General features: G+C 33.3%; 3 protein-coding genes, 1 long non-coding RNA gene, 2 other non-coding genes and 1 pseudogene across 6 annotated transcripts; 2 read left to right on the forward strand and 5 right to left on the reverse strand.

The window, feature by feature from the left end:
* Window positions 1-10,054: 10,054 nt before the first annotated feature.
* Window positions 10,055-12,949, forward strand: LOC139874800 (uncharacterized). Its single transcript, XM_071862197.1, has 3 exons — window positions 10,055-10,405; window positions 12,258-12,377; window positions 12,625-12,949. Exons 1-3 carry the CDS (start codon window positions 10,055-10,057, stop codon window positions 12,724-12,726), a joined length of 573 nt encoding a protein of 190 aa, XP_071718298.1. The 3' UTR covers window positions 12,727-12,949.
* Window positions 12,950-13,477: 528 nt separating this feature from the next.
* Window positions 13,478-16,031, reverse strand: LOC139877457 (mitochondrial pyruvate carrier 4-like). Its single transcript, XM_071864885.1, has 5 exons — window positions 15,899-16,031; window positions 15,012-15,110; window positions 14,628-14,680; window positions 14,284-14,357; window positions 13,478-13,701 (listed from the first exon to the last, which is right to left on the reverse strand). Exons 1-5 carry the CDS (start codon window positions 15,951-15,953, stop codon window positions 13,653-13,655), a joined length of 330 nt encoding a protein of 109 aa, XP_071720986.1. The 5' UTR covers window positions 15,954-16,031; the 3' UTR covers window positions 13,478-13,652.
* Window positions 16,032-18,800: 2,769 nt separating this feature from the next.
* Window positions 18,801-42,204, reverse strand: LOC139874801 (germacrene A hydroxylase-like; annotated as a pseudogene).
* A 641-nt stretch (window positions 42,205-42,845) lies between these two features.
* Window positions 42,846-44,838, forward strand: LOC139877335 (uncharacterized). The gene is made up of 3 exons (XR_011768545.1): window positions 42,846-43,223; window positions 44,101-44,430; window positions 44,704-44,838. It is a non-coding gene; the product is annotated as an uncharacterized lncRNA (long non-coding RNA).
* A 10,911-nt stretch (window positions 44,839-55,749) lies between these two features.
* LOC139874802 (cytochrome P450 71AV8-like) lies at window positions 55,750-57,342 on the reverse strand. Its single transcript, XM_071862198.1, has 2 exons — window positions 56,458-57,342; window positions 55,750-56,364 (listed from the first exon to the last, which is right to left on the reverse strand). Exons 1-2 carry the CDS (start codon window positions 57,340-57,342, stop codon window positions 55,750-55,752), a joined length of 1,500 nt encoding a protein of 499 aa, XP_071718299.1.
* A 28,604-nt stretch (window positions 57,343-85,946) lies between these two features.
* On the reverse strand, window positions 85,947-86,053 carry LOC139878895 (small nucleolar RNA R71). The gene has a single exon (XR_011769757.1). It is a non-coding gene; the product is annotated as a small nucleolar RNA R71 (small nucleolar RNA).
* A 56,961-nt stretch (window positions 86,054-143,014) lies between these two features.
* LOC139879251 (small nucleolar RNA R71) lies at window positions 143,015-143,121 on the reverse strand. Its single transcript, XR_011770104.1, has one exon. It is a non-coding gene; the product is annotated as a small nucleolar RNA R71 (small nucleolar RNA).
* Between the last annotated feature and the right edge of the window lie 1,058 nt (window positions 143,122-144,179).

Below are 144,179 nucleotides of genomic sequence, written 5' to 3' on the forward strand. Positions count from 1 at the left end.
TTTAGCCGTATATTTTTTGATATGTACTATATAATATTTGATGAAAATTATATGAATGGAAGCACATTTAAAACACAATATATCATATAACTTTTATCAACAATTATATAACACACGTAAAAATATTCACGGTCAAAGTTAACAAAAAAAATACTTTGAAAAGTCAATATTGAATATTTATAATGAGGCTGTTGTTATTATTCCTGCTAACGAATTGGGCCATGTTCCGGATAGTTTTTGTAGCGACCCCGACAAATCGTCAAGTGACGGCGTCGGCTACGTGGGTCCCATTACCTGATTATAAGTCTTTTAGATAACTTTTGACCAAAATATGTCGCCTTCATTTCAAAATAAAGATTGTTTCAAAGTTTACAAGAATTGTTCAACCAATAGTTAAGTTACAACGTTATAATACGAATGAAATCTAGGCGACACGGTTTAAAGTAAAGTCAAAAGACGCTCCATGAAATGCACGTATACTCGACATCCAATGCAAGTATCAAATAATGAGCGGAAGCATGTTTCACATATCGTGTAAGACCTGAGAAAAACATAGAAATCTGTCAACAAAAACGTTGGTGAAATCATAAGTTTAAGTATGTAAGTGAGTAAAAGTAAGTAAGTGAGTAAAAGTAAGTAAGTCGAACCACAAGGTTTGCAAAGTTGAAATAATAGTAATACATTCTAAAAGTTAATATTCACGAGCACCCAATTATCAAAGCTTAACATTCCATCCATTGTATACCCCATCCATAGTGCTAGAACAAACACTGATTCTCGAAAATATATTTCATCCGTAGACGGTAGCGAACCGTCAGAGATGAGGGTTGTCAACCCATATGGCCATATAACATAAGTTCTCGCTTACACCCGTCAAGTGTAACTAATGATAATCGAATTGAGGATTTTTGTTCTAAACTCGTATGTAGAATGTTTGTTTTCCCGTTCTTGTGTTCACTTAGTTCAAAAGAATCGTTTATGTTTTCTCATCCCAAATATAAGTTCAAAAAGAGTAAAAGTGGGACTATGATCTCACCTTGCGTGCAAGAGTTAATAAAGTACTTCAACAAGTAAACGCGTGCAAAGACAAAGCTAGTCTTGACCTAAACATATAGGTTATATCAATAACGGTAAACACAAACGGTCAAAGATGTTCAATTAGTCCTATGGCTCGTTACAACTTGATTATGTAGCATGTGAATCAATTAGTCAAGTTTCATGCACGATACAAGTAATTAAGCATGTTAGAACGATCGTATAATTGTTTGGTTAAGTTTGACTAAAAGTCAAACTTGGTCAAAGTCAAGGTCAACGGGGTCGGGTCGGGTGTCCGACAATTTTCTCATGATGAGAAGTCATATACGAGCATAATAGTCAAGTTTCATGTTAATCGGAGTTACGGTTAAGCGGGAAACATTTTGGGAGCGTTTAAAGACAAGGAAGTTGGCCTGGGCCATTTGCGCGGTGCGCAATGGGTTGCGCGGCGCGCACCCATGTGCAATACCAGGTCAGAACTCGACCAAGGGAACCATTTATTTGGTTTTTCTGATTTGCGCGGTGCGCAGGTGCACGCGCGGCGCGCATAACCTGGGGAAGTGTTGATTGCAGAAAAAAAAATAACTTAAGTAACGAACCAAAACTCATTTTAACATATTTCATGCACCGAAAACACTTAAAACGCATATCATATAACATGAGAAAGGTAATTTGACAAGGAGAATAACTAAATGCATTTACTCAATCAAAACCAAACAACTTATATCAAAATCACCATTAATGCTCATCATTTATTACTCCAAGTTCATAAATGCCATATTATGATTCGGTAAATTAATGCACATGTGTAATACGCCGTTTTGAAGATAATCAAGCATACATTACTACTAAATACTAACAATTAACATTTCATGGCATTCAAGCATCCAAAAATTCATGTCAAGAACTATCAAACCCTAGTCAAACATCTCAACATCAATAATCATGTTTTTGAAGTTTTCTTAATCAACCTACACATCAAATTGAAGCTAATGATGCTAGTAACACATTTAATACATGAACTTTAACAATTAAACAACATATGATCATCCAAAATCAAAGATTAAGCATGCATTTTTCATTTTCAAGCTAGTTACACCAAAAACAACAAATCGAGCATACAAATTACATACACAACATCACAATGAGCCATAGACACTAATTAACACACTTTTAAGTCAAGAACATGAATTTAAAGAAATCTAGTGATTTAGAAATGTTACCCAAATGTGATGAAATTGGTACCAAATCGAAGAGGATGAAGAGAGGATCACGAATATATAATTTGTTTTGATGTTTGATTGCTTGAATGGAAATAGATGATGAATTTAGTGAATGGGTGTTTTGAGTTCAAAAATGGTGGAGAGAAAAGAAAAAAAGAAAGTGGGAGGTGAAATGAGTGGATAAGAGGAGGTGTTGACCATTTGACCTAGTCAAATGTTTGGCACCTTGGCGAAACTAGTCCCTCAAGTTTGTTGTCGGGTGCGGGAATTAACCAAACGAAATATTTTAAAACGTTAGAGTAAACGAGTGATGTTATAATTAAATAACGAGAATATTATGAACGTTCGTCAACGGAGTCGACGAATTTAAATACGAAAGATATTATTATATAAAAAAAAACGGTGTTAAAAATAAATTTAACGGAAAAACGCGGGATGTTACATTATCCACACCTCAAAAGAAATTTCGTCCCGAAATTTAGTTGGAAGTAATAGTCGATGTCTCTTGCTCGAGACCTTTCGTTGTCAATGCTATAAGTAAGTGAGGATACGTCCTTGGACATTTTCACGATTTCGGATAGTCGGGATTTTACGTTGTATTAAGGTTTGGTTTTTACGATCCCTGGTTTCAACTGGTTTTCCTATGAAGAGTAGTTTGTCATCGATAGTTGATGTATCTAGCAGGATTGCACGTTCCTGTTCCGCAGGACACGTTTCTAAGTTTGTTACACGAAATGTAGGGTAAACGGAAACTTAATTGAGTCGGAAGTTCTAAACGGTAGGAAGCGGTTCCAATACGCCCCAAGGTTTTAAAAGGTTCAATATTGCGGATATAGCCTTTCTCGATTTCCCAAAATGGATTACACCCTTCCAAGGTGCGGTTTCTCAATATTACGCGGTTACACACTGGGTTTGGTGAGGTTTTCATCTAAGTTTGGTATAACTCTTCTGGCGACAATGGGTTGTCTCGAGCCCTTCTCGGACTTGAACGATCTCAATTGTTGTTTCTTGATGGAGTTCAGATTTCGGTGGTTGATGCTTTGGTTAAATGAACAGGGGTATGACATTAGCGGTCATATAGGGTTTCGGAAAGTGCGTGTGAACACACGAGTGGTATCTACTGTTGTAAGAGTGATCTACTAAAGGTGACAATACGAGTTTGTGACATGTCTTTCCAAGACGTAAATCGTTCGTTTGCTCGATTCGTCGGTTTGTGGGTGGTACGCGGTACTCATGTCTAAGCGGGTCTCCAAGGTTTCTTGCAAAACTAGAAGTGAAACGAGTATTTCGATACGTGATAATTGACAAAGATGCACCGTGTTGGAATAGAATCTCTTAATATATGTTTGAACAAGTTAGTTAGGGTTCGAAAATGTTCGTTAGAACTATTCACCCTCGTGGCGAATACTATTGTAATATGAAGAGTTTCTCTATCCATGGAGAAATGTTACAAGGAGTTTCCTTAAACGGAAATGCGAGCGATAAAGATAGGAGTGAAATGAGGACTTAGAATAGGATGAGCTTACATCTCGGGGTTGCCATAACGTGCCTCTAGTTGTCAAAAGTTGAAGTCTGAAAGAGAAACAAGGTAGTACACGTAATTGTATAGTTCGGGGTTGAATAATGGTTGGACGATTATCAGCAACGCAAGGGCGTTAAGTCAAAGAAGAGTGAAGTATCGTTGGATTGTGTGTTACCTTAAATTCCAGTAATATCAGACGGTAACGGTGAAATAACATAGGTATGTAGTGTGGTACGTGATGACGAGAAAGTTGATCGGATCCACAATTTAGTATTCGAATTCTTCGCGCAAAATAACGAATTTTTAGTTACGTTGATTTTTGAGTCGAGAGAGTATGCCTTTCGGCGTTCAAGTAGAAATATTTCCATGTTTGAGTTCCATCTAGTGCTATACGAATTTAGCTAGGAAGGTTGGTGTGAAGAATCACGTTCAAGGCTCAGACATGAAGAGGTTTAAAGTTGTGTAACACGAGAAAAGTCAGAAATGAATCTTCGGTAACAACCGGTGAGATCTAAGATTTTTACGAATACAAGTCTGAGTTGGGAGAGTTTCCTGATTACATGTGGCTTGATTTCGAGATTGATTGTAATGCCTTGACCATTAACATCATGGTCTAGAAAATTGGACTTCGTTCAACAGAAATTCTCACTCGAAGAATTTGGTATAAAGTTGCTCTTTTCTCAAAAGTTCGAGCGTAAGATGGTGATGTTGTTCGTTTTCCTTCTTTACTTAAATAAGTTAAGATGTCATCTATAAATACGATAACAGATTTGTCTAGATAAGTTGCATACGTGGTTTAGGAGGTTCATGAATACGGACGGAGTCCTAAATAAATCAAACGGTACTAAGAGAGATTTACAACTAACGTTGCGAGTTCGGAAATGGCTTAGGAGACATCGTCTCCCTTAACCCCCAATTGATGATAACCGGAACGGAGGTCATTTTGGAATGCACACGGGATTCATGCAAGTAATCAGGTGGTCATGGATACGAGGAAGAGGGTATCGGTTTTCAACCGAAAATTATTTAGTTCACAATAATCTATACCTAGTTGTAGGGAAACAATTTCTCCTTAACGAATAGGTTCTGAGCTCCCTAGTTCTATAGGTGTCAAGTCAATATTCTTAACGTATATCCTCCGATAGAATTTATAGACACACAATATCTTTTCGTTGGTCGCTTAAATTGCCTAAGTAGTATCTAAGGGAAAAAGGTGGAATGTAATGAGTACAAGTCAAAGTCTTGGTTGTAAAACGTCTAGCGGTAATTGAATCGAATAAGTATGAAACATACGGTTTGTTGTGAAGAAACGTACCCGTGAATAGTCCATCGTCGTCTCGGGCATCCTAGGCGTTGATGTTGAAAGTTCAACGGCGTGCGTTGGGGTTGATTTTCTTATTTGGGCATTCATTCCTAAAATGACCCGTTTGGCCACATGCGTAGCAAGTGACCAACTTTCGTGGGTTGGGTCCCTTTTGAGTGATGGGGGTGGCACTTCCACAATGTTTGGCGATGTGACCACTTCCTTGGCGCCGGTGGCGGAACCTGCCACATCCTTCAAAGTGATGCTTGCGGCATTCGTTACAAAAAAGGTAGTTTTCCGGTATAGCCTTTCTTGTCGTTGGAGGCGAAAGGCTTCTTGGAGAGGTTGTTGTGGTTGCTTGATTGAGAGGCTTCCCATGTTCTTTTGTTGTTACTCGGGTGGTTCTCGACCATTGGTGCTGGTGCTTCCATTTCATTCACCGTTTCTAAGGCTTGGCGGGCCATTGTTAAAGCCTCTTGTAGGTTAGTGGGTTGAGATGTCATTACCTTGTGTTGAATGCTCTTAGGGAGGCCATCCATGTAAAGTTCGACTCTTAGGGATTCGGGAGTCATGAGATTTGGACACATCGAGACTAGTTCGGTAAACCGTTGATTATAAGCTTCGAGGTCATTTCCGACCGTTTTTAAATTCCTTAGACCCTGTTCGAGCCTTCGAGTCTCGTCGCACGGGAAGTATTCGGTGATCATTCTTTCTCTTAATTCGGTCCAAGAGAGTGTGTGGGCTTCATCGCTTCCCACTAATTGTACATACGTGTTCCACCATGAGAGAGCAATACCGGTGAAAGTGAGGGTGGAAAACTTGACCTTATCTTGGTCTCGACAACCGCTTGTGTTAAAAACGGTCTCCATTTGTTCAAACCATCGGGTGAGAGTAACCGGTCCCCCGGTTCCATCGAAAGTGGGAGGATTGTACTTCATGAAGTTCTTGTAGGAGCAACCTTCGATTGAATTACCGGCTCCATGATTGTTGTTGTTAGAAAAGTGATCGGCCACGGCCGTACCCACGGCGGTGGTTATCATTCGTTGAAGAGCTTGTTCTAGAGTTTCGAGAGGAGTATTGTGTTGACCTTGGTGAGCCATTGTTCCTTCATGAGACAAGAATATCGTTGGTTAGTATTTTCAACAATACTAACCGTGGCATGGAATAAGGATAGAGAGAAAATTTTCCTTGACTCGCCTTAAATTCTCTATGTCATAATGTCGGAACGTCCATGTGAATCACCGTAATATAATCCCGGAAATTATATTACCCTGATTCTCATGTGCATTTAACATTACTTCATAAAGTCAAGGTGGCGCATCAACAAAATTTATCAACGTAAGATCAAGATCGAATACGAGTTAGATATGATAGAAGAGTTCGAGTATAAATGCACAATTAGTCAAATAATTCCTACTTCAGTCTATATGCCGGTTGTAGTCTAGATTCACCTATGTACCCTATGACTCGGGGTGGACATAAATGAACTCTAAATCCCTACAACCAAGGCTCTGATACCACTTGTAGCGACCCCGACAAATCGTCAAGTGACGGCGTCGGCTACGTGGGTCCCATTACCTGATTATAAGTCTTTTAGATAACTTTTGACCAAAATATGTCGCCTTCATTTCAAAATAAAGATTGTTTCAAAGTTTACAAGAATTGTTCAACCAATAGTTAAGTTACAACGTTATAATACGAATGAAATCTAGGCGACACGGTTTAAAGTAAAGTCAAAAGACGCTCCATGAAATGCACGTATACTCGACATCCAATGCAAGTATCAAATAATAAGCGGAAGCATGTTTCACATATCGTGTAAGACCTGAGAAAAACATAGAAATCTGTCAACAAAAACGTTGGTGAAATCATAGGTTTAAGTATGTAAGTGAGTAAAAGTAAGTAAGTGAGTAAAAGTAAGTAAGTCGAACCACAAGGTTTGCAAAGTTGAAATAATAGTAATACATTCTAAAAGTTAATATTCACGAGCACCCAATTATCAAAGCTTAACATTCCATCCATTGTATACCCCATCCATAGTGCTAGAACAAACACTGATTCTCGAAAATATATTTCATCCGTAGACGGTAGCGAACCGTCAGAGATGAGGGTTGTCAACCCATATGGCCATATAACATAAGTTCTCGCTTACACCCGTCAAGTGTAACTAATGATAATCGAATTGAGGATTTTTGTTCTAAACTCGTATGTAGAATGTTTGTTTTCCCGTTCTTGTGTTCACTTAGTTCAAAAGAATCGTTTATGTTTTCTCATCCCAAATATAAGTTCAAAAAGAGTAAAAGTGGGACTATGATCTCACCTTGCGTGCAAGAGTTAATAAAGTACTTCAACAAGTAAACGCGTGCAAAGACAAAGCTAGTCTTGACCTAAACATATAGGTTATATCAATAACGGTAAACACAAACGGTCAAAGATGTTCAATTAGTCCTATGGCTCGTTACAACTCGATTATGTAGCATGTGAATCAATTAGTCAAGTTTCATGCACGATACAAGTAATTAAGCATGTTAGAACGATCGTATAATTGTTTGGTTAAGTTTGACTAAAAGTCAAACTTGGTCAAAGTCAAGGTCAACGGGGTCGGGTCGGGTGTCCGACAATTTTCTCATGATGAGAAGTCATATACGAGCATAATAGTCAAGTTTCATGTTAATCGGAGTTACGGTTAAGCGGGAAACATTTTGGGAGCGTTTAAAGACAAGGAAGTTGGCCTGGGCCATTTGCGCGGTGCGCAATGGGTTGCGCGGCGCGCACCCATGTGCAATACCAGGTCAGAACTCGACCAAGGGAACCATTTATTTGGTTTTTCTGATTTGCGCGGTGCGCAGGTGCACGCGCGGCGCGCATAACCTGGGGAAGTGTTGATTGCAGAAAAAAAATAACTTAAGTAACGAACCAAAACTCATTTTAACATATTTCATGCACCGAAAACACTTAAAACGCATATCATATAACATGAGAAAGGTAATTTGACAAGGAGAATAACTAAACGCATTTACTCAATCAAAACCAAACAACTTATATCAAAATCACCATTAATGCTCATCATTTATTACTCCAAGTTCATAAATGCCATATTATGATTCGGTAAATTAATGCACATGTGTAATACGCCGTTTTGAAGATAATCAAGCATACATTACTACTAAATACTAACAATTAACATTTCATGGCATTCAAGCATCCAAAAATTCATGTCAAGAACTATCAAACCCTAGTCAAACATCTCAACATCAATAATCATGTTTTTGAAGTTTTCTTAATCAACCTACACATCAAATTGAAGCTAATGATGCTAGTAACACATTTAATACATGAACTTTAACAATTAAACAACATATGATCATCCAAAATCAAAGATTAAGCATGCATTTTTCATTTTCAAGCTAGTTACACCAAAAACAACAAATCGAGCATACAAATTACATACACAACATCACAATGAGCCATAGACACTAATTAACACACTTTTAAGTCAAGAACATGAATTTAAAGAAATCTAGTGATTTAGAAATGTTACCCAAATGTGATGAAATTGGTACCAAATCGAAGAGGATGAAGAGAGGATCACGAATATATAATTTGTTTTGATGTTTGATTGCTTGAATGGAAATAGATGATGAATTTAGTGAATGGGTGTTTTGAGTTCAAAAATGGTGGAGAGAAAAGAAAAAAAGAAAGTGGGAGGTGAAATGAGTGGATAAGAGGAGGTGTTGACCATTTGACCTAGTCAAATGTTTGGCACCTTGGCGAAACTAGTCCCTCAAGTTTGTTGTCGGGTGCGGGAATTAACCAAACGAAATATTTTAAAACGTTAGAGTAAACGAGTGATGTTATAATTAAATAACGAGAATATTATGAACGTTCGTCAACGGAGTCGACGAATTTAAATACGAAAGATATTATTATATAAAAAAAAACGGTGTTAAAAATAAATTTAACGGAAAAACGCGGGATGTTACAGTTTTGATGGATCGCCTAATGGGCCTAAGATGGGCCCAGTTTGTTGTGGATGCTTCTATTGACCTTTCAGATATCGATGAGGATGACTTGACGTTTGCGCAAAAAATTGGATAGACTGAAGAAGGAGAAAAAAAAAAAGGAAGCAATTGCGGCTACTCGGAATGAAGAAATGGAATAAGATAAACCACTGCCGGTTTTGTTTGGTCGAAGCGGAAGAAAATATTACGATTGCGATGTGAAAGATTTTCTAAATCGTGGTATGTTGTGAATAGAAACATCACAAAAAGTCAACTTGGCAAAGTAAAATTGAAGTCACGGAAGAAGATGTCCGACGCATCCACTTCGGGTTCTTTAAGCTTAAATATCACATTGAAGACTTGGATTACGGGGAAGCATTTCAAAACTTGTTTTTGGTAGTTAAAAAAGTCAAGAAGGGTGTTGCAAGGTTGCGGTTAAGAAAGAAGATTCATCGACAAATGGGATAGGAATAATGTTTGAGGAGGCTTTCGCAACATTCAATGAAATGATGACGAGTATGGTCGAGGAGAGCGGACCATTTATTGCTACTCTTATTAATCCTTGTGAGTTCCCTAATAAACCGGTTAAAAGTAAGAATCAATAAAAGAGGAAGAAATAATTGGTTTAGGTCGCAAAGATGGAAGAATTCAATGTCTTTATGAAGGATATATGAGCTCGGAGTTCTCGGTTTTCGTGTTTCGTAGCATCTTGCCGGTTCTGTAAACGAATTTCGTAAAGTTGCCGCTTTCTAGGTACGAGCCTTATATATTTTTGTTGAAAACGTTTTCTTATTTATATAAATATAAAATATAAATTTTCTTGGAAATAAAAAAAAGTAGCGTATACGCGGATGTACATAATCCCTACCAATACCAGAAAATCCCACAGAAAGAAAAACACAATCACCGGAACTTTTCTTTTCCGATCCTATCCCACCGAGTCACCACCGGTTCGATTCAGTTAATAACAATGGAAGGAGTCGGTGCACGACTCGGCCGATCCTCAAATCGGTATGGACCAGCCGTCGTGTTTACAGGTCCGGTAAGAAAATGGAAAAAGAAGTGGATCCACGTAACGCCGCCGAACAGCGGCGCCAAAACCACCGGTGCCGGAAGTAATCTTCAATCTAGTGTTATTAGTAACGGTACTAATGATAACGGATCTCATATTTTGCTGTTTAAATGGACTCCTATTAGTCAAAATCAAAGTCAAAGTAAAAAAGTCAACAAACATTATAATGGTGATGGTGATGGTGATGTTAATGCCACTGATGATGATGATGATGAGCAACCGCCTCGCCGGAAAATTAAGTATATTCCGGTATTCATCCTTCATCAAATTTTAACATATTAATGAATTTTTTATAATTTGTTGTTATGTTTCATGATATACTAGAAGACTATATAGTAATATTTAAATTACAGCTTTTTTTTTTCAATATAGATAGATGTACTGTAGAATATAAATTAAATTTTGTAGCTTTAAATTAGGGGATTATTTAGGATTAGAACCAAGGTTGAAAAAGACGCGGACGGGTCGAGACGGTCGGGACCTTAAAACGTCGAGACAGGCTTTGAGTAACGTTGACTTTTATATATACATACACATATTTTAAAGCTAAGTTTTTTTTGACTAGTTTGTACCTATAATCGATATTATCGTAAATATAATAAAAAAGTAACACTAAACTACGCCAATTTTGATCGATTATTCGATTTGACTGACTTTTGATCGATATTAACCGAATTATTGACTTTTGACCGGCGTTGACCTGACCTTTCCCACATCTGACCCGACTTTTGACTATTGACCGACTTATTAGAAGACGGGACGGGGTCGAGACGGAATGGTCACCAAAACGTCGCAACGGACGTCGTTTACAACACTGATTAGAACTGTAAAAGTTATCAGACTACTTTAGGAGGTTTGATTTTTAATAATAGAATAATTGAATTATAGCTAGAACTATCTAGGGTTAATTTGTTACTGTTAACTCTAAGTTTATGGTCTTTCCATGCATACAATTTAACTAACAGACTTACTGATACCATGGAGTATAAAGCTTTAGAAGAATAGGGATACAAGTTCTCTTTTAAATCTGAGTTCTAGTGTCGGACTCGAGTTATACGAGCATTAAAGATATTTATCTTACAAGAAAAATTCAACAACCAGTTGTATTTATGCATTAGGTTTTAAAAGTCGAATAATTTAATATGATACCATCTTGTATTTCAATAGTCATAATCGCGCTATTGTGATATGAATGACCATGAGCGAACAAGCTTATAACAACTTAAATTAACTTTGAAGAAATTATGCTTTATGCAGTTCTGTGGGATACCTATGAAAACGTTTTACCTCCTATCTAATGGACTTTTCAGTCATATGGCTATTCAAAGATCTTACTCAAAAAGTCGAGAATTTATTTTCTCTTAATTTTGCTGTCATGAAAAAAATACTACTACGTACCATATTCTTTTTGGGTTATCCTAACAAAATGTAACATTTTGTATCCAAATCTGCTTTTTTCAGTTATCTTTATCTGTTACCGGTAACTTGGTTTTTTGGCTCACATGTTTTATTTACTTTTTTTTTTTTTTTTTTTTTTTGTATTACGGGTCACTTCAGACATTTGGTCAGTAGTGAAAGTATATAGCCTTTGAGTTGTTAGTCATGGATCGATTCTAAGTCCATCTGTAAGTCTTGCTTTTGTGCACTTGCTCTTTACATAATTAAGTAATCGTGAAACAGAGAGGTGGGAGTTTTAACCCATTTACGTATGATTGTATCGATCTGTGCTATGCTCTATGTCAGCCTCTCGGGTGTGTCAAATCATAAACAGGTCAAATGGCCTATGGATGATTTAAGTTAAAATATTTTTATCATTGGTTACAGTAAATTAAAATACAACCTAGTCAATTGCTTTATTAAACACTTAGATTTCTATTTTAATTATAAATTTAAAAATATTTAATTGTGTTCAACAAGTTAATTATTGATTTGACTCAGCAAGGTTATTTTAAAGTTTGAACGGGTAGTTTAGAGCTAAACCAATAATCTAAATTATCTAATACTTTGTTAAATAATGTATCAGTAATTTAGTATTCAAAGACATATAGCAAGACCTGTTTTTTATATTGCTTGATGGTTTTATGTCATTGTTTTACATCAGATAGTGTTACTCGAAGAACAAAACAAAGAGTCTTCGGAGGAGCATATTGATGAAGCCATTGAGACTAACCCAAATTCCAAGGATAACAATGTTAATGATTTGCCCATGGAAGAGAATGAGGTAATTTGACTTATCTACAGTAATTCTATAATCATTTTATTGTAATACTTTAGAGTATATTTGAACTGAGGTAACGAAATTACTGTACTGTCGTGTTTAACAATAATTATTTCGAAATGTTTTATCTTTTTGCCCCAAAACTGTTTTCATTTGACCCGGTTTCCCAACCGGATAGCCCTATTAAAGTCAACTTTGTTTTGCAGTTATACTTAAAGACTCACTTTTTTTTTAACTGTTAAATTTTAAGGTTTCCGAAGAGACAAATGTTGCAAGGCAGGATCTCAATGGAAGCACATTGGATCTGAACGCTCGTGATGGATTTGAAGATCCTGAAGAAACAAAAGATTAAGCACGATAAATCGTGTGTGTGTGTGTGTGTGTTTTTTTTTTTTTTTTTTTTTAGCTGGGAAGAGGATGAGAGATGTGGTGGCACAGGGGCTTCACATGCTCTAGATATCATACTGAAAAACTTCTGACTTAATTGAATTGTTCGAGTCAAACGAAAGATACAGAATTAGGGTTTCAATTTGTATGGATGATGTAAGTTTATAATTACCCAAATCCTATTTTAACTTTGGCCCAGGTTTCACTTGCAGTCCTTTACAAACTTTAATTACACCAACCATCCTTTTATTTTGGAAACTGTTACGTCAATAGTCCTTTAGACCAACAATTAGCTAGAAATGACCATACTTTCAGATTTAGTATGCAATACTGATTGCAGAAGGTTTGTGCAACTGCTGAATAAAAATTTAGGCTTCCATCGTCAGATTTTATACTGTGTTGAGCATTTTTATGACACGTTTAATTTGTTGAAGAAACGGGGATAGTGGTTAGATATATATTTCCGGGCTATATTATGTAATGAAGTCTTAGGTTTGAATCCCGTCTGGGACGAATATTTAGTGGTGGTCACTGGTCAGGAAAGGGTTGGAAATAGCCATAGAGTAATCTTGTTGGGCTGTGTACATTAGAGTATGAAGTCGGATTTTACCTTTTTTTTTTTTTTTTTTTTTTTTTTTTTTTTTTTTTTTTTTAACAAGGTTTTGAGACAATATTTGACATATAGCAATACAAGTAGTATACAACTGAAGGCCGGAAATAAGGAGAAAAATGCAAAATGATCAAACAAATAGTATTTTTATAACATTATTTCTGAACAAACATAATGAACCATTTCAAGACCAACAAATTGAGATTTCTCCATAGACAAGAATAAAAATTTCAACTTTTTAGATCAGAAAGCTTAGTTTGATTGCGTCAAGGTATTCGTCATCATTCCTTTACAGCAACAGCAGCCTTTTCTTCGTTAAAATAGTCGTGCCTGATACATGGGTCAACGCAAACACAATGATCAGCCAAACCAACTCTCATCATAATCTTGAGCATCAAAATCAAACTAACGAATAATAATCAGTACTAAATTTCATCTCCATTTTCTTATTTTTCAACAATATTTGAGTAGCAGCATAAATAAATGTCTAAGATAATTTGTAATTTTTTTATTTATTTTTTATTTGAATTTAACATGAAAAGTCAAATCTTTCTCTTCTTTCAAAAGTCAAAAATCCAGGATTGTATACCAATTGTCTTCACTAAGAATGTATCTTCCTGCGGTATGACGTATGAACCCTAGAAAACTTTAAAAACATTGCATCTGTAAGTTTCTCAAGAATTCTTATTTTACAAAAATCGTAATTTACGAAATCCTTCTTTGATACTCCCTCTGGTCAACCCAGGATCCTTTAATCTTGTAACAAAGTTGATTAATTAAATTTAATTTTCTTCCTAATTTCTCCCTATATTCCTACGAAGATCCAGTACTGAACATCTAAAAAACAGAATAACAAACGATATCCATTGACTGAAAAAAATAAATCAACAGTTAACCCATCGTTTGACTTACCGAATTTTCCTGGAGAGTTGATACAATCCTGTTCCAGCCATCGCAACATTTACACTCAAAAGGTTCCAGTTTTTCTGTAATCAATCATCAAAAACGATCAAAGACAGTTCAATAAGCTGATATCGATAAACATTGCTGTTACTTAAAGCTTAAAACAGCAATAAAGATTTCAAGGTATAATTCCCTATTTGTTCAATACCATCATTACATATAAGCCAATGGTGTTGATAAAAGTCATTATTACCCTTTGTTATTTGAAACATTTTACTAAAACTACATGCCAAATTAAATGATGAAACGTTGATGATATAGATAGGCTGACGGAATACAAGAATTTGACTTACCGGTGTGATTACCATGCTGTAGCGAGACCAGATAACTCCAGTGGCCGTGACAGCTGGCAAACATATGATGAAGAATTAAAAACCAATACGACTATGTGATCAATGATCCTTCAATCCCAAAAAAGACAATACTGCCTTTTCAAACCTAATAATTGACATAAAGTTTCAATCTTTTATCTTTAAAAAGTTTCATTCTTGATGTTATCCAAACATTTTAATTCAGTAACCGATTTCACCAGCCAAGGCTGAAAAATAGTAGCGATCATTTGGATTAAAAAGGTAATCCATTTGATACTTATATGACAAAAGTGGTGTGTTTTTGATGAATGAAGGGGTGTGAAAAAAGGCAAAAAAAATAAATAAATATTAGAATCAAACAAGTACCAAATTGTTGCGGGTACGAAAGTTTCTCTGGTGGCTTGGCGAAATCTGCAATATTAGCTATGCTAATTCCCCATTTAAACGTTGGAGCCCAGAAATGAACTACAAAAACACACTAGTTTAACTAATATCCAACATTATATAAACAATCATTAAATCATTAAAATTTACACAAGATATTTTCATCGATTCGAGAGTTTGAGTAATCAAAAGATATTCCCGTTGGCTTTGAATTCGACAAAATTGTATCATAGTACAATCATATTTTCATCATAGTACTTCATATACTTTTTTTGGTACATACAGTCATACACCATGTTATCTCTAATATCAACAGGTTCATGTCAATTTCAAAACTGTAAACTAAAATAAGCCAAGTTTTCCATCACAAGCAAAGATGAACTACACTTTGACTTTAGCAAGTCAATCAAACATCTTCTTTCTAAAGACAATTTTTTTTTTTTTTTTTTTTTTTTTTTTTTTTTTTTTTTTTTTTTTTTAAAGTGTGTAACATTTGCAGTATATAATAGACACCCAGCACATATTTTGTTATTATAACAACGAAAGTTACAAACTTTACTAATAGATAAGTACCAAAATCGAAACCCAATTTGCATATCACACATATTATCTTTGACCTAAATAGTCAAACTTGGGCAAGTTAATATAAACCCACATACCAAGTATATAATAATCGAAACTCAATGATCCAGTCACAACAATACGATATGCATAGAAATCAAAACTTTTTTCATAACACAAATCAGATCATCAAAATAGCCCAAAACCCCTAAAAGTTCTGTAACAAAAAAAAAAAAAAAAAAAAAAAAAAAAAAAAACTAATTTCACATGATAAATAAATCAAAATTACTTTAAATTAAAATACTCACTGGTTTTGGGTCCAGCAGGGTGATTCCATAGAGCCTGTAATTTGGATGTCGCCATTAAAATCTTTATTTTCCGGTCTCTGTTATAAATGTTTGAAAAGAAAAGATTTTGAGAAAAAGCAACAAACAATTTTGGTAGGCGTACATAGAGCTTTGTTCTCATGTATGCGTGACCACGTTAAGTTGTGTTCCCTCAGTGGTATTCCATTCAGATGATGCCACGTCAGCATGTAGCATTTGTCGATGACTTTTTTGACCATACGTGATATAGCGGGGGTGTATTTTTTTTTCGTGTATTCATTTATCAATTGATAAAAGTGTATTCGACAAATTAATTTTTTGATTTACTGACAAATTAAGTGATGAAAAAACAATTGTAATAATTTTATTTCATTTAATTAAGAGCGGAATAGAAACACATCATTAAGTGGGGAATTAGCATAGCCACTTGGGCCCCGTTTATTATTATTTTTTTTTCTTATTAAACTCTGTTGTCTGAATTTAAATAAGACGTTTGTGAGGAATAAGTGATGAATAAATAATTAATGTTTTTTGTGTGCTGAATAATCGTCTGAATAATTGAATTTACCAAATTAACCATGTACATGGGTAGTTACTAGAGTAGTTACTAAAAAGTCTGGACCTGAACGAAAATTCACATTTATTTAAATTTTTATACATTAAGACGTCTTATATATTAAGTCACAAACAAACACTTTCAATATTTTTTCATATTAAGTTCCATGCTATTAAGTCAATTAAGTGAAAAATAAACATGACCTTAGTATAATTGATAGTCACTTATAATTGAAAAGTCACTTAACTAGAAAATCTCTCTGAGTCAAACTAGTTAAAAAGTCATAAATACTATAATATAATACTTTGTAATCACTTATTATTGAAATTATAATTTAAATCCATTATTTCTAAACAAAAATGAGTTGCGTTGTCTCTAAATAATACAAAATTTAAACAAGATAAATCATCATTAAACTCGACATTAATAACCAAAAAGAACGGTAGTGATTGAAAATTGGCTTCACTTTATATTTTACAACTTTAGGATTTAATGATAGCTAATTGAATTGTTAACATTCTATATATTTATATGCACTAAAGTACAAGAAATTTAGCACCATATATAATTGGTTATATGTACAATTGCTAGCGTCTTGGGTGAATTAACTTAAAATTTGTGTGAAATAAAAATGGCTCAAATTTAAAGTGTTTCTTTATCATCCATAATTTTTAAACCAGAACTTTGGGATCTCATTTTTATCAACCATCTTCCTCAAGCATTTAAATACTTTGAATTTATAGGTCATGATCAATAAGGTCAAATCTAATGTCTCCCTATACTAGTTTAAGTCGTTTTAATTATTATGGTTTGTTACTATGATGACTATTCTCATTTTCCGTTAAGTGTCCCTTTGCGTGTTAAATCTAATGTGTTTTAGGTGTTTTGTAACTTTATTGCTTTTGTAGTTCATTTGAAATCTGATAACACCATGAAATTAGTAATGCTTTATTTGATAATCCTTTTTAAATTAATGGCATAATAATTCGATGTGGGTTTGCTAAGATCTCCAAGAATGTAGATTCTTCACCCCCCCCCCCCCCCCCCCCCCCCCCCCCCCTCCCTCTTTTTGTGTGTGGATAATGATGCCTTAATGGATTAGGGGTAACCACAACAGTGGAAGTTATCGAATAACCACCCACTAATAGCTGCTCTTAAATAAATATTAAAAGTGGCAGATAAAGAATATAAAAGATACCATCCACTTCATATCTCCATTGCGAAGTATCAGAACGAGAGCCGTGATTGATGTATGATCTGAAAAAAGAGTATGAAAAGCAGACTCATTTGTGCTTCCAACTGATCACGACGTCAACTTCATGTCCAAGCGGAGGGCATGAATGCCATGATTAAGAGAGTTAACAAAACCTCCATCTCCATTTGAGAAGATGAGCGAGATTAAAGTTCGTCAAACTCCTAATATCCATACCCCTTTTCTCTTTCGAAACAAGCACCAAATCCCATTTAATCCAGTAAATTGACGTTGAAGGTTGTCTCCTCCCCACAAAAAGTTACACGAAGTTTCTCAATGGCTTGAATGATTTTTTCAAGTGCCTTATAGAGAGACATATAGTAAACACGAACACTATTCAGGATTAATATAATCAAAGAGATCTACCCGAAAAGGCGTTAGGGGATCTCCTCATCAAATCCTTGATCTTTGTGTCAATGATATGTCATTTCATATAATCCCCGATCGACAACTTAAACTCTCATTGATCCCAAATGGAAAGTAACTATGGACGCTGAAATGGCTTCACTTCCATCCACTCACACTTGGGAGCTCCTTTCATGCCCTCCGCGTATTACTATTGTTGGTTTCGTTGGCTTTATCACTATAAGTTTGATAGTCTTGGCTAACTTGATTGCTACAAAGGTCGGTTGGTGACTCAAGGTTTGTCTCAATACCTTAGACTTGATTATAATGAATCATTTAGCCGAATTCTCAAACCTACAACCTTTACACTGTTCTTAGCATATTTGTCTCACATCACTCACCTATACATCAACTTGATGTTAAAATCATATTCGATTATGCAATCTCCTTATAGAAATTTGTTGTCCCCTGTCTCAAATCACTGTTTGTCGATATGTGATAATGTCAGTGCCATGTATTTAGCTTTTAACCAAGTATATCACCAACGTATCGAACATATAGAAATATATTTACTTTGTAACATGTAAACAACAAATTACCGCAGCGTAGCACGGCTCACCGTACATCTGGTTAACATTCATTATTCGGAGTAGCACATTATTGGTACATTTGCAAAATCATAACAGGAAAATGATACAAGATTTCGATATAAAACGTACACACATACTGGATCAATAATTGGTATTGTAAGGACTTGGAAGCAAAAACAAATCATTCTTTCGCTTAAGTGTAGCTCCAAAAGAATCGGTCATATCAAATTCTTCGGGTGTTTCTTCGTTTGGAAGTTTCCAGTTGAAATGGTATAGCAGCATCGCAAGTGGGAGTTCAAGATTAGCCAACCCCAACGTCATCCCTGGGCACATTCTTCTTCCTGATCCGAATGGGAGATATTCAAATTCTGTGCCCATCATGTTAACCGAACTCTGTTCAAATCTTTCTGGTATGAAACGTTCAGGATCAACCCAGTAATCCGGGTCCCGACACTCTCACGACACTCTCTTGGTAACAACAATGGAAGTGGAGGGTGCAACCTCAACGTTTCCTTGATTACTAGTTTTAAATGCGCTAGCTCTTGAATATTCGACTCGTGAATCTTTTTCTTTCCCTTCAGTACGTCTCGAATTTTTGATTGTGCTTTCTTCATGACCTTTGGGTTCTTCATTAATTCTGACATTGCCCATATAATTGTAATCGAAGAAGTATCCGTGCCTGCTCCAAACATATCATGTACGTGACATAACGACATTCTTAATTACCCTTAATTAATACGGAATAACAAATGTAAACTCGTATATAAAGATTACTACTATTTGATTAACTAATTACCAGGATGACTGCTTTGATATTATCATTAGTTATCGGAAATTCAAGACCACCATCATTTTTTATCCTCAATAGAACATCTAAAAGATCTTCGTTCTGTTCTCGTGGTTGATCTGTTTACCTGCGCGACGTTCTTGGTGTTCAGAGATGACGTCATCAAAAATTTTGTCCATTTTGTTTCTTATTTTCATCAGCTTTTTCCTCATGCCGGTAACTAGAGGCAACAGTTTGCTAGACGGGAACAGATCAGACACATCAAAACAGCTAGAAAATTGTATTAGTTCTTGAATTTGTGCAATAAGAGTCACCTGATCCTTGCATCTACTCCCAACCGCAACCTTGCACATAATCGTGTTCATCATCGTCAAAACTCTTTCACTAAGGTTTACACTTGTCGATCCTTCCATGGCAATAGATTCAATAAGGTTCCATGACTCTTGTTCACGAAGAGATTGGAAAGATTGAACTTTTTTAGAACTTTTTTTTTTTTTTTTTTGGAAAAGCAAGGCCCCAAAGTGAGGTTGGTGGAGATTGAACTTGGGTCTCCTTTGGAGATTCCCAAGCATCCAACCACTCAACTACCCCTTTGGGGTTGAACTTTTTTAGAACTTAAAAGCTCCAATACACATATCTTACGCATTTGTCTCCAGTAGTCACCATAGGGAGAGAAAGCGATATCAGTGTAGTTGTTGTTGGGAATTATAATCTGATGAGTCAAAGTATTTTGCAGTTTTAGAGTCTGGAGTTTTAGAGTCTGAGATTGCAGACTCTGGTGTTTCTTAAGTCAACGATTTGAAGATTTCTTGATGGCTAAGCCAAGGAAGATTCTGGAGATATGTTTAAATATTAAGAAGATATGTTTTGATTCGGTGTTATCTCCAGAAGATTAAATTTAGAAGTGATTTGCATATTTGTTAAATATTAAGTTTATCTTTTCCTTATTTTTAGCCAAGTTGTTTTGGAAACCAAATCTCTGTATAAATAGGGATGTACGGTTTGCTTTCTGATTGTATCTTTTGGCACGATCAATATTATAAAGCATATATTTCATATCTTGTTCTCTCAATTCTTGTTCTTATAATTCTTATTTATTGTTCAATTGAGAGTCTGGTGTTCATAGTTCAATTACTGTGAACTTATAACTGGTATCAGAGCGGGAAAGGTGTAAATCCATTCTTGGTAATCTTTTAAAACGATCCATATTGTCATCAAGATGTCTACCAGTACCATTCCAACCCTAGTTATGGCTGGAAAAGGTGTGCCTATATTCGATGGCACAGACTTTGCAACTTGGAAATTGAAAGTCCTATGGTTTTTAGGATCTATTCATGAAGAAGCTGAGCATGTTCTTACAACAGGACCCATTATTCCTGGTTCTATGATAGCTGCTGTTCTTGCCACATATACTGTTACTGCTCAACCTGCCTATTTTCGTGAAACACCAAGAGAAAGGTGGACTGAAGCAGAAGCTATCAAGTACAAACTAGATAGCAAAATAAGGAGTATTATTGGGAATGCTGTTACTGTTCCAATTCTCAGAAAGATCAGTCATGCCAAGACTGCTAAAGCTATGTGGGATCAGTTGCTTAATGACTATGAAGGAGTCACTGTTGTTAAGACTCAGAAGAAGAAGAATCTGATAAGATGTTATGAAAATTTTACTGCTCAGCCTAAAGAATCTTTGAGTGATCTCCATTCAAGATTTCAGGTTCTGATTAATGATCTTGAAAGTGTTGGTATAGAGAAAACACAACAGGTGTTGTGTCAAAAGTTTATTGAGTTGCTACCTTCAAATTTTGAGTCTGTGATTACATCTATGGTAATCAGTGAGAAGATAGATAACTATGAGTTAAGTGAACTTTTTGGCATATTGTCAAACTTTGAGGAAACACAATTAAAGAACAAGATCAATGCTAAGAAAATTGTTAAAGATCCAGAAGCTGCATTGGTGGCTACCACAAAGAAGAATAAGCAATTGTTCTCTAGTTACTCTAGCAAAGTTGAATCTGAAAGTGATGAAACTTCTGATGATGATAGTGAATCTGATGAAGATGAGGAGATCAAAGATCTGGAGGTCCAGTTGGCTCTTTTGACTCAAAGGATTGAGCAGAAAAAGTTTGGTTATAGGAAGGGTAAAGGCAAGGGTATTTTTGATCCAAAGAAAGCTAAATGCTTTAAGTGTGGCAAGATAGGTCACATAGCTGCTGATTGCTGGTCTAAGAATGAAGGAGGTTCAAATACCAACAAGTCTGTTGACAAAGTAAGAAAGTATAAGCTCAAGTACATGAAGTTGAAGAGTGAAGCAGAAAAATCAAAGAGCAAAGAACAGGAAAAGGCTTTGTACACAGAAGCATGGGAAGATGAAGACTCATCATCTGATGAGGAGGAGGATAAGTGTCTTATGGCTATAATTGATGGTAGTTCTAGCAAGTTTGAGGAAGATCTAAAAGCTATTGAGAAGATGGATAAAGACTCTACTTGTAATAAAGTTTCTGCTTATAAGGTACAAAACTTTGTGAACTATCTTGATAATGAAAAAGTGAGAATGTTTCAGTACTTGTTACTTGACTTTCAATGGTGTTTAGATGATATTGATAGGTTAAGAACACAAATTTTTGATCTAAAAAACACTATTAAAGACAAAGAAGCTGAAATTAAAATCTTAAAAAAATGTTAGGTAGAACTTGACACATATAAAATGGCATACACAGAAGAAACTAAAAGATTAAATACTGAATTAGGGAGATCTATGAAAAGATCAAAACACTATGAATCAATTTGTAAATCTTGGTGTGTATCTTCCAAAAAGAATTCTGATGCTATTGCCAAACAAATTCCAAATGATGTCAAAGCTATACTAGGTGAAAACTACATATTAGATAATAATGTGGAAGTTGATCCAAGTATGTTCAAACCTGACATTCTACCAAACACATTTGTAAAATTTGATGGTGACAAAAAGATTTTAACCAATGCTTTTGTAAGGTCATTAGATCCAGTTGAACCTTCTAAGATTATAATACTTGAAAGTAAAAATCCATTAGAGTCTGAACTTTTGAAACCTTCAGACTCTAGCATTTTAGTCTCTAAAGATAACAGTGTATGTTCTGACCTAGAGTCTGACACCCAAAAGTCAAGTTGCAATAACAACTCTGAATCATCCTCTGAAACTGACACCTGTCCAGATCCAAAAGTGTTAACTAAAAGAAGGTCAAAGTCAAAACAAGCTAAGACAATTCAAAAACTCAAAAAGAAAATTTCTAAGCTCAATGAAAAAATCAAGAGTCAAGAAAAACCTTCAGTTAAAAGATCATCTTGTTTTCCTAAGGAAATTAAGAAGATATGGAAACCCAAAGTTTGTGAAAATAAAAGTGTCTTACAATCTGTTAAGGACAAGTTGATTTGGATTGGAAACAAGGCTTTTGTTTGGAGAGTGAAGAGCACTCCAACTGAACCCACTGAAAAGTGAGTTCCCCTTAAAAACTAACCATTTTTTTTTGTCTTGTGTCTTGTGTAACAGGGTAACATATGGTATTTGGATAGTGGTTGCTCAAGACACATGACTGGATGCAAAGAGCATCTTGTAGGGTTTGTTGAAGAGAAAGGTCCTTCTGTAAGATATGGTGATAATTCAGTTGCAAAGACTATTGGTTATGGTACTGTTATAGCTGGAAGTGTTTCATTTAAGAAAGTTGCTTTAGTTGAAGGGTTGAAGCATAATCTGCTAAGTGTGAGTCAAATTGCTGATGAAGATTGTGAGATCAGATTAAGGAAGAAAGCTGGTATTATTTACGATCCTAAAGGAAGGCCAACACTTGTAGCCTGGAGATTTCAAAATGTGTATATGCTGGATCTAGATTCTGTTGATGCTGGAATTGAAACATGTCTGTACTCTCAGACTGTCCCTGAACTTAATTGGCTTTGGCACAAAAGGCTGTCACATCTCAATTTCAAAAACATTAATGAGCTTTCCAAAAAGAAGCTTGTAAGAGGTCCGCCTCAACAGCCTTTCAAGAAAGATAAGCCTTGTTCTGCTTGTATTATGGGTAAACAGACCAAAACAAAATTTCCTTCAAAAACCCTAGCTACTATTAGTGATCCACTTCACATGCTTCATATGGATCTGTTTGGTCCAATGAACACTAGTAGTCTGGGTGGGAAAAGATATACTCTGGTAATTGTTGATGAGTATTCTAGATTTACATGGGTTATTTTCTTAGCTACAAAAAGTGATGCTCCCGAAGAAATCATTAATTTGATCAAGAGAGAGCAGGTTCAAAAAGGTGTTCTTGTTAAACAGTTGAGAAGTGATCATGGTACTGAGTTCAAAAATGTTACATTAATTGACTTTTGTGAAGAGTCTGGAATTGGTCAAAATTTCTCTGCTGTTAGAACTCCACAACAAAATGGAGTTGCTGAAAGAAGAAATAGAACCCTTATTGAAGCAGCCAGAACCATGTTATGTCAATCAAATGTTGCTCTAAGGTTCTGGGCAGAGGCAGTTAATACAGCATGTTATACTCAAAATAGGTCCTTGATTGTGAAGAAACATGGCAAAACTCCCTATGAGTTATACCATAAAAAGGTGCCTACTATTCATTACTTTCATGTATTTGGGTGTAAATGCTATATTTTAAATCAAAGAGATCAGCTTGAAAAGATGAGGCCAAAATCTGATGAAGGTATGTTCATGGGATATTCTTCTGTATCTAAAGCTTATAGAGCATATAATCAGAGGAGAATGAAGATTGAAGAATCCATTAATGTTTCTTTTGATGAAAGTTCTATAGAAATGGATCAGTCATCCAGCACTGAGCAATCTGCACTTGGTGAATTGTCAAATTTAATTTCTGGAAACAGTGTTCAGACTCTGGATTCAGAGTTTGAGTCAGATGAACCTAATTTGTCCGGGTTGAAAAATGATTCTGCAGATAATTCTCATACAGAAGAAGTTCCACAAAGAAGATGAGTCTGTTGTTATTCAAGAGGGTGATCAGTCATCAAATACCACCTTGGATCCTGCTGTTCCTACTAGAAAATCATCTAGAAATATAGTTCCTCCAAAGCATCTTGAGGATTATGTTGTGGATCCTACTGGTTTGCCTAAACCTAGCTCTTCTTCTCAGACACCTGTGTCTGACTTTGCTATTGCAAACTACTGCTTCTTTTCTTGTTTTCTTTCACTAATTGAGCCCAAAGATGTATATGAAACATTGGCTGACAATGATTGGGTTGAGGCTATGACTGAAGAGTTGACAGAATTTGAAAGGAATGATGTATGGGAGTTGGTTCCAAAACCTGATCGTAAAACTGCAATTGGCACTAAATGGGTTTACAGAAACAAGGTTGATAAAGATGGTATTGTGATTAGAAATAAAGCAAGGTTAGTGGCTCAAGGGTATAGACGAGAAGAAGGAATAGATTATGATGAGACTTTTGCTCCTGTTGCTAGAATTGAAGCTATTAGACTGTTTCTGGCATATGCTGCACACAAGGATTTTAAAGTGTTTCAAATGGATGTGAAGAGTGCTTTTCTGAATGGTAAATTGCAAGAAGAGGTGTATGTGAAACAACCTCCTGGTTTTGTAAGTAAGAAATTTCCTAAGCATGTTTACAGATTGAAGAAAGCATTTAATGGTCTGAAGCAAGCTCCCAGAGCCTGGTATGATACCTTGTCAACATTTCTTCTAGAAAAGAATTTTTCCAGAGGAGCCATTGATAAGACTTTATTTATCAAAAAGGACAAAGGTGATGTGTTACTTGTTCAAATTTATGTTGATGACATTATTTTTGGGTCTACTAATCCACACTTAAGAAAATGGTTTTCTGACATTATGTCTGAAGAGTATAGAATGAGCAATTTGTGTACTTTAAACTATTTTCTTGGGTTGCAAATTAAACAGAGTTCTGAAGGCATTTTTATTAACCAAAGTAACTACATTTCTGACATGTTAACTAAATTTGGTTTTAAAAATTGTTCTACTTTGAGAACTCCAATGAGTGTTTCTGAAAAGCTTGATAAAGATGAATCTGGAAAACTCACTTGTCAATCAACCTATAGAGGTATGATTGGATCTTTGCTATACTTAACTGCTAGTAGACCCGATATAATGTTTGCTACATGTCTTTGTGCACGTTACCAATCAGATCCTAGGGAGTCTCATTATAAAGCTGTGAAAAGAATTTTTAGGTACTTAAAAGGTACCCTTAACCTGGGTCTTTGGTACTCCAAAGACTCAGGGTTTGATCTAATTGGTTACACAGATGCAGACTATGCAGGTTGCAAATTAGACAGAAAAAGCATTTCTGGTGGATGTCAATTGCTAGGTGGAAAATTGGTCAGCTGGACTAGTAAAAAGCATAATTTTGTGGCCACGTCCACAACAGAAGCTGAATATGTTGCTGCAGGAAGTTGTTGTGCTCAATTACTTTGGATGCAGCATCAACTTTTGGATTTTGGATTAACATTAACCAAAACTCCAATAATGTGTGATAATGAAAGTGCAATTGCTATTACTGAGAATCCAGTATTTCAATCCAGAACCAAGCATATTGAAATCAGACATCATTTTATAAGGGATTGTGTTGAGAAGGGCAAAGTGTTTTTAAAGCATATTGGTACTAAAGATCAATTGACAGATATTTTCACTAAAGCACTTCCTGAAGAAAGGCATTTTTATCTTCTTGGGCAACTTGGAATGTTAAATCCATCAACTGAAATGTTGTCCAGTGATGATACTCTCTAAATTGTTGTTATAAAAAAAAAAAAAAAGTGTATAGAGTCTGGATTACTTCATTTTCAGGGTCTGGGTGACATCAAATTATTCAGAGTCTGGAAAGATTTACTCTATTGTTGTATTTTTATTGTATATTGGTTTCCTTATTTGGTCCTTAAAACTTTCCTTACTTATGTTTGTCTAAAGTAAAAGGGTTATTTTTAAAGGGGGTAAAAGGTAACTTCTTTTGGGGGTTAAAAGTAACTTTTTGAAATTTTTTTCAGGAGTATAAATATCCCTCCTCTTCTTCAAATCGATTTCAATTCAAACCCTAATCCCTCTTTCGATCATCATCTTCAAAATTTCCTCAAAACTCCAAAATTCTCTCCTTTCCATAAAGCTAAATGGCTCGATCAAAGTTCATTCCATTCTTTCTTGTGCCCACTGCCAACATGATTCGAGCTACAGAGATCAAAGGGAACAAGGATGCTATGGTTTCTGCTAACAACAGGGTTGCATGTGATACGATTCCAGAAAATTTTGCTAACGAAGGTTATGAAGAGTTGATTCAGTTTATGCAAAATCATCCTCTGAAGGATGCTTTCTTTAAAACGACGACTATGTTTCCAGAGTTGCTAGCAGAATTCTGGTATACTTGTGTTGGAAACAGGGAAGCACGAACAATCACTGGTACTTATCGCAATAGTAACAATACTTTAGTTCTTACTGAGAATCATTTAAGATTAGCTTTGAATCTTCCTATGCGAGATGATTTTGTTAGAATTGTATCAAGGTCTGTTGTGAGGTCTTGTTTTACTTTGGTTGGTCAACCTTTAACTGACTCATCTGTTAAGATAGGTATGTTTTCACCCAGGTGGATATTTGTGTTGTCTAATGTACTTAGAAGCTTGAGTTTTAAGTGTGGGAGCTTGACTGAGATTAATGATTTTGAGGCTTATTTGTTTCATGCCATAGTAACAGGAAGAAATATTGATTTTGCACGTTTGTACTTTAATGAGTTGTTGGTTCTTACTGAAAAGACTCCTAGGGATCATAATGTGCCATTTATCAGGATTTTGAGTCTTATGATTGAACAAGCCATGACTCCAGCTTTATATGATGGGCTTAAGGTGTTTCGTGTGTATGAGTATACAGGTTTTGCAGAGTGTAGTACAAGAATGTTTCACAGGCATATTGTCAATGATGAAGAAGTTGCTCTCACACCAGCTATGATGCAATGGGTTAATATTGGCAATGCTGACCAACCTATAGTTCCTGAGCAATCAGGATCTGCAGGGGCATCTTCTTCAGGGTCTGAGCAATCAGGGTCTGCAGAAGATCACAACAATGGTCAATCTATTATAGAGTTTGAGCAATCAGATTCTACCCCCCAGAAACTCCACCCCATGTTGTTCCACAATTTGAGCAGGCTGAAGGTATGAATGAGGAAAACCAACTTAATTCTAACCCACCTTCTCCCACTGCTAATGAACAAAATCTCCAATTAACCAACCTTATGAGCTCACCAGCTCATATTGAGAATGTCTCCATACTTGAAAACCTAGATGATTCAGCACTCATGGATTCACATCAACAATCCATTAGGCAAGGTGCTACTAGTGCTGCTCCATCACCTCTGCTAGGGGTCGATGAGGGGAGTACTTTGACCCAACCTAAACATGTTAGGTTAGTGAGCTTGGATTCCCATCTTACAGTTGCTGAGAAAACCCACTCAGTTAACTTAAATACATAAGTCCCAATCCTGGACTCAAGCAACCAAATCTAAAACTCAGCTACAATGGCCAAGCCTACTATTACCACAGACACAAGTCTGCCACTCTTCCCTCCAAATATTCCATCCTTACACTTACTTGCACATGCTGCCAATGTTTCATCCATGTCACGGGATGAAATACAAGTCTCCAACCCTTCTCTAATGTCCCCGTCAAAACACTTAACGGCTCCGTCACTTGGTCCCACAGCTTGATCATAACTCTATACGAATTTGATAAATAACCTTGCATTCTTTATTTAAAAATAACTTCCTATAAAGGAAACCTACCAAAATATGTAAGTTTAGAAAAACCATACATTATTACTTAACCAAAAGTTGACCTAAACAAAGTCAACAACATCCACTATTAAATGTATCAAAATAGAATGCAAGTTAATGTTTAACAAAAGCTGCCATCATAAATATGCAGACTCTCTAAGCACAGTGGAAGCAATCAATCATGAACCTGAGAATAAAACATGCGAGTAACTGTCAACAAAAATGTTGAGTGAATTATAGGTTTAATATTGCAAACAATATTTAATTTAAACCGTAAAAATTTATGTTTGAATACATAAAAACTCCTTTTTGGACCACAAAATTATATGCTAGAAAACATATAAAAACATTATTCCATTGCCGTGAGCCACCTGGTAACCACTTAACCATTTATTTACCCTTGCCAAACACAATAAAAAATATACACCGAACAAGTGTATCTACAACAAAATACGAAGTACTAAACATTTCGATTATAAATTGCTAGCGCGACTAGCTCGAAATGGGGTTGTCAAACCCGATAGATCTATCCATAGGATTCGCGTTCACCAGTAGAAACCAGTGATTACAGTTACCAGACTAGGAAATATTTTTGTTCAACTCACAATGAATAATTTAAACCAACTTCCACATGTGTCCAAAAATATAAAATAAATTGCATGTATTCTCATCCCAAAAGATTTAAATAGAAAAATGGGACTATAACTCACCTTAATAGCAAACGAAGTAACCACACAAATATGCGAACAGCAAATGAAGTAAAGTGATCAGGAATGATCACAACGCCGACCTATAAATAAAGCAGGTCGATATAAATAACTAACTTAGGTCAAGTCTTAGTTTGATAGCTATTGTACATGTTGCAAGTAAACATAGAACAATACTCAACATGCATCGGTTTGATCGGAACAGCGTACGGACACACACTTTCTATTTTTAGAAAGTTTCTATTTTTAGCAGGTTTCCACTTTTGGAAAGTTTCTATTTTTGGAAAGTTTCTATTTTTGGAAAGTTTCTATTTTTAGAAAGTTTCTATTTTTGGAAAGTTTCCAAATTTAGAAAGTTTCTATTTTTAGAAAGTTTTAAGTTAGGAAAGTTTCCTTATTTAGAAAGTCAACAAAAGTCAACTGAAAGTCAAAGTCAATCGAAAGTCAACTCAAAAGTCAACCTCGGTCAAACATAGTCAACATTAATTTTAAAAGTATAAGTTATAATAATAATATAAGTTATAATGTTAATTAAAGTTAAATATGTATAATTATGTCATAACATAAGTTTAATTAAAATGAATTATTAAAGTTAACATAAATTTAAATGATATATTTAATATAACATAAGTAATTAATTAATTAATTAAATATTAGTAATAATATAAGTATTATTAATTAATAATAAAATTTAAATCATATCATAAGTATTATTAATTAATAATGAATTATTAATCATATCATAAGTTTCTAATTATAATTATTAAATCATAAGTATTTAACTAAGCCTTATAATAATTAAATAATTAATTAATCCTTATTATAAGTCTTATTATAATAATTTCATAATATAAGTTTAATACTTATCATAAGTATTTTCCATTAATAATAAAAGAATTATTAATCATAAGTTTAATTAAAAGTTTAATTAAATCATAAGTAATAATTAAATGATATAATAAATATATATCGTAAGTATTAAATTAAATTAATTACTTTTTATATCATAAGTAATTTATTAATAATGAAAATCATTATTTTTATCATAAGTCATAATTAATAACCATAAGTTTTAATTAAAAGTTCATCGGGTCGTATCTTGAGCCCCGGGTGTCGGTTTTCGGCGAGCCTTACATATATCTCCGCCTAATCAAACCACCCGACACTTTGGTACACTCAAGAACACACCAAGAACAGGCCACAAGTCATGATGATCAGCCATGACCCCATTTGAAACTTTAATTCAATCAAAATCGTGTTTTAGACGTAACGGGTGATTTGTGGCTCGGATTTAGATGACCCGAACATGAAAGTTCGTCCCATCATTGATCCTAACACACTAACACATCCTAAAGTCACCAAATATAGTCACAAAGTCGGACCAAACCTGGTTCATACCAATATCACTTTTCAATTTTAACAAAATATCATTTTGATCATATCTAGGGCTCCGGGAATCGAAACGACATGAATCCGGAGTCTAAAGTTAATGTCTTGATGAGAGGAACTCATCTAGATACTTTATTTTAACTTTTATAACAGTCACAACATCATAAATACACGAAATAGCTGTTGTCCCAATTTTATCAAACCGAAAACATGTGTTTATGAGTAATTCTATGCATACAAACACCATTACAACAACAAGTAATCATCATACTATTAAAATATAATCAAAATACAGAAAAATAAAGAAAAATTAAAAGTTCTAGGGTTAGGGTTTATACCCTAATCAATAATCAAATGATATGAACGTGTAGAGGAGAACGAGAGAAATCCGTTGATGTTAAAAGCCCTAAATTCTAAGATTGATTTTAATGGAAGATGATGATGTATATGATGATGATGGTGGCAGCCATGAATTGGAGAAAAGAGGAGGAATAAAAACTTTGAGAGAAAACTAGTAACTAGGTTTTGTGATAAATTGCTAAAAGTGAGTGTAATTACAAAAATGAGAGAAAAGTGAGGCTATACACCCCTCCCTTGGGATATTTCGGCTGAATGGGGGTAGGGTGGGCCCCTTAGTGGTCCAATTTTGTCCAATGATAAATTCCTTATGGCCCGAATGCCCGAACGAAGCCCGAAACGCAAAAACGCTACTACGCGATTGATTTTTCGGAGAGATAACAAATAAGCGACGAATAAAATATATAAACACTATATATAATCATATGACACTAAAATATCATATTTAAAATAATTAGGACTTAAAAATCCCAAAAGCTCGACCGTTGGTTTGAAAACTGAAAAGATTCGCCGGATAGAAATCCGCGACACGTAGAAACGTACAACTTGAAATATGAATACAAATATTCATATAACACATAATAATTAATATATTATTACAAAAATAATAATATAGGTCATAGAAATGACGTGGCACGAATAACAGTTAACGGTCGTTAAATAGTTAACGGTAAAAGATAACGGAAAAAGTAGGGTCGTTACAGTACCTTCCCGTTACGGAAATTTCATCCCAAAATTTAAGCAGGTACAGGGGTTGACTCGGCATCTGGGAACAAATGCGGGTACTTCTGCCTCATCTGACCTTCAAGCTCCCAAGTGAACTTGGGACCGCGTCTGGCATTCCACCTAACTCAACAATAGGAATTTTGCTCTGCTTGAGAGTCTTAACCTCTCGGTCCATAATTTCGACAGGTTCCTCAATAAAATGGAGTTGTTTATCAACATGAAGTTCCTCCAGGGGAATAGTTTCATCGGCCTCGGCCAAATACTTCTTCAAAATTCGATACATGAAAAACATCGTGAACATCACTGTGTTCTTATGGTAACTTCAAACGATAAGCCGCCGGTCCAACTCTCTCAATAATCTCAAAAGGTCCAACAAAACGAGGACTCAACTTTCCCATTTTACCCAAACGTATCACACCCTTCCAAGGTGAAACCTTTAACATAACATGGTTACTGACCTGAAATTCAATATCGTTCCTTCACTTATTGGCATAACTCTTTTGCCGACTTCTGGCAGTTCTCAATCTTTCCTTAATCTGTACGATCTTCTCGGTAGTCTCATGAATAATTTCTGGACCTGTGAGTTAAGCATCCCCAACCTCATTCCAACAGATAGGAGACCTACACTTTTCACCATACAGCGCTTCAAAAGGTGCGACTTAATAATTGCATGATAGCGGTTATTATAAGAAAATTCAGCCAGTGGCAAGTACTTATCCCAACCACTACCAAAATCAAGGATGCATGCTCGTAACATGTCTTTCAATGTTTGAATGGTCCTTTCACTCTGACCATCTGACTGTGGATGATAAGCAGTGTTCATATCTAACTTAGTTCCCAAAGCTTCCTGTAAGGATCGCCAAAACCTCGATATAAATCGACTGTCTCGGTCTGAAATAATAGATACATGAACACCATGTCTAGAAATAATCTCCTTCAAATACAAACGAGTAAGCTTCTCCATCAAATCTGTTTCCTTAATCGGCAAAAAGTGAGCTGACTTAGTGAGTCGGTCAACAATCACACAAATGGTATCATAACCACTCACAACTCTTGGTAACTTCGTAATAAAGTGCATCGTAATACCTTCCCACTTCCACTCGGGAATTTCAGGTTGCACCAAAAGTCCTGACGGTTCTGATGTTCAGCTTTAACCTTAGCACAGGTCAAACACTTAGCCACATACGTAGCCACATCAACTTTCAAATTAGGCCACCAATACAGCTCCTTAAGATCATGATACCTCTTTCCTGAACCAGGATGAATAGAGTACCCAGACTTATGAGCTTCATCTAAACAAGTTGTCGCAAATCACCAAATTTCGGAAACCCAAGACGTCCCGCAAAAATACTGAGTGCCATCAGTTCATACCTCAAACTGTTTACTTTAGCTTCTGACCTTCCCGTTACGAAATTATTCTCCTCTAAGGCTTCTTGCTGAGCTGCAAGAATCTGCCTTGCGAGGTTTGTTCGAATGGTCATGTTTGAGGCTCTAAACCTGCGAGGTTCAATTCTCTCTTTTCGACTTAACGCAGCGGCCACAACATTGGTCTTTCTCCGGAATGGCTAAAGGAGTTCACAATCATAATCGTTCAACAATTCAACCCATCTTCGCTACCTCATATTCCACTGTCTTTGACCAAAGATATGTTGAAGAATTTTATGATCAGTGTACACTGTACCTTTGACCCCATAAAGATAATGTCTGCAAATCTTAAGCGCAAACACAATAGCTCCCAACTCTAAATCATGGGTTATGTAATTCTGCTCGTGAATCTTCAACTGACGTGAGGCGTACGCAATAACTTTCTTTCGTTGCATCAAAACACAACCAAAGCCTTGATGCGAAGCATCACAATAAACAACAAAATCATCATTACCATCAGGTAGTGATAATATTGGAGCGGTAGTCGACTTCTTCTTCAAAGTTTGAAAAGCAATCTCTTGTTCATCCTTCCACTCGTACTTCTTTCCCTTGTGCGTTAAAGCAGTCAGAGGTGTCGCTATATGAGAGAAATCTTGAACGAATCTTCTATAGTAACTTGCCAACCCTAGAAACTGACGAATCTAAGTAGGAGTCTTCGGAATTTCCCACTTCTCAATTGCCTCAATCTTGGCAGGATCAACTTGTATTCCTTGTTTACTAACAACATGTCCAAGGAATTGAACTTCTCTTAACCAGAAAGCACACTTAGAGAACTTAGCGTACAACTCTTCTTTCCTCAATAAATCAAGCACCAACTTCAAATGTTCTTCGTGCTCTTCATCACTCTTGGAATAAATAAGGATATCATCGATGAAAACGTTACCGAATTTATCCAGATATGGGCTACACACACGGTTCATGAGGTCCATGAACATAGCAGGTGCGTTAGTCACTCCAGACGTCATAACAAAAAAAAAATTCGCAGTGACCATAACGGGTACAAAAAGCGGTTTTCGGAATATCAGTTTCTTTAACACGCAATTGGTGATAACCAGAACGAAGATCAATCTTAGAATAAATGGACGAACCTTGAAGCTGATCGAACAGATCATAAATTCTCGGAAGAGGGTAACGATTTTTAACTGTAAGCTTGTTTAACTCGCGATAATCAATAGACAATCGGAACGAACCATCTTTCTTCTTAACAAATAAAATAGGAGCTCCCCAAGGGGACGAACTGGGATGAACGAAATATAGTTACAACCAACAAAGAAAACATTATATAGAGTAGCCACCTCAGTGGTATAGATGTTTAAGACAATTCCTTCAAGGAGATAACGAGGATCATGAACTTCAAAGTAAATTTTCATTACATTTCCGAAAGGAAGACGTACGGAAGGTGTGATCTTTAAATGAGGGTGAACTTCCTAGCACAAGGAGCGAGGAAATCTAGGATTCATCCTTATTCTTCAATTTATGAGCAGATGAAAAGAACGCGAATCATGGGTTATAAAGAATGGTCGACTCCAGATGAGATGAATCTCCAAAAATAATTTCATGTACCTCAAGGTATTGAATCATAGGGTTGATGTTTACGAGGGTGTTGCGGTTAGCTGTGAATATCGAGAGTAGAAACTCCTCAAACGATCTAGTGTAATATACATCCATGATACCTACTTTAACAACAGTTGGGGTAGAAACCTACCTAGTGCCTTTTCTACAATAGGGTGACCACTCAGTGTATCCCAAAAAATTGATTTATCGGTCCGCGTTTCGGCCATGTCCAACCATAAGAGGGTAAATTTTTACGTGCGCAAAGACTTTCCAACAAATTTTATAAAACCGGCATTCAAAGTGGTGTAAGAGTTTCTATCAATGAACTTAATGGTAAGTTTCATCCTTAAACGGAGAATAAGAAGAACCGTGATCCAAACACTCTGTAGAGTAGTGCGAAAATTTGATTAGATCAATCAAAACGGGTTTTGAAAAAGCTTTAAACGTTTGAAGCGACATCATAAATGGAGCGAAGTTCTTAGTAATTTAGAAGTATGTACAACGTGTACCATTTTATATAAAACAATTTGACTTAATCAAACAACTCAATAAATGAGTGGTTTAAAATAATTTTTGAAGGTATGACTTAGTATATACTAGCCAAAATAGGTAAGGGTAAATTTATTCATTTGAATCCATACGTACATATATGATTTTATAACTTGTATACATGACAAAATATTTCATTACTTCTATTCGCCCATAAATCTCGTGAGAACCGCTCAATTAAACAAATGTGTAAAGTTCCCGATGATAAACAGAGTATCTGTATTTTATAGGTTACAAGTTGAAGTAAGATCGTGGAAGATCGAGTAAAGGACTTGAATCGTCGTACGACATTTGACTTACAAATGTTACGAGGTCATGAAAACCAATGAGTTAAATGTTGATTTAACTATTATCAATACATAAGTCCTTGGGCCAAAACTGTTCCTGAGCGAAGCTGTTGCTAACAAGCGAGTTATGAAGGATAGAGCATGAGATACATAATCTGGTTAAAACGAGCTTCTCGTATATCAACAAATAAGATAATGAATATTTTCCCTATCCATGTAATACATCGGAATTTCTGAATGGGTAGTGTAAAAATTTTCTTTGACTCGCTTTCTATTCCTCATGTCACAATATTGGGACTTCTTTATAAATTAACGTAATATAATCACGTTGGCCTGACGCCATTATATTTCACTAATTCATAGTTCCATTCCAATAGCACTACATGAGGTCAGGACACGCGATCAACCTCGGATTTCCACACAATTTCCCTAAAATGATTTCTTAAACAATGTGCTAAGAATAGCACAAGAGACATAAACATCAAAAGTAATGAATAGGAGTAACGATGACATAAAAATGTCTTCGAAGTACCAAGAATCTCTAAAAGTCAAGAATGACGTTTTCCGGTTCAAAAACCAAAGCACATAGGCACAACGGCACAAAGGCACGTAATATAACAAGAATGTTATATACCTAAACATAATAGCTGACATTGAAATGCCGAGCATTTAGAAGTCAAGAATGACATCTCGCGTAATATAACTCAAACGGTATATACATAACCATAATAGATGACATAGAAATGTCGAGAATTCCAGAAGTCAAGAATGACATCCCTCGGTTTCACCAACCGAGGTGTTCTTATAAAGATAAACTCGCATGAGTCAGAGAATACGTTTAAATCGGAATGGGAGTTCCTCCCGGATTTAGAACATAACAGAGATGTATGTATGATAACAATATACATACCAATACGATACAAATAATCACATATAATAATATATAATAGGTCGGGCTGTAGATTAGACTCACTAATGCACCCTATTGACTCGGGTAACGACATCAATGCAGCCTAATTCCTTACAACCAGAGCTCTGATACCAACTTTAACTTCAGTCGAGGACAAAAATCCCACTCAGTGCCTTTTCTAAGAACAGGGTGACCACTGAGTGTACCTCAGACACTGGTTTTACGGCCCACGTTTCCGCCAAGCCAACCCCAACAGGGACCGCGAGGAGTAAGAGCCAATGCTTGGTCACAGGTTACACTGTGAGAACCCCCTCTACGGCTAACACGCCTCATTGGACGTGTTCAACCTGGCTCTGATACCAACTCTAATGTCCCCGTCAAAACACTTAACGGCTCCGTCACTTGGTCCCACAGCTTGATCATAACTCTATATGAATTTGATAAATAACCTTGCATTCTTTATTTAAAAATGATTTCCTATAAAGGAAACCTACTAAAATATGTAAGTTTAGAAAAACCATACATTATTACTTAACCAAAAGTTGACCAAAACAAAGTCAACAGCATCCACTATTAAATGTATCAAAATAGAATGCAAGTTAATGTTTAACAAAAGCTGCCATCATAAATATGCAGACTCTCTAAGCACAGCGGAAGCAATCAATCATGAACCTGAGAATAAAACATGCGAGTAACTGTCAACAAAAATGTTGAGTGAATTATAGGTTTAATATTGCAAACAATATTTAATTTAAACCGTAAAAATTTATGTTTGAATACATAAAAACTCCTTTTTGGACCACAAAATTATATGCTAGAAAACATATAAAAACATTATTCCATTACCGTGAGCCACCTGGTAACCACTTAACCATTTATTTACCCTTGCCAAACACAATAAAAAATATACACCGAACAAGCGTATCTACAACAAAATACGAAGTACTAAACATTCCGATTATAAATTGCTAGCACGACTAGCTCGAAATGGGGTTGTCAAACCCGATAGATCTATCCATAGGATTCGCGTTCAATAGTAGAAACCAGTGATTACAGTTACCAGACTAGGGAATATTTTTGTTCAACTCACAATGAATAATTTAAACCAACTTCCACATGTGTCCAAAAATATAAAATAAATTACATGTATTCTCATCCCAAAAGATTTAAATAGAAAAATGGGACTATAACTCACCTTAATAGCAAACGAAGTAACCACACAAATATGCGAACAGCAAATGAAGTAAAGTGATCAGGAATGATCACAACGCTGACCTATAAATAAAGCAGGTCAATATAAATAACTAACTTAGGTCAAGTCTTAGTTTGATAGCTATTGTACATGTTGCAAGTAAACATAGAACAATACTCAACATGCATCGGTTTGATTGGAACAACGTACGGACACACACTTTCTATTTTTAGCAGGTTTTCATTTTTAGAAAGTTTCTATTTTTTGAAAGTTTCTATTTTAGGAAAGTTTCTATTTTTAGAAACTTTCCAAATTTAGAAAGTTTCTATTTTTAGAAAGTTTTAAGTTAGGAAAGTTTCCTTATTTAGAAAGTCAACAAAAGTCAACTGAAAGTCAAAGTCAATCGAAAGTCAACTCAAAAGTCAACCTCGGTCAAACATAGTCAACATTTATTTTAAAAGTATAAGTTATAATAATAATATAAGTTATAATGTTAATTAAAGTTAAATATGTATAATTATGTCATAACATAAGTTTAATTAAAATGAATTATTAAAGTTAACATAAATTTAAAAGATATATTTAATATAACATAAGTAATTAATTAATTAATTAAATATTAGTCATAATATAAGTATTATTAATTAATAATAAAATTTAAATCATCTCATAAGTATTATTAATTAATAATGAATTATTAATCATATCATAAGTTTCTAATTATAATTATTAAATCATAAGTATTTAATAATTAAATTATAATTAAATAATAACGAAGCTTTATAATAATTAAATAATTAATTAATCCTTATTATAAGTCTTATTATAATAATTTCATAATATAAGTTTAATACTTATCATAAGTATTTTCCATTAATAATAAAAGAATTATTAATCATAAGTTTAATTAAAAGTTTAATTAAATCATAAGTAATAATTAAATGATATAATAAATATATATCATAAGTCTTAAATTAAATTAATTACTTTTTATATCATAAGTAATTTATTAATAATGAAAATCATTATTTTTATCATAAGTCATAATTAATAACCATAAGTTTTATTTAAAAGTTCATCGGGTCGTATCTTGAGCCCCGGGTGTCGATTTTCGGCGAGCCTTACATATATCTCCGCCTAATCAAACCACCCGAAACTTTGGTACACTCAAGAACACACCAAGAACAGGCCACAATTCGTGATTATCAGCCATGACCCCATTTGAAACTTTAATTCAATCAAAATCATGTTTTAGACGTAACGGGTGATTCGTGGTTCGGATTTAGATGACCCGAACATGAAAGTTCGTCCCATCATTGATCCTAACATACTAACACATCCTAAAGTCACCAAATATGGTCACAAAGTCGGACCAAACCTGGTTCATACCAATATCACTTTTCAATTTTAACAAAATATCATTTTGATCATATCTAGGGCTCCGGGAATCGAAACGACATGAATCCGGAGTCTAAAGTTAATGTCTTGATGAGAGGAACTCATCTAGATACTTTATTTTAACTTTTATAACAGTCACAACATCAGAAATACACGAAATAGCTGCTGTCCCAATTTTATCAAACCGAAAACATGTGTTTATGAGTAATTCTATGCATACAAACACCATTACAACAACAAGTAATCATCATCATACTATTAAAATATAATCAAAATACATAAAAATAAAGAAAAATTAAAAGTTCTAGGGTTAGGGTTTATACCCTAATCAATAATCAAATGATATGAACGTGTAGAGGAGAACGAGAGAAATCCGTTGATGTTAAAAGCCCTAAATTCCAAGCTTGATTTTAATGGAAGATGATGATGTATATGATGATGATGGTGGCAGCCATGAATTGGAGAAAAGAGGAGGAAGAAAAACTTTGAGAGAAAACTAGTAACTAGGTTTTGTGATAAATTGCTAAAAGTGAGTGTAATTACAAAAATGAGAGAAAAGTGAGGCTATACACCCCTCCCTTGGGATATTTCGGCTGAATGGGGGTAGGGTGGGCCCCTTAGTGGGCCAATTTTGTCCAATGATAAATTCCTTATGGCCCGAATGCCCGAACGAAGCCCGAAACGCAAAAACGCTACTACGCGATTGATTTTTCGGAGAGATAACAAATACGCGATGGATAAAATATATAAACACTATATATAATCATATGACACTAAAATATCATATTTAAAATAATTAGGACTTAAAAATCCCAAAAGCTCGACCGTTGGTTTGAAAACTGAAAAGATTCGCCGGATAGAAATCCGCGACACGTAGAAACGTACAACTTGAAATATGAATACAAATATTCATATAACACATAATAATTAATATATTATTACAAAAATAATAATATAGGTCATAAAAATGACGTGGCACGAATAACAGTTAACGGTCGTTAAATAGTTAACGGTAAAAGATAACGGAAAAAGTAGGGTCGTTACACCTTCTATGTCCAAGGATCGTCCTAATTTTCAACAGGAAGGTTGTGAGGACATGCCAACATTACCCCTAACCATTGATACCACTTCACAGGCTGAGGCACCAGTTAATGTGGTTGGCCTGAACCAGGCTTTGACTACTTTGACTAAGAAGTTTGATGACAAGCTTTTGGGTGTGCAGTCTCAATTTGATAAAATTAATCTCCACTTGAATAATAACTTTGTTTCTAAAGATGAGTTGTTGGAGGTCAGGCGGATGGTTGGGGATATGCAGGGTTTAGATGGTTCAAGTGATGCAGTGATTGTGAAAGATATTGGTAATAGATTGAATGCTTTGGAAAAGAATATGGCAGGTGTTGATGAAATTAAGGAATGTTTTACAGGTTTTGCTTCTGATGTTAAGTCCCTTCAAGAACAACAAACTGAGATTTGGAAGTTTTTGTCTACTCTCCCTTTGGATGATGTCAAAAAGGGGGAGAAAAGGAAACGATTAGATGGTGAAGGCATTGAGGGGGAGTCATCAAAGAGAGCTCAGGTTGAGGGGGAGCATCAAATTCAGGGGGAGGATACTGATAGAGGTGTTGATTCTCAGATGGTTGTTGCTGGTGATACTCAAATAGGTGGTGTTGGTAATGTTCAGGAGAATGCTGTTGTTGTTGCTGCTATACAAGGTAATTTAAGAGCTCAGATGAACAAAAGATTTAAGTTCAGAAGGTATGAAGGTGATATGGTCAAGGTTGAGGTTGATAAATCAGAGTTTGAAGGTGTAACTTTGTTGCTAACTATGACACACTTACCTGATAGGAGGTTAAGAGTTAAGTTGAACCAAATTGTTCGTTTAGGGTTCTGTGAATGGAAAGGGTTAGCTGTGTGTATCCAGGAGTGTGCAGATGATCAAGCTATAGTGCAAGAAGTGTTGAAGAGGGTATCTATGTTGGTACACTTAGTATTTTGAAGAAGGGTTTATAAGTTTCAAGGATTATGAAATATTTTGTGGGATGTTTGATCTTGAGATGAAGGAGAGGAGAGCTAAGGGACATGTTGAAAGGTATGCTGTCTCTGAACATTTAGAATTTGTTGATGATAAGTATGTTGAGTATTTGGATGCTTTGATGATCAAGACAAATGGAAATCAAAGGATGTTGATTAGGGTTGAACAGTTTGAAGGAGCTAGTATTGAGTTGTTGATCAGTTTGTTAACCAGATGTGTGACAGAGCAGACTTATCCTTTTAGAGTCAAATTGTTGGATCATTTGTACAGCAAACTGTCCATGTTGAAGAAAATTCATTTTATGAAGAGCAAGTGTAAACTGATTGAAAAAGAGTATGCAAAGTTGAAGAAGTAGGTGATCAGGTTGTTTTGACATCATCAGATAGGGGGAGATTGTTGGGAATTATAATCTGATGAGTCTAAGTATTTTGCAGTTTTAGAGTCTGGAGTTTTAGAGTCTGAGGTTGCAGACTCTGGTGTTTCTTAAGTCAACGATTTGAAGATTTCTTGATGGCTAAGCTAAGGAAGATTCTGGAGATATGTTTAAATATTAAGAAGATATGTTTTGATTCGGTGTTATCTCCAGAAATTAAATTTAGAAGTGATTTGCATATTTGTTAAATATTAAGTTTATCTTTTCCTTATTTTTAGCCAAGTTGTTTTGAAAACCAAATCTCTAGATTTGGTGTTAATCTGTATAAATAGGGATGTACGGTTTGCTTTCTGATTGTATCTTTTGGCACGATATGATCAATATTATAAAGCATATATTTCATATCGTGTTCTCTCAATTCTTGTTCTTATAATTCTTATTTATTGTTCAATTGAGAGTCTGGTGTTCATAGTTCAATTACTGTGAACTTATAGTTGTATGCAACAATCTCCATACTTAGAACCTTAGGTCTGTTTGCAAAAGAGATATCGTGATTTTTCATGATATCTTTGGCTATAGAAGGAGATGATATGATGATGGCCGAGACCTCACCAAGTTGTACATGGACAATTGGCCCGAGTTTACAAGCCAAGTTTGCAAGAGCTCGATGTGGTTGTGCTCCAATGAGATGATGTACGCGTGGCCAAGTATGGGGAGCTTCCATGGCTCTGGAGGTAAGTTTTTGTTGGTGTCAATCGTTTTAAACCAATTGAAGATGAAGAATAAGAGGCCAACAAAGAAGATGAGCAAAAAAATGGAATATTGGAGTTCCACAGTGTTGCCTTTGTTTAGACTTTATAGGCTATTTAAGTTGTTTAAGTGAAGTGATAAAACAAACTGCAATCGATATTTTACTCTGCGTGTCGTACTTTATCGACCTTTATGTTTAATATGTTATCGTATCATGCATATATGGTAAATTTGTAACTTGCGTACACACCATGACATAATACATTTAATGATTTAAAATTTCATAAACGATTAGTTTTTTCTGTCATGGTTTATTTCATGATACCTACCCCATATAAATCATTAAAGTATTCTTAGAGTACGCAAAGATGCTTTCTCTAATTAAGAGTTAGATGCAAAAACACGTTCACAAAACACTCTTAACAATATTTAATTTGTTAATCTGAATGTAACGGTATCAATTAAGGTTAACTTAAAGATGCTTAGCTAACCGGCACACTAATTGGATTCGGTCTGTCATTTTTATGGGCCGTGTTCAATAAATAAAAGTGAGTCTTTTATATTTTGAAGTTTATACCAAAATTTTTAATCTATAATAATAATAAATTCAGTAATATTAAAAAATATCATAAATACTAATATGAATCAAAATATCACTAGTAGAAAATGTAATATCAATTTAAATGGACGTGGATATGCATTGTGTTATATTTCATGGGCCTCTTTAAACATTGATCCCTTTACAATTTTACATCTTGCACGCTCCAATATCTCTCTCTTATTGGCTTGGGCATGAAGTCTCGTTGAATGCTTATAGGCAGTTAAAGATATCTATAGTATATTTATTAGTTTAAATTATTTGTTCAAATAAATTAGAATTGATTTAGGAGTTAGACTCCTAGAGTCCTAGTCAGCTTACATCTTTTTAATTACAATAGTTATAACAACCAAACTAGGAGATGCCGTTTCGTATGAAATTTGCAGAATGAAACTTCTCAAAACCAATGTCGTTTGGTACTGTTCCTAATCTTATACTTAGTGGAAAACACGTGCCATTGATAGACGCTTAGTGTGGCGCGACTTTTAGTACGAGTATCATTTAATCAGGGTTTTCTCCAACCTTCTTCTTCTTCAGCTGCCATTATTCTCCTGCAATCCAACCAACCTTTCTCTATTATCCTTCAATTTTATAAATAGATTCACCAGACTTCTTTTGTGAATGTATAGTCCGAAAATTAGGGCTTCTCCTTAATTGGGTAGAATCGATTGAAGATAAACACAAATTGTTACCGTCGCTGGTGTAATTGTTATCGCCACTGCCCCTGCTATCTCCGTCGTTCCAATCAGTTCAAGGTATTGATTCTCTAACTATTGTAGTTAATTGCATATTCTATTATGAATGCTAATCGTTTCAATAGTTCTTATGATTCTGATGTATTTGTTGTTTAATGTTGGTACGATTGACTCTACGTTTGGGTTTGAAATTTAGATGCTAATTGTTGTTTAATGTTGGTCCGATTCTGATGTATTTGTTGTTAATTGCATATTCTACGTTTGGGTCCAAGTTGAAATTTAGAACCGCGAACTTTGAGTAAACATTTTTGAGGATATTGAGTCTTAATATTTCATCTCATCTTCAAGTTATCATTCTTGACCATTACATGATGATGCTCTATTACTTGACCATGTTGGACTTGCATATTTTTTTGTCATCTGCTGTTAAGATTACTTGGCAGGTTACACTCCATATCTTCTTTCCATATCTACTTTTAAGATAGCTTGGTATTCTAATAAGAGCGCTTCAAATGTTAAAAAAAAAACTCTATTGTACTCTGTTATTAAAAGTGTTTTGATATATAATCAATTTTTTTACATTTAGTGCTTATTTGTTTTTAGAGCTGGAATTAGTTTTGGGTATGTAGTTCTATGTGTTTAGGGAAAACACTTTAGTATCTTGATCTGAGTTTATGTTAGGAACTTTATCATTGATTTCTTTTTTCATCTTTTGTCATTATTTTGCTATATCATGATGTTTTGTGAATAATTGTAGAGCTGAAATTGCTTTCCTTATGTTGTTGTATGTCTTATTATGCTTTAGAAGATAATATAAGATGTGGTGACATGAGAAAACTGGAATTTGATATGAGTGTATTTTATAGTCGTTACATTGTTTCATTTGTAGATTTTGTGTTTGTATATTGATGTTTTGTTGAACTTAACTTCTTTTTAGGTAAAATATCTAAGAAACAACATATAGACCATCTTCTCCTCCTAAACAACAGGTGCCAAAATGGGTAATTTTGAATTCAACAGTCCCCTTTTTACATTATGTTTAAATGGTATGTAATTTCAAGTTTTCATTTTCATTTAGTTATTCAATCGTCACTAATTTTATAGTATTAAATGTTATGATGCTTCAAAAGATGGAATAATATAGAGTTTTGGTAGGAATTGTCCTTTGTACAAACGATCATATTTACATACTCCTTAAACAACGTTATGATCAAGTTTCAGGAAAAACGATTACCACTAGGGTTTTCTATTGCTACCAAAACCAAAGGTACATCACCGTTTCTTATTCTGCTCATTGAATACTTATATGTTCTGTTGACATGTTATTTTATGTTTTGCATAGTACATTCTGCATTAACATTATATGCATTTTATATAATTTACTGTCATCAACTCTTCTTATTATTATGATGACAATCTTTTAACTGTATTATTTGTGTGTTTCCATCTTCTCTCCCTATTGAGTTATAATATTATGATATCGTAATATTAGCCTGCATTCGGTCCTTGCAATTGTTGCTAACAAAGTTACTATTTGCAGCGTCTAATACATATAAGCATAGGAAGTGGAACATCTACCTCCCGTGACAACATCTGCTTTTTCTATTGATGATGATATCAAATGCAAAGTAACGTTCATATTGCAGCAACGCGCAATCTGGACCTATTTCTAGTTATATATAGTACGCATATATGTAAGTCGTACGCATCTTTTTTCTCTTGAATTATACTCTGTATCAATTATCGTTGTTTACGAGTGTTTGCTCGTGCGTTCATATTTGCGTAACTGTTTACGTGAGTATTTTGTTTCATTAATACTAGACGAGAATCTATGGCATATATATTGTATTTTTTAACAGCATTACGGGATCACTCAGAGAAGACTTAACCACACACGCGTTCATCTCTCCTCAGTTGCATAACCAGCCACCTACTGCTGTCCAGGAGGAAAGCCAGCCCAATCCGAGGGCATGGGGAGTAAAACCCCCATCCCCCACTGCCCCCGCAACGTGATGTGAGAAAGGCACCCTTGGGTGGAATTCAAGGGAAAGGGGCAACATTGTGTGCAATGTTGCACTCCACGGGAGTCGAACTCCTGACCTCTCGCCAAGTGAGGCAGCACATGAGCTACAACACAATGTTATTGAGACTACTTTTATCCATTACATATGTCTTTACAATAACATTGGGTCACATTAGAACCTCAACACTTTACTAACTCATTACACTACAGAGTAGTATCAATGACATATGTTTTCACAACTACATTGCCGCATTTATATTATTTTAATTATTATACTTATTATTATTATTATTATTATTATTTGTAAATCATATATATATATATATATATATATATATATATATATATATATATATATATATATATATATATATATATATATATATATATATATATATATATATATATATATATATATATATATATATATATATATTATAAAACTCCAAATGAAAAAAACTAATTAAATTTTTATTAATAAAAACACACCTTACATTAAATTAAAACTTCAATTAAATTAAATCAAACATTGATATGTTAATAAAAATACATAATTAAAATAGATAAAATTATTATCCGTTGGAGGAGGAGTCAAATGCCTTGGAGTATTTTTAAGGTAATCTTGTTCCGAGCTGACCAAATCATACTGTTCGGGAGGAATATCTTGAGAAATCGGTTGAGATAAGTCTTAAATCGTCAAACATCGTACGCGTTTGTGCTTCCTTTCTTAACTCCTTCATAGTAAGTTTTGTAGCAAGTCGCCGAATCGATAACAGAAGCTCGGGCATCTTTCGAAGAATAACGAGAAGTTGTGTCTAAAAAACGAGAAATCCTTGCACTCTTGAAACTATCACGACCTCGTGGACAACATATAGGATCCCCTCGGAGGAAAGGCTCCACATTTGGTACATTCGTGTTCGGTGTTTGGATCGGGTTGGAATCTTTCAAACTAATCGATTCGGGTTGTCTTCTTTTGTTGTTGAGGTCTCATAAGTTAAAATTTGGGGACAGTCTTTTAGAACGCGCCAAGAATCTTCATATACGAATGACTTTGTCGTTTGGAGTATGAAGTGTTTTCTCGCACGTTGCATACATGGGCGGAGCTTTATTAGGGCAGGAGGGGGCCCTCGCCCCTTCAAAAGTTTCAGTAAGTAATGGTATTTTGTATCTCTTTGAGTTACGGACGATTGTGCTTTTGAATCAACTGAATCGGAGTCCGTATGAAGAAGATATGACGAAAATGGTGAAGACGCGCATATTTTGTTTTCATCAACAATCTACTTAATTCTTTCACATCTCTTGGGCATCTTTGCATTGATATCAAATTAAAACTAAAGTTTAAGAAGTTAACTTAGATGATGTATAATCTGGATCCATTGTCACCTAAAATGTGTATAAAATATGCAATTTTGCCATCAAAGTTAGCGTTGTTCTTAAAAAAATTGTATCACACATTAGACAAAATTTCGCCCCTCCAACCGTAACGTTCAAGCTCCACCACTGGTTGCATAATATTCGAGTTCCGACTGTCCACTTTGCCAATGTTTTGCAATCTTTTTGTAACAGACAATAAATATAGTAATGACTTTACTCATCTTACTCCATATTTCGGTCATTTGATCTTGTCGATGAGGCTCGTTTACCAACGAGTTATACTCGGCTAGGACCGTGGCCCAAAAAGTCTCGGTTGTTTGAGAGTTTCTGACAATATTGTTTTGAGATGCGCGTGCCCAACACTTCCCCAAAATCTTGCTTTCTTCTTTGAACCGCATAACTTTCGGCCTTTTTCCTTCCCTATGACTATCGGGTACTCGGTTTTCTTCAAATTCTTTGAAGTTATCTTAGATTATATATATATATATATATATATATATATATATATATATATATATATATATATATATATATATATATATATATATATATATATATATATATATATAGATGGTACCAAAGATACAGTAAATATAATATTGAAGCCACACCAAAAAATCCTTTTGTTTTTTCGACAATAATTATCTCTCTTTCCAAAGCTCTGATCGAAATTTCCTCGGGTAAGAATGTATTCCTATGTGGTTGAACCCATAATTTAAATTTCGTGAAGATTGAACAGTTAATGAATGAGATATGATTATTCTAATACCGCAGTGCATAACATGGCGAACAGAAAATAATTTTTCCGACTTATGCGTTATCGGTTCTTGCCTTTATTATTCTTAACGTCTTTTGAAGAGTTTTGAGTTCATATGAGAGTAAAATGAAGATATGTGGTTCAAGGAAGTGTTGATGGTGTTTGGTTGAAAAGATGAGGTTTTGAAGCTAAAAAGATGATTGCTGAAGAAGGTTTAGAATCTGGTTCACGCGCCTGCACCAAAACGGTCATATCTCACTCCTCGTAACTTGGAATAAGGTGAATTAAAAGCCCAGACGTCCGTAACTCAGAGCTCTACAACTCTCAATTATTAATTTGCTGACAAGTTAGTCGCAAAACGCGACAAAGTGGTCCAAAGCGCGACGATTGCAGTTTTTCTGAATTTCAATCTCTATCCAGTTCATATCGTTTTAAGCAAGAGTGTCAAGTTTCAGGGTGTTACGAAACGCGACAAAGTGTCGCGAAATGCGAGCAGAAGCGGTTTCTGACTCCAAATTTTATCTATAAATACCATATTTAAGCACCATCCTTAGGGTTAAGTTTTACATTACGAATTTTAGGGTTCTTAGGTAGTTGTTTTTCAACTTTTCAAGATTTTTCATCTCTATAATTTGAGATTAAACATAAGGATTGCAATTGTTGCAAGGGTTAATAATTGGTAAGTTTATCTTTTATCTTGTTTATTGAAACCATGATTTCTAATTGTTCATCTTTGTTCGTTTTATTCTTTTTTATGATTATGTCTAGCTAATTTATTTATGTATTTACTTAGATGATTGAAGTAGGTAAAGGATTGCTAATCTTTTGTTTAATTAAATAATTGCTCTAGATACATGATTCTTTATTACTCCCATTGATTGATCCATTTAGCATAAGTCTATTAATTGAATTGACGAAAGTTTAAATTGATAAACTTGTCTAGTTATTGAAAGATAATCTAGATTGGTTGAATTGCATGCAGAAAACTAGTGTAATTAGACTTATTTGCTAAACCATCAATTGAGTAGGTAATTGTGAAGTTAAAAAGAGACACCAGTTTATCCTTCATTTGAATCACCTTCTTGAGTAATTAGTTTGATTGATTGTGTTCTTAAGAAGCGTGAGGAAAACTAACATACAATGCGAAAACGAAAAACAAAAGAGATTTTTCTAAGTTTAATTTATTATTGATTAAATGAATTACAAAAACATGAAAAGCATTGGATTAGACGATCTCAATGTTATGAGATCGAGCTTTTGCTACAACCAAATGCATCTAACCTTACCCCAACACTCTTTATTTACAAAGCCTTGGAGGTTAGGTACTAATCAATTAAAACCCAATAATCAAGGAAAATCCTAACAATTAATGATTCTTTAAATATTTAGGTTGACTAATGATTTTGTCTACTAAATCTTAATATCTAAAGTGTTATAATTCAGTAGGCTTATAACTACCTTTAATGGTTATAAGAACAAAGAGAGAAAAAGAGAGAAGAAGGAGAGAAGAAATATTGATATTGATATTTCAAGAGAAATGGTACACCTTAAATGGCTACCATACATGTCTATTTATAGCATAAAATATTACTATGCAAGAAATATAATAATAATAAAATTAACATCCAATCTAGATATTTTATAACACTCCCCCTTGGATGACAATTTTATTAGAGAATAACTAGTACTGCCTCGTTAAAAACCTTGCTAAAGAAAACTCATTGGGATAAAACTTTAGCTAAGGGAAAAAGAGTGCAGCATAGAGTTGACTCCCCCTCAAGTAGGCAACGTCTGAGTTGTTACATCTTCTGAACATGCCTCATGTCAATATTATGATCGTGTGTTCTGAAAATAGCAGTTGGCAGTGCTTTGGTATAAAGATCAGCAGAGTTGTTAATTGAACGTATCTCATTTTAATCTGGTTGTCTTTTACGAGATCTTGAGTATATGAGAAGAATCTGAGGTTTTCATCTGAAACTGTATCATCTAAATCTTTTATGTACAAGTTTAGCCCCTGTGATTTGTCTACAGTCTCCTTCATGGTTTGCTCAAACCCTTGTTTCAATTCCTATTCCCTTGTAGTTTTTTCTGAGCCTTACCAACATACCATTCTTTTCCATCAAACTTATGACCGTTAAGACCGTCTATGGCTTTGGCGCCTCGTCAGTATTTATATTTTGTTCAGTCACTTTTGATACTCTTCTTTCATTTGTATTATGCAAGCTGCATTATCTTCATATATAGTTGTTGGTGAAGATAGTTGTTAGTCTTTTATAGCGTTCTAGTCCACAAGAATCAATAATGATTTGTGTCATTGATCTCAACCAAACACATTTTCGAGTAGTTTCATATAATGCAATCACTTCGTCATGATTTGATGATGTTGCAACAAGTGTTTGTTTTAAGAACACCATGATTTTGTGGTACCTCCATTTAGGAATACATATCGAGTTTGAGATTTATCTTTATGAGGATTTGATGAATGACCTGCATATACATAATCAACCAAATCTTGTTTTGAAACGTTAGAATAAAATAATTTTAAATCAGCAGTTTCTCAAGGGTATCAAAATATGTGTTTGTCCCATTCCAATGTCTTTTTGTAAGGGCTGAGTTGAACCTTGTCAACAAAATAACTGCAAAAGAAATGTCAGGTCTTGTATAATTTGTAAGATACATAACAGTCCCAATTGTACTAATATATGGAACTTCTGATCCGTTAATATCTTCATGATCTTCACGGGGATGAAATGGATCAGTGTCAATATTGAGTGATCTAACAACCAATTGGTTTTATCTTTAAAAAAAATGTTTTAAAATCTTTTCAGTATAAGTTGTTTGATGTACAAGTAGACCATTAGGCATATGCTCAATTTTCAATTCAAGGTAATACTTGGTTTTTTCAAGATTTTTTATTTCAAAATAATTCTTTAGAATTTGAATGATTTCATAGATTTCTTTATTTGTTCATATGATGTTAAGAACATTGACATAAACAACTACGATCACATATCCGAACATTGTTTTTATAAAACATACGTGCAAAATAAGTTTATATGTATACCCTTTTTTTTATCAAGTAGTCATTTAATCGGTAATACCACATACGTCCCATTTGTATAAACCCATTTAGAAATCTTTGTGATTTAATGGAATATATTCCCTTGGGTTTTACATTAGATGCTTATGATACCTTAACCCTTTAGGTATATTCATATATATCACTATTAAGTGATCCATACAGATAAGTAGTAACAACATTCATGAGATGCATTTAAATAACTACCAGGTTGATTAAGTGTCTAATAAGTAATTGTATCCATTACAGGAGGATAAGTTTTTCTCCTAATTCATTTCTGGTCTTTGTGGAAAATATTGAGTTACAAGTCTAGTTTTGCCTTGTAACTTCATTTGCACATTTCTTTTCGGATAAAAATTCATTTGTATCCCATACGTTTCACATCTTTAAAAGTGATAACGATTGATCCGAAAACTTTTCTTTTATCGAGCGATTCTAATTCAGCTCGTATTGCTCCTTTCCATTGAGCTCAATCATGTCCATTTTGTATATTCAATGACAGATTTTAGTTCCAGATCATCATCTTTATTCATGATGTCATTGTAACATTATATGAAAATATCTCATAGAGATTTTAATTTCATTTCGGTTCCATAATATTGCATAGTTTATCGCAATTTTAGTATTTACATTTATCAATATCCTCTGCAGAAGGAATATTGATTTGTGGTTCTTCTTGAACACTTTCTTTTACCTCATTATCAGCTGATTTTCTTTTTCGAGGATTTTTATCTTCGGAACCAATTGATCTTCCACGTTTGATGCGTGGCAAAGACTCAACAGTGACATTATTGCCAGCTTTTGGAATTTCAGTTCGAGCTGGAGCATTTATCGCTGGTATATATGATTTAGTCACTTTTTTTATATCTGTAAATGCATAAAGTAATTAATTTGCAAGTTCTTGCATATGCATTATTTTTGAACTTTCATTTCACATTCTTTTGTGCGAGTTCAATATACCTTAATTGATGTTCACATCATGAAGCATCATTTTATTTTTTATTTTTTTTTCTCCCCCTAATCTAGGGAACAATGTTTTATTAAAATGACAATCAGCAAAACGTGCTGTAAAAACATCACCCATCATGGGTTCAATATATCTTATGATTGAAGATGTTTTATATCCAAAATATATTACCATCTTTCTTTGAAGAACCATTTTATTGTGTTGTGGTGATACAATTGGAACATACACTGCACAACCAATGTTATAAGGTGGAAAATATTTGGCTCTTGGCCAAAATCAAGTAGTAAGTGAAAATATTTATGACTTCCACATGGTATAATGCGAATTAATGTCGCAGCATGTAAATTTACATGTCCACATATAAATATTGAGAGATTTGTACTCATTATCAATTGTCTAGTTATTAGCTGTAAGCGTTTATCTATTGATTCAGCTAAACCAATTTTGTGTATGCACATGAGCAACTGGATGTTCAACAACAATCCCTGTAGATATATAATGATCATTAAATGCTTGAGATGTTAACTCACCAGCATTATCAAGTCTCATCCTTTTAATGGTGTAATCAGAATAATGTGTTCTCAATTTAATAATTTGTGCAAGAAACTTTGCAAATGCCATATTACGGCTTGATAACATACAAATATGAGACCATCCGCTAGATGCGTCTATTAGAACCATGAAATATCAAAATGGTTCACATGATGGATGAATTGGTTCATATATCTTACCTTGAATTCTTTCAAGAAACATTTGTGATTCTTTTTCACAATATACTTTTCATTAATCACCATATGTGCTTTCCATTAATCACCATATGTGTTTTTTTTTTTTTTTTTTTTTTATAAATCACCATATGTGTTTTTTTTTTTTTTTTTTTTTTTATAAATCACCATATGTGTTTTTTTTTTTATCATATATCCTTTTCACCATATACGCTTTTAATCATATGCGATGTGTTTTTCACCATATGCGCTTTTAATCATATGCGATTTTCATCATATGCGTTGTGCTTTTCATCATATTCGCTTTTTATCATATGCGCTTATTTATGTGAATAGTAAATTAATTAATTTCGTTTTACTATTCATATGAATTAATTTAGATTTACTATTTTGTTAATTGAGTAATATATATATACATCATATACTTGTGACTCCGAAGGCTCAAATGAATTTGACCATATAGTTATACGTTGTACCTTGCACATTAATTTTCAGTAGAAGCTTTAGATGCATATTATTTTCAGTAGAAGCTTTAGATGCACTTTTTTTTTTAATCACCAAATACCACAAACACTTTGTTTGCGTTTGTTCATAGTCATCAATGAAAACCATTTTCTTTAATTTTATTTTATACAATAAAATTAACGCATCATTATTCTTTTCAAAAACAATAATCTATTGTTATTGTTCACTTGTGCCATGTTTAACAACAAAAGTCAACAACCTCTGTCTTGTTTGTTGTGGCAACCAAAAACAACCTTTACTTTTGTTACCGAGAATCCAAGACCAAAAAACAATTAATTTTTAATTAATCTTTTATCAAAACCATAAATGATATTATTGATCTACGTTGATATGGCCATAAAGAATTGACGGCTGACCTACTTTTGTAAGTGTATTTCGGCTATCATCCCGAAAACGCACAACGACCTTTTTTTTTTTTTATGAACTATTTGTTTCATATCTAGCTTAGGCAATTATTGTGAACATTTGGTCCCTATAAGAGCATTTATTTTTTTAGACTTTTAGTTGATTTGTACTTGTCACAATTAGGGATAGCACCCGCGGGTCATGGATGCGGATCCATTGGATCCATCACCCGTACCCGCGGATTTTTTTTAAGAGACATCCAATTGAACCCTTGTTCGTTGAAACAATTTGACTATATTTTTACTCCCCATTATTAAACGGGCCATTTTGATGCACACTCTTAAAAAAATAATTTGTTTTTTAAGTTTTATTATTCAACCTCCTTTTTTCAACGGTCACGTTTTTAACAAAACATTTGACAAGTTTGGAAAAAAGTTTTTTATTGATTATCATCAAAAGTTTTCTATTGTCACTCTACTGGATGGAATTATGGCATACAACCAAAATTGCAACCCAACACTACATAAGAACAAAAAGGTTGTTTTTAATTAACATATGTATATGTGTTAAATTCGGAATAATAATAACTTATTTTAGAAAATTAACATAAGACATGTTGAAACATTTTTGTCACATTTAGCTCATCAAGTCTAATACTTATCATTGATAGATTTTATCACGTCTAGGAGATATTTACTTTTTTCTTGTATTAAGTCCTACTTTCATTTACCTTTGTTTGGAAAAAAAGTTTTTTTTTTACTTTGCTTTCCCCCTTTCTGTAAAACTCATTTAAAGACTTTCTTTGTTTTTAAAAAAAAACTTCCTTTTTTTTTACGTTACCTGTAAATTATAAATATATAAAAACTTTTTGTTTAAAAAAAAAACTTTCTAGTTTTTAAAAGGCCACTTGACTAATTTTTTTTAATTCTTTCACAACACCCGATATCGTGATCGTGACCTTTCACCAAATCAAGAGATATTCTTGATAAACTAAACACTGACTCGTGTTTGGAATTGTCGGCCACAAAAAAAATTCATTTGATGAAAGTATATTTTTTTTTAATTATAGAAGAAGACCACTTCATTTTCAATACTTCATTTTTGACAAAAAGCTACTCCATTTTACCATTACTTTTTTTTTTTTATTTTAACTTTTAAGATTTACTTTTAATAAAAATACAAACTACTTTTTGTATTTTAACTTTTAAGATTTACTTTTAATAAAAATACAAACTACTTTTTTTTTTATTTTAACTTTTAAGATTTACTTTTTAATAAAAATACAAACTACTTTTTTTATTTTAACTTTTAAGATTTACTTTTAATAAAAATACAAACTACTTTTTGTATTTTAACTTTTAAGATTTACTTTTAATAAAAATACAAACTACTTTTTGTATCTTAACTTTTAAAATTTACTTTTAATAAAAATACAAACTACTTTTTGTATTTTAACTTTTAAGATTTACTTTTAATAAAAATACAAACTACTTTTTCTTATTTTAACTTTTAAGATTTACTTTTAATAAAAATACAAACTATTTTTTTATTTTAACTTTTAAAATTATAAATTTAAGAATAAACATTAGTATGCATGAAATAAATAATGATTAATTGCATAAGTAATCATAAATGTTAGATAACATATAAAGACCCCGTCGTATTCGTATTGATCGGAATTAATCTCGACCCATGGTACCGTGTTGTCAAATGACGTGTTGCGTACATAAAGTACCGTGTTGTCAAATGACGTGTTGCGTACAATCATGAGGTCTTATTAACATAAATATAAATGTTAGTGAAGTTAATAAGAGTTAGATTACAGAAAATATAATTCAGGTGGTATAACCGACCATATATAACTTAAATAACATAAATATAAATGTTAGTGAAGTTAGTAAAAGTTAGATTACAGAAATATAATTCAGGTGGTATAACCGACCATATATAACTTAAATAACATAAATATAAATGTTAGTGAAGTTAGTAAAAGTTAGATTACAGAAATATAATTCAGGTGGTATAACCGACCATATATAACTTAAATAACATAAATATAAATGTTAGTGAAGTTAGTAAAAGTTAGATTACAGAAATATAATTCAGGTGGTATAACCGACCATATATAACTTAAATAACATAAATATAAATGTTAGTGAAGTTAGTAAAAGTTAGATTACAGAAATATAATTCAGGTGGTATAACCGACCATATATAACTTAAATAACATAAATATAAATGTTAGTGAAGTTAGTAAAAGTTAGATTACAGAAATATAATTCAGGTGGTATAACCGACCATATATAACTTAAATAACATAAATATAAATGTTAGTAGTCCAAAATTTGATATATTCGAGTCTGAAAATTATTAATAATTTCATACCTTGATTAGTGATTCGTGATCGTTTGAGATATCTTTTAATTACACTAAGCTTTTCGTGCTGATAACGTGTTATAATTCAGTAGGCTTATAACTACCTTTAATGGTTATAAGAACAAAGAGAGAAAAAGAGAGAAGAAGGAGAGAAGAAATATTGATATTGATATTTCAAGAGAAATGGTACACCTTAAATGGCTACCATACATGTCTATTTATAGCATAAAATATTACTATGCAAGAAATATAATAATAATAAAATTAACATCCAATCTAGATATTTTATAACATAAAGAATATTTTTCCCAACATTATTCATTATTCGGATTAGCACAGTATTGGTACATTTGAAACATAATAAAATAAAAACGACACAAGAGTTCAATATAAAGCCTACACACAGAGTGGATCACTAATTGGTCTTGCAAGGACATGGAACCAAAAACAGATCATTCTTTCGCTTAAGTGTTGCTCCAAAAGAATCGGTCATATCAAATTCTTCGGGCGTTTCTTCGTTTGGAAGTTTCCAATTGAAATGGTATAGCAGCATCGCAAGTGGGAGTTCAAGATTAGCCAACCCCAACGTCATCCCTGGGCACATTCTTCTTCCTGATCCGAATGGGAGATATTCAAATTCCGTGCCCATCATGTTAACCGAACTCTCTCCAAATCTTTCTGGTACGAAACATTCAGGATCAACCCAGTAATCTGGATCCCGACCTAATTTCCATGAGTTAATTATAACTTTTGTTTTGATAGGGATTTCATATCTCCCAATCTCACACTTCTCACGACACTCTCTTGGTAACAACAATGGAAGTGGAGGGTGCAACCTTAACGTTTCCTTGATTACTAGTTTTAGATATTCTAGCTCTTGAATATCCGACTCGTGAATCTTTTTCTTTCCCTTGAGTACCTCTCTAATTTCAGTTTGTGCTTTCTTCATGACCTTTGGATTCTTCATTAGTTCAGACATTGCCCATATAATTGTAACCGATGAAGTATCTGTGCCCGCTCCAAACATATCCTGTATGTGCCACAACGACATTCTTATCCTTAATCAATAACAAATAAAAACTTGTATATAAAGATTACTAATTAATACGGAGTAATTAATTACCAGAATGACTGCTTTGATGTTATCATATGTTATCTGAAATTCAAGACCACCATCATTTTGTAACCGTAGTAAGACATCTAAAACATCTTCGTTCTCGTGGTTGATCTGTATACCCGTACGACGTTCTTGGTGGTCAGAGATGATGTCATCAAGAATTTTATCCATCTTGTTTCTTACTTTTATCAACTTTCTTCTTGTGCTGGTAACTAGAGGCAACAGTTTGCTAGATGGGAATAAATCAGACACATCAAAACCACTAGCTAAATGCAATGCTTCTTCAATCAGTGCAATAAAAGTAACCGGATCCTTGTATCTGCTCCCAACTGCAACCTTGCACATAAGTGTGTTCACCATTGTTAAAACTCTTTCACTGAGGTTTACACTTATCGATCCTTCCACAGCCATAGATTCAATAAGGTTCCATGACTCTTGCTCACGAAGAGATCGAAATGATTGAACTTTTTTAGCACTTAAAAGCTCCAAGACGCATATCTTACGCATTTGTCTCCAGTAGTCACCATAGGGAGAGAAAGCGACATCAGTGTAGTTGTATGCAACGATTTCGGCACTTAGAAGCTTGGGTCTGTTTGCAAATGAGATATCATGGTTTTTCAAGATTTCTTTGGCAAAATAAGGAGATGATATGACGATGGCCGAGATCTCACCAAGTTGTAGATGGACAATTGGTCCGAGTTTTTTGGCTAAGTTTCCAAGAGCTCGATGTGGTTGTGATCCGACGAGATGATGCAGGTGGCCAAGTATGGGGAGCTTCCATGGCTGTGGAGGTAGGTTTTTGTTTGTATCAATACTTGTAAATTGTTTGATGATGAAGAATAAGAGGCCAGCAGAGAAGATGAGGAAAGATATGGAATACTGGATGTCCATTATTAGTTCTTTTTAGTAGTGTTGCCTTGTTTAGAATTTATAGGCCTTTCAGATAATTTTAGTGAAGTGATAAAAGTTAAATATTGCATTGTTTACACTTTATAGGCCTTTCAAATAATTTTATCAAATAATTTTAGTGAAGTGATAAAAGTTAAAAATTGCCTTGTTTAGACTTTATAGGCCTTTCAATAAATTTTATTGACGTGATGAAAGTTTAAAAAATTGTGTGCCTATCATACTAAATATTTTTGTAATACTCCGTAGTATTTATTCAATTTCACATATTATTAATTATTTGTGATTTAATAACGTGTAAACTTGTGTATAATGTCAACACATGGTAACTTGTATACACAAAATAAAATGATTGTTTCATAATACCTGCTCATATTTAAATGCATAGAAAATTACTTTTTTCAGTAATTTGGTATCGAATATCGGATTACCCGTATCGAACTGGTACCGATACTGAAATTGTATTTTTTCAAAACAAGGAATCGAAACCAAAACTTAATCCCTATCGATTTGGTTTTCGATACCGGTAGCAGTTCGGTTTCGATTTATTAGGATTTTTGCTCATTCCTAGTTCGGTGGCTACGGGTAAACCGATGTTTGTGGGGGTGGTCAAATTGTTCTCGTCTGATCAGATCGATTTTTGGAGCATCTATGTCGAAGGATCCGGAGAGCTTTTCCAATCACGTTGACCAAGATGTGGTGGACTGAATTGATTTTAGCACTGTAAGTGTTAGCAAATCCCGTTTTAACAAAGACAAGGTAATGTGTTTTTTTCTTAATCGAAAAGTTTGGTTAACCATTGTTGTCGATGGGGCGAGTTTAGTTGCGTTGTGCAATGCGTGGATAAGGAAGAGTTTTTCAAGCTTTTTTTATATCTCCAGGTAGGGATGTATATGTGTGTCTAGTGGAATCCTTTAAGTATAGAGCTGATCGTTTTCTCTTTTCGTGTGAGTTTGAATTCGAGGTTTACCAGTGAAGTTTATCACGACGCTGAAGGAAGCTGCTGGTTTGGTAGGTTCTGTTCTGGCCATGGCTAACTCAACTTTGAACTTCGGACTAATGGGTGTGGCTCAAGTGTTTATCGAAACAATGAGACCTGGTCGTATTAGTGAAGGGGTCCTTGCTACGAAGAATGAGTTGAACAAAACGGGGTTTGAATTTGGTTAGAAGAGGTCGATGACCCCTCTTTAGTTGTAGATGGCATCGGTTGTGGTTTCTCATATGATCGTGGTCATGTTTCTAACCGATCGGTGCTTCTAGGTGGTCTTAGTTTAAATGAAAATATTTAGGAGTTAGCGATTCCGAACACGTCCAGCGACATTGCTTTAAATAGTTAACTCTCGATCTAATAGCCGAACAAGAAAAAGTTATGCAAGATGAATATGAACTCACGAGCAGAACAAGAATAGGCTACAACCTGTAACTTTTATTTAATATTCAAAGATAAAAACTGCATGAAATAAAAAACCAACAAAAGAGTTGAAATACTAGATAATACTCTCTCCGTCTCATAATAAGTGTTCTATTTGACTTTTCAAGGTCTTACTTCTATAGTTTTGACTTCAAATTTTCTTTTTGTGCTATATAATATTCGATGAAACTTATATCAATAAAAACACATTTTAGAACTGAATCTATTCATATAAGTTTCATCAAATACTATATAACATATATAAAAATATTTGAAGTCAAAACATTAAAGGTAAGACCTTGAAAAGTCAAACATGACAATACTTATTATGGGACGGAGGGAGTAAAAAGGAAACCAAATAGCAAACTAATTATAATTTCAATCAAATTTTTCCTGCTTAACGACCGAAACTTGGCTTGAGTGATATGGAGGAGGGATCCAACTTGAGGTACTGCCAACCCAGGTTCGAATCTCACTCCAAGCAGGGAGTTTCCAACCTTCAATGGTACTGCCAACATCAATGCGATTTTGGAAGGTCTCTGGGAAGTTTTCCCAACCTTCAATGGTACTGCCAACATCGTCGCATATTGGGTTTCCTCCTAACGCGTGTGGGTGACAAATGAGAGCATTCGATGTCGAAATCGCCGTTAAAAAAAAACTTCTTCCTACTTTCAGCTCCCTACGGTTTTTTTGTTGACCACGACCACATTATCCTTGGCCCAACCGATCACCGCACAACATCCCATGACGCCCAATATAAACGTGCAGACCCAACTGTACCTTCCTAGGCCGACGTTGATAAACTTGGCCCAACCTCCTATCTATATCTTCAATAGGTGATCCTACATCATCCTCCTTTCCTTCGAAAGGACTCGACCTCGAGTCTAAATCATCCCCCTCCTTCGAAAAGACTCGACCTCGAGCATTGTGACGCCCCGTACAAAATTAACGTGTACGGATCATCAACAACAGGATCATTACAAGGTCAAACACTATATGCTGTTTTAAAATAAGTTTGCATTCATAAAAAGGGGTAACGTCTTTATCGACGCCAAATGTTTTACAAACGATAGTGTGCTTCTACGAATAGAAAGCAATAACATAAGTACGAGACTCAAAGGTCATTACAATTTCATTGTTCAAAAGTAGCATAGTTCGTGAATGCAAAGTAAAAGTTTCATGCAGAGACATCTCTAAACAAAAGCAGCGGGAGTCTACACAGCAAGTCTAACAGCGAGACTAATACAGCGGAAGCATCAAACGTCTAAGCACCTGAGAAATAACATGCTTAAAAGTCAACACGAATGTTGGTGAGCTATAGTTTAATTGTAACAGTAATGTAAGGTAGGCCACGAGATTTCGTATTTCAAAACAGTATGAAAAGTATATGCTTAACCGTGGGCACTTGGTAACTAACTTAACGTAATATCACCCCCTAAAAGTACACTTGGCGAGTGCGTAAGTCTACGAAGTATTAAACACCCGTTAAATGCTAGCGCGACTAGCCCGAATGGGGATGTCAAACCCTATGGATCCATATCTAAGATTCGCCTTCACCGGTTCAAAAACCAATGACTAAACGTTACCGAGCTAAGGGGAAAGTTTATGCCATTATATAACCCACACATATATAAAGTTTAAGTACTCGTGCCTAGTAAGTAAAACATAAAAAGCGCATGTATTCTCAGTCCCAAAAATAGTTGAAGTAAAAAGGGATGCTATAACTCACAGTGAAAGTGCGGTAAAAGTCGATACGAGATAAGTAAGCAAGTAAGTCGGTCCGAAAGGTCCTCAACCTAGGTCAAAAGTTACTAAGTCAGTAAATCGTCCCAAAAGGGTTTAAAAGTACGTAAGTCTTAAGTATCATCATCATCATCATCATCATCATACGTAAAAAGTAAAGTAAGTTTTCAATCAAGAATAGAGACCGAAACAAAGACTTAATTCGTTGAGCTGCTATGAACTCTATACAAACTGAAATGATGTGAGGCCAGTGGCCATGGCTCCGTATGTGAGTCCTCTAACCTCTGACCAATTTTCAGAACCTAACTTGTTTTCGTTTGACCGTGGCGACGGTTTAAGTGCGAGTAAGTCAGAAATTTCAGCACAATGTTACAAGGGCGTAGTGACTTTCGAAAGGCTATAAATCCTAAACCGTACATCGGATTTAGGCGAGGCCTAAACGAAAGGTGATCTATTCGAACCGAACTACCTGGAAATAAACTTTTCCAGAAGCCCAGGAGCCTTATTAGACCCTGAAAAACAGAAAGCAAGTGCTCCGATGGGTTTCTCGGTGTTTGATGCTCATCAAGGTTCTCATCCTTGATGCATATGAGCCTCAAGTGTACAACTCTTGATGTTTTAGCATTACTTTAACCAAGGTTTAACCATCAACACACAAAGTTAAGACTAGGAAACAAAATACAACTCATGTAAGAGTTTGAGCAAGATGATGAACCAAAGTTACATCAATTTCCTAGTTTTAACACAATCACAAGTTCTATTAAGCTATAAACTTTGAATCAAACTAAATAAGCAAGACCTTAAGCTATAGAACTTAGATCTTAGATAAATATTAAAGACCTTAGACTACAAAGTCTAGATCTCATGTTCTTGGTGAAACCCTAAGTCATAACACTTAGACTTTCAACTTTTACACAACCATAAGTTATGAAACTTAGATCTTGTAAAGTAAGATGAACATAATCAAATGAACTTTTGTTTAAACCAAGTAGAAGATCATAAGTTACACAACTTAGATCAAACACAAAAATGAAACCCTAAGCTAGAGAGCTTGGATTCCTAACAACACTTATGAGATCTCAATCTAGCAAGATTGCATCTTTTGTTTCTTGAAAACACAAGTCACAAATCTAAACTACAACAAATAAAAGAAGATCATAAGTTAACAAACTTTGATCTTATCTTAACTTTTTGTAGAAACATCAAGCTAGTAAGCTTGTATTTCAAACTTTCTTGAAGATCTATAAAGTAAAGTGTTGGATCTACAAGTTACATGGAGATCATAAATATAGATTTTGATCTTTAAACATAAATAAAGAGATCATAATTTATAGAACTTAGATCTAACATAAGTAAAAAAGATTAAAAGCTAAAAAGCTTTAATCCTCCATGTTCTTGCATTTTTCAAAACAAAGTTTGAATCTACAAGAGTTATGAAGATTCAAGTTACAAAACATGAATCTTTGATGATAATGATGATGAATCACGAAAATGATGAAGAAAAAGAAGAGAAAGGAGATCAAGAACACTTACAATTCTTCAAATATTTGAGAGAAAACTAGAGTGAGAAAGTAGAGAGAAGTGTGTGTGTGTGTGTGTAATGGAATGAAATGAGCCTTAAAAAAAAATAAAGTGATGGTGGCCGAAGGTTCGGAGGGTGTGGGGGGGGGGGCATTTTGGCCTCATGTGGTGGTGGCATGGTGGTGGTACAAAGTTATGTTGGAATGTTGGGTGGCATGCAACAAAGGATAAGTATTAGTACATAAGCATGCATAATACTTGTCTCATTATTTCATGGACTTAATTATTAATTACATTGCCTAATTAACCCATTAATTGGTCCACTAAGTTGAGTAGGTTGGGCCATGGAAGTCCATTAAGGTGTTAAGTCCATTAAGGTAACTAGTAAGCCTTAGTAAACACTTAAGCATAATTAAGGAACCATAAAACCAAGTAATTGTCATTAATAAGTAACAATTACGTTTATGTAGCCATAATATCCCAATTATGGCAAAAGTTTAACGTGTACTAAGTTCGTAGCTCGTTTTAATCAATAAGTGACACTAACGGTCGTAAATGAAATCAAGGATCACGTTAAGTAACTAAGTACTTAAAAACACGTTGTAAGGCATTAACGCAAGTAATTAATATAATTTATGATCCCAGAATATAATCTAACACAGTACGCACAAATACGCAGTTTCGTGAAAGAAATAAATATAATTAAGAGTCGAAAAAGTCGGGTCGTTACATTACCCACCTGTTAAAGAAAATTTCATCCCGAAATTTAAGCTGAGGTAGATGGTGGAGTCGAGAAAAGGTGATGATACTTCTGCATCATTTGATCCTCTCGTTCCCAGGTAAACTCAGGTCCTCGTTTTGCATTCCATTGGACTCGGACTATCAGAATCTTGTTACGTTTCAAGGTCTTGACCTCACGGTCCATATTTTCAATGGGTTCTTCCACGAAGTGGAGTTTATCATCAATCATAAGTTCTTCTAGTGGTATGACAAGTTCTGGTTCAGCGAGACACTTCTTCAGATTCGATACGTGAAATGTAGGATGAACGGAGGTCAATTGAGTCGGAAGATCCAAACGGTAAGCAACGGGTCCAACACGCTCCAAGATTTCAATAGGACCGATGTATCGCGGGTTTAACTTCCACACTTTTCAAAACCGATTACACCTTTCCAAGGTGCGAATTTCAACATTACGCAATCACCCACTTTGAATTCGAAGTCCTTTCGTTTAAGGTCGGCATAACTCTTTTGACGATCACGGGCTGTCTTGAGCCTCGCTTGAATTTGAACAATATTCTCAGTTGTTTCATGAACGAGTTCGAGTCTGGTGATTTGCTTCTCACCCACTTCGGCCCAACAAATAGGAGAACGGCATTTGCGGTCATACAACGCTTTGAAAGGTGCGGCATTAATGCTCGAATGATAACTGTTGTTGTAAGATAATTCGGCTAGCGGTAAATGCTTTCCCCAAGCTTTTCCGAAATCAATAACACAAGCACGCAACATGTCCTCCAAAGTTTGAATCGTTCGCTCGCTTTGTCCATTAGTTTGCGGGTGATACACAGTGCTCATGTCGAGACGAGTCCCCAAGGCTTCTTGCATAGAACTTCAAAATCTAGAAGCGAAACAGGTATCGCGATATGAGATAATCGATAAGGGCACACCATGACGAGATATAATTTCCTTTATGTATAGCTGAGCGAGTTTTTCCATCGTATCAGTTTCTTTCATGGCTAAGAAGTGTGCAGATTTGGTAAGACGGTCAATAATAACCCATATATATATATATATATATATATATATATGGTATCGTATCCTCCCACCATCTTTGGTAGTTTCGTAATGAAGTCCATTGTTATCCTTTCCTACTTCCATTGCGGGATTTCTGGTTGCTGAAGTAATCCAGATGGCCTTTGATGTTCGGCCTTAACTTTCGAGCAAGTTAAATACTTCCCAACATAAGTAGCAACATCCTTCTTGAGATTAGGTCACTAATACTCCTCCTTGAGATCGTGGTACATCTTACCGGCTCTTGGATGAATCGAATATCTTGACTTGTGGGCTTCGTCTAGAATGAGGCTTCGTAAATCCCCATAACTAGGCACCCAGATTCTTCCGGCAAAGTACCGGAGTCCAGTCTCCTTGACCTCAAATCGAGAAACGAGAATGTTCAAATGTTCATGATAAATATTCTCCTCTTTGAGAGCCTCATCTTGGGCTACTCGGATTTGGCTATTGAGATTCGAATGGATGGTGATGTTTAAGGCTCGGACACGAAGAGGTACCATTCTTTCCTTTCGGCTCAAAGCATCGACTACAACATTTGCCTTGCCAGGATGGTAACGAAGTTCACAATCATAGTCGTTCAGCGTCTCGATCCATCGTCGCTGTCTCATGTTCAGTTGCTTCTGATCAAAGATGTGCTGGAGGCTTTTATGGTCGGTGAAGATGGTACTCTTTGTTCCATAAAGATAGTGTCTCCATAGTTTTAGTGCAAAGACAACGGCTCCAAGCTCGAGATCGTGCGTTGTGTAATTTCACTCGTGAATCTTTAGTTGTAGAGAGGCGTAAGTAATGACCTTCGTCCGTTGCATCAATACACACCCGAAACCATTTTTCGAGGGATCGCAATACACAACGAAGTTGTCACTACCTTCGGGAAGGGACAAGATAGGTGCGGTGGTTAACTTCTGCTTCAGGGTTTGGAATGCCGACTCTTGTTCGGCTGCCCAAACGAATTTCTTCCCTTTGTGAGTCAATGCGGTCAATGGACGTGCAATCAGAGAGAAACTTTCAATGAACCTTCGATAGTAACTGGCGAGACCTAAAAATTGGCGAATATGAGTAGGAGTAGTGGGGGTTTCCCACTTGCTGATGGCTTTGATCTTTATGGGATCGACTTTGATACCTTGATCACTTACGACATGGCCAAGAAATTAAACTTCCTTCAACCAAAACTCACACTTAGAGAATTTGGCATAAAGTTGTTCTTGTCTCAAGAGTTCCAGTACGAGTCGGAGATGTTGCTCATGTTCTGCTTCACTTTTGGAGTAGATGAGGATATCATCTATGAAGACGATAAATAATTTGTCTAGGTACGGCTTGTATACACGGTTCATGAGACCCATAAACACAGTAGGTGCGTTAGTTAAATTGAATGGCATCACGAGAAACTCATAATGACCATAGCGAGTTCGGAACTCAGTCTTAAGTACATAGCTCTCGTTCACCCTCAGCTGGTGATAACCGGATCGCAAATCGATCTTAGAGTAAACACTTGATCCTTGCAGCTGATCAAAAAGATCGTCAATTCTGGGAAGGGGATACCGATTCTTGATCGTCAATTTGTTGAGTTCACGGTAGTCAATACACATGCGAAAAGATCCGTCCTTCTTCTTTACAAACAAAACAGGTGCGCCCCAAGGCAAAGAGCTTGGTTGGATGAATCCACGGTCTAGTAGTTCTTGTAGTTGACTCTGCAACTCTTGCATTTCGAAAGGTGCGAGTCGATAAGGTGCATGAGCTACAGGTGCGGCTCCTGGTACTAGGTCAATCTGAAACTCTACTGATCTCGGTGGGGGTAATCCTGGCAGTTCTTCTGGAAAGACGTTGGGAAATTCGTTCACAATTCGTACCTCATCTACGCTTTTCTCCTCCGTTTCCAAATTCTTTACGTGCGCCAGAACAGCAAAACGTCCCTTTTTCATAATCTTTTGTGCCTTCATGCAGCTAATAAGGTTCAACTTTGGGCTACATCTCTCTCCGTATACAATTAATGGCACACCGTCTTTGCGTGGTATACGAATAATCTTTTCTCCACAGACGACTTCTGCTTGTACTTTGGACAACCAGTCCATGCCAACTATTACATCAAAGCTTCCCAACTTAATGGGTATCAAATCTATCTCAAATTCCACTCCAGCTAAGTTTATAATGTCTCCTCGACTAATTTGGTCAACTTTCTCAAGTTTTTCATTGGCTACTTCAACAAGCATACTCTCATTCAAAGGTACTAACGACCAATCTATCTTAGAGCAAAAGTGTCTATCTACGTAACTCCTATCGACACCAGTATCAAACAAGACATAAGCTAATAGTTTATTAATAGTGAATGCACCTGTGACCAAGTCAGGATCCTCACATGCATCCATGGCGTTCATGTTGAAAACCCTTCCATGTGCCGGCCCGCCATCCTTCTTCTTGTTCGGGTATTCATTCTTGAAGTGGCCCTGTTGACTGAAATGTCCCGTTCTTATTGATTAAAAACGTTCCATATTAATTGATTTCGTTGCGAGGTTTTGACCTCTATATGAGACGTTTTTCAAAGACTGCATTCATTTTAAAACAAACCATAACCTTTATTTCATCAATAAAGGTTTAAAAAGCTTTACGTAGATTATCAAATAATGATAATCTAAAATATCCTGTTTACACACGACCATTACATAATGGTTTACAATACAAATATGTTACAAAAAAATAAGTTTCTTGAATGCAGTTTTTACACAATATCATACAAGCATGGACTCCAAATCTCGTCCTTATTTAAGTATGCGACAGCGGAAGCTCTTAATAATCACCTGAGAATAAACATGCTTAAAACGTCAACAAAAATGTTGGTGAGTTATAGGTTTAACCTATATATATCAAATCATAATAATAGACCACAAGATTTCATATTTCAATACACATCCCATACATAGAGATAAAAATCATTCATATGGTGAACACCTGGTAACCGACATTAACAAGATGCATATATAAGAATATCCCCATCATTCCGGGACACCCTTCGGATATGATATAAATTTCGAAGTACTAAAGCATCCGGTACTTTGGATGGGGTTTGTTAGGCCCAATAGATCTATCTTTAGGATTCGCGTCAATTAGGGTGTCTGTTCCCTAATTCTTAGATTACCAGACTTAATAAAAAGGGGCATATTCGATTTCGATAATTCAACCATAGAATGTAGTTTCACGTACTTGTGTCTATTTTGTAAATCATTTATAAAACCTGCATGTATTCTCATCCCAAAAATATTAGATTTTAAAAGTGGGACTATAACTCACTTTCACAGATTTTTACTTCGTCGAGAAGTAAGACTTGGCCACTGTTGATTCACGAACCTATAACAATATATACATGTATATTAAAGTATGTTCAAAATATATTTACAACACTTTTAATATATTTCGATGTTTTAAGTTTATTAAGTCAGCTGTCCTCGTTAGTAACCTACAACTAGTTGTCCACAGTTAGATGTACAGAAATAAATCGATAAATATTATCTTGAATCAATCCACGACCCAGTGTATACGTATCTCAGTATTGATCACAACTCAAACTATATATATTTTGGAATCAACCTCAACCCTGTATAGCTAACTCCAACATTCACATATAGAGTGTCTATGGTTGTTCCGAAATATATATAGATGCGTCGACATGATAGGTCGAAACATTGTATACGTGTCTATGGTATCTCAAGATTACATAATATACAATACAAGTTGATTAAGTTATGGTTGGAATAGATTTGTTACCAATTTTCACGTAGCTAAAATGAGAAAAATTATCCAATCTTGTTTTACCCATAACTTCTTCATTTTAAATCCGTTTTGAGTGAATCAAATTGCTATGGTTTCATATTGAACTCTATTTTATGAATCTAAATAGAAAAAGTATAGGTTTATAGTCGGAAAAATAATTTACAAGTCGTTTTTGTAAAGGTAGTCATTTCAGTCGAAAGAACGACGTCTAGATGACCATTTTAGAAAACATACTTCCACTTTGAGTTTAACCATAATTTTTGGATATAGTTTCATGTTCATAATAAAAATCATTTTCTCAGAATAACAACTTTTAAATCAAAGTTTATCATAGTTTTTAATTAACTAACCCAAAACAGCCCGCGGTGTTACTACCACGGCATAAATCCGGTTTTACGGTGTTTTTCGTGTTTCCAGGTTTTAAATCATTAAGTTAGCATATCATATAGATATAGAAAATGTGTTTAGTTGATTTTAAAAGTCAAGTTAGAAGGATTAACTTTTGTTTGCGAACAAGTTTAGAATTAACTAAACTATGTTCTAGTGATTACAAGTTTAAACCTTCGAAAAAGATAGCTTTATATGTATGAATTGAATGATGTTATGAACATCATTACTATCTTAAGTTCCTTGGATAAACCTACTGGAAAAGAGAAAAATGGATCTAACTTCAACGGATCCTTGGATGGCTCGAAGTTCTTGAAGCAGAATCATGACACGAAAACAAGTTCAAGTAAGATCATCACTTGAAATAAGATTGTTATAGTTATAGAAATTGAACCAAAGTTTGAATATGATTATTACCTTGTATTAGAATGATAACCTACTGTAAGAAACAAAGATTTCTTGAGGTTGGATGATCACCTTACAAGATTGGAAGTGAGCTAGCAAACTTGAAAGTATTCTTGATTTTATGTAACTAGAACTTGTAGAATAAATGAAGAACACTTAGAACTCGAAGATAGAACTTGAGAGAGATCAATTAGATGAAGAAAATTGAAGAATGAAAGTGTTTGTAGGTGTTTTTGGTCGTTGGTGTATGGATTAGATATAAAGGATATGTAATTTTGTTTTCATGTAAATAAGTCATGAATGATTACTCATATTTTTGTAATTTTATGAGATATTTCATGCTAGTTGCCAAATGATGGTTCCCACATGTGTTAGGTGACTCACATGGGCTGCTAAGAGCTGATCATTGGAGTGTATATATCAATAGTACATACATCTAAAAGCTGTGTATTGTACGAGTACGAATACGGGTGCATACGAGTAGAATTGTTGATGAAACTGAACGAGGATGTAATTGTAAGCATTTTTGTTAAGTAGAAGTATTTTGATAAGTGTATTGAAGTCTTTCAAAAGTGTATAAATACATATTAAAACACTACATGTATATACATTTTAACTGAGTCGTTAAGTCATCGTTAGTCGTTACATGTAAGTGTTGTTTTGAAACCTTTAGGTTAACGATCTTGTTAAATGTTGTTAACCCAATGTTTATAATATCAAATGAGATTTTAAATTATTATATTATCATGATATTATCATGTATGAATATCATTAAATGTCTTTACAACGATAATCGTTACATATATGTCTCGTTTAAAAATCATTAAGTTAGTAGTCTTGTTTTTACATATGTAGTTCATTGTTAATATACTTAATGATATGTTTACTTATCATAGTATCATGTTAACTATATATATATCCATATATATGTCATCATATAGTTTTTACAAGTTTTAACGTTCGTGCATCACCGGTCAACTTGGGTGGTCAATTGTCTATATGAAACATATTTCAATTAATCAAGTCTTAACAAGTTTGATTGCTTAACATGTTGGAAACATTTAATCATGTAAATATCAATCTCAATTAATATATATAAACATGGAAAAGTTCGGGTCACTACATTGACCGCACTCAAAACACTTTCTTGGTCCAGTAGGGTTTGTCTTCACAGCTGGGGTGGTGATTTTGCAATCTTTGCCAAAGTGCCCAGTCCTCTTACACTTTTCACATACCACGTTGCAGTACCCAGTATGATGCTTATAGCATCTCTTGCACTGCGAGAGACTACCCTTGTAGTTAGGGTTCGAGCTGGGGTTCGGGTTGGGGTTCCTTCAGTCGTTGTTTCCCTTGAAACTCTCATGCCTCTTAGTTAGGGTTCGTTGCCTTCCCACTTACGCTTCTCATTAATAACTCCCGATTCTGATTTCGCTTTCTCTGGTTCCTTGCAGATGATCTGGTTCATCAGGGTGTGCGCCATGCGTATAGATTCTGGGACATCTGCTGGTTTCGAAGAGGTAACATTTCCCTGAATGGTCTTGGGAAGTCCACACAAGTACCGTTCCATTCACTTAAATTCAGGGGTAACCATCGTGGGGCACATCAAAGCTAACTCCAAGTACCTACGGTTATAGCCATCAAGATCAGTCCCTACAACTTTCAGTTCCCAAAACTGCGCTTTCATCTTCTAAATTTTGGTTCTGGGGCAGTACTCCTCGATCATAGCACTTTTAAACTCCTCCCATGGTGTAGCATAAGCCTTGTCAATTCCCTTAGCCTGGGCAAGTGTGTTCCACCAGGTTAAAGCACCGTCCGACAACGTGCAGGAGGCGTACTTAGTTTTGTTTCCTTCTGAGCAGTTACTTATGCGGAATACAGCTTCCAACTTCTCAAACCACCTCGTGAATACAACCGGCCCCTCAGTACCACTGAAATTGTGGGGCTTGCAGCTCTGGAATTCCTTATAGGTACACCCGTTATGAATGTTCTGGTTAGTCGGTGGAGCTTGGGGGTTGACATTCGCCATTGCTGCGGCTACTCGAGCAGTTATCATTTCCTCAATCTGTGCTGCTGTGGGCATTTCCCTTGGAATTCTTCTGTTTGTTATTGCTCTTCTAATCAAAATTTCGACTTAAGTCAAAATCCAGCATTCAATAAGTCATAATATTATAGTATATGGTAACCAACATGGAAACAGCACAATACACGTTAACTAAGCAGGGCAAACAGCAGCAGATAGCACAAAAGCCAACATGCAATAACTTAAATAAACATCGTACAATAATTAAACAGCATTAAGTTCCATTCACTAATAATAAAGTTGCATACATCTCCATAAGGTTCGTACAATACATGAATAAAACAAGAGACTACCAAAGGGATTACATAATGAAATCTAATACAATAGTCCTAGGGCGAAGGTGGGTAAATGATGTCCATCAGGTGGGTCATCTGGTCCTCGAGCTCAGTTACCCGAGCACGGAGAGTATGCACTTCCCTCGTCAGCTCCTCGATGGTAGGAGATGCTGGTGGGGCCGGTGGTACAGGCGGTGCAGTGCCAGAAGTAGAAGGCGCATAACGAGCAGCCTTACGCACGAATGGATCAGCAGGATACTTCACTACCCGCTTACGGGCGGTAACCCTAACCAACTGTCCACGTGCGTCCACGAATGGTCTACCTCCGTTAACCCCTGGAATAACTATACCATCGAAACGATACTGCTTCTTCGGCAGGGTAGAGGTGCACGGGCTCCTCCTCAGGGTCCTCCTCAGAATCCTCCTCGGGATCCTCCTCGCTGGAGTCGTTGGATGATGAACCGTCTGAATCGTCAGAAGGTAATGCAGGATCATCGCGGGTGGGAGAAAGCATCTGGCAGGTGGTCATAAGTCGATATCTGCCTGGTGGAATCGGTACAACACGTCCGTTAGTGATGCGTTTAGCCCAATGTCTATGCTCATTACGGAAAGGACCGTCTTCGTTTCCCCCAAGAATCACAGCATCACCGGAATGGTGCCGTGCTCCTGGAAGTCCAGGGCTGGGTGGAGCTGGAATCTCCTCTGGATCCTCGTCTCCGTTCGAGACGTCCATTAGGTCAAGCGCGTATCTGCTATCTCCGGATTAAGAATCACCGGAGTCGCCGGAGGGTAGTGGTGAATCAACAACAATCGTAGGCAAGGTAGCAGACGTATCTGAGTCACTCTCGAAGTCAAAGGTCATGGGCGGCATGTCCGACATCTGAACAAGGAAAAATAACTTTTTCCATATCAGTAAGACATATAGCAAGCACGTAATTAGGCACTACAACATCCTAGCAGTACATAGCATGGCAATATTAACAAAATCCTACCAAAGTATCATGCAATCGAAAGCAGATAGTAGCGTACAGTAGCGAGAATAAGCAGTAGCATACATCAAGTACTCATAGTAGTAAGGGTAAGCAGTAGCATGCAGTAAGTTCAGCAGAAACAGGTAAACAAGCAAGTTGTAGATTAGTCCTATTAGTGAATCCTACTTGGCTCGGTCTAGACTCACTAATGCAAACTAATTCCCTACAACCAATGCTCTGATACCAAATGTGACGCCCCGTACAAAATTACCGTGTACGGATCATCAACAACAGGATCATTACAAGGTCAAACACTATATGCTGTTTTAAAATAAGTTTGCATTCATAAAAAGGGGTAACGTCTTTACCGACGTCAAATGTTTTACAAACGATAGTGTGCTTCTACAAATAGAAAGCAATAACATAAGTACGAGACTCATAGGTCATTACAATTTCATTGTCAAAAGTAGCATAGTTCGTGAATGCAAAGTAAAAGTTTCATGCAGAGACATCTCTAAATAAAAGCAGCGGGAGTCTACACAGCAAGTCTAACAGCGAGACTAATACAGCGGAAGCATCAAACGTCTAAGCACCTGAGAAATAACATGCTTAAAAGTCAACACGAATGTTGATGAGCTATAGTTTAATTGTAACAGTAATGTAAGGTAGGCCACGAGATTTCGTATTTCAAAACAGTATGAAAAGTATATGCTTAACCGTGGGCACTTGGTAACTAACTTAACGTAATATCACCCCCTAAAAGTACACTTGGCGAGTGCGTAAGTCTATGAAGTATTAAACACCCGTTAAATGCTAGCGCTGTAACATCCCGCATTTTTCCGTTAAATTATTTTAACGCCCATCTTTTTATTTTATATAATACTCTTCGTATCTAGATTCGTATCCTCCGTTAGCTAGCGTTCTTAATATTTTTGTTATTTAATTATAACATCTCTCATTTACTCTAGCGTTTTAAAATAATTCGTTTGGTTAATTCACGCAACCGCTTTAAACCCGAGGGACCAAAGTTGCCAAGGGGCCTAACTAGCTGACTAGGTCAACTAGTCAAACCCCACCTTCCACCACTCATTCATTTCATCTTCAACCTCCCTTTTTCTCTCTAGCTACCAAAACCCCATTTTCATCTTCATCACTAAATCATCATCTAAATCATTTCTAGGAAGCTTGCTACAAAACAAATTACATATTCGGAATCCTTGCATCTTCCTCTTCGAATCCATACCAACTTCATCTCGTTTGGGTAACTTTCTAAAAACACAAATTTTCTTGTTCTTGATCTTTTAAACTTAAAAGTGTGTTAATTAGTGTCTATGGCTCAAGTCTAACATGAATATATGATTTGTATGCTCGATCTTGTTGTTTTAGTGTAACTAGCTTGAACTTGAAAATGGGTGTGTTTAATCTTGAGTTTTGGATGCTTAAATGTTGTTAGATATTAAAAGTGCATGTATTAAATGTGTTACTAGCATCACTAGCTTCAATTTGGTATGCAGGTTGACTTAGAAAGACTCCAATAACATGATTGATGAGTTTATGATTTTTGGTTAGGGTGTAGTAGCCTTAAATGTAACTTTTGATGCATTAAATGCTTTCCGATGTTGTTTGTAAGTGTTTAGTAGTATTGTATGCATAATTACCTACGAAACGGCATATTATATTTGTGTGTTAAGTTCCCGGATCATCAATTGCATTTATGAGCTTGAAACATTAAAAGGTGAGCATTAAATGATCATTCGACGAGAATTTGGTTATTGTAGATGTTAGATTTGGTGGATGAAATGTGTTTAGTTGTATTCCTCATTAAATTACCTTTCCAACGATATAAGATAAGTGTTTTGAGTGTTTACGGTTCATGAATTGTGTTTGAATGAAGTTTGGTTCGAGTTGAACACTTGAAAACAACCCAAAATTTCTGTCAGGCATACGGAGCGGCGCGCCGATTCCTGAGTGGAGCGCCGAATGCCTACAAATTGGTGCCGAGGCTTTGCCTTGAAATAGAGCGGCGCGCCACGAATCTGAGCGGCGCGCCATTTGCCTGTTGTCCAAAAAGTCACATTTACGTTTAATTCTAACTATGCTACGCACCTCCGGTTTACATGAAACTTGGCCAACATGCTTATATATGATTTCTCATCATGGAAAAATTGTTGGATACCCGACCCGACCCCGTTGACTTAGACTTTGACCAAGTTTGACTTTTAGTCAAAGTTAAACAAACACTTATGCAATCGTTCTAACGTGCTTTTATACTTGTATCTTGCATGAAGCTTGACAACGTGATTCACATGCTATATAATTGAGTCGTAACGAGCCATAGGACTAATTGAACAACTTTGACCAACTGTGTTTACCGTTATTGATATAATCTATTATTTTAGGTCAAGACTTGCATTTGTTCTTGCACACGTTAACCTTGTGAAGTATATTTATTCTCGTGCACTCATGGTGAGATCATAGTCTCACTTTTACTCTTTTAAACTTACATTTGAGATGAGAAAACATAAACGTTTCATTTTACAAGGTGAACACAAGTACGAAAACAAACATTCTACGTACGAGTTAGAACAAAAATCCTCAATTCGATTATCATTAGTTCACTTGCCGGGTGTAAGCGAGAACTTATGTTGTATGGTCATATGGGTTTGACAAACCCTCATTCGGACGGTTCGCTACCATTATTCAGATGAAATATATTTTCGAGAATAAAGTGTAGGTTCTAACACTATGTGATGGGGTAACGTTAGTTAAGCCTTGATAATTGGGTGCTCATGATAACAATTTTTAGAATGATTTTACTATTACTTCAACGTTATAAATCTTGTGGTTCAACTTACTTACTTACTTACGTACTAAATTACTAAACCTATGATTTCACCAACGTTTTCATTGACAGATTTTCTATGTTTTTCTCAGGTCCTTGAACGATATGTGTTACATGCTTCCGCACTCTATTTTTGATACTTGCTTAGATGTCGAGTATACTTGCATACATGGAGCGTCTTTTGACTTTACATTAAATCGTGTCGCATAGGTTTCATTTGTACTTAAAAACGTTGTATCGTATTAGTCGTTGAACTACTTTGTAAACTTTGAAACATCTTTACATATGAAATGAATGCGACATATTTTGGTCAAACGTTGTTTTAAAGACTTATGACCACGTAACGGGACCTAAGTAGATGGCGCCGTCAATGATGATTTTGTCGAGTCGCTACAGATGGTATCAGAGCTTTGGTTGTAGGGATTTAGAGTTCATTGGTGTCAACCCCGAGTCATAGGGTACATTAGTGAGTCTAGACTACAACCGGCATATAGACTTGAAGTAGGACTTGCTTGAATGCTTGTGCATTTATACTTGAACTCTCCTATTCGTATCTAACTCTTATTTCATCTTAATCTCACATTGTTTAATTTGATTGACACGCCATCTTGACCTTATGAGATAATGTCGAATGCACATATGAATTAGGGTAATATAATTGCTGGGATTATATTACGGTGACTCATATGGACGTTCCGACATTATAACATAAAGAATTTAGGGCGAGTCAGGGAAAAATTTTCTTTCTATCTTTATTCCATATCACAATTAGTATTATTGAGAATACTAATCAATGATATTCTTACGTTTTCAAGGAACAATGGCTCACCGAGGTCAACACAACACTCCTCCCGAAACTCTCGAACGAGCTCTTCAACGAATGATAGCCACCGTCGTAGATGCGGCCATGGCCGGTCACTCCTCCAATAACAATAACAACAACACTAACTGTGGAGCCAATAATTCAAACGAGGGGTGCTCCTACAAGAACTTCATGGGGTGCAAACCTCCCACTTTCAATGGAACCGGGGGACTGGTTGCTCTCACCCGATGGTTTGAACAAACAGAAGCCGTTTTTAGCATAAGCAGTTGTCGGGACCAAGATAAGGTCAAGTTTTCCACCCTCACTCTCGTCGGTATTGCTCTCTCATGGTGGAACACGTATGTACAATCTGTGGGTACCGATGAAGCCCACACACTCTCTTGGACCGAATTAAGAGAAAGAATGATCACCGAATACTTCCCACGCGAAGAGAGTCGCAGGCGCGAACAGGGACTAAGAAATTTAAAAACGGTCCGGAATGACCTCGAAGCTTACAATCAACGATTTGCCGAACTAGCCTTAATGTGTCCAAACCTCATGACTCCCGAGTCCCTAAGAGTTGAACTTTACATAGATGGCCTCCCTAAGAGCATTCGACACGGGGTAATGTCATCCAAACCTGCTAACCTACAAGAGGCTTTAACGATGGCCCGCAAATTTATAGAAACGATGGATGAAATTGAAGCGCCGGCACCAACGGTCGAGGATCAATCGGGTGGCAACAAAAGAAAATGGGAAGCCTCCCCATCAAGCAACTACAACAACAACTTCACCAAGAAGCCTTTCACCTCCGACGGCAAGAAGGGTTATGCCGAAAATCTACCTTTTTGTGACAAGTGCCACAAGCATCACTTTGGTGAGTGTGGCAAACCTTTTTGCAGCAAGTGTCGAAGAAGTGGCCGATTGGCCAAATATTGTAAAAGTACCGCCCCCGTCGCTCCAAAGGTGCCCAATGCACACTGAACGGGTGTTTGTTTCGAATGTGGCCAACCGAGTCATTTTAAGAATGCGTGCCCAAAGAAGAAATCCAACCCTAATGCACGCGACCGAGCTCTCAATATCGACACCAAGGGTTCCCGAGATGACAATGAACTAGTCACGGGTACGTTTCTCCTCAACAACTCTTATGTTTCTTGTTTATTCGATTCGGGTGCCGATAAGAGTTTTGTATCCAAGGCTTTGACTCATGCCTTTTGTGTTTCACCACTCCCCCTAAATACCACTCATACTATTCAAGTGACCAACGGAACACTATTACGTGCCGACAAATTTTATCGGGGATATACGTTAAACTTATTAGGTAAAGAGTTTGAATTTGACTTGATAACTATAGAACTAAGGAGCTCCAATCCTATCCGTTAAAAAGAAAATGACTTCCTACATGTGTATCGATTATCTTGAACTAAATAAATTTCCGGTTAAGAACCGACATCCTTTTCCTCGTATCAATAACCTCTTGATCAATTACAGGGATCTCGTGTATATTTAAAAATCGACCTCCAATCTGTTATCATATTCATAGATGATGTCTTAAACTATTCAAGCGAGGAAGAAAACGAACAACATCTCCGTCTTACGCTCTAACTCTAGAGAAGGAACAACTCCATGCCAAATTCTCCAAGTGTGAATTTTGGTTAACGAAGTCCAAATTTTAGACCATGTTATTAGTAGTCAAGGTATTAAAGTCGATCCCGCAGAAATCAAAGCCATACATAATTGGGAAACCCCCACGACTCCGACTCATATTCGTAAATTTGTGGATCTCGCCGGTTATTACCGAAGATTCATTTCTGACTTTTTCCGTATTACCTGTACTTCAACCTCGTTAACTCACGAAGTGAAGGAAATTCGTTTGGTCCATCGAACAGAAATTGACATTTCGCATCTTTAAGAAGAAGTTAACCACCACACCTATCTTATCTCTTCCCGAAGGCACTGATGAGTTTGTTGCATGTTGTGACGCCTCCAAACAAGGTTTTGGGTGTGTGTTAATACCACGAAGGGAAGTTATTGCCTACTCTCCTCGACAACTGAAATCTCACAAACGAAACTATTTGACACACGAACTTGAATTAAGAACTGATGTCTTTGCACTTAAGATGTAGAGACACTATCTTTGTGGGACCAAAGGTACCATCCTCACCAACCACCAAAAAGCCTCCAACACGTTTTCGATCAAAAACAACTCAACATGAGACAATGATGGTGGACTGAAACATTAAATGTTTAAGATTGTGAACTTCGTTACCATCCGGGCAAGACAAATGTTGTAGCCGATGCCTTGAGCCAAAAGGACAGAATTACCTCTCCGTGTCCGAACCTTGAACGTGATTATCTACCAACCTCGCTAGCCAGATTCGTGTAGCACAAAATGGAACTCAAATATGAAAATATTTCTAAGTGAACACCTGAAAGACCTTCTCTCTCGACTCGAGATCAAAGAGACTGAAATTCATTATTTTGCTAGAAGAATTTAGATACTTAATTATGGGGCTCGATCTACCTTCTCATCGCCATGTACCACATCACATAACTCTGTTACTTCACTGTTGCCGTCTGATATTACTGGGACCCAAGACAACACACAATCCAGGGATGCCTCTTTCTTCATTGACTCATCGTTCTTATGCTTCTGATAAATGGCCAACTACTATTCAATTCCAAAACATATATAACTATGTGTACTATCTCGTCTCCACCAAGTCTCAACATTTGACCACAAAGTGCGCGATGCGACTGTATCTAAATGAAAACTCCTCCTAACATTACACTCATACTTCCGTATAAGGAAACTTATCATTAAATCTTTCAATGGAGAGAGACCCTACACACTATACCAGTATTCACCACGAAGGGGGAATAATTTTATCTAATGTATTCAGAAACCGACGGGGTGGGAAAAGCTTGCACAACCATTCGTCGAAGAAATTCTATTCCAACACGGTGTGCCATCGTCAATTATCTCGGATCGAGATGCTCGTTTCACTTCTAGATTTACAAGAAGCCTTGGGAACACGTTTAGACATGAGTACCGCGTATCACCCAAACCGACAGATCAAGTGAACATACGATTCAAACCTTGGAAGCCATAATACGAGTTTGTGTTATCAATTTCAAACGTACTTGGGAAAAGTATTTGCCTTTAGCCAAATTCTCTTACAACAATAGTTATCACTCGAGTATTAGCGCCGCACCTTTCGAAACTTATATGGCCGCAAATGTCGTTCTCCTAATTGTTGGGCCGAAGTAGGCGACTAGCAAATCACCGGACTCGAACTCATTCATGAAATAACCATTAATACCGTTCAAACCCAAGAAAGGCTCAAGAAGGGCCGTAGTCGACAAAGAGCTATGACGATGTTAGACGTAAACCTCTCAAATCCCAAGTGGGTAATCGTGAAATGTTAAGAGTCGCACCTTGGAAAGGTGTAATCCGTTCCGGGAAATGTAGAAAGCTAAATCCGCGTAATATTGATCCTTTTGAAAGCTTAGGGCGTATTGGACCCGCTACATACAGTTTAGATCTTCCGACTCAATTAAGTGTCCGTTTTTCCTACATTCCAGATATCAAACTTAGAGAAGTGTCCTGCAGAACAGGAACTTGTTTCTCTTTTAGATGAGCTTACTATTGATGACAAACTCCACTTCATAGGAGAACCGATTGAAATTATGGATCGTAAAACCAAACCTTAAGACAACGTAAAATCCCGACTCTCAAAGTTTGTCGGAATGCCCAAGGAAGTAGCTTCACTTATTTGTAGAATTGACAACGCGAGGTCTCGAGGAAGAGACATCGACTACTACTTCCAACTAAATTTCGGGACAAAATTTCTTTTAAGGTGTGGGTAATGTAACATCCCGCATTTTTCCGTTAAATTATTTTAACGCCCGTCTTTTTATTTTATATAATACTCTTCGTATCTTGATTCGTATCATCCGTTAGCTAGCATTCTTAATATTTTTGTTATTTAATTATAATATCTCTCATTTTCTCTAGCGTTTTAAAATAATTCGTTTGGTTAATTCACGCACCCGCTTTAAACCCGAGGGACCAAAGTTGCCAAGGGGCCTAACTTGTTGACTAGGTCAACTAGTCAAAACCCACCTTCCACCACTCATTCATTTCATCTTCAACCTCCCTTTTTCTCTCTAGCTACCAAAATCCCATTTTCATCTTCATCACTAAATCATCATCTAAATCATTTCTAGGAAGCTTGCTACAAAACAAATTACATATTTGGAATCCTTGCATCTTCCTCTTCGAATCCATACCAACTTCATCTCGTTTGGGTAACTTTCTAAAAACACAAATTTTCTTGTTCTTGATCTTTTAAACTTAAAAGTGTGTTAATTAGTGTCTATGGCTCAAGTCTAACATGAATATATGATTTGTATGCTCGATCTTGTTGTTTTAGTGTAACTAGCTTGAACTTGAAAATGGGTGTGTTTAATCTTGAGTTTCTGATACTTAAATGTTGTTAGATGTTAAAAGTGCATGTATTAAATGTGTTACTAGCATCACTAGCTTCAATTTGGTATGTAGGTTGACTTAGAAAGACTCCAATAACATGATTGATGAGTTTATGATTTTTAGTTAGGTTTGGTAGCCTTAAATGTAACTTTGATGCATTAAATGCTTCGCGATGTTGTTTGTAAGTGTTTAGTAGTATTGTATGCGTAATTACCTTCGTAACGGCGTATTATATGTGTGTGTTAAGTTCCCGGATCATCAATTGCATTTATGAGCTTGAAACATTAAATGGTGAGCATTAAATGATCATTCGACGAGAATTTGGTTATTGTAAATGTTGGATTTGGTGGATGAAATGTGTTTAGTTGTATTCCTCATTAAATTACCTTTCCAACGATATAATTTACGTATTTTGAGTGTTTACGGTTCATAAATTGTGTTTGAATGAAGTTTGGTTCGAGTTGAACACTTGAAAACAGCCCTAAATTTCTGTCAGGCATACAGAGCGGCGCACCGATTCCTGAGCGGAGTGCCAAATGCAATGGAGCGGCGCACCACGAATCTGTGCGGCGCGCCATTTTCCTATTGTCCAAAAAGTCTCATTTACGTTTAATTCTAACTATGCTACGCACCTCCGGTTAACATGAAACTTGGCCAACATACTTATATATGATTTCTCATCATGGAAAAATTGTCGGATACCCGACCCGACCCTGTTGACTTTGACTTTTACCAAGTTTGACTTTTAGTCAAACTTAACCAAACACTTATGCAATCGTTCTAACGTGCTTTTATACGTGTATCTTGCATGAAGCTTGACAACGTGATTCACATGCTCTATAATTGAGTCGTAACGAACCATAGGACTAATTGAACAACTTTGACCAACCGTGTTTACCGTTATTGATACAACCTATTGTTTAGGTCAAGACTAGTATTTGTTCTTGCACACGTTAACCTTGTGAAGTATATTTATTCTCGTGCACTCAAAGTGAGATCATAGTCCCACTTTTACTCTTTTAAACTTACATTTGGGATGAGAAAACATAAACGTTTCATTTTACAAGGTGAACACAAGTACGAAAACAAACATTCTACGTACGAGTTAGAACAAAAATCCTCAATTCGATTATCATTAGTTACACTTGCCGGGTGTAAGCGAGAACTTATGTTGTATGGCCATATGGGTTTGACAAACCCTCATTCGGATGGTTCGCTACCGTTATTCTGATGAAATATATTTATGAGAATAAAGTGTAGGTTCTAAAACTATGTGATGGGGTAACGTTAGTTAAGCCTTGATAATTGGGTGCTCGTGATAACAATTTTTAGAATGATTTTACTATTACTTCAACGTTATAAATCTTGTGGTTCAACTTACTTACTTACTTACGTACTCACTTATTAAACCTATGATTTCACCAACATTTTCATTGATAGATTTTCTATGTTTTTCTCAGGTCCTTGAACGATATGTGTTCCATGCTTCCGCACTCTATTTTTGATACTTGCTTGGATGTCGAGTATACGTGCATACATGGAGCGTCTTTTGACTTTACATTAAATCGTGTCGCTTAGGTTTCATTTGTACTTAAAAACGTTGTATCGTATTAGTCGTTGTACTACTTTGTAAACTTTGAAACATCTTTACATATGAAATGAATGCGACATATTTTGGTCAAACGTTGTTTTAAAGACTTATGACCACGTAACGGGACCTAAGTAGACGGCGCCGTCAATGACGATTTTGTCGGGTCTCTATAAGCGCGACTAGCCTGAGTGGGGATGTCAAACCCTATGGATCCATATCTAAGATTCGCATTCACCGGTTCAAAAACTAATGACTAAACGTTACCGAGCTAAGGGGAAAGTTTATGCCATTATATAACCCACACATATATAAAGTTTAAGTACTCTTGCCTAGTAAGTAAAACATAAAAAGCGCATGTATTTTCAGTTCCAAAAATAGTTGAAGTAAAAAGGGATGCTATAACTCACAGTGAAAGTGCGTTAAAAGTCGACGAGATAAGTAAGCAAGTAAGTCAGTCCGAAAGGTCCTCAACCTAGGTCAAAAGTTAATAAGTCAGTAAATTGTCCCAAAAGGGTTTAAAAGTACGTAAGTTAAGTAATAATGCTAAAAACGAACACATATTTCATAGCATTATCCTTCAAGAAAGACAAGCTTTTAGTTGCAATTGTTCTATTTACAAGTGATATTCCTTTAAATAATAAAATGTGAAGACAAAAGACAGATTCGACGATTTGAAGACGCAAATGACCAAAACGTTAAAAAGTACAAAGTACAATCCAAGTGGTTCAATTTATTGATGAGAAACGTCTAGAAATTACAAGAATACAAGCCGCAAAACGCAAAGTATAAGATATTAAATCGTACGAAAGGACGTTCGAAAATCCGAAACCTGGACATGAACCAACTATCAACGCGCGACGCAACGGACCTAAAGTTACAAGTCAACTATGCACAAGAATATAATATAATATATATATATATAATTATATAAAATTATATATATTATATTATATAATAAATAAATCAAGAGCCGCCCACATTTTTGGAAGCAAATGGAGCATGAAAAGCAGGCCATGCGTTCGCATGGCCTGGGTGCCTTATTCCCATGCGATCACATGGCACCCATGACCTGACCACATCTATAAATAGCAGCATATTTCGGACATTTTATGTACACCTTCATTCACTAATCTCTCACTCTCTCAATATATATTTATATTTATATTTATATTTATATTTTATAATTATAATTTTAATATTAAGTTAATAATAATAAGGTTATAGTGGCGAATTTTTTAAGTTTGTAAGTCGAAATTCTGTCCGTGGAACACTACGTGATTAATACTCATTGTAAGTTATGTTCAACCTTTTTAAATTAATGTCTCGTAGCTAAGTTATTATTATGTTTATTTAAGCCGAAGTAATCGTGATGTTGGACTAAATATTAAGACGGGATTATTGGGCTTTGGACCATAATTGGGGTTTGGACAAAAGACCGACACATGTGAAAATTGGACTATGGGCTATTAATGGACTTTATATTTGTTTAACTGAATGATAGTTCGTTAATTTAATATAGAGATTTACAATTTGAGGTAATTATAAATAACCACATACACTCGATCGGACACGATGGGCGGGATATTTATAAATACTAATAATCGTTCATTTAACCGGACACGGGAATGGATTAATAGTCAATGGACTCATTAAAACAGGGGTGGATTGCATACAAGGACACTTGGTGTAATTGTTAATAAAGTATTAAAACCTTGGATTGCACACAGTTGATAACCTGGTGTAATCATTAACAATGTATTAAAACCTTATTACAGTTTAAGTCCCCAATTAGTTGGAATATTTGACTTCGGGTATAAGGGTAATTTGACGAGGACACTCGCACTTTATATTTATGACCGATAGACTGTTATGGACAAAAACCAGATGGACATATCGAATAATCCAGGACAAAGGACAATTAACCCATGGTATTAATTTAAAATCAACACGTCGAACATCATGATTATGGAAGTTTAAATAAGCATAATTCCTTTATTTTATATCTCATCGCATTTTTATTTATCGTCATTTTATTTTTCGTACTTCAAATTATTGCACTTTTAATTATCGTACTTATATTTATCGCACTTTTATTTATCGTCATTTACTTTACGCTTTAAATTAAGTTATTTTTATATTTAATATTTTACATTAGGTTTTAACTGTGATTTAAATCTTAAAATCGACAAATCGATCATTAAACTGTAAAACCCCCCTTTTATAATAATAATAATAATAATAATAATAATAATAATAATAATAATATTACTTATATATATTTATACAAATATAGTTTAAAATAAATATAGCGTTAAATTTAGCTGACTCCCTGTGGAACGAACCGGACTTACTAAAAACTACACTACTCTACGATTAGGTACAATGCCTACAAGTGTTGTTGCAAGGTTTAGGTATATCCATTCAATAAATAAATAAATAACTTGTGTAAAATTGTATCGTATTTAATAGTATTTCGTAGTAAAATTAATAGTATTACGTACTACACCTCGCACACATCAAGTATTTTTGGCGCCGCTGCCGGGGACGCCATAGAAAGCTATAAAAAAATTTAGTTTTTATGCTATTTTTGTAAAAATATATTTACATAAGTTTTAAATATTAAAAACAAAAATATAAAAACATAAAAAGAAAAATATATTTCTATATTTTTTTAAGTGTTTAAATTAAAAAGTTTTTTTAGTTACAAAAAACTAATAAGTATTATTTTTATATATATAAGTTTTATTTAAAGTATATTTTTCTATAAGTTAAAAATAGAAAAAAAATACGCTGAACCTGTCGATTTTTAAACTGCATCATTCTGAATCTGCATTGCCATGCGATCGCATGGCTGTAATGCTTGATACCCATGCGACTGCATGAGGTATTCTGACAAGCCTGAAACCTAAGACAGCATTTATTAAGCGTAAGTTTTATTAATTATTATTATTGTTAACCCTAATTAGGGTTTAGGTAATTAATTAGTTTTTAAATTTTAGTTTTAATTTATAATTAGTATTATTAAGTTTTAATATTCTTATTAACTATATAAAATAATTCTTTTATAAAATAATAATATAAAATAATATTTTTGTAAAATTGTATTTTTATCAACTTAGTTTATTTTTGTATTTTGTATTTCTCTTTATTATCGTTTAATTCATAACTTCTATAATTTATTGTTCGTAATTAGTTTTAAACTTAGTATCTTGCCGTAGTAATTTTATATTTCTAGATTTTTAGGCTTTGTCGTAAAATCCCTTAAGTGCTTTTTCTTTATATTAAGATTTAGACGCTTTAGAATTTTACGACGTCGGTTATCGCTTTAGTATTTAATAGATTTTAGTGCCTTTTTAAGTTATTGCTGTTTTGGATATAGAATTCATTTTAAGCTTTAATAACTTTAGACGCAACTTTTAGTCTTAAGTTTTTAGAATTCTAAGTTTCGACGCTTTATTTTCTTATTTTTATTTTTCGACTTTTTGTTTTTCGACGTTTGTTTTTTGACTCTTATTTCTCGACGCGCTTTTTCTTTCTCATTTCTACGCTCTAGTTTTTAGGACATAGATTTTTATCTTCTTCAAAATTTCGACGAAAAATTATTTTAAGCTGTTAAATTGATAGACATCCAAATTTTCTGGTTCGTAGCAATAGTTGGATTTGTTAGTAGCGAGTTGTGGGCTTCCGATTTAAAGGGTCCTGGCTACCTGCTGCATCTATTGGCTATTCGAAACGTGGGCAAAATCAGAAAAGTCTATTAATTTGATAACTTATATAATTTTTTTTTTATTTTTATAACTAATAGGATATTCAGTGAATGCACCGAGCAAAACGTTCACCACCTTTAATACGTTCACCACCTGTAACTCGATCAAGACATCTAGCCAACATTGTTGCCGTTGATTTTTCTTTAGAATCGTCATCTAGTCGACCAAGTACTCCAATTCAAATTTCCGATAATCCATTCTTTGAACACGGCCTCACAATTGAGAACCCGGAGGATATTCAAGGACAATTCAGAGATCCTGAACCACTAATTATTCCTCCTGAACCACAAATCATTCAACCAGAGATTATAGAGGAAGAAACCATTAAATCAGAATCCCCTAGTGATTCAGATTCAACAAATTCAATTATGAAAAATCAGGAACCTCTAAGTATGGAGGATCGAATGAGAGCCACACGCACGGGCCAAGGTCATGCAATTACTCAACCAGACATTAACGCACCAGATTATAAAATCAAAGGACAAATCCTACACATGGTAACTAATCAATGCCAATTTAGTGGTACGCCAAAAGAAGATCCAAACGAACATCTTTGAACCTTTAATAGGATTTGTACTCTATTCAAAATCAGAGAAGTTGAGGATGAACAGATCTATCTCATGTTATTTCCCTGGACTTTAAAGGGAGAAGCCAAAGATTGGTTAGAATCGTTACCTGAAGGGGCAATTGATACATGAGATGTTTTAGTTGAAAAATTTCTTAAAAGATTCTTTCCGGCATCTAAAGCCGTGAGACTTCAAGGAGAAATTGTTACGTTCACACAAAAGCCAAATGAAACTTTATATGAAGCGTGGATAAGATTCGAAAAGTTGTTGAGAGGATGTCCTCAACATGGTTTAGACACTTATCAAATAGTACAAATATTCTACCAAGGATGCGACATTACTACACGAAAAGACATCGACATAGCATCTGGTGGTTCCATTATGAAGAAAACCGCAACTGAAGCTTATAAAATTATTGATAACACAGCCTCCCACTCACATGAGTGGCATCAAGAAAAAGACATCGTTAGATCATCTAAAGCAGCTAGAGCCAATTCTAGCCATGACTTTGATTCCATTTCCGCAAAGATAGATGCTTTCGAGAGGAGAATGGAAAAGATGACTAAAGTTATTCACGCAATACGAATTAGTTGTGAGCAGTGTGAAGGACCACATTTGACAAAAGATTGTCTCAATATTGAACAAACAATGGAACAAAGAGAGAATGTTTCATACATGAACCAAAGGCCTGGAAATAATTATCAGAATAATTATCAACCGCCAAGACCAAACTACAATCAAAATAAGAATTATAACCGAAATGTTCCATACAACAACCAACAAGGTCCTAGCAATCAACAAGTATCCAATAATACTTACAACCAGCAAAGGCCTATTTTTCAAAATAAACCACCACAAACCGATGATAAAAAGCCAAATTTAGAAGATATGATGTCGAAGCTAGTTGAATCTCAAACTCAATTTTTCACATCTCAGAAACAAACGAATGAACAAAATGCTCAAGCATTTAGAAATCAACAAGCTTCTTTTCAAAATCTGGAACAATAAGTAAGTAACCTAGCAAAGTTGATAGGTGAAAGAAAACCGAGGAGTCTACCTAGCGATACAAATGCTAACCCCCTAAATGAAACAGCTAAAGCCATTACCACAAGAAGTGGTATTACACTTAAGCCACCTGAAATACCTGTAATTTATTATGACTCTATTCCTACTCCACAAGCACCACGGCCTAAGCAAGAGAAGGAAACAGGACCGGTAGTTGAAAAGGTTAATGAAGATAACACAGTTAAGGCAAAGCCTTATGTTAAACTATACCTACCACCACTTCCTTACCCGAGTAAAATGAGAAAAGAAAGACTTGAAGCCGAGCAATCCAAATTTTTGAATATGTTTAAACAAATAAATGTCAATCTTCCTTTCATTGATGTGATTTCAGGAATGCCAAGATATGCTAAATTCTTAAAAGATCTAATCACAAATAGAAAGAAAATGGAAGAACTCTCAGCTGTTTCAATAAATGCAAATTGTTCTGCAGTGCTGTTAAATAAACTACCAGAAAAATGTGACGACCCGGAAATTTCCGATCAAATTTAAACTTAATCTTTATATGTTTCTGACACGATAAGCAAAATCTGTAATGTTAAGTCTTGAAAAAGTTTTGAACTGTTTCATATATTCATTTGACCTTTGATTATCCCGACGATTCACGAACAATTATTTGTAAATAAATATGTATATATATTATATAAATATAAATAAAAGAATATATATTATTATGATTTAATAAAGAATATTTTAATTAATTGGAATGTAATGATTAGGATAATTAAGCTACTGTTAATATATATATATATATATATATATATATATATATATATATATATATATATATATATATATGTTATTATGAATCTATATAAGATTTCAGTTAAATATATATATAAAATATATAAATATTAACTATTCAGCAAATGGCATCACATAATATAATATTACATAAATAATAAATGGTATTACATTAAAATTACAAGTTTGAATATAATTTATATATTAATATTAGTTTCATTACTTTCATTATTATTATTGTCGTTAATATATTATTTAACTGATATTTAAAAATATAATTAAATATGTAAGTAGTATATATATATATATATATATATATATATATATGGTTGAGATACAAAATTATTGATTGTATGAATACTATTATACATATGAAAATTAAATATTCAATGTATATATTATTATGACATTACATAATTCATAACATATAATATTAATACATGTAATTGCAAAATAAAACATAGTTGCTATATTTACTTTCATTAAAAAATATAAATATTAATATTAGTATTATATGATACATGTAATTGATTACATTATTATTGTATTATTATGATTATTATTATTATCATTATTGTTGATTAACAATATTCTCATATTATTATTATTTTTAACAATATTATTATTATTATTAATATCATTATTATTTTTATAGTTATTACTAGTAGAAAATAATAACAATGTATTTTTATTATCAATAATATAATTGTTATCATTCTTATATTTTTTTTGTATCATTATTGTTTATTATTATTAATTATTATTATTATTATTAATTATATATATATATATATATATATATATATATATATATATATATATATATATATATATATATATATATATATATATATATATTAATTTAATTATATAAAGTATAAATAATAGAGGGATCTGTATGATATCCATGTGATTTCACGATCAAACTATTCTAAAAACTTGTTTCTGTCTTTAAAAGTATTACCATTACAGATTCTATCAACATAAACAACCAAAATCTGTTACACATCCTTTTCCCTTTTTTTTTATTTTTTTCTTATTTTCTGTATCTGATCCTGATTCTGTCAACAAGGCCCCATTAAATAACAAATCAATTGTACTATTGTTAACAGCTGCAAATATTCGAATACACTTTACATAAAGTGATAATATTTACTGCAATTGAGATATCCAAACAGAAAAACCAAGAAGAACAGCTTCGACCCTATTCTTGTGTCAAATTTTTTAAAAAAGTCGATCACGAAATCAAATTCAAAATGTGTTAATGTGATTCTGTTAAGAATCCACTATAGAAAATATCTGCAAAGTTCCATTATCCAAATTTTAATATCGAATCTGAATTTCTGAGTCAAAGCTTCGTTCTAAAAAGTCAACATTTTTGTTCATGGTAAAATTCAATTTCCTGTTGATTATTTAGGTTCAATTAAGGATGTAGAAAGTTTATATGAGTGATTTAGAACTTGTTTTGTGTAGGAGTCGTGATCTGAAACGCTTTTAAAATCAAGTTTGATGTTTGGGTTCTTGAGTGAAGCAAACGAGCTGTACAGCTCCTTTCATTCTATTTTAATTTTTTTTTAACTAATTTAATCATTCACCAATGATTTCTATTTTGTTTTCAAATCCTAAATTAATGAATATTTTAGCAATCTGTATGGTTTGATCTTGGTCGATTGTGTTGTGAGAATGAAGAAGATGGAAAACACAGTATACGGTTTATATTTAAGTGAGTAGGAATTTAATAGATAATTACAAATGGAGGATTGGTTATGAGGTGATTACGATGAGCGAGAGGTCTCGGGTTCGAGCCTGGACAATGGCGTATTTTTTTTTGGAACTTGAATTCTTCAAAGGTTGTATTTTTATATCATTATTATTATTGTTATTGTTATTATTATTATTATTATTATTATTGTTATTAGTATTATAATCATAAAGAATTAGTGTTATATTTGATGTTATTATTATTAAGTATTATGAATATCATTTATTATAAGTAATAACAATTAAAACTTATTAGTATTATCATTTAAAGGTTATTAGTATTAACTTTATTAATATTATTATTAGTAGTATTATTATAGTAGTAGTATTACCGTTACTATTATTAACATGATTACAAAAAGGTTAATAACGTCTATATTATAAAGATAATAATAAAAGTTGTTGTGGTAAAATTCTAGAAAATAGTTATGAAATTATATGAATTCAGATGCAGTTATGAATATAGCTATGAAATTAAAATTATAGGAACTATAATAATAAGTTAGAAATTAAACACGATGTTTATGATAAATCTGATTATTATTACTAACACTGTTATTATCATCATTATTATCATTACTAAGATTATCATTATTAATAGTGTTATTATTATTGTCATTATGATATTTACTAAAATTATTATTTTGTTTTTCATTAAAAAACTATCATTATTATTATTATTATTATCAGTATTGCCTATACCATTATTATTAAAAAATAATTACGTTTATGAAAGTAAAAGTTTTGAAAATATTATTAAGGTCATAAATATATTTTAATTATACTAACAAAATTTATATAAATATTCTTATATAACAAGCTAGGTATTTTATTAAAATATTAATCAAATATATATATATATATATATATATATATATATATATATATATATATATATATATATATATATATATATATATATTAATATAACTATATAAATATTAAACATCTTGAATATATACACAAACTAAATACATACAATATATAATTTAAGATATAATATATAAACTTATTTGATTATAATTATGTATATTAATAAATATACAAATGGTTTAGGTTCGTGAATCCAAGGCTAACCCTGCATTGTTCAATGTCGTCATATGCATTTTTACTACAAAATACAGTATTGTGAGTTTCATTTGCTCCATTTTTAAATGCTTTTGCAATATATATATTTTTGGGACTGAGAATATATACGCTGTTTTTATAAATGTTTTACGAAATAGACACAAGTAATCGAAACTACATTCTATGGTTGGATTATCGAAATCAAATATCACCCTTTTAGCTTGGTAACCTAAGAATTAGGGAACAGACACCCTAATTGATGCGAATCCTAAAGGTAGATCTACTGGCACTAACTCCCCCTATACTGGAAAATGGTATGCTTTAGTACTTCGAGTTTATATTATACAGATGGATTTCTATTTTGGGGATATTCTATATGCATGATGTTAATGTCGGTTACCAGGTGTTCAATCCGTATGAATGATTTTTGTCTCTATGCATGAGATGTATATTTATGAGAAATGAAAATGAAAATCTTGTGGTCTATTAAAATGATGAAATTGATCGATTATGATAAACTAATGAACTCACCAACCTTTTGGTTGACACTTTAAAGCATGTTTATTCTCAGGTATGAAAGAAATCTTCAGCTGTGTATTTGCTCATTTAGAAATATTACTTGGAGTCATTCATGACATATTTCAAAAGACGTTACATTCGAGTCGTTGAGTTCATCAAGATTATTATTAAGTCAATTATAGTTGGATATATTATGAAATGGTATGAATGCCGTAACTTTCGATGTAATGAAAGTTTGTCTTTTAAAAACAAATGCAATGTTTGCAAAATGTATCATATAGAGGTCAAGTACCTCGCGATGTAACCAAATGTAATGTATTCGTCCAGATGGATTAGGACGGGGAATTAGAGTTGGTATCAGAGCGGTGGTCTTAGCGAACTAGGTCTTGCATTAGTGTGTCTAACTGATAGTTTTTTAGATGCATTAATGAGTCTGGACTTCGACCGTGTCTGCATGTCAAAAGTTTTGCTTATCATTTCGTGTCGAAAATTACTTGCTTATCATCCTTAGGAAAATACCTACTTATCATTCTTAGTCTAGACAAGTTTTACTGCATTGACTGCATGAATAGTGTATAGACAAAATTCATATCTTAGCGTATCTGTTACTGTAGACTTTATCTGACACGTTTCCTTAATTCCCTCCGTAATCTACGGGATCTTCTGTACTATGTATAGATATTCTATTTAATTAGAATACCATCCGATAGCCAAAAATCATTTCATACCGGGAAAAAAACCTTTTACTCAATCGTACGAAATGGAACTCATCACTAGTTCAAGTTCTTCGGAATCCGACAACTATTCCGACATGGATGTTCACACTAGCTCCGGAAGTAACGTCACCAGAATGAATCAACCAATCAGCCATCCCCAATTCATCTGATGGGTTCATAGTCGACTTAACCGATGGAGACGAGAAGAAGGCGATGTAGTGACCCGAACTTTTCCATGTTTATATATATTAATTGAGATTGATATTTACATGATTAAATGTTTCCAACATGTTAAGCAATCAAACTTGTTAAGACTTGATTAATTGAAATATGTTTCATATAGACAATTGACCACCCAAGTTGACCGGTGATTCACGAACGTTAAAACTTGTAAAAACTATACGATGACATATATATGGTTATATATATAGTTAACATGTTTTTATTATAAGTATGTATCTCATTAGGTATTTTAACAATGAGTTATATACATAAAAATGAGACTATTAATTTAAGAAACTCGAAAACGATATATATAACGATTATCGTTATAACAACGTCTTACTAGGTACATATGAATCATATTAAGATATTGATACACTTGGTTAATTATGTTAAATGATAAGTAAATATATTATTAAGTGTATTAACAATGAAATACATATGTAAAAATAAGACTACTAACTTAATGATTTCGAAACGAGACATATATGTAACGATTATCGTTGTAACGACATTTAACTGTATATACATCATACTGAGATATATTATATATCATAATATCATGATAATATAACAATTTAACCTCTCATTTGTTATAATAAACAATGGGTTAACAACATTCAACAAGATCATTAACCTAAAGGTTTCAAAACAACATTTACATGTAACGACTAACGATGACTTAACGACTCAGTTAAAATGTATATACATGTAGTGTTTTAATATGTATTCATACACTTTTGAAAGACTTCAAGACACTTATCAAAATACTTCTACTTAACAAAAATGCTTACAATTACATCCTCGTTCAGTTTCATCAACAATTCTACTCGTATGCACCCGTATTCGTACTCGTACAATACACAGCTTTTAGATGTATGTACTATTGGTATATACACTCCAATGATCAGCTCTTAGCAGCCCATGTGAGTCACCTAACACATGTGGGAACCATCATTTGGCAACTAGCATGAAATATCTCATAAAATTACAAAAATATGAGTAATCATTCATGACTTATTTACATGAAAACAAAATTACATATCCTTTATATCTAATCCATACACCAACGACCAAAAACACCTACAAACACTTTCATTCTTCAATTTTCTTCATCTAATTGATCTCTCTCAAGTTCTATCTTCAAGTTCTAAGTGTTCTTCATAAATTTCAAAAGTTCTAGTTTCATAAAATCAAGAATACTTTCAAGTTTGCTAGCTCACTTCCAATCTTGTAAGGTGATCATCCAACCTCAAGAAATCTTTGTTTCTTACCGTAGGTTATCATTCTAATACAAGGTAATAATCATATTCAAACTTTGGTTCAATTTCTATAACTATAACAATCTTATTTCAAGTGATGATCTTACTTGAACTTGTTTTCGTGTCATGATTCTGCTTCAAGAACTTCGAGCCATCCAAGGATCCATTGAAGCTAGATCCATTTTTCTCTTTTCCAGTAGGTTTATCCAAGGAACTTAAGGTAGTAATGATGTTCATAACATCATTCGATTCATACATATAAAGCTATCTTATTCGAAGGTTTAAACTTGTAATCACTAGAACATAGTTTAGTTAATTCTAAACTTGTTCGCAAACAAAAGTTAATCCTTCTAACTTGACTTTTAAAATCAACTAAACACATGTTCTATATCTATATGATATGCTAACTTAATGATTTAAAACCCGGAAACACGAAAAACACCGTAAAACCGGATTTACGCCGTCGTAGTAACACCGCGGGCTGTTTTGGGTTAGTTAATTAAAAACTATGATAAACTTTGATTTAAAAGTTGTTATTCTGAGAAAATGATTTTTATTATGAACATGAAACTATATCCAAAAATTATGGTTAAACTCAAAGTGGAAGTATGTTTTCTAAAATGGTCATCTAGACGTCGTTCTTTCGACTGAAATGACTACCTTTACAAAAACGACTTGTAACTTATTTTTTCGACTATAAACCTATACTTTTTCTGTTTAGATTCATAAAATAGAGTTCAATATGAAACCATATCAATTTGATTCACTCAAAACGGATTTAAAATGAAGAAGTTATGGGTAAAACAAGATTGGATAATTTTTCTCATTTTAGCTACGTGAAAATTGGTAACAAATCTATTCCAACCATAACTTAATCAACTTGTATTGTATATTATGTAATCTTGAGATACCATAGACACGTATACAATGTTTCGACCTATCATGTCGACACATCTATATATATTTCGGAACAACCATAGACACTCTATATGTGAATGTTGGAGTTAGCTATACAGGGTTGAGGTTGATTCCAAAATATATATAGTTTGAGTTGTGATTAATTCTGAGATACGTATACACTGGGTCGTGGATTGATTCAAGATAATATTTATCGATTTATTTCTGTACATCTAACTGTGGACAACTAGTTGTAGGTTACTAACGAGGACAGCTGACTTAATAAACTTAAAACATCAAAATATATTAAAAGTGTTGTAAATATATTTTGAACATACTTTGATATATATGTATATATTGTTATAGGTTCGTGAATCAACCAGTGGCCAAGTCTTACTTCCCGACGAAGTAAAAATCTGTGAAAGTGAGTTATAGTCCCACTTTTAAAATCTAATATTTTTGGGATGAGAATACATGCAGGTTTTATAAATGATTTACAAAATAGACACAAGTACATGAAACTACATTCTATGGTTGAATTATCGAAATCGAATATGCCCCTTTTTATTAAGTCTGGTAATCTAAGAACTAGGGAACAGACACCCTAATTGACGCGAATCCTAAAGATAGATCTATTGGGCCTAACAAACCCCATCCAAAGTACCGGATGCTTTAGTACTTCGAAATTTATATCATATCCGAAGGGTGTCCCGGAATGATGGGGATATTCTTATATATGCATCTTGTTAATGTCGGTTACCAGGTGTTCACCATATGAATGATTTTTATCTCTATGTATGGGATGTGTATTGAAATATGAACTCTTGTGGTCTATTATTATGATTTGATATATATAGGTTAAACCTATAACTCACCAACATTTTTGTTGACGTTTTAAGCATGTTTATTCTCAGGTGATTATTAAGAGCTTCCGCTATCGCATACTTAAATAAGGACGAGATTTGGAGTCCATGCTTGTATGATATTGTGTAAAAACTGCATTCAAGAAACTTATTTTGTTGTAACATATTTGTATTGTAAACCATTATGTAATGGTCGTGTGTAAACAGGATATTTTAGATTATCATTATTTGATAATCTACGTAAAGTTTTTTTTTAAAACCTTTATCTATGAAATAAAGGTTATGGTTTGTTTTAAAAATGAATGCAGTCTTTGAAAAAACGTCTCATATAGAGGTCAAAACCTCGCAACGAAATCAATTAATATGGAACGTTTTTAATCAATAAGAACGGGACATTTCAGTTGGTATCCGAGCGTTGGTCTTAGAGAACCAGAATTTTGCATTAGTGTGTCTTATCGAGTTTGTTAGGATGCATTAGTGAGTCTGGACTTCGACCGTGTTTACTTGAAAAATGATTGCTTAATAAATTTTGTTGGAAACTATATATTTTTAACATGTGAATATTATGTGATATATTAATCTCTTAACGCGTTTGATATTATGTGATAGATGTCTACCTCTAGAACAAGTTCCATTGACTCACCTAATAATAATGAAGAGTCAAATGTAAATTGGAATGATTCGTGGACTGATTCACAAGTTCCCGAAGAGGAACCGGAAGAAGAGTCGGAACCGGAAGAAGAATCGGAACCGGAAGAAGAATCGGAACCGGATGAAGAAATAGAACCGGTGGGGGAAATAATAAAACGGTTAAGTAAAAGAAAATCCTCAACCAACCGACCAAGGTTAATTATGGTCAATGGTGTTTCCGCCAAGGAAGCAAAATATTGGGAGGATTACCAATTCTCCGATGAATCGGATTCCGACGAGAATTCCGATGATGTTATAGAAATTACCCCAACTGAATTTAAAAAGGCAAAAGAAAATAATAAGGGAAAGGGCATAAAAATAGAGAAATCTAATTCCAACCCCGATGAACTTTATATGTATCGTCAACCCCCGAAGTCCTTAAGTTGTAACAATGACCCGGGAACCTCTAAACCACCAGGTTTTTCTAAACCAATGTGGATCACGACGGCTCGTATTAGGGGAACATCATATATCCCTAGAAACTTGGCAAAACGAACCAAAACCGAAGAAGAAGAAACAAGCGAGTAGGAATAAGATAGTTGTATTCGTGTGGTGTAATATATGTAATATAGTGTGCTTATGCTTTATGATATATGTAAAAATTGCTTGTATTAATAAGTATATTTTTTTTATGAATCTAACTCTTGTCTATTTTACAGTATAAAAACACAAAATGGATAGACAACCCAATATTTTAAGAGACCTACCCGGAGACATGATTGATGAAATCTTGTCTAGAGTCGGCCAGAATTCCTCGACACAACTATTTAAGGCGAGATCAGTTTGTAAGACATTCGAAGAACGTTCCAAGAATGTCTTGGTTTATAAGAGACTTTCGTTTGAAAGATGGGGGATATCACATTGGGAAACCCATAAGTTACGATGTGTTTACTTTGACGCATATATTGCGGGGAACCCAAATTCTATTTTATGCAACGGGTTAAGAAATTATTTTGACTCAATATATCCGAATATTGGACTTCGTGATTTAGAAAAAGCGGCTAACATGCAACATAAAGAAGCATGTTATGCTTACGGATTAGTAATGTTCGCTTCTCACCAAAGTGAGAACAAGAACATCGGGCTACAACTATTAAACAAAACGTTTCCACAAGTGACAGAGTCGGTAATTGGGGTAAGAAATGAAGTTTTTAGATTGTTACGGGACTGTTGGACATTACGTAACCCTCGTCCCTTTGACGACGTTACAACACGCTGTCTTATCAACGGCCATAACGGTTATGTTGCACAAGACCAAGGATGGGAAGTAGTCCTAGTAAAACCAGAATGCATGACTTGTTTCTGGACGTATGAATTACGTGTCTTTATTGCCTTTGCTGAACGACTTGTGTACTAGCTAGAATTATCTTCACAACTATCTTGTATCAAAGTTATTGTGTGCTATATTTCATGCTTTATGTAAAATAAGCGGTATTGTAAGTTTCTAAAATATTGTGTAAAAGTTTGAACGCGAAATATTATTATAATCAGTTTTTCATATAGAATTGAAGTAGTTGAATTGTATATTAGCTACTAAGTATGAACTTAACGGGTAAGTACTACCCGAATTTAAACTTATAAAATGCTAATATGAAGAAAAAGCTTTTATAAATGAGTTCATATTATGCTACGAAATACTATTAACTACTCTTAATATTCTGTATGATTAACTTGTTCCATTTGACTATTTTGAAGGAAATGGCACCGACTACTCGACACACCGTGAATATGAATGAAGAGGAATTCCGTACTTTTCTAGCTTCAAACATAGCCGCAGTACAGGCTGCGCTACATACCAACAATAACCTTGGATCTAGCAGTACAGGAAATCGTGTAGGATGCACCTACAAAGAATTCACTGCCTGCAAACCTTTAGAATTTGATGGAACTGAAGGACCGATCGGATTGAAACGGTGGACCGAGAAGGTCGAATCGGTGTTTGCCATAAGTAAGTGTACTGAATAGGACAAAGTAAAGTACGCTACGCAAACCTTCACAGGTTCTGCGTTAACATGGTGGAATACCTATCTAGAGCAAGTGGGACAAGATGATGCGTACGCACTACCGTGGTCAGCATTCAAGCACTTGATGAACGAGAAGTACCGTCCCAGAACTGAGGTCAATAAGCTCAAGACAGAACTTAGAGGGTTACGAACCCAAGGATTTGATATTACCACGTACGAAAGACGATTCACAGAATTGTGCCTATTGTGTCCGGGAGCATTCGAAGATGAGGAAGAGAAGATCGACGCGTTTGTGAAAGGATTACCGGAAAGAATCCAAGAAGATATAAGTTCACACGAGCCCGCCTCCATACAACAGGCATGTAGAATGGCTCACAAACTAGTGAACCAGATTGAAGAAAGAATTAAAGAACAGACTGCTGAAGAGGCCAATGTGAAGCAAGTCAAAAGAAAGTGGGAGGAAAACGGTGATAAGAATCACCAATACAACAACAACAGCAATTACAACAATAATCGCAACAATTATCCCAACAATCGCAACATCAATCGCAACTACAACAAATGGCCCAACAACAACAACAACAACAACAACAACAGCAACTACAACAATCATCCCAACAACAATAATAACCGCAACAACAACAACAATCAGAAACAGCTATGCCAAAGGTGTGAAAAGTATCACTCGGGGTTCTGCACCAAATTTTGCTACAAGTGTAAAAGAAATGGTCATAGCGCGGTGAAGTGTGAGGTCTACGGACCAGGGGTTAATAGAACGAAAGGAACAAATGGTGTCGGAACGAGTAATGGCGGAGCAAGTAGTGTCGGAGCAAGTTATGCCAATGTAGTTTGTTATAAATGTGGAAAACCGGGCCACATTATTAGAAATTGCCCGAACCAGGAGAACACGAATGGACAAGGCCGTGGAAGAGTTTTCAATATTAATGCGGCAGAGGCACAGGAAGACCCGGAGCTTGTTACGGGTACGTTTCTTATTGACAATAAATCTGCTTACGTTTTATTTGATTCGGGTGCGGATAGAAGCTATATGAGTAGAGATTTTTGTGCTAAATTAAGTTGTCCATTGACACCTTTGGATAGTAAATTTTTACTCGAATTAGCAAATGGTAAATTAATTTCAGCAGATAATATATGTCGGAATCGAGAAATTAAACTGGTTAGCGAAACATTTAAGATTGATTTGATACCAGTAGAGTTAGGGAGTTTTGATGTGATAATCGGTATGGACTGGTTGGAAGAAGTGAAAACAGAGATCGTTTGTTACAAAAATGCAATTCGCATTATACGAGAAAAAGGAAAACCCTTAATGGTGTACGGAGAAAAGGGCAACACGAAGCTACATCTTATTAGTAATTTGAAGGCACAAAAACTAATAAGAAAAGGTTGCTATGCTGTTCTAGCACACGTCGAGAAAGTACAAACTGAAGAAAAGAGCATCAATGATGTTCCCGTCGCAAAAGAATTTCCTGATGTATTTCTGAAAGAATTACCGGGATTACCCCCACATCGATCCGTTGAATTTCAAATAGATCTTGTACCAGGAGCTGCACCAATAGCTCGTGCTCCTTACAGACTCGCACCCAGCGAGATGAAAGAACTACAAAGCCAATTACAAGAACTTTTAGAGCGTGGTTTCATTCGACCAAGCACATCACCGTGGGAAGCTCCTGTTTTGTTTGTCAAGAAGAAAGATGGTACATTCAGGTTGTGTATCGACTACCGAGAGTTGAACAAACTTACCATCAAGAACCGCTACCCACTACCGAGAATCGATGACTTATTTGATCAACTACAAGGCTCGTCTGTTTATTCAAAGATTGACTTACGTTCCGGGTATCATCAAATGCGGGTGAAAGAAGATGATATTCCAAAGACTGCTTTCAGAACACGTTACGGTCATTACGAGTTTATGGTCATGCCGTTTGGTTTAACTAATGCACCAGCTGTGTTCATGGACCTTATGAACCGAGTGTGTGGACCATACCTTGACAAGTTTGTCATTGTTTTCATTGATGACATACTTATTTACTCAAAGAATGACCAAGAACACGGTGAACATTTGAGAAAGGTGTTAGAAGTATTGAGGAAGGAAGAATTGTACGCTAAGTTTTCAAAGTGTGCATTTTGGTTGGAAGAAGTTCAATTCCTCGGTCACATAGTGAACAAAGAAGGTATTAAGGTGGATCCGGCAAAGATAGAAACTGTTGAAAAGTGGGAAACCCCGAAAACTCCGAAACACATACGCCAGTTTTTAGGACTAGCTGGTTACTACAGAAGGTTCATCCAAGATTTTTCCAGAATAGCAAAACCCTTGACTGCATTAACGCATAAAGGGAAGAAATTTGAATGGAATGATGAACAAGAGAAAGCGTTTCAGTTATTGAAGAAAAAGCTAACTACGGCACCTATATTGTCATTGCCTGAAGGGAATGATGATTTTGTGATTTATTGTGACGCATCAAAGCAAGGTCTCGGTTGTGTATTAATGCAACGAACGAAGGTGATTGCTTATGCGTCTAGACAATTGAAGATTCACGAACAAAATTATACGACGCATGATTTGGAATTAGGAGCGGTTGTTTTTGCATTAAAGACTTGGAGGCACTACTTATATGGGGTCAAAAGTATTATATATACCGACCACAAAAGTCTTCAACACATATTTAATCAGAAACAACTGAATATGAGGCAGCGTAGGTGGATTGAATTGTTGAATGATTACGACTTTGAGATTCGTTACCACCCGGGGAAGGCAAATGTAGTAGCCGATGCCTTGAGCAGGAAGGACAGAGAACCCATTCGAGTAAAATCTATGAATATAATGATTTATAATAACCTTACTACTCAAATAAAGGAGGCGCAACAAGGAGTTTTAAAAGAGGGAAATTTAAAGGATGAAATACCCAAAGGATCGGAGAAGCATCTTAATATTCGGGAAGACGGAACCCGGTATAGGGCTGAAAGGATTTGGGTACCAAAATTTGGAGATATGAGAGAAATGGTACTTAGAGAAGCTCATAAAACCAGATACTCAATACATCCTGGAACGGGGAAGATGTACAAGGATCTCAAGAAACATTTTTGGTGGCCGGGTATGAAAGCCGATGTTGCTAAATACGTAGGAGAATGTTTGACGTGTTCTAAGGTCAAAGCTGAGCATCAGAAACCATCAGGTCTACTTCAACAACCCGAAATCCTGGAATGGAAATGGGAAAACATTACCATGGATTTCATCACTAAATTGCCAAGGACTGCAAGTGGTTTTGATACTATTTGGGTAATAGTTGACCGTCTCACCAAATCAGCACACTTCTTGCCAATAAGAGAAGATGACAAGATGGAGAAGTTAGCACGACTGTATTTGAAGGAAGTCATCTCCAGACATGGAATACCAATCTCTATTATCTCTGATAGGGATGGCAGATTTATTTCAAGATTCTGGCAGACATTACAGCAAGCATTAGGAACTCGTCTAGACATGAGTACTGCCTATCATCCACAAACTGATGGGCAGAGCGAAAGGACGATACAAATGCTTGAAGACATGCTACGAGCATGTGTTATTGATTTCGGAAACAGTTGGGATCGACATCTACCGTTAGCAGAATTTTCCTACAACAACAGCTACCATTCAAGCATTGAGATGGCGCCGTTTGAAGCACTTTATGGTAGAAAGTGCAGGTCTCCGATTTGTTGGAGTGAAGTGGGGGATAGACAGATTACGGGTCCGGAGATTATACAAGAAACTACCGAGAAGATCATCCAAATTCAACAACGGTTGAAAACCGCCCAAAGTCGACAAAAGAGCTACGCTGACATTAAAAGAAAAGATATAGAATTTGAAATTGGAGAGATGGTCATGCTTAAAGTTGCACCTTGGAAAGGCGTTGTTCGATTTGGTAAACGAGGGAAATTAAATCCAAGGTATATTGGACCATTCAAGATTATTGATCGTGTCGGACCAGTAGCTTACCGACTTGAGTTACCTCAACAACTCGCGGCTGTACATAACACTTTCCACGTCTCGAATTTGAAGAAATGTTTTGCTAAAGAAGATCTCACTATTCCATTAGATGAAATCCAAATCAATGAAAAACTTCAATTCATCGAAGAACCCGTCGAAATAATGGATCGTGAGGTTAAAAGACTTAAGCAAAATAAGATACCAATTGTTAAGGTTCGATGGAATGCTCGTAGAGGACCCGAGTTCACCTGGGAGCGTGAAGATCAGATGAAGAAGAAATACCCGCATCTATTTCCAGAAGATTCTTCAACACCTTCAACATCTTAAAATTTCGGGACGAAATTTATTTAACGGGTAGGTACTGTAGTGACCCGAACTTTTCCATGTTTATATATATTAATTGAGATTGATATTTACATGATTAAATGTTTCCAACATGTTAAGCAATCAAACTTGTTAAGACTTGATTAATTGAAATATGTTTCATATAGACAATTGACCACCCAAGTTGACCGGTGATTCACGAACGTTAAAACTTGTAAAAACTATACGATGACATATATATGGTTATATATATAGTTAACATGTTTTTATTATAAGTATGTATCTCATTAGGTATTTTAACAATGAGTTATATACATAAAAATGAGACTATTAATTTAAGAAACTCGAAAACGATATATATAACGATTATCGTTATAACAACGTCTTACTAGGTACATATGAATCATATTAAGATATTGATACACTTGGTTAATTATGTTAAATGATAAGTAAATATATTATTAAGTGTATTAACAATGAAATACATATGTAAAAATAAGACTACTAACTTAATGATTTCGAAACGAGACATATATGTAACGATTATCGTTGTAACGACATTTAACTGTATATACATCATACTGAGATATATTATATATCATAATATCATGATAATATAACAATTTAACATCTCATTTGTTATAATAAACAATGGGTTAACAACATTCAACAAGATCATTAACCTAAAGGTTTCAAAACAACATTTACATGTAACGACTAACGATGACTTAACGACTCAGTTAAAATGTATATACATGTAGTGTTTTAATATGTATTCATACACTTTTGAAAGACTTCAAGACACTTATCAAAATACTTCTACTTAATAAAAATGCTTACAATTACATCCTCGTTCAGTTTCATCAACAATTCTACTCGTATGCACCCGTATTCGTACTCGTACAATACACAGCTTTTAGATGTATGTACTATTGGTATATACACTACAATGATCAGCTCTTAGCAGCCCATGTGAGTCACCTAACACATGTGGGAACCATCATTTGGCAACTAGCATGAAATATCTCATAAAATTACAAAAATATGAGTAATCATTCATGACTTATTTACATGAAAACAAAATTACATATCCTTTATATCTAATCCATACACCAACGACCAAAAACACCTACAAACACTTTCATTCTTCAATTTTCTTCATCTAATTGATCTCTATCAAGTTCTATCTTCAAGTTCTAAGTGTTCTTCATAAATTCCAAAAGTTCTAGTTTCATAAAATCAAGAATACTTTCAAGTTTGCTAGCTCACTTCCAATCTTGTAAGGTGATCATCCAACCTCAAGAAATCTTTGTTTCTTACCGTAGGTTATCATTCTAATACAAGGTAATAATCATATTCAAACTTTGGTTCAATTTCTATAACTATAACAATCTTATTTCAAGTGATGATCTTACTTGAACTTGTTTTCGTGTCATGATTCTGCTTCAAGAACTTCGAGCCATCCAAGGATCCATTGAAGCTAGATCCATTTTTCTCTTTTCCAGTAGGTTTATCCAAGGAACTTAAGGTAGTAATGATGTTCATAACATCATTCGATTCATACATATAAAGCTATCTTATTCGAAGGTTTAAACTTGTAATCACTAGAACATAGTTTAGTTAATTCTAAACTTGTTCGCAAACAAAAGTTAATCCTTCTAACTTGACTTTTAAAATCAACTAAACACATGTTCTATATCTATATGATATGCTAACTTAATGATTTAAAACCTGGAAACACGAAAAACACCGTAAAACCGGATTTACGCCGTCGTAGTAACACCGCGGGCTGTTTTGGGTTAGTTAATTAAAAACTATGATAAACTTTGATTTAAAAGTTGTTATTCTGAGAAAATGATTTTTATTATGAACATGAAACTATATCCAAAAATTATGGTTAAACTCAAAGTGGAAGTATGTTTTCTAAAATGGTCATCTAGACGTCGTTCTTTCGACTGAAATGACTACCTTTACAAAAACGACCTGTAACTTATTTTTTCGACTATAAACCTATACTTTTTATGTTTAGATTCATAAAATAGAGTTCAATATGAAACCATATCAATTTGATTCACTCAAAACGGATTTAAAATGAAGAAGTTATGGGTAAAACAAGATTGGATAATTTTTCTCATTTTAGCTACGTGAAAATTGGTAACAAATCTATTCCAACCATAACTTAATCAACTTGTATTGTATATTATGTAATCTTGAGATACCATAGACACGTATACAATGTTTCGACCTATCATGTCGACACATCTATATATATTTCGGAACAACCATAGACACTCTATATGTGAATGTTGGAGTTAGCTATACAGGGTTGAGGTTGATTCCAAAATATATATAGTTTGAGTTGTGATCAATACTGAGATACGTATACACTGGGTCGTGGATTGATTCAAGATAATATTTATCGATTTATTTCTGTACATCTAACTGTGGACAACTAGTTGTAGGTTACTAACGAGGACAGCTGACTTAATAAACTTAAAACATCAAAATATATTAAAAGTGTTGTAAATATATTTTGAACATACTTTGATATATATGTATATATTGTTATAGGTTCGTGAATCAACCAGTGGCCAAGTCTTACTTCCCGACGAAGTAAAAATCTGTGAAAGTGAGTTATAGTCCCACTTTTAAAATCTAATATTTTTGGGATGAGAATACATGCATGTTTTATAAATGATTTACAAAATAGACACAAGTACATGAAACTACATTCTATGGTTGAATTATCGAAATCGAATATGCCCCTTTTTATTAAGTCTGGTAATCTAAGAACTAGGGAACAGACACCCTAATTGACGCGAATCCTAAAGATAGATCTATTGGGCCTAACAAACCCCATCCAAAGTACCGGATGCTTTAGTACTTCGAAATTTATATCATATCCGAAGGGTGTCCCGGAATGATGGGGATATTCTTATATATGCATCTTGTTAATGTCGGTTACCAGGTGTTCACCATATGAATGATTTTTATCTCTATGTATGGGATGTGTATTGAAATATGAACTCTTGTGGTCTATTATTATGATTTGATATATATAGGTTAAACCTATAACTCACCAACATTTTTGTTGACGTTTTAAGCATGTTTATTCTCAGGTGATTATTAAGAGCTTCCGCTATCGCATACTTAAATAAGGACGAGATTTGGAGTCCATGCTTGTATGATATTGTGTAAAAACTGCATTCAAGAAACTTATTTTGTTGTAACATATTTGTATTGTAAACCATTATGTAATGGTCGTGTGTAAACAGGATATTTTAGATTATCATTATTTGATAATCTACGTAAAGTTTTTTTTAAAACCTTTATCTATGAAATAAAGGTTATGGTTTGTTTTAAAAATGAATACAGTCTTTGAAAAAACGTCTCATATAGAGGTCAAAACCTCGCAACGAAATCAATTAATATGGAACGTTTTTAATCAGTAAGAACGGGACATTTCAGGCGATCCCTTCCACCAACCGAATTCACCTCTTGGTGAAGAACCTAAAGCACTTACCGGCGAACCTGTTCGAAACACCATTTTCTCTCTTATTTCCAGAGTATCTCGTCACGACTATATCATAACTCAAATTCTAAACCTTATTCATCCGCTCATTCTAACCGACAATCATCCCGGAATAATAGAAGAAGTCAATGAATTTCGCGCTCGGGTAGTGACTTTGGAGAATATGATGCAAAATTTACCAGCTTCAGCAACATCACCAGCACCAACATCAATACCAGTACCACCAACAACCCAAGTTCAACATCACACACCTCAACATCTCATTATGTACCTCGAGCAAAATCATCAATCTGCGAATCGTTCTACATCATTTATCTTCGTTCGACATGGCGATTATGTAATCTCTAATGTTTTAGAGATTATATATTCTTAGTTTAACAGTAAATCAAATGAGTTTAATATCATATTAACTCATTAAATCCATGATTACATCTAAAGAAAATATATATGCAAGTATATTTTCATAAGTAATTAAAAATTCTTTTGTACAAACTGTTAATGGTGAAAATATTTTAACGGGTAGGTAATACCCGAGGAATATTTAAATTTCACATTAATCAGTTACACGGTACATTCTGCGAATCTGATTCAACAGTCATTCATTATCCTACTTACAACCACCGATATACGTATCCGTTCACCGCAGAATAACCATTTTCATCCAATTTCATATTTGGATTTTGATTTTCCAGAATCCAACAAGTGGCATAATGAAGGAAACATTGGACAAAATAAAATTTGTTAGAAACAAACAAATTAACTATGAGAAATTTTGTTAAGAATCCACGCTAACTGTTCCTAGCTAACTGATTACATTTTATTTATCGCAATTTAATTATCGCAATTTATATTCTCGCAATTTTATTTATCATCATTTAATTTCTGTTATTTATTTTACGCACTTTAAATATTGGGACATGTATACTTGTGAATCTTGCCAATATATATTCGAATCTTCGTTATTATTAGGTGAGTCAATGGGATTTGTGCTAGTGGTAGACATCTATCACACAATATCAAACATGTTAAGAGATTAATATATCACATAATATTTACATGTTAATAATATATAGTTTCCAACAAAAATGTTAAGCAATCATTTTTAAAGAAAACACGATCGAAGTCCAGACTCACTAATGCATCCTAACAAACTCGATAAGACATACTAATACAAATTTTCTGATTCTCTAAGACCAACGCTCGGATACCAACTGAAATGTCCCATTCATATTGATTATAAACGTTCCATATTAATTGATTTTGTTGCGAGGTTTTGACCTCTATATGAGACGTTTTTCAAAGACTGCATTCATTTTTAAAACAACCATAACCTCTATTTTATCAATAAAGGTTTTAAAAACATTACGTAGATTATCAAATAATGATAATCTAAAATATACTGTTTACACATGACCATTACATAATGGTTTACAATAAAAATATATTACATCGACATATGTTTCTTGAATGTAGTTTTTACACAATATCATACAAACATGGACTCCAAATCTTGTCCTTATTTTAGTATGCAACAGCGGAAGCTCTTAGTATTCACCTGAGAATAAACATGCTTTAAACGTCAACAAAAATGTTGGTGAGTTATAGGTTTAACCTATATATATCAAATCGTAACAATAGACCACAAGATTTCATATTTCAATACACATCCCATACATAGAGATAAAAATCATTCATATGGTGAACACCTGGTAACTGACATTAACAAGATGCATATATAAGAATATCCCCATCATTCCGGGACACCCTTCGGATATGATATAAATTTCGAAGTACTAAAGCATCTGGTACTTTGGATGGGGTTCGTTAGGCCCAATAGATCTATCTTTAGGATTCGCGTCAATTAGGGTGTCTGTTCCCTAATTCTTAGATTACCAAACTTAATAAAAAGGGGCATATTCGATTTTGATAATTCAACCATAGAATGTAGTTTCACGTACTTGTATCTATTTTGTAAATCATTTATAAAACCTGCATGTATTCTCATCCCAAAAATATTAGATTTTAAAAGTGGGACTATAACTCACTTTCACAGATATTTCCTTCCTCGGAAATAAGACTTGGCCACGGATCGATTCATGAACCTATACAAATATGTACATATATATTAAAGTATGATCAAAATATAATTACAACCATTTTTATTATGTTTCAAAGATTTGAGTGTTTTAAGTCAGCTGTCCTCGTTAGTAACCTACAACTAGTTGTCCATAGTTAGATGTACAGAAATAAATAGATATATATATATTATCTTGAATCAATCCACGACCCAGTGTATACACGTCTCAGGCTAAATCACAACTCAAAGTATATATATTTTTTTGGAATCAACCTCAACCCTGTATAGCTAACTCCAACATTACTGCATATAGAGTGTCTATGGTTGTTCCAAATAATATATATACATGGGTCGATATGATATGTCAAAACATTTGCATACGTGTCTATGGTATCCCAAGATTACATAATATATTAGAATACATGTATAATACAATATAAGTTAGCTAGGATATGATTTGTGTAGATTTGTTAAACATTTCCCGTAGCTAAAAAGATCAAAAATATCCAATCTTCTTTTACCCATAACTTCTTCATTTTAAATCCGTTTTGAGTGAATCAAATTGCTATGGTTTCAAATTGAACTCTAATTTAAGAATCCAAACATAAAAAGTATAGGTTTATAGTCGGAAATTTAAGTTACATGTTAATTACTAAAGAGGTAGTCATTTCCGTCGAAAGAACATCTTGATGACCATTTTGAAAAACATACTTTCACTTTAAGTTTAACCAAGATTTTTGGATATAGTTTCATGTTCATATGAAAAATCATTTTCCCAGAAGAACAACTTTTAAATCAAAGTTTATCATAGTTTTTAATTATCCAAACCAAAACAGCCCCCGGTTTTACTACGACGGCGTATATCCGATTTTATGGTGTTCATCGTGTTTACAGGTTTTAAATCATTAAGTTAGCATATCATATAGATATAGAAAATGTGTTTAGTAGATTTTAAAAGTCAAGTTAGAAGGATTAACTTTTGTTTGCGAACAAGTTTAGAATTAACTAAACTTTGTTCTAGTGATTACAAGTTTAAACCTTCGAATAAGATAGCTTTATATGTATGAATTGAATGATGTTATGAACATCATTACTACCTCAAGTTTTCTGGATAAAACTAATGGAAATGAGAAAAATGGATCTAGCTTCAAAGGATCCTTGGATGGCTTGAAAGTTCTTGAAGCAGAATCATGACATGAAAACAGTTCAAGTAAGATTTTCACTCGAAATAAGATTGTTATAGTTGTAGAAATTGAATCAAAGTTTGAATATGAATATTACCTTGAATTAGAAAGATAACCTACCATAAATAACAAAGGTTCCTTGATCTTAGATGATTACTTGGAATGGATTAGAAAGCTTGGAAGTATTCTTGATTTTTATGAAACTATACTTATGGAATTTATGAAGAACACTTAGAACTTGAAGATGGAACTTGAGAGAGATCAATTAGATGAAGAAAATTGAAGAATGAAAGTGTTTGTAGGTGTTTTTGGTCGTTGGTATATGGATTAGATATAAAGGATATGTAATTTTGTTTTGATGTAAATAAGTCATGAATGATTACTAATATTTTTTTAATTTTATGAGATATTTCATGCTAGTTGCCAAATGATGGTTCCCACATGTGTTAGGTGACTCACATAGGCTGTTAAGACCTGATCATTGGAGTGTATATACCAATAGTACATACATCTAAAAGCTGTGTATTGTACGAGTACGAATACAGGTGCATACGAGTAGAATTGTTGATGAAACTGAACGAGGATGTAATTATAAGCATTTTTGTTAAGTAGAAGTACTTTGATATGTGTCTTGAAGTCTTTAAAAAGTGTAAGAATACATATCAAAACACAACATGTATATACATTCTAATGGAGTCGTAAGTCTTCGTTAGTCGTTACATGTAAGTGTTGTTTTGAAAACTTTAAGTTAACGATCTCAATTAATGTTGTTAACCCAATGTTTATTATATCAAATAAGATGTTAAATTATTATATTATCATGATATTATGATGTATGAATATCTCTTAATATGATATATACATTAAAATATCGTTACAACGATAATCGTTACATATAAGTCTCGTTTCGTAATTCTTGAGTTAGTAGTCTTGTTTTTACATATGTAGTTCATTGTTAACACACTTAATGATATATTTAAATATCATTTTATCATGTTAAATATAGTGTATCAATATCTTAATATGATACATATATATATTTAGTAGACGTTATCATAACGATAATCGTTATATATATCATTTCGAGTTTCTTAACTTAGTAATCTCATTTCTTATGTATATCACACATTGTTAATATACTTAGTGAGATACTTACTCATCATAATCTCATGTCAACAATATATATATGTCTATATATACCACAACATGTAGTTTTTACAATTTTGTAACGTTCGTGAATCGCCGGTCAACTTGGGTGATCAATTGTCTATATGAAACTTATTTCATTTAATCAAGTCTTAACAAGTTTGATTGCTTAACACGTTGGAAACATTTAGTCATGTAAATATCAATCTCAATTAATATATATATAAACATGGAAAATTTCGGGTCACTACATAATGTACATGCGATATCTTTTAAATACAGTACACCTTTCTCGTGTACGAAATCATCTTTCATAAATCTTAGTAACCGTACACATATCTTGTGCACAAAAATAACATACACATAACCTGTGTATAAAATCATTCTCTCGATACATAACATTCACTTTTCATTGCTTTCATAGCTTGGCTTGGTAACCGACCTTAACATATAATGCGCATAATAATATCCCCAAAACAGAACATCTCGTCTGTATAATAATCATATAAGCTTCGAAGTACTAAACACCACGCCCACTAGCCCTTCCGTCTAGTGAACATTCTGGATGGGGTGTTAAACCCGGTAGCTACCTTTAGGATTCGCGTCAATTAGGCGTGCACTAATTCTCAAAATTAGTGATGTTCCCTAATTCTTAGGTTACCAAACAATAATAATCAGGGGAAAAATATCTATATCAATTGTGGCAATTATCACGTCCACATAATTTAATGGTGGCAATTATCACGTCCACATAATTCATTCGAGGAATGTTTTGCTTGTGTCTATCTCGTTAAACATTTTTAAAAGCATTTCATGTATTCGCAGTTCAAAATGTATTTCAAAAGTATTTAATAAAGCAGTTGTAAAAGTAGCGCATGTATTCTCAGTTCCAAAAATGTAAAGAGTAAAAGGGAATCAAATGAACTCACCTATTGTATTTTGTAGTAAAAATACATATGACGATATTGAACAAGACAGGGTTGGCCTCGGATTCACGAACCTATATCATTTGTTTATTCATTAATACATATATAATCATAATCGAATATATATATTATTATTAGTGAATTAATTATTATTTTAACTATGTTTTTCATTAATAATCTAATTAATTACATTTATTAATATTTATATATAAATAATAATATATCTACGTTATATGTAGTAAATATGAATTTTATATTACCAATAGTTGTTTGAGGAAGTAATGTTGATATTAATAAATAAAAAGTTGTTTCATCCTATAATACTAGTAATCTTAGTTATAAAATGATAATTTCTATAAAAGTGATACTTTTAATAATACTAAATACTAATAATAATAAATACTATAAAAATAAATGATTTTATTAATAGTAATAATACTACTTATTTATAATAATAACTATAATGATAATAATGTTAATAATGAGGTTAACGATAATAATCAAAATAACAATTTTAATCATAATTATATATTATCTTATACTTATAATTTTTATCCTTATATTTTAAATCATAATATTGATAATTTCCTAATTATTTTATTTAGTATTTTCCTTTCATCATCTTTTATATCCTAATTATAATTGTATTTATAATAATATTATCAATAATCACTAATGGTAATAATAATAATAATACTTAACTTAATAATAATAATATTAGTAGTCATAATTGTAATTTTAATTATTAATATTAAATGATAACTTTTATTACTAGTAATAATAATACTAATATCTATAACATAAATCATAATAATAATTCCTAATAATAACATAACAACAATAATAATGATAATCATAATATTAATAGTAATAATAATAATAATAATAATAATAATAACAATAATAATGATAATAATAAGTTTTAAAAATAAAAGCTACCTTTAAAAGAGTTTCTAAAAAGAAAAGCCTCAAAGTGGGCTCGAAACCGAGACATCCCGCTTATACACAAACACTCTAAACCATTCCTGCGTCTCAGTCTTTCTGTAATAACATCAACCCAGTATTTATTTAACCCATTTTTCCAGTTCATCATCTTCTTCATAATCCTAACTAATGGAAATCCCTAATCACAACAAGTTAATACAGATTAACATAGTTTTAGGATTTGTTCATAACCTTTCATTTGTATTTGGATTTTTACAGTGAATGAAAATAAAGGAAAGAAAAAAAAATATATAAAAAATATATATATATACCCCTCTGTTCATCGCTGATATAAAAAAAAATTTAGCTTTTCGTATTCGATTACGTATTACACTATGATTATAATATGAACTAGTTTGCTAATCATATATAGAAACTATTGAAATTGTCAATTAAACCCGAAACCCAAACACTAACTCGAATTTATTCAAGAACTCTTCAGTTGACTTTTTCATTTTAAACTTTGACTTCGAAATTAAACATAAATTGAAAGAATTGAAAAGTGAAAACTTACAGAGAGTTTAGTTAGATCAATCCTAACAACTTTGCATTATTAGTTTTTAACAATTGCTTCGATTTTGAATTTTTAATAAAAAAAAATGAAACAGAGGTAACGAGCAGGGAACGATGCAGCTTTCTTTAATTTTTTTTTCAACAAATAGGAGTTGTTTAAGAGTATCTGTAATTGATATTGATGGAAAAATCGAATGACTTATTTTCTAATATCAGATAATCGATTGGTTACATAATGAGTGGGAGTTGTTGAGTTCACGAGCACACAGAGGTAAACAAAAAAATATATATATATATATATATATATATATATATATATATATATATATATATATATCTCTGATAATGATAGGTAATCAATTCTCACGCGTATGATTATCTGTATATTTTTTATATAATTAATAATTAATATTAATAATAAATATAATCTAATAATAATAATAATAATAATAATAATACTTTTAACATTATTAATAAACATCCTAATAATAATAATAAGAATAATAATAATAATAATCTTAATGATAATAATATCAAAATAATAATTAAGATCATGATTTTATTACTAGTTATAATATTAATGTTATTAGAAATGATAACTTATAATTATCACAATGATTTTTAATGTTAATAGTAATTATAAAAGTAATAATATTAATAAGAATAATAGTATTAAATACAATAACACAAACATTTATATATAACAAACTTCATATCTATATGTTATATATCTAACATAATATTATCAATAATACTAATATTGATTTTAACTATTGAAAATACTATAACAATTATATTTTGATTTTTTTTTAAATTTTATTTTATATAATAAGATTATATATTATTAATCATATAATATTTAGTGATTATTTATAATATCTTATATTGAGTATTAATGTTAGATATTTTTTAGTATATTTTACATTATACATATAATAATAATTATATGTAGAATATATATATATATATATATATATATATATATATATATATATATATATATATATATATATATATATATATATATATATATATATATATATATATATATATATATATATATATATATATATAGTGGTTCGTGAATCGTTGGGAATAATCAAAGGGTCAATTGAATATATAAACATAGTTCCAAAGTTTTCGAGACTCAACATTACAGACTTTGCTTATCGTGTCGAAATCAATTAAATATCAAGTTTAAATTTGGTCGAAAATTTTCGGGTCGTCACAGTACCTACCTGTTAAAGAAATTTTGTCCCGAAATTTGAGTAAGGTCGTCATGGATAATAATAAAAATGTTTTCATGACAAATATGAGTCGATAAATAGAGTTTTATCATTATTGAGTAATATGAATAAAACAATTCGATTACGCGATGAGTATAAGTGAAGTTATCACAAAGGAATGAGATGAGAAAAATAATGTCTTGTCATATCTTTTGACGTAGACATGGTTGCTTTCCGGAGTTTAAGGGATTTAGAGAAAATCTTCGTAATGAGATTTGATTCTTTGATAATTAAGGAAATAGGATCTTCTTTGGTTAAATACGATAATCTATTTTGATTGCTCTGTCGGATATTTCACTATAAATCCATCCTCTTCATTTCCTTTATACTTTGGAGTTTCATACTTTTTGCTTTCTCTTCTATCTATTAAGCACAACAAATAATGGTCCAGAATTCGTAGATATGAAATTTCAGAATGAACAGAGTTAATGTTCTATGATAGAAATTGTAATAGCACGATCTTGATTAGTTAAATTACCAGAATTCAAGAGATAAGATAGAACTATCAAGAATATACTTTCTTGATATGTTCAGAAGTTAGGTAGAATGAAAGAGTTATGTAACATGGCACATGATGACGTTATGGTCTGTGAATCATCATGTTTCATTTAGAAACTCAGCATGACTTACTGTAATATAATCACGTTGGTCAAGTGTCATTATATTATACTAACTCATGCATCAATTTCCAACATTACTTCAAAAACATTCATAGTTTAAACTCGAAAGTTTACAGAATATAGAAACTAACAGCTTCTTATATGATGTAACACTGATAGCGCGAAGAGATTAATGATTTCAGATAAGAATAGTTATGAAAATATCTTCAGGAGTATCGAGGATATTTATAATAAAAAAATACGATGATATCTTAGAATTTTAGAATTAATTTGTGATGAAGAAATTCATTCACGATGATTTAGAGCGATTAAAGATTAAGGTATTCGCTAAAGATTTCATCAGAAATAGAATCATCAGGATTCTTTATGTATAAGTTTAGTCCTTGTGATTTGTTCAGAGTTTCAGAATGAGAGGTCATAATTCTAAGAGATAAATGTCATATGTATATATAACTTTTGATGTAGAAACGCTGCGAGATTCAAAATACTGATTGATGATTTCCCGATACTTGGTATGGCAATTCTCGTTACAAGATACCGATGAGTTCATGATAGGACTTCAATAGATAAATATAGTGATTTGTCGGAGAGATTTAAGCCAAGGAGCAACGAGGTTGCTAGTACATTTTAATGCTAATGTGGTGGATTATAAATGGTTCTCCGGTATCATTGACGAAAGGCAAACTTATATATTAAGGTTATAATAGAGTTTATTCGAACGAAAAGTCGATGTTGGTTTGCTGGAGCTGTGATAAAATTGGCTAATTTGAAAAGGAATTGTAAAGTTATTTCTGGTAATAACAATGCCAAAGGAGTTAGCACAGATACGTGTTAAACGTTTACTCAGGTTCTGAATGTTTTCAGGTGCATAACTATATGCATTAATCTCTTCTTCCGTAGATGAAGTGCGGTTGGTTCATCCTCTCGGTTGAGTTGTTTTCAAGGATCGTGAAAGGTTTAAACGCAGATTGTAATCGTTAAGATACAAATGAGGTTTAAGATGAAATCAAGTGGCAAACTTGAATAAATGTTTTGTTTCATATGTTATAATCAATATTTTAATTCATTTTAATTGTCCAATATTATTAGTCCACAGTTGATAGTCCACAGTTAACAGGCCAATATTTCTTATATAGTTTAATATATAATATTCGAATTAATTAATACGTATCGTGACCCGTGTACATGTCTCAGACTCGATCACAACTAAAACTATATATATTATTGTAGAATCAACCTTAACCCTGTATAGCTAACTCCAGCATTACTGCATATAGAGTGTCTATGGTTATTCCAAATAATATATATAGATGCGTCGATATGATATGTCAAAACTTTGTATACGTGTCCCGATATTTAAAGTGCGTAAAATAAATAACAGAAATTAAATGACGATAAATAAAATTGCGAGAATTAAAATTGCGATAAATAAAATGCGATAAATAAAAGGTAATACGGAATTAACAGTTAGCTAGGAACAGTTAGCTAGGAACAGTTAGCGTAGATTCTTAACAAAATTTCTCATCGTTAATTTGTTTGTTTCTAACAAATTTTATTTTGTCCAATGTTTTCTTCATTATGCCACTTGTTGGATTCTGATAAATCAAAATCCAAATTTGAAATTGGATGAAAATAGTTATTCTGCGGTGAACGGATCCGTATATCTGTGGATGTAGGTAGAATAGTAAATGACTATTGAATCGGAATTGAAAGAATGTACAGTGTAACTTATTAATGTGAAATCTAAATATTCCTCGGATATTACCTACCCGTTAAAATATTTTCACCATTAACAATTTGTACAAAAGAATTCTTAATTACAATCTTTATGAAAATATACTTACATATATATTTTCTTCAGATGTAATCATGGATTTAATGAGTCAATATGATATTAAACTCATTTGATTTACCGTTAGAACAAGAATATATAATCTCTAAAACATTAGAGATTACATAATCGCCATGTCGAACGAAGATAAATGATGTAGAACGATACGTAAAACGATGATTATACTCGAGGTATAGAATGAGATGTTGAGGCATGGATTGTTGATGGTACTGGTGCTGTTATTGATGGTACAGTTGGTGCCGGTGATGTTGTTGAAGCTGATACGTTTTGCACCATATTTTCCAAGGCTACAACTCGGGCGCGAAACTCGTTGACTTCTTCCATTATTCCGGGATGATTGTCGGTCGGAACGAGAGGATGAATAATGTTTAGAATTGTGGATAGAATATAATCGTGACGAGCTACTCTAGAAATGAGGCTGAAAATGGTGTTTCGGATAGGTTTGCCGGTAAGTGCTTCGGGTTCTTCACCAAGAGGTGAATTTGGTTGGTGGAAGGGATCGCCTTCTTCGCGTCTCCATTGATTAAGTTAACTACGAACCCATCAGATGAATTGGGGATGGATGATTGGTTGATTCATTCTGGTGACACTGCTTTCGGAGCTTAGGTGAAACTCCATATCGGAATAGCTGTCGAAATAACTATCGGAATAGCTATTGGAATCTGAGGGACTCGAACTGGTTGAGGGATTCATCTCATACGATCGGATGAAAGATATTCGATATGAAATAGATTATAGGATGTAGATTAGTACCCTGCAATACACGATTTACATATGCATATATAATACTAAAATCCCATAAGTTACGGAGGAATCTACGGATGCTGTTAGGCAAAGGTAACAATAACAGATACGCTAAGATATGAATTTATCTATACACTATCTATGCAATAGAGGCAGTAAGACGTGTCTAGACTTTAAGGGTGATAAGCAAATAATTTTCGACACTAAACGATAAGCAAAACTTTTGACATGCAGACTCGGTCGAAGTCCAGACTCACTAATGCATCTAAACAACTATCAGTTAGACACACTAATGCAAGACCTGATTCGCTAAGACCACCTCTATGATACCACCTGTAGTGACCGGTCCTAATCCATCTGGATGAATACATTACATTTGGTTACATCGCGAGGTACTTGACCTCTATATGATACATTTTACAAACATTGCATTCGTTTTTAAAAGGCGAACTTTCAATACATCAAAAGTTGACGGCGTGCATAACATTTCATAATATATTCAACTATAACTGACTTAATAATAATCTTGATGAACTCGATGACTCGAATGCAACATCTTTTGAAATATGTCATGAATGACTCCAAGTAATGTCTCTAAAATGAGGAAATGCACAGCGGAAGATTTCTTTCATACCTGAGAATAAACATGCTTTCAAGTGTCAACCAAAAGGTTGGTGAGTTCATATGTTTATCATAAAATAATAAAATTCATCATTTTGATAGACCACAAGATTTAAATCCTGCATGGTACAAATGGGCCCGAATCCTATACCCACCTGTAATGTACATGCGATATCTTTTAAATACAGTACACCTTTCTCGTGTACGAAATCATCTTTCATAAATCTTAGTAACCACACATATCTTGTGCACAAAATAACATACACATAACCTGTGTATAAAATCATTCTCTCGATACATAACATTCACTTTCATTGCTTTCATAGCTTGGCTTGGTAACCGACCTTAACATATAATGCGCATAATAATATCCCCAAAATAGAACATCTCGTCTGTATAATAATCATATAAACTTCGAAGTACTAAACACCACGCCCACTAGCCCTTCCGTCTAGTGAACATTCTGGGTGGGGGTGTTAAAACCGGTAGCTACCTTTAGGATTCGCGTCAATTAGGCGTGCACTAATTCTCAAAATTAGTGATGTTCCCTAATTCTTAGGTTACCAAGCAATAATAATCAGGGGAAAAATATTCATATCAATTGTGGCAATTATCACGTCCACATAATTCAATGGTGGCAATTATCACGTCCACATAATTCATTCGAGGAATGTTTTGCTTGTGTCTATCTCGTCAAACATTTATAAAAGCATTTCATGTATTCGCAGTTCAAAATGTATTTCAAAAGCATTTAATAAAGCAGTTGTAAAAGTAGCGCATGTATTCTCAGTCCCAAAAATGTAAAGAGTAAAAGGGAATCAAATGAACTCACCTATTGTATTTTGTAGTAAAAATACATATGACGATATTGAACAAGACAGGGTTGGCCTCGGATTCACGAACCTATATCATTTGTTTATTCATTAATACATATATAATCATAATCGAATATATATATTATTATTAGTGAATTAATTGTTATTTTAACTATGTTTTTCATTAATAATCTAATTAATTACATTTATTAATATTTATATATAAATAATAATATAGCTACGTTATATGTAGTAAATATGAATTTTATATTACCAATAGTTGTTTGAGGAAGTAATGTTGATATTAATAAATAAAAAGTTTTTTCATCCTATAATACTAGTAATCTTAGTTATAAAATGACAATTTCTATAAAAGTGATACTTTTAATAATACTAAATACTAATAATAATAAATAATATAAAAATAAATGATTTTATTAATAGTAATAATACTACTTATTTATAATAATAACTATAATGATAACAATGAGGATAACGATAATAATCAAAATAACAATTTTAATCATAATTATATATTATCTTATACTTATAATTTTTATCCTTATCTTTTAAATCATAATATTGATAATTTCCTAATTATTTTATTTAGTATTTTCCTTTCATCATCTTTTATATCCTAATTATAATTGTATTTATAACAATATTATCAATAATCACTAATGGTAATAATAATAATACTTAACTTAATAATAATAATATTAGTAGTCATAATTGTAATTTTAATTATTAATATTAAATGATAACTTTTATTACTAGTAATAATAATACTAATATCTATAACATCAATCATAATAATAATTCCTAATAATAACATAACAATAATAATAATGACAATCATAATATTAATAGTAATAATAATAATAATAATAATAATAATAATAATAATAATAATAATAATAATAATAATAATAATAATAATAACAACAATAATAATGATAATAATAAGTTTTAAAAATAAAAGCTACCTTTAAAAGAGTTTCTAAAAAGAAAAGCCTCAAACCGGGCTCGAACCCGAGACATCTCGCTTATACACAAACACTCTAAACCATTCCTGCATCTCAGTCTTTCTGTAATAACATGAACCCAGTATTTATTTAACCCATTTTTCCAGTTCATCATCTTCTTCATAATCCTAACTAATGGAAATCCCTAATCACAACAAGTTAATACAGATTAACATAGTGTTGGGATTTGTTCATAACCTTTCATTTGTATTTGGATTTTTACAGTGAACGAAAATAAAGGAAAGAAAAAAAATGTATAAAAAAATATATATATATACCCCTCTGTTCATCGCTGATATAAAAAAAATTTAGCTTTTCGTATTCGATTACGTATTACACTATGATTATAATAAGAACTAGTTTGCTAATCATATATAGAAACTATTGAAATTGTCAATTAAACACGAAACACAAACACTAACTCGAATTTCTTCAAGAACTCTTCAGTTGACTTTTTCATTTTAAACTTTGACTTCGAAATTAAACATAAATTGAAAGAATTGAAAAGTGAAAACTTACAGAGAGTTTAGTTAGATCAATCCTAACAACTTTGTATTATTAATTTTTAACAATTGCTTCGATTTTGAATTTTTAATAAAAAAAATGAAGCAGAGGTAACGAGCAGGGAACGATGCAGGTTTCTTTATTTATTTTTTTTTCAACAAATAGGAGTTGTTTAAGAGTATCTGTAATTGATATTGATGGAAAAATCGAATGACTTATTCTCTAATATCAGATAATCGATTGGTTACATAATGAGTGGGAGTTGTTGAGTTCACGAGTACACAGAGGTAAACAAACAAAAAAAATATATATCTGATAATGATAGGTAATCAATTCTCACGCGTATGATTATCTGTATATTTTTATTTATATAATTAATAATTAATATTAATAATAAATATAATCTAATAATAATAATAATACTTTTAACATTATTAATAAACATCCTAATAATAATAATAAGAATAATAATAATAATAATCTTAATGATAATAATATCAAAATAATAATTAAGATCATGATTTTATTACTAGTTATAATATTAATGTTATTAGAAATGATAACTTATAATTATAACAATGATTTTTAATGTTAATAGTAATTATAAAAGTAATAATATTAATAAGCATAATAGTATTAAATACAATAACACAAACATTTAAATATAACAAACTTCATATCTATATGTTATATATCTAACATAATATTATCAATAATACTGATATTGATTTTAACTATTGAAAATACTATAACAATTATATTTTGATTTTTTTTAAATTTTATTTTATATAATAAGATTATATATTATTAATCATATAATATTTAGTGATTATTTATAATATCTTATATTGAGTATTAATGTTAGATATCTTTTAGTATATTTTACATTATACATATAATAATAATTATATGTAGAATATATATATATATATATATATATATATATATATATATATATATATATATATATATATATATATTCCATAATTAGTGGTTCGTGAATCGTTGGGAATAATCAAAGGGTCAATTGAATATATGAACATAGTTCCAAAGTTTTAGAGACTCAACATTACAGACTTTGCTTATCGTGTCGAAATCAATTAAAGATCAAGTTTAAATTTGGTCAAAAATTTTCGGGTCGTCACAGTATCTGATCCTGATTCTGTCGACAAGGCCCCATTAAATAACAAATCGATTGTACTATTGTTAACAGCTGCAAATATTCGAATACACTTTACATAAAGTGATAATCTTTACTGCAATTGAGATATCCAAACAGAAAAACCAAGAAGAGCAGCTTCGACCCTGTTCTTATGTCAAATTTTATTAAAAAGTCGATTACGAAATCAAATTCAAAATGTGTTAATGTGATTCTGTTAAGAATCCACTATAGAAAATATCTGCAAAGTTCCATTATCCAAATTTTAATATCGAATCTGAATTTCTGAGTCAAAGCTTCGTTCTAAAAAGTCAACATTTTTGTTCATGGTAAAATTCAATTTCCTGTTGATTATTCAGTTTCAATTAAGGATGTAGAAAGTTTATATGAGTGATTTAGAACTTGTTTTGTGTAGGAGTCGTGATCTGAAACGCTTTTAAAATCAAGTTTGATGTTTGGGTTCTTGAGTGAAGCAAACGAGCTGTACAGCTCCTTTCATTCTATTTTAATTTTGTTTTAACTAATTTAATCATTCATCAATGATTTCTGTTTTATTTTGAAATCCTAAATTAATGAATATTTTAGCAATCTGTATGGTTTGATCTTGGTCGATTGTGTTGTGAGAATGAAGAAAATGGAAAACATAGTAGACAGTTTATATTTAAGTGAGTAGGAATTAAAACAGATAATTACAAATGGAGGATTGGTTATGAGGTGATTCCGGTGAGCGAGAGGTCTCGGGTTCGAGCCTGGGCAATGGCGTATTTTTTTTTTGGAACTTGATTTCTTCAAAGGTTGTATTTTTATATCATTATTATTATTATTATTATTATTATTATTATTATTATTATTATTATTATTATTATTATTATTATTATTATTATTATTATTATTATTATTATTATTATTATTGTTATTAGTATTATTATCGTTAAGAATTAGTGTTATATTTGATGTTGTTATTATTAAGTATTATGAATATCATTTATTATAAGTAATAACAATTAAAACTTATTAGTATTATCATTTAAAGGTTATTAGTATTAACTTTATTAATATTATTATTAGTAGTATTATTATAGTAGTAGTATTACCGTTACTATTATTAACATGATTAGTAAAAGGTTAATAACATCTATATTATAAAGATAATAATAAAAGTTGTTGTGGTAAAATTCTAAAAAATAGTTATGAAATTATATGAATACAGATGCAGTTATGAATATAGCTATGAAATTAAAATTATAGGAACTATAATAATAAGTTAGAAATTAAACACGATGTTTATGATAAATCTGATTATTATTACTAACACTGTTATTATCATCATTATTATCATTACTAAGATTATCATTATTGATAGTGTTATTATTATTGTCATTATGATATTTACTAAAATTATTATTTTGTTTTTCATTAAAAAACTATCGCTATTATTATTATTATCAGTATTGCCTATACCATTATTATTAAAAAATAATTACGTTTATGAAAGTAAAACTTTTGAAAATATTATTAAGGTTATAAATATATTTTAATTATACTAACAAAATTTATATAAATATTCTTATATAACAAGCTAGGTATTTTATTAAAATACTAATCAAATATATATATTAATATAACTATATAAATATTAAACATCTTAAATATATATACAAACTAAATACATACGATATATAATTTAAGATATAATATATAAACTTATTCGATTATAATTATGTATATTAATAAATATACAAATGATTTAGGTTCGTGAATCCAAGGCTAACCCTGCATTGTTCAATGTCGTCATATGTATTTTTACTACAAAATACAGTATTGTGAGTTTCATTTGCTCCATTTTTAAATGCTTTTTCAATATATATTTTTTTAGGACTGAGAATACATGCGCTATTTTTTAAATGTTTTACGAAATAGACACAAGTAATCGAAACTACATTCTATGGTTGGATTATCGAAATCGAATATCACCCTTTTGGCTTGGTAACCTAAGAATTAGGGAACAGACACCCTAATTGATGCGAATCCTAAAGGTAGATCTACGGGCGCTAACTCCCCCATACTGGTATGCTTTAGTACTTCGAGTTTATATTATACAGATGGATTTCTGTTTTGGGGATATTCTATATGGATGATGTTAATGTCGATTACCAGGTGTTCAATCCATATGAATGATTTTTGTCTCTATGCATGGGACGTATATTTATGAGAAATGAAAATGAAAATCTTGTGGTCTATTAAAATGATGAAATTGATCGCCTATGATAAACTAATGAACTCACCAACCTTTTGGTTGACACTTTAAAGCATGTTTATTCTCAGGTATGAAAGAAATCTTCCGCTGTGCATTTGCTCATTTAGAGATATTACTTGGAGTCATTCATGATTATTATTAAGTCAATTATAGTTGGATATATTATGAAATGGTATGCATGCCGTCAACTTTCGATGTAATGAAAGTTTGTCTTTTAAAAACGAATGCAATGTTTGCAAAATGTATCATATAGAGGTCAAGTACCTCGAGATGTAACCAAATGTAATGTATTCATCCAGATGGATTAGGACGGGGCATTAGGAAAAATAATCAGATCCAGGAAGTTTCACAATTCCATGTTTTCTGGGTAGTCTTAGTTCAATAGAAGCACTGGCAGACTTAGGTGCTAGTATAAATTTAATGCCATATTCATTATACGCTAAACTAGACCTCGGAGAATTGAAACCAACACGAATAAGTATACAACTAGCCGATCGATCAGTAAAATATCTAGAGGGATAATGGAAAATATGCTAGTTAAAGTTGGTACTTTTGTATTTCCAGTAGATTTTGTTATTCTGGACATGGAAGAAGATTCTCGAGTTCCTCTCATATAAGGAAGACCATTATTAAACACGGCTAAAGCAATAATAGACGTGTTTGGTAAAAAACTAACCCTAATTATAGAGGACGAGAGTGTTACCTTTTCTATTGATAGAGCCATGCAACAACCGCAATCTGCAGATGATACATGTTATTATATTCTGTGACGACCCGAAAATTTCCGACCAAATATAAACTTAACGTTTATATGTTTCCGACACGATAAGCAGAATTTGTAATGTTGAATCTCAAAAAGTTTGGAACTACATTCATGTAATCAATTACCCTTTGACCGTGTTCGACAATTCACGAACAATTATGTGTATATAGATATGTATATATAATATATAATATTAACTGAAAGCATTAACAAAGTATTAGATATATGATACTTTACATGAACATATTTGTTTCGATATATTTATCGACAGAATTAAGAGATAATATCAAATAATTGAATTATCAGATACATTATGATATGATTACGGGCCTATGTTATGAGGTCCACTGTGATTTAAGAAATCTATTCTTTTTGACAACTCAATACTTAACCAGTATGATAAAGATAACGATATTTATATTTTATTTTATTAAATATATAAAACGATTTAAATTAATATTATATATATTTTTTTCTACACGTATTATACGTACATAGTTTTATACTTTTACTATACTTTAACTTTAACTTTACCTTTACTTTACTTTTACTTTACTTTAACTTTAATAATTCATATTTTAATAATTCACTTTAATAATTCATACTTTAATAATTCACTTTAATAATTCATACTTTAATAATTCACTTTAATAATTCATACTTTAATAATTCACTTTAATAATTCATACTTTAATAATTCACTTTAATAATTCATAATTTAATAATTCACTTTAATAATTCATACTTTAATAATTCACTTTAATAATTCAAAAATCTATTATAAATAGAATTCAATAGGTTTCATTATTTCATAGAAACTTAAAAATATATTTCTCTAAACTCTCTCAATCAAATTACATATATATATATATTTACTTAGTATTATTTCAAGATATTATTAGTATACATAAAATACTACGACGGAGTTATATTCAGACAATTTCAAAACAAGTTTTCAAATGGGATAGAGCTAAGGAAATTATGGGTTATAGCTATGAAGGTTATGGGTATTGATCGAGGGTATTGCTCGTGAGGTCAACCTAACGTTTATCATTTTTGTTGCGTCTACGTACTTTCCTGCAATATTGAATCACAATATTGATACGTGAGCATTAATATCTTATCTTTTATATATTAATAGTGTATCCCTGACTAGTGCTCGAGTATATATGATTATGCATGTTTGTATGCTTAGTTTCGTCGTTAAATAGTTTATGATAAATCACGAATTTGATACATATGCTACTGAGATAAGTTATATGATATGCATGTCGTTGAAAAGCTGAAGAAAAAATTAATAACTTTTCATTTAGAAATCGTGTGGTTTCGATGAACGGATTAAAAGATATGGTCAACTGAATTATCATTAATTTTAATATTATTATTAAAACGATTATTATAACTGTTATCAGTTGATGTTATTGCTAAAATTATCTTTATTACTAAAAATTAATATTTTTATTGAAACTATCATTTTATTATTTTTATCATCATCATTATTATCAATATTATTTTATCAAATAAATATGCGTACAAAGATATTTTTACCACACGTAATGTAATTACATTAATAATACATACCACTATATTTTTATGATATTAAGTGAATTTTATAAATTTTATTACTTGAGATATATAAAAGTATATTTTTATCATATATGAATTTTAATATAAATTTTTATTTATTAATAAATGACTTGTATTATTTAGTATAATAAGATCTGATAAATATATTTAAATATATAAAACTACTATATATAAGTTATATAATAAACATGTATAGATTTTGGAAGTCATTTTGGGTCAAGTTGACTTTTGTTGACTTTTGCATGTCGGTCTCGAGCATTAGGATTGTGATACACTACGACTTGACCTAAATTGTTAGACAGATATTGACCAACATATAAATATATATACTTAATATAGGTTCGTGAATCCGAGACAAACCCTGCACTTGTTTAGTGCCGTCATATACATAATTGCTACGAAATACAATATTGTGAGTTTCATTTGCTCTCTTTTTATATATATTTTTGGGCTGAGAATACATGCGCTGATTTATAAATGTTTTACGAAATAGGCAAAAGTACTAAAACTAATTCTATGTGGGTTTAAACCAGAAATATACCCTTAGCTTGGTAACATTAAACTACTTGTCTATGTACGGTAGGGGCGAATCTTAAAGATAGATCTATTGGGTCTGACAAACCCCATCCTGACTATGGGATGCTTTAGTACTTCGAGGTTATTTTAAACACACCTGATCTGGTGTACTTCAGAGGGTAAAACATGAACGTTAAGGCTTGTTACCGGGTGCCTACAACTTATAGAATACTTTTATACACTTGCGAGTGTACGAATATTTATAGAAACTGAAATCTTGTGGTCTATTACTATTACAGAAATGATGGATTATGATAAACTAATGAACTCACCAACCTTTTGGTTGACACTTTAAAGTATGTTTATTCTCAAGTATTAAAGAAATCTTCCGTTGTGCATTAGCTCATTTTAAGGATATTACTTGGAGTCATTCAAGACATACTTTGAAAGACGTTGCATTCGAGTCGGTGAGTTCATCAAGATTAATATTAAGTCAATTATAGTTGGATGTAATATGAAATGGTATGCATGCCGCCAATTTTTGATGTAAAGAAAGTTTGTCTTTTAAAAACGAATGCAATGTTTGTAAAATGTATCATATAGAGGTCAAATACCTCGCGATGTAATCAACTATTGTGAATCGTTTATAATGTATATGAACGGGTCCTTTCATATTCAAACTATAGATTCACATGCAGAATTGTTACAAGAATTTCCAGAATTACAAGGAACAGGAGAATGTTCTTTAGGGGAAGGAACTGAACCAATTGATGAAGCTGAAATGTTAGCTGCACTTATGGCTAATGAATACGAACCAACAACAGAAGAACTTCAAATGCTAAAAGAGGAAGACATATATCGATACAAATCATCGATAGAAGAACCACCGATATTAGAGTTAAAGCCACTTCCAAACTATTTGGAATACGCTTATTTACATGGTGAATCTGAATTTCCTATAATAATATCATCTTCTCTTACGAAAAATGAAAAATATCAACTCATTTCTGTGCTAAAAGCTCATAAACCAGCTATTGCATGGAAGATTCATGACATTAAAGGCATAAGTCCTTCGTATTGCACACATAAAATCCTTATGAAATAAGGTCATAAAACATATGTGCAACACCAACGAAGACTAAATCCAAATATATAAGATGTTGTTAAGAAAGAAATAATTAAACTGCTCGATGCAGGTTTAATTTATTCAATCTCTGACAGTCCATGGGTAAGCCCAGTTCAATGTGTACCTAAGAAGGGTGGCATGACTGTCATCACAAATGAAAAAGATAAGCTTATTCCTACTAGGACTGTCATCACTTACCTTTACCTTTCATTGATCAATGTTGGAAAGATTAGCCGGAAACAGTTACTATTGTTTTCTTGACGGTTTCTCCGTATACTTTCAAATTCCAATCGCACCCGAGGACCAAGAGAAAACCACCTTCACGTGCCCTTATGGTACTTTTGCTTACAAACGCATGCCATTTGGACTTTGCAACGCCCCTGCAACCTTTCAAAGGTGCATGATGGCGATTTTTCACGATATGATAGAAGAATGCATGGAAGTTTTCATAGATGACTTTTCAGTCTTCGGTGATACTTTTGAAACATGTCTAGTTAATCTTGAACGAATGCTTATTAGATGCGAACAATCAAATCTAGTACTTAATTGGGAGAAATGCCATTTCATGGTTAAAGAAGGCATCGTTCTTGGTCATAAAATTTCAAAGGAAGGAATTGAAGTGGATAGAGCTAAAGTAGATGTAATTGCTAAACTTTTACATCCCACCAATGTTAGAGGAGTTAGGAGTTTTCTAGGGCATGCCGGTGTTTACCGACGTTTCATAAAAGACTTTTCTAAAATTACCACTCCGATGAATAAACTCCTAGAAAAAGATGCTCCATTCATCTTTTCAGATGAATGCATCAAATCTTTTAATATTCTTAAAGAAAAACTCACTAATGCGCCGATAATGATAACTCCAAATTGGAATCTGCCATTTGAACTCATGTGCGATGCAAGTGATTTTGCAATGGGAGCCGTTTTAGGACAAAGGATTGAAAAATGATTTCAACCTATATATTATGCTAGTAAGATGTTACAAGGAGCACAAACAAATTACACAACTACCGAAAAAGAACTCCTTGCTATTGTCTTTGCTTTTGACAAATTTCGTTCATATCTCGTTCTAGCAAAAACGGTGGTCTATACCGACCATTCTGCTCTTAGATACCTATTTTCAAAACAAGATGCCAAACCACGATTAATCTGTTAGATCTTACTCTTACAAGTGTTCGATGTTAGATCATCTTTCTCATCTTGAAAATCCTGAATTAGAAGTTCTAAATGAATCGGCTATACAAGATAACTTTCCTGATGAATATCTTTTGAAAATCGATTATAATGAAATTCCATGGTTTGCAGACTATGCAAACTACTTAGTATGTGGATTCCTTGAAAAAGGGTTGTCGTACCAAAAACGAAAGAATTTTTTTAGTGATATAAAACACTATTTTTGGGAAGATCCACATTTATTCAAATGTTGTCCCAATGGAATAATACGCCTATGTGTATTCGTAGATGAAGCTAGTCAAATCTTAAACCATTGTCACACAAGTCCAACAGGAGGGCATTATGGGCCTCAGCTTACCGCAAGAAAAGTTTATGACGCTGGATTCTATTGGCCTACAATTTTCAAAGAGGCACACCTTCTTTGTAAATCCTGTGATGCATGTCAAAGGGCTGGAAAAATAAGTCAACGTGATGAAATGCCACAAAATGTCATTCAAGTATGTGAAGTATTTGATATTTGGGGTATTGACTTTATGTGTCCATTTCCAAAATCTCATAATAATTTCTATATTCTCGTAGCCATTGACTATGTATCTAAATGGGCGGAAGCACAAGCTCTTCCAACTAACGATGCACGAGTTGTAGTCAACTTCTTAAAACGTCTTTTTGCAAGGTTCAGAACACCGAAAGCTTTAATAAGTGATCGGGGTACTCATTTTTGTAATAACCAACTTGAGAAAGTTCTCAAAAGATATGGAGCAACTCATAAAATCTCAACCGCTTATCATCCACAAACAAGTGGACAAGTTGAAAATACCAACCGAGCTTTAAAACGTATTCTAGAGAAAATTGTAGGATCAAATCCGAAGGAATGGTCCATGAAATTAGAGGATGCACTCTGGGCTTTTAGAACAGCCTACAAAACTCCAATTGGAACCACACCTTTTAAACTCGTTTACGGAAAAGCATGTCACCTTCCAGTAGAAATTGAGCACAAAGCATCGCTTTGAAGACATCTAATCTTGATTTGCATGAAGCCGGTCGTCTACGGTTAAGTCAACTAAACGAATTAGAAGAATTAAGACATGAAAGAACGAAGAAATAACATGATAAAAGAATCAGAAGTACAAAAGAATTTAAGGAAGGAGACAGAGTTCTTCTTTTTTCAATTCACGATTCAAGCTATTTCCTGGAAAATTGAAATCAAGATGGTCTGGACCATTCATAGTCAAAAGAGTTTTTCCGTACGGAACAGTAGAATTAATAAATTCAAATGGGATTGAATTTAAGGTTAATGGTCACAGAGTTAAACATTACATAGATAATCCAATGGAAGTTGAAGATGAAGTTAATCACAATTTCGACACCACAGCTAACTAAGTGTGGGAAGATTCGAATCTTTTAAGGGTAATATGAATTTCTGTTAGAGTTAGATATTCTGTTTTTGTGTAGCTCTCGAGAATGAAATCCGATTGGTCTTTCCCTAGCAGACCCTAAAGAACTAGTCTTCTCCCTCCATTCTGAATTTTTATTTCTTTTAGGTTTTACGAGATGAAGAATTCCTTTGATTTGAACCATGGTCTACTACTACACGCTATGATTACTAAACGTAATAATAACATCTTCCCGAGTGAACTGGTATCATTCATAAGAGGAAAAATGGACAAAGTGAGGAAAGAACTCAGGAAGAATCATAATAAGACACATTTTGGTAAAGGAAAATCAAAATTCGCAACAAAAAGAAGAGCACGACACCTTGAAAGATGTCATAAATGCAGAAAATGGTCACACGAAGGGAAATGTTCGAACAATCAAACACATTCCAATACCAAGTTCGTTACTCTATGCAGAGAAGGACCGTTCATATGTTTAGAAGAAAAGTTATTGAAAATTCGAGGTTACGCTTATTTAGCTATGGAGAACCAAATCAAACGACTCTCCTATGAGTCGGCTAAAGCAGGTCTCTAAGAATTCTATCTCACAGGTAAGTATGTACAGTTTTTATTTGTTTTTATTTATTGCTTTTAACCTTTTGATAATAAACGCCGAATCGTTCACTATAAAGTATTAAATTGATATTCAATAAAATTAGGTATGCGAAACCGAAATTATTAATATCATACAAAAATTTAATTCATCACTGTGAAATTTACCGTTTATTCATAAGGTATAAATATCTTTAATCAATCAGTCCAAAATATTTCAGAAATTCGTCAGGAGTAAAACTAGGTAATATAGCCGAAATTACTTTACCCAAAAGAGGGACGTATATTTTTGTTAATATTTGATTGATTAAAGTGAGATAAACGACCAAAAAGATTTTTATTTTTATTTTTACCTTGTTTTTAAAATTAATATATAACTATATTATTTTTAAATATAAGTTTGTAAAATTAATGTATATAAATATTAATAATATTTATATGAAATTTTATGCATTTTAAATTTAAGTTTGGTGTGAATTTAAAAACAAAAATGTACTTTATTTCATTAAGTTAAAATTTTGATATTTAAAATTCGTCGTAAGTTGAAGACTAGGTCATTGAACTGAAATTGCTTTACCCGAGGGTGGGGCGAGAAATTTTATTATCATTATTTTTAATTTTATTGATCTAAAGTATGCCAAAAACATTAAAAAAATAAATCCAAAAATCTTTGCTTTTAAAACAATCGCTTTAAAATGACAAATTTTAAAATTTTGTCGAGAGACGAACTAGGTAAACGTACCGAAACGCCCTCAATCTAAAAAGAAACTAAAATTTAAATTTATTCAATTTTTGTTTTTATAAGTAAAAGGTTATTATGAAAAAAAAAAGGGAATACACCCCATGCGATCGCATGGGGTTTGGCCTTTAAAATCATGCGATCGCATGGTAGGCCTGACCTGGTGAGATGATTAAAATTCAGTCGACTGCCTCTGTTTCCATCACTTCAACACACACATACACGAACACACTCTAAAACACTCCTCAAATCTTCAATTTTTCACCAAATTCAACGAAATTTCGTGCTATAATCCGCTATAATCATGCCTTTCTTCAGATGGGGAAGCAAAAAGGTAGAAATTTCACCCCTAAACTCCTAAATTTCCTAATTTTTGTGATAGTTATAATTAATTGTCCTAATTTAATTTTGATGATTTCTAGAGTAATTAGAGTTAAATTCTTAGTATACTATGCTTGTATAACCTAGATTGATGCTATTTGTCATGATTTGAAGCCTTAAGCTTCAAATTTTTTAGAAATCTAGGGTTTGCGTTCTTGAGCAATTTGGGGCTTTTTGATATAAACAGGTTATGGCCGATTTTTGTTATGAATTATTGCTAAATTAAGTAGTGTAACATGTTTAGGTAGCTAAATGATCCAAACTTTGATCCTAGACATGATTTTTGAGCATCAAAGTGGACTTTTTAAGTCTAAAATTCATGAACTTGATTAAATTGATGTAATTGCCATTTGAAACTTGTTTAATTGCTAGTAATGGTTATTTTAACATGTTATTTGAGTTGAATGCTTATGAACTTTGTATACCTTTTCATATATGCTTATTTGAAAATTTGTATAATTGATAAAAATATGAAAATGAATATAAGTTAATATGGATTAAACATGTTATTGAAATTATTTTAATTTGTTATTTTGCTAACACTAATGCTTATTTCGATGTACAAATTTTGTATTTAATGTGTTTTGCAGAGAAATACAGATAAAGACGGTGCATCATCGTCTAGACAACCTATAACAACCCTCATTTTTCTAATTTGAAATTTCCAAATTTGCCCCTAAGGTTTCATTGACTTATTCAGTATATAATTAGGGTTGTTATCCGTTCATAATTAATGATCGTAATTAATACTTGAATTTATTAAATACTAAAACCCTAATCATATTTAAATCCCTAAATCTAACCCCAAAACATTAAATACTAAACCCTAACACCATTTAGTATTAAATAATAAAATCCTAACCCTAATACTAAATTAGTAAAATAAACTATATGTAATAATATTAAATGGTGACAAATATAAATTTGAAAACTAATTAGAACTAAGTTAAAATGTAACAAAAAGACATGGACTAATAAGTGAATTGAATAAATAAAAGGTATTTAAATAAATGTAACTTAATAATAATAATAACTTTAAAAAAATATATATATATATAAATATATAATACATGTATAATAATTCGGCTAGATGTAAAAAAAATAGGAATTAAACTTGATCTTTTTAGTTAAACCAATCCTAGCCAAACTCAAATGCTTGTATCCTAATCCTAATTTAAATACAACCTCTAGCCTTAATCCTAATCTCTTCCTCACTTTTAAACTTTGAGTTGGATTCAAACACCTAATGCTATTACTATAAAAAGACCTCTAATTCATGGATTTTCATTCACAATTAAACCCTTTTCCTTTGTGTTTTGGTCGACTAATTCTGCAGCCCAAAATCATTCCCCTTTTTGCTGCTTTAGTCGACATAATACAGCTTCTTTTCCCTCCTTTTTAGTCTACTAAACAGCCCTCCATCACAGCCCCTTTTCAGTCGACTTTAACCTCCAAAAACAGCCTGCAAATACGCCACCACCACATCCCTTCTTCTGCCTGCAATCGCCACTTTTCCTGCTGCTGTTCAGCCTCCTGTTTTCGCTATCAAACAGCCCTTTTAACCTGCAATTATTCTGCTGCAATTTGCCATCAAAACAGCCCATAATCGACCTGTTCTGCTGCTTGTGTTGCTATGTTTTTATGCTGTTCTGGTGCAACGAAAATAGTCCACAAATCACTGGTTAGCTGCATTTTTTTTCTGCCTGCTTACAACTCGTCTGTTCAGTCCAAAACATCCAGGGAACTCAAGTAAGTTACTTCTGTATCTGCTGTATTATTCGATACCTTTTACAGCCCAAGATCACTCATTGTTTCTGCTTATTGCTGCGTGTTATTTTCTGTTTCTTGCTGCTGCCTTTCGTGACCAAAGAAGCCGAAGAAAAACCTCCTGTTGGTCGTGATTTCTTGCTGTGCTGCTGCTAATTTCTGTCGAGCTTATTCTGACCCAAAACAGCCTTTTGGGTCGTTATTGTTGCTGCTACTGGTCTGGCTATTTTTGAATCACCCACATCATCATAATTCTTGATTTCAATCTTGTTAAGGTAGTCCTAAAACCCTAGTATAATCTTGCTTTAAATCGATTACTTTTATGTTGTTATAAGTATTATGTATACGATGAATTAAGTATGATCATGTATGAATAAGGTTAAAAAGTATCGTAAAAGATTTTGATGGTGATTAATAAGATTGTTAAATTAAAAAGTATTATGAATGAGGTTAAAAGTTATTTGGTTATAATTTAGTTAGTATATTTACGTAAATTAATATGAACTAGTAGGCATAAAATTGGAATGGATGATAATTGTGGTTAGTAAAGATTAGTGTTAATATATGAAAAGGTTTATGTATGAGATTTAACGTATGATAAAAGAATAATGATAAGTTAAAAGTATTTAGGGTAAGATCTTAATCAAGTATTATGATTAGTTATTAATAAGAAGTTATGATCTTATGTTGAAATTTGGTTATGAATATGACATAGGGTATGAACTAGTAATGAATGTCATGTATTGATTATGATTTTATGTAGGAATAAGAATTATGATTTTATGTGAAAAGTAAAAGTATAATTAAAAGATGATAACGAGTATGATTATGATTATTAAGATTAGGGTTAAATATGATCATGATCTTTGTGTTGAAGTTGATTAATAACTAGTTAGTAAAGATAGACAAAGAATTATGAATTGATTATGACTAAAAATATTGCTAGTTATTAAGTTAAAAACTTATGATTTTATGTTAAAGCTATTACTTTAAGGTAATGATAATTAGGTTATGATTTCATGTGCATGAGTTAAAATAATAAGTAATAATAAAGATGATATACGTGCATGCATGCATGCATGCATACGTATGTATGTACATATGTAAAGGTAGATATATGCTTGTGTATATATTTAGATATATACATACGTGTATATGTATGTGTATATATGTATGTATATGTACGTGTGTATGTATGTATGAATGTGTATTGTGCAAGGTATATAAGTTAGTAAACATAGTAATAAAAAGTAATAAGTGTATATATATATATATATATATATATATATATATATATATATATATATATATATATATATATGTAACATCTTACACTTATGTATATGTAACACCTACACCTAATGTATATATATATCGTAAAGTTATGAACACATACATGTATAATAATAATAAAGAATATATATATGTATGTATCACATAGGTATAATTATATAATGATAAGTATACATAATAGTTGATTAATTAAATAATAATACTATTATTCCATAATAATACTATTATTTGTATAACCTATACACTTATCTATATAGTAACACTTAAGTACACTAAGTATATTATCACTTATTTAAATATAACTTTTCTCAAGAACGGTCACTGTTAATATAGTTTACTATATTAATAAACAATCTTTATGTCTATTAGACATTAATTAATTGAACATTATATCTCTAGGTTGAGATCTCCGATTACACACTCCATTCATACTACTTGAGTGGATTTTTCTTGCTTGCTATTAAGGTGAACTTCATAGCCCCACTTTTTAACTTTCTTTGTATACTTATTTTGAACTTTTGGGGTGAGACACATGCTTGCTTTTAAACTATTTTACACTTAGACACAAGTACCCGAAAACTGTTTAACTGTGCTGACATGCTTTGATTCATGCTAAATCCCTACCATGATATCGTTAATTACTGAAATTTTGGTAAGCTTAGTTATTGTGAATAGCGCTATTGAGAGTGATGTCTCTAACCATTTGACCGTTGGTCTTTGGTTACATAATAATGATTAAACGACACTGACACTTCAAGGTGTCCAGGGGTAACTTTGTTTTTGTCTCGATATCATAACTTCAGCATTTACGTTTGATAACTAAATCTTGTGGTCTAAAAACTTGTTATAATTATTAAACCTATGTTGTTCACTCAACCTTTTTGGTTGACACTTTAAGCATGTTTTGTCTCAGGTGAAGATTGCTAAAGATTATTTGCTATTTGGACTTTGCTGCTTTTGGAGTCCTCATTTATACATTCATATATTTGCATTAAAACAATTATTGTAATGAATTAATACTTTCCGCTGCTTTAATACATTGGTTATCCATTAAAACATCTCATATAGAGTCGTTATCATTTATACATACTTGTGTTGTGATATTGTGAAGTCATATTTCCCCGGCCCTATTTGGAGGTATGACACAACCTGAACAAGAACCTGATCAAGAACCACAACCGGAACCCCAACCTGAACAACAACAACATTATGATCAACACTTGCTATATTATGAGCCGGAACCACTGTTTTACACTCATTATCGTCAATTTCAGCCTCACCCGAGGATTATGCACCCACTTATCGATGACCAACAGTTACATCCCAACCTAAGATTCGATCGTTGTTGGACAGAATACCCGAAATTTTAAAAGAACATGCACATTCTTTACCACAAAAATATTGAAATGCCTCGGGTAATTGATTGGGAGCCTTTAGAAGCGGTTAACTTAGCCGAACCGGTTAGGGATTTACTAGTTCAGAGGTATGGTAACTCTGCATTTAATGATTGGATTCACTTATTTACTACACGTAGAACTATATATAGAGAATGGTGTGTTGAATTGCTTAGCACTATAGAGTTAAATAATGAAGTTACTATGTTAGGAGATAAAAGTTTTATTAGATTTGTTTTAGGAGGTACAATGTACAGAATGTCCATGCTAGACATGGCTAGGGCTTTACTGATCTACACCCCCGCTGAGATTATTACACCTGATTGTAATAGTTTAATTGCTGAAGGTGAAAGAGTAGATAGGAATTTTGACGCTAACGCCATATGGAGGCGTATGTCAAGATTTAGGAAATTTACGCGGGGTGGAAGACACTCCTACTTAGATATTGATAGAGCAGAGCTCCGGATAATAGATAGATTCTTAGCGAACTCAATTACACAACGGGGTAAAAACAAAGAGAAAATGACCCTAAACGATTTATTCTATCTTAAGTGTATTCGAGACCTGAGGAGCTTTGTTAACATTCCTTATTGCGTAGGCTACTATTTATCTAAAGTTGTTGAGGGTATGCAGGCAGGAAGTATTATAGGGGGAGGTATTTTTGTTACTCTCATTGGAGAGTACTTAGGTGTAGATAAAGAGCATGGGGGTCCGATGGTAGAGATTGAGGAACAAGCCGAGAGCATAGGCTTGCAGGTTTATCAAGGTGCAAAAGTACTAAAACGGAGGCACAATATGCCAATACCATATCAGGGCACCCATCCACAGGTAGAGAGGGGTTCGGATGAGGAGATGGAGGAAGGAGATGACATTAGGGATAGTTATACTGATGTCTTCCAGCATGTAGATGAGGTGGAAATGAATAACCAGGCTAGGCGACATCAGTATGAGCAGTGGAGAGCCACGGATGAGTATGAGCTCTCCAGACGACGTCAACACGATAGCTGGCAAGTTCATCAGCACCAAATCATGAGCCAGCTATCATATCAGGTACCACATAACTACATCCCGACTCGACCTGCTTACTATCCACCACATCAGCCCGACATGCGACCACCCTTTGACCTGTACGACCCCAATCAAACCTACCAGGACACCTATCACCAACCATGGAACCCGAGCGATGATATGAACTGGAATCCCTATCCAAATCAATAGTGTTCCATTGGTGATTTCTAATCTTTTATTATTTTTATCTATTTATGTTAAACATTTAACATTTTGATAATTTTATGTAATGTTTAACATTTTTATTATTATGTACTAATATTTCATTTTTGTAATTTGAAAGTGGGATATTAAGTCCCATTTCAAAATACCATGCATGTTTATATTTGTATTGTATGTATTTTATTTCATGTACACAACAGGGTAAAACAGCGCATTTTCAAAGACTGGCATTAAGTTCAGCAAAAGTAACTAATTTTGACGACAAGATGCAAAATATATGTGAAATAACAACTGCAGGAATGAAAAAATGATGTGCACCATTTATCATTCAAATAATCAACAATATGTTTGGAAATGTTGGTAAAATTTAATCATTTTTCTACGCTAATCACCCTCAATAATTTAAATTGTTACTGATTTCTTGCAAATGAGGGCATTGCAAGATCTTAAGTGTGGGAAGGGATTAAATTCTTTCGGTTTAAAAAAAAAATTTGACTTATACACTTGGTTTAATAGCCACCGTTAAAATATTAGTAACGTAGTAGTTGTATTAGAATTTAGTGCTCTCTGATAATAAAGAACAGCCCTAGTCTTATATACTGACTATCCACTTCTAGTAAAAATTTTAAAATTTTTAACTAAATGAACTCAAAATCATGTTTATACATATTTATGAACGATAAAACTAGGTGTTAACACCGAAATTATTGTTACCTCGGAAAGGACATAAATTGAGAAACAACCCAAAACGCTTGAATTCATTTAAAATGGAATAGAAGAAAATAAAAAGGCAAAGAAAGAAAAATAAAAGCCAAGTGTGGAAAAAATTTACCAAGTTATTTAAAAAATATATCACATATTTTTGTACAAATAATTGAAGATACTTTTGTTTTAGACGATATTAATCAGTTTTACCCAGTTTATTGTAATATAAATGAAATTTAAAAGGAAGTAAAGTCTTCCGAAAAAAAGACACGCGCTTCTTCATTTAGGTCAGGAAGTTGTCGTCCAGACTAGTTGTAAAGTCTACGAAAAACCTTGAAAAGTTTTCTCGAAAATCAGCTGGAAATCCACGGACCTCAGCATCAAACAGGGTCGCTAAGTGGTCAGACTTATCCTAACCATGAGAGGATCTGTCTCGTACAATGGGGGGGGCACCGTGAAAAATAGCTTATAAGACTAATAAATCAGATCCCCAGAAAGGATAATCTCCTTAAAAGATCAAAAATCAGCTTTTAAGCCTGATATTACTCAATCCTTGAGATTGACCTTAAAGATTGAGATTTCAAACTCATGGAATTCAATGATATCTAAACTCGAGCTTGAACAATAAAATATTTTGATCAAAATTATAAACCGATTTGTTTTCTGAAAACCTATTTTCAATGCGTTCATTACCATTGAACGTAAAATCCTAAGAATTCACCAGAATTCATTAGGTCAGCTGAACCAAATCGGGTGTCAACCGTAAGAACGGTGGTTGCATAGCATGGTCGAAGACAGGACCTTGTACCAGACCAAAAAACTATAGGGTGATCTTTACTATTGCTCCTACAAAGGATAGTAATTGCATCCAACACGATATAGACCATAATCAAAAGCATGTCATTAGACATTGCCTTAACAGTTGCTTGTTCAACGCTTTCCTTTACAACCGGACGGTAGTTTACCGAAAGGTAATATACGGAGCAAGTATACTGGACGTGTTGCTTTCCCAATACAAGGTTAGTAAGTGGGTGACACAAAACCGCAAATTTTGAGCTAAAATTTTCAAATCTGAAACCCACAAAACCCACAAAAAAATTTTGCAAACACCGGTGAAGGGTTATTCCGGAAAAGTTATCTAGGGTAAAAGCTAGAATGAATTTTCAAAAGATCAATGTTTTCATAAAGATCCAATTTCCTAAAGGATCTAAATTTTTATAGTCATGTGGGACTGTAAACCACAACGTTACTATCATTGTTCATACCGCCGTATTAAAATCACTGATGTACAAAGTGTGAAGAATAAAGAAGTGATTCTAGTAAAGTTATATTCAAGTTCTATATTGCTTGAGGACAAGCAACGCTCAAGTGTGGGAATATTTGATAATGCTAAAAATGAACACATATTTCATAGCATTATCCTTCAAGAAAGACAAGCTTTTAGTTGCAATTGTTCTATTTACAAGTGATATTCGTTTAAATATTAAAAAGTGAAGACAAAAGACAGATTCGACGATTTGAAGACGCAAATGACCAAAACGCTAAAAAGTATAAAGTACAATTAAAGTGGTTCAATTTATTGATGAGAAACGTCTAGAAATTACAAGAGTACAAGCCGCAAAACGCAAAGTACAAGTTATTAAATCGTACGAAAGGACGTTCGAAAATTCGAAACCGGGACATGAACCAACTATCAACGCGCGATGCAACGGACCTAAAATAACAAGTCAACTATGCATAAGAATATAATATAATGTATATATAATTATATAAAATTATATATTATATTATAAAATAAATAAATCAAGAGCCGCCCACGTTTTTGGAAGCAAATAGAGCAGGAAAAGAAGGCCATGCGATCGCATGACCTGGGTACCTTATTCCCATGTGATCGCATGGCACCGAGGACCTGGCCACATCTATAAATAGCAACATATTTCGGACATTTTATGTACACCTTCATTCAATGATCTCTCACTCTCTCAATATATATTTATATTTTATAATTATTATTCTAATATTAAGTTAATAATAATAAGGTTATATTGGCGAATGTTTTTAGTTTGTAAGTCGAAATTCTGTCCGTGTAACACTACGCGATTAATACTCATTGTAAGTTATGTTCAACCTTTTTAAACTAATGTCTCGTAGCTAAGTTATTATTATGTTTATTTAAGCCGAAGTAATCGTGATGTTGGACTAAATATTAAGACGAGGTTATTGGGCTTTGGACCATAATTGGGGTTTGGACAAAAGACCGACACTTGTGGAAACTGGACGATGGGCTATTAATGAGCTTTATATTTGTTTAACTGAATGATAGTTCGTTAATTTAATATAGAGATTTACAATTTGAGGTAATTATAAATAACCACATATACTCGATCGGACACGATGGGCGGGATATTTATAAATACTAATAATCGTTCATTTAACCAGACACGGAAATGGATTAATAGTCAATGGACTCATTAAAACAGGGTGGATTACATACAAGGACTCTTGGTGTAATTGTTAATAAAGTATTAAAACCTTGGATTGCACACAGTCGATAACCTGGTGTAATCATTAACAATGTATTAAAACCTTATTACAGTTTACGTCCCCAATTAGTTGGAATATTTGACTTCGAGTATAAGGGTAATTTGAAGAGGACACTCGCACTTTATATTTATGACCGATGGACTGTTATGGACAAAAACCAGATGGACATATCGAATAATCCAGGACAAAGGACAATTAACCCATGGTAATAAATTAAAATCAACACGTCGAACATCATGATTACGGAAGTTTAAATAAGCATAATTCCTTTATTTTATATCTCATCGCACTTTTATTTATCGTCATTTTATTTTTCGTACTTCAAATTATTGCACTTTTAATTATCGTACTTTTATTTATCGCACTTTTATTTATCGTCATTTACTTTACGCTTTAAATTAAGTTATTTTTATATTTAATATTTTACATTAGGTTTTAACTGTGATTTAAATCTTAAAATCGACAAACCGGTCATTAAACGGTAAAATCTCCCTTTTATAATAATAATAATATTACTTATATATATTTATACAAATATAGTTTAAAATAAATATAGCGTTAAATTTAGCTGACTCCTTGTAGAACGAACCAGACTTACTAAAAACTAAACTACTCTACGATTAGGTACACTACCTACAAGTGTTGTAGCAAGGTTTAGGTATATCCATTCAATAAATAAATAAATAACATGTGTAAAATTGTATCTTATTTAATAGTATTTCGTAGTAAAATTAATAGTATTACGTACTACACCTCGCACACATCAAGTGTTTTTGGCACCGCTACCGGGGACGCCATAGAACTATATAAAAAAATTTAGTTTTAAGCTATTTTTGTAAAAATATATTTACATAAGTTTTAAATATTAAAAACAAAAATATAAAAACATAAAAAGAAAAATATATTTCTATATTTTTTTTAAGTGTTTAAATTAAAAAGTTTTTTTTAGTTACAAAAAACTAATAAGTATTATTTTTTGTATATATAAGTTTTATTTAAAGTATATTTTTCTATAAATTAAAAACAGAAAAAAATACGCTGAACCTGTCGATTTTTAAACTGCATCATTCTGAATCTGCATTGCCATGCGATCGCATGGCTACAATGCTTGATACCCATGCGACCGCATGAGGTATTCTGACAAGCCTGAAACCTAAGACAACATTTATTACGCGTAAGTTTTATTAATTATTATTATTATTATTGTTAACCCTAATTTGGGTTGCATAATTAATTAGTTTTTAAATTTTAGTTTTAATTTATAATTAGTATTATTAAGTTTTAATATTCTTGTTAACTATATAAAATAATACTTTTATAAAATAATAATATAAAAATAATATTTTTGTAAAATTGTATTTGTATCAACTTAGTTTATTTTTGTATTTTGTATTTTTCTTTATTATCGTTTAATTCGTAACTTTTATAATTTATTGTTCGTAATTAGTTTTAAACTTAGTATTTTACCGTAGTAATTTTATATTTCTAGGTTTTTAGGCTTTGCCGTAAAATCTCTTAAGTGCTTTTTCTTTAGATTAATATTTAGACGCTTTAGAATTTTACAACGTCGCTTATCGCTTTAGTATTTAATAGATTTTAGTGCCTTTTTAAGTTATTGCCATTTTGGATATAGAATTTCTTTTAAGCTTTAATACCTTTAGACGCAACTTTTAGTCTTAAGTTTTTAGAATTCTAAGTTTCGACGCTTTATTTTCTTATTTTTATTTTTCGACTGTTTGTTTTTCGACGTTTGTTTTTCGACTCTTATTTCTCGACGCGCTTGCTCTAGTTTTTAGGACATAGATTTTTATCTTCTTTAAAATTTTGACGAAAAATTATTTTAAGCGGTTAAATTGATAGACATCCAAATTTTCTGGTTCGTAGTAATAGTTGGATTTATTAGTGCCGAGTTGTGGGCTTCCGATTTAAAGGGTCCTGGCTACCTGCTGCATCTATTGGCTACTCGAAACGTGGGCAAAATCAGAAAAGTCTATTAATTTGATAACTTATATAATTTTTTTTATTTTTATAACTAATAGGATATTCAGTGAATGCACCGAGCAAAACGTTCACCACCTTTCATACGTTCACCACCTGTAACTCGATCAAGACATCTAGCCAACATTGTTGCCGTTGATTTTTCTTTAGAATCATCATCTAGTCGACCAAGTACTCCAATCAAATTTCCGATAATCCATTCTTTGAACCCAACCTCACAACTGAGAACCCGGAGGATATTCAAGGACAATTAAGAGATCTTGAACCACAAATCATTCAACTAGAGATTGTAGAGGAAGAAACCATTAAAAACAGAATCCCCTAGTGATTCAGATTCAACAAATTCAATTATGGAAAATCAGGAACCTCTAAGTATGGAGGATCGAATGAGAGCCACACGCACGGGCCAAGGTCATGCAATTACTCAACCAGACATTAACGCACCAGATTATGAAATCAAAGGACAAATCCTACACATGGTAACTAATCAATGCCAATTTAGTGGTACGCCAAAAGAAGATCCAAACGAACATCTTTGAACCTTTAATAAGATTTGTACTCTATTCAAAATCAGAGAAGTTGAGGATGAACAGATCTATCTCATGTTATTTCCCTGGACTTTAAAGGGAGAAGCCAAAGATTGGTTAGAATCGTTACCTGAAGGGGCGATTGATACATGGGATGTTTTAGTTGAAAAATTTCTTAAAAGATTCTTTCCGGCATCTAAAGCCGTGAGACTTCAAGGAGAAATTGTTACGTTCACACAAAAGCCAAATGAAACTTTATATCAAGCGTGGACAAGATTCGAAAAGTTATTGAGTGGATGACCTCAACATGGTTTAGAGTCTTATCAAATAGTACAAATATTCTACCAAGGATGCGACATTACTACACAAAAAGATATCGACATAGCAGCTGGTGGTTCCATTATGAAGAAAACCGCAACTTAAGCTTACAAAATTATTGATAACACAGCCTCCCACTCACATGAGTGGCATCAAGAAAAAGACATCGTTAGATCATCTAAAGCAGCTAGAGCCGATTTTAGCCATGACTTTGATTCCATTTCCGCAAAGATAGATGCTTTCGAGAGGAGAATGGAAAAGATGACTAAAGATATTCACGCAATACGAATTAGTTGTGAGCAGTGTGGAGGACCACATTTGACAAAAGATTGTCTCAGTATTGAACAAACAATGGAACAAAGAGAGAATGTATCATACATGAACCAAAGGCCTGGAAATAATTATCAGAATAATTATCAACCGCCAAGACCAAACTACAATCAAAATCAGAATTATAACCGAAATGTTCCATACAGCAACCAACAAGGTCCTAGCAATCAAAAAGTATCTAATAATACTTACAACCAGCAAAGACCTATTTTTCAAAATAAACCACCACAAACCGATGATAAAAAGCCAAATTTAGAAGATATGATGTCGAAGCTAGTTGAATCTCAAACTCAATTTTTCACATCTCAGAAACAAACGAATGAACAAAATGCTCAAGCATTTAGAAATCAACACGCTTCTATTCAAAATCTGGAATAAGAAGTAAGTAACCTAGCAAGGTTGATAGGTGAAAGAAAACCGGGGAGTCTACCTAGCGATACAAATGCTAACCCTCGGAATGAAACAGCTAAAGCCATTACCACAAGAAGTGGTATTACACTTAAACCACCTGAAATACCTGTAATTTCTGATGACTCTATTCCTACTCCACAAGCACCACAGCCTGAGTAAGAGAAGGAAACAGAACCGGTAGTTGAAAAGGTTAATGAATATAATACAGTTAAGGCAAAGCCTTATGTTAAACCATACCTACCACCACTTCCTTACCCGAGTAAAATGAGAAAAGAAAGACTTGAAGCCGAGCAATTCAAATTTTTGAATATGT

The sequence above is a fragment of the Rutidosis leptorrhynchoides genome, chromosome 11 (genome assembly GCF_046630445.1).
Source record: "Rutidosis leptorrhynchoides isolate AG116_Rl617_1_P2 chromosome 11, CSIRO_AGI_Rlap_v1, whole genome shotgun sequence".
Taxonomy (NCBI): domain Eukaryota; kingdom Viridiplantae; phylum Streptophyta; class Magnoliopsida; order Asterales; family Asteraceae; genus Rutidosis; species Rutidosis leptorrhynchoides.

What these genes read in the sequence shown, in the direction of transcription:
- LOC139874800 (XM_071862197.1), top strand. Translation starts at nt 10,055, where the DNA reads ATGGAAGGAGTCGGTGCACGACTCGGCCGATCCTCAAATCGGTATGGA. An exon ending in GGAAAATTAAGTATATTCCG is followed by an intron (nt 10,406 to 12,257) that starts GTATTCATCCTT and finishes GTTTTACATCAG; the next exon opens with ATAGTGTTACTCGAAGAACA. An exon ending in TGCCCATGGAAGAGAATGAG is followed by an intron (nt 12,378 to 12,624) that starts GTAATTTGACTT and finishes TTAAATTTTAAG; the next exon opens with GTTTCCGAAGAGACAAATGT.
- LOC139877457 (XM_071864885.1), bottom strand. Translation starts at nt 15,953, where the DNA reads ATGGCGACATCCAAATTACAGGCTCTATGGAATCACCCTGCTGGACCC. An exon ending in ACAGCATGGTAATCACACCG is followed by an intron (nt 14,358 to 14,627) that starts GTAAGTCAAATT and finishes GATTGATTACAG; the next exon opens with AAAAACTGGAACCTTTTGAG. An exon ending in CAACTCTCCAGGAAAATTCG is followed by an intron (nt 13,702 to 14,283) that starts GTAAGTCAAACG and finishes CCCATGTATCAG; the next exon opens with GCACGACTATTTTAACGAAG.
- LOC139874802 (XM_071862198.1), bottom strand. Translation starts at nt 57,342, where the DNA reads ATGGACATCCAGTATTCCATATCTTTCCTCATCTTCTCTGCTGGCCTC. An exon ending in ACATCAAAGCAGTCATTCTG is followed by an intron (nt 56,365 to 56,457) that starts GTAATTAATTAC and finishes TGGCACATACAG; the next exon opens with GATATGTTTGGAGCGGGCAC.